Source organism: Oncorhynchus mykiss, chromosome 23 (assembly GCF_057628025.1).
Source record: "Oncorhynchus mykiss isolate SJ-2025 chromosome 23, ASM5762802v1, whole genome shotgun sequence".
NCBI lineage: Eukaryota > Metazoa > Chordata > Actinopteri > Salmoniformes > Salmonidae > Oncorhynchus > Oncorhynchus mykiss.
The window spans coordinates 42,462,108-42,588,054 of NC_143044.1; the positions used below are offsets into that span (position 1 = coordinate 42,462,108).

Genomic DNA, 125,947 nt, shown 5'->3' on the forward strand with positions numbered 1-125,947 from the left:
TGGCAAGAAGAAAGCCATTTCTTAAAGATATCCATAAAAAGTGTCGTTTAAAGTTTGCCACAAGCCACCTGGGAGACACACCAAACATGTGGAAGAAGGTGCTCTGGTCAGATGAAACCAAAATTGAACTTTTTGGCAACAATGAAAAACGTTATGTTTGGCATAAAGCAACACAGCTGAACACACCATCCCCACTGTCAAACATGGTGGTGGCAGCATCATGGTTTGGGCCTGCTTTTCTTCAGCAGGGACAGGGAAGATGGTTAAAATTGATGGGAAGATGGATGGAGCCAAATACAGGACCATTCTGGAAGAAAACCTGATGCAGTCTGCAAAAGACCTGAGACTGGGACGGAGATTTGTCTTCCAACAAGACAATGATCCAAAACATAAAGCAAAATCTACAATGGAATGGTTCAAAAATAAACATATCCAGGTGTTAGAATGGCCAAGTCAAAGTCCAGACCTGAATCCAATCGAGAATCTGTGGAAAGAACTGAAAACTGCTGTTCACAAATGCTCTCCATCCAACCTCACTGAGCTCGAGCTGTTTTGCAAGGAGGAATGGGAAAAAATGTCAGTCTCTCGATGTGCAAAACTGATAGAGACATACCCCAAGCGACTTACAGCTGTAATCGCAGCAAAAGGTGGCGCTACAAAGTATTAACTTAAGGGGGCTGAATCATTTTGCACGCCCAATTTTTAAGTTTTTGATTTGTTAAAAAAGTTTGAAATATCAAATAAATGTCGTTCCACTTCATGATTGTGTCCCACTTGTTGTTGATTCTTCACAAAAAAATACAGTTTTATATCTTTATGTTTGAAGCCTGAAATGTGGCAAAAGGTTGCAAAGTTCAAGGGGGCCGAATACTTTCGCAAGGCACTGTATATATATATACATATAAGTAATATATGTATTTCATTGGAAAAGTGATTAAACCAACAGTGCCACATTTTGTTTTTACTTCAGTGTTTTTCTCTTATAGTCTTTATGATTCACTTACGATTGATCAAAAAAAATTATGCTGATCGATTTGACAGAAGGTTATGGAACAATGCAACATAAATAACTTTGATGATATCAAGCCTCTAGAGATGATCAATTTTCTCTCAGAATAGATTTTTGTTATCATGTTGTCGTACTGTGCTAGGGGAAACGGCATTTCAATCAGCTACTAGACAGAGTGGTGGATCTGACTGTGGGTCCTTCAGAATGACCCAAATGGCACGCATACAGAACTTATTGTATCTACCAGGACTTATTTTAATATATTGTGTGTTTTAGTGCGAAGGATGTATTCTGTTTTATTAAATATATTCTTCATTAGACTATGCTGAGAAAAACTAAATCACTTGAAGGTGTCATGATGCTTTACTGGCACTGGGCACTGGGCAGAATATCAAATCAAATCAAATCAATTTGTATTTGTCACATGCGCCAAATACAACAGGTGTAGACCTTAAAGTGAAATGCTTACTTACAAGCCCTTAACCAACAATGCAGTTTTAAGAAAAATAGCTAAAAAATAAATAAATAAAAGTAACAAACAATTAAAGAGCAGCAGTAAAATAACAATAGCGAGGCTATATCCTAGACTTGGCGCTCCAGTACCGCTTGCCGTGTGGTAGCAGAGAGAACAGTCTATGACTAGGGTGACTGGAGGCTTTGACAATTTTCGGGCTTTCCTCTGACACCTCCTGGGATAGGGGTCCTGCATGGCAAGAGGCTTAGCCTCGGTGATGTACTGGGCCGTACTCACTAACCTCTGTAGTGCCTTGCGGTTGGAGGCCGAGCAATTGCCATACCAGGCAGTGATGCAACCTGTCAGGACGCTCTCGATGGTGCAGCTGTAGAACCTTTTGAGGATCTGAGGACCCATGCCAAATATTTTCAGTCTCCTAAGGGGGAATAGGTTTTGTCGTGCCCTCTTCACGCCTGTCTTGATGTCCTTGGACGATGTCAGTTTATTGGTGATGTGGACGCCAAGGAACTTGAAGCTCTCAACCTGCTCCACTACAGCCCCGTTGATGAGAATGGGGGCGTACTCGGTCAACCTTTTCCACAATCATCTCCGTTGTCTTGATCACGTTGACCACGTTGAGGGAGAGGTTGTTGTCCTTGCACCACGTGGTCAGTTGATCTGATGTGATGATGATCAAAATACATTATTTTCTAAATTAAAAAAGAAAATCATTTTTCTGGTCGCCTGCTTTCTGTAATATGGCAATGATTATGCCTTCAACTGAAATGTGTCTTCCGCATTTAACCCAACCCCTCTGAATCAGAGAGGTACCAGGCGACTGCCTTATTGACATCCATATCTCTGGCGCCTGGGGAAATGCCTTGCTCAGGTGTAGAATGACAGCTTTTTACCTTGTCAACTCGATTCAGCAACCTTTGGGTTACTGGGCCAAAGCTCTAACCACTAGGCCACCTGCCGACCCGTATGGTGATGGTGGTGAATATGATGAGTATGAAGACGATGATGATGATGGTGATAATAATGGTGATGGTGATGTTTGTGAATATGAAGATGATTAACCTTTTGTTGCTACAGGGACCCATCCTCCCCAATTAAGGTTCCACCTGTAACAGATGTGAAACGGCTAGCTTAGTTAGCGTGGGCGCTAAATAGCGTTTCAATCAGTGACGTCACTTGCTCTGAGACCTTGAAGTAGTACTTCCCCTTGCTCTGCAAGGGCCGCGGCTTTTGTGGAGCGATGGGTAACGATGCTTCGAGGGTGACTGTTGATGTGTGCAGAAGGTCCCTAGTTCGCGCCCGGGTATGGGCGAGGGGACGGTCTAAATTTGTACTGTTGCATTGATGCTGTTGACCCGGATTACTGGTTGCTGCGGGGAAAAAAAAAAAAAAAAAAAAAAAAAGGAGGAAGGTCAAAGGGGGGTGAGTGTAACAGATGTGAAACGGCTAGCTTAGTTAGCATGGGCGCTAAATAGCGTTTCAATCAGTGACGTCACTTGCTCTGAGACCTTGAAGTAGTAGTTCCCCTTGCTCTGCAAGGGCCGCGGCTTTTGTGGAGCGATGGGTAACGATGCTTCGAGGGTGACTGTTGATGTGTGCAGAAGGTCCCTAGTTCGCGCCCGGGTATGGGTGAGGGGACGGTCTAAATTTGTACTGTTACACACCAACCTACTGTGATTTCTGCTAATAGTAGCCGTTTAGCTGGTTAATTAAACAAAGGTTCGCCATGTGTTGACAAAAATGTACTTCCAAGTCAAGAAAGCTTAGCAGCAGCCGATGGCACTGGTATTAGGTATTAGTTATTCTCCTCTTTTGTACTGTAGGGATGGAATTATAATGATGTTGTTGCTAGCAGTATTCATAAGAACCTTGAAATAAAATACTTATTTTTCCTCTTATGTAAATTGTTTTCATAGATATTTTCACGGACCTGCTGCAGTATTTCACCTCAGGTTGAATACCCATGGTAACTTGATACACATTTATTCCTTTGTGACAGTCAGGAAATTGTGTACTGGCCCTTTAAACCGCGACATGGGATGGGAGGGTGGTGAGCGCAGAGGAAGTAGTGGAAAGGGCTGTGCCACAGATTATCCATTATATTGGCAAGATTCTCTAGTGTCCGCTCTAATAATGGAAAGAAATGTCTTCAAAAATGCAAGGCGGTCTGGCGGAGGCAAGATCAGGTGGGACTATTTTAGCCAATGAGAGGGCAGTTACGCGTGTGAACAACGGGCACTACAATAAAATGTTATTTTTTTCTCAAAGTTTCCGGGATGTTACGTGTCCTATTTATATCAGTACACTCGTAACAACCTAACCATTGCGAAACGTATATTCTAATAAATAAGCCACACTGAGCAAATAAACTATTGTATTTGCGTTGACCAAATTCGAAACACACGTTAACCTCCATACTAAAACTCTAGGATTGGTGAGCGGGAAAAAACGCCACCTCCCGGAGAAAAAATATTTTGGGAGAAGTTAACCTTATCCCTCTCGCTTCGCCTCTTTCTCTCTTGACTGTTCGGTGTTTTGTGCGCCACAGCACTGCAAACTTGACGGACGTAGGCTTCATTGGGACTGTGGACCGATATCATAGCCTACCTTATTGTTGGAGTCGTGGGAAATTCATAACACTTTGGAGATGAAGTAGTCAGATTAAAAAACGATTTTAGCAATATCGTATTCTGTAAAAGGACTGTATCCTTTGTCCTTTAAAAGCGGTTGTGTATTTAGACTAATCCTGCTCTGTTCGGAACTCAATTTTGAAATTCAACTTTCTCTTATTCAATTTCCCAGTCTGGACTACCAGAAATCAAGGTAACATTTTGGACATATTTGTAATTGTGTGATTTGAACTGCTGAGTATTGGCTTGATTACATTTGTCTTGATTACATTTATAAATATATATGAGAATTGTTATTGACGATCATAACGCTTAAACATATTTCATACAACGTTCAAATACCTTTTGAATTGGGGAACAACATTAGTAAAAGGAAAAATAAGAATTTACATCTCATTTGAATATAAAATATGTTTGTGGAACAATCTCAGCGCCTTGCACTCGTCGTGTAGGGGCAGTTAGTTTGCTGGTTCCTCAATATAGGAGAGCGCAGTCTATTGTGCGTTAACTCAACCATACAGCCTAGTCTTCCCATGTTTGTTTATCGTGTCTGTAACTCAGCCCACCGCCGATGAAGACATATTCATTGTGTTTAAAACGGTGTTATCAACTGGGTTAGTTTTGATAAGACTCCCATCATTACAACAATTAAACATCACCTTAGGTGATCTGCCTGTCTGAAAGTTGTTGCCTGCCACTTTAAATCAATGACCTACAGGGTTAATGTATTGCTCTGGCTCATCTTTGTTACTTCTATTGTAGCGTGTACTGGCTGCATTCATTGAAGCTGAAAATATGTGACTAGTAAAAAGTTATTGTTGTGAGTTCTGCCATCCCGAGCGAGAGAGAAGACATTTGAGGGACTTTCCTCCTCTTTTCGATTCCTAATTTTTTTAATGGACTTTAATTGAGCATGAAATAGGCTTAAATGCAATAATTATTTGCGATTATGAAGTGGTTTACTGGGGGGGCATACATGCTCCAAATAACTAGTTCCCTAAAGCAGTAGATAGAATGTCCCGTAGGATTTAGAAATGGCAGATGGGGTGTAATGCGTCAGTGCTCCAATAGGAAGACAGGTTATTTTAACATTACTCTACATGGGAAAACCTTGAGCATCATCATCCACCCCATGGCATTTTAGCATGATTAGAAGTTTACCAAAGCCAACAAACTAGCCTGGAGTCATTCTGTCTGACAGTACTGAGTTGATGCTTGTGTTTACTATTAAAAACTTTCCCAGATTATCTCCCCCCCCTCTCTCTCTTCCTCCCTCTCTCCTTCTCTCTCTCTTCCCCCCCTCTCCCTTTCTCTTCCCCCCCTCTCCCATTCTCTTCCCCCCTCTTTTGCTTCCCCAACTCTCTCTTTCTCTCCCCCATCTTTCTCCCCCCCTCTCTCGCTCTCTCTCTATCCCCCCTCTCTTTCTCTCTTCCCTCCCATCTCTCTCTTCCCCCCTCTCTCTCTGTCTCTCTATCCCTCTCTCTCTCTCTATCCCACCCCCTTCCCTCATATCTCTCTCACTCTCTCTCACCCCCTTCCTCCCCTTTCCTTGCCAAATTGTCTATTTTCCAGTTCATTACCTCTGTGCCCTGAGCCTGTTATCATATTTGGCACGCCACTCGTTCCTCAGTAGATGGGTGTCACTTTATCGCATCACCCGAGTGATTTTGATTGGACCTGATGGATAATTACAGGACATGGTATTGTGTTGCATCTAGGCAATTGAGTCATCATGTGTAGGCCAAGTACTGTAAACAGCATCAACCACTAGTAAAGCCTCTAACTTCTGCTAGGGTTTCCATTTATTTCGTCAATACTTTTCTCAAAGTTCAGTGATTATACCCCCCTTCTTGTAGCAACTGTTATTATAAACAAAATTATTGAGACATGGTGACATGAGCTTGGCTTTGTGTTGGGTTGCACTGCAGAGCAGACAGCCTCTGACCTTTGCCCTCAGATGTTGGGACTCTGACTGTACTCTAATTGAAGCTGTGTGATTGGTGGTGACTGCTGCTTGGGTGTTGTGAAGGCAGAGCCTCCTGCTGGCTACCTGCCCAGTTCTGCTCTGCACTACTCTGAGGTCATGATCTCCCTACAGTCTGCAGCATTTGAGGGAGGGTGTATTCAGACACATTGACGAGAGGCTGCTTCTTGTAAAAACAGCTGACTTCAGGCGTATTTCACAGTCAGATCGTGTCGAATTTCTAGAGGTGCCGAAAAAATTCCCCAGCGATTCAACAGTTAAAGTGGCAAGTCCTCAGGATGATTTCTAGGGCTGTACACCCATAGCCCATAATCATTAGCTGCCTCATATGCCAAATTTGACTGAAGGTTTCCTACTTGTGTGGACCACGTAGTGTTCTTGTGTGGACCACGTAGTGTTCTTGTGTGGACCACGTAGTGTTCTTGTGTGGACCATGTAGTCTTCTTGTGTGGACCACGTAGTCTTCTTGTGTGGACCACGTAGTGTTCTTGTGTGGACCACGTAGTGTTCTTGTGTGGACCACGTAGTCTTCTTGTGTGGACCACGTAGTGTTCTTGTGTGGACCACGTAGTCTTCTTGTGTGGACCACGTAGTCTTCTTGTGTGGACCACGTAGTGTTCTTGTGTGGACCACGTAGTCTTCTTGTGTGGACCACGTAGTCTTCTTGTGTGGACCACGTAGTCTTCTTGTGTGGACCACGTAGTCTTCTTGTGTGGACCACGTAGTCTTCTTGTGTGGACCACGTAGTCTTCTTGTGTGGACCACGTAGTCTTCTTGTGTGGACCACGTAGTCTTCTTGTGTGGACCACGTAGTGTTCTTGTGTGGACCACGTAGTGTTCTTGTGTGGACTATGTGTAGATCTACCTGTTCCCCTCTAAACCAGGCAGGAAATGCAAATGTAAATTGTTTGAGTATGCTGCAGTCCACCTATCTACTTACCTACCTACCTACCTTCACCCAAGTGACTGCCTATAGGAGACTGGGTATGAATAGAGGAAGACTTGCCATTTTGGGCTTGAAGGGTCCACTTACTTTGTCCACAGACTTTGCTGCACATCAGAACCAATAGGTCTGACCTCTCTGCCTGAGGCTCACAATGCAATGTAGGCCCATAAGTCTCATAATCACCAATATGATTTTAATGGCCATTCAATCTTTTAACAATACATTTTAATTATGCTATTTTTCATTAAGTATTTTGGATAACGTAATGAATGAAGTATTATCTCAAGGGTGTTAGCTCAATCAGTCCTCACGTGATGCAAGCCTTTGACCCCCAGTTGAACATTCAACCCAGTGACCTTTATAGCCTCGCAGAACTCAAGACACATAGATCTAGAGATATTTTTATACACACGTTGGCTGGATTGGGTGTCAGTGGGTGATGAGGTCTAAACTCTCTTCGGTAATTCAATATGAATTATTCAAACTTTTGAAACTGTTGAAACCTTGTGTGACTTGAGTAGCCAGTTTCAGTTATCGGCCCCTCAAATATAAATCTGGACCTTGAAGTCAGTTCCACTGCTTTTTTTATATTCTTCCCTTCTAATCAATGACTGATTTAGACCTGGGACACAAGGTGCGTGCATCTTAATGATCAGGTAGAACAAAAACCCAGCCGTACTCAGGAGGACCTCCTTGGGGAAGTGTATCCCTTAGTGTGTGTGTGCATATTCTTGTGGTTGATAGCAGGTTACTCGTCTTGGTTATTTTCCCTCCTGTTGATCTTGGATAGTACTGGAGTCCCATAGAAGGGATATTGTGTCTTGCAAAATTACAGGAACTACCTTTCTCCTGAACTGGAAGCAGATGCATTTTAAGTTAGACATGTCTTGCTGAGGACATGAACTTATCTGAACCCTTTTCAACATGGAAGTAAGAATCAGTTGAACTTGAAAATTGACTTCTTTATACTTTCTTGAGGTTTGAACTTTTCCTATTGAACTTTGTTTTATAGGCATTAGCTGACTTCACCTGCTAGAATTTGAATGAGTGTTTCTGAAGTGGCCTGAACCCTGTTAGCTGATATTGTAGCTACCTAACTCTGAAAGGCGTCAGCATTTCAGCTCTTGTCGTCGCTAGGTTGTAATCCTCTGAGCGTCCTCTGAGCTACCTACAGGGTTCTCCTGTTGATCTGTAACCCTAGTGGAGTGGGTTACAACCCCATCAAATGGCTTGGGCCATGCCTTAAAGGACAGCGTTTAGCCAGGGATAAGTAGGCTGATACTCCGTAAAAGCTAGTTCTTGCTTTGTTGAGATGCATCTGATACTGTACTGTGCATTACAAAAGCACCCCTGTGTTGGTTACTTTCCATACAATTTGACAAATGCAGAGATAAATAACTGGTTTGGATGTCAATTTTTGTATTTTTTATTTAAATAGACAAGTCAGTTAAGAACAAAGTCTTATTTCCAATGACGGCCTACCCCAGCGATGCTGGGCCAATTGTGCACCACCCTATGGGACTACCAATCTCAGCCGGTTGTGATACAGCCTGGACTCGAACCAAGGTCTGTAGTGACGCCTCTAGCACTGAGATGCAGTGCCTTAGACAGCTCTGCCACTCGGGAGCCTTGTGAACATATGCATCTGTGGTTCAACAACACTCCAGGCTGATGTGTTCAGCTTCTGCTTGACAAGATGGATTTGTTCTACTGGCTGTACTGTAGCATAGGGTTGGGCCGATTTTATAGAATTCAGTTGAATATTGTGATATTTGACATTGATGATATATCGTGAAGTGTGAGACTGAACTCTATTTAAACTCTACGAATCCAAACTGTGCAGTTTTATCAAGTCTAATTTAATTAACTAAGCCTTTTTTTCTCTCCATACTACGATTATTTAATGAGAATGCAACTGATATATTAAATAAAAACAAAAATGGCACAGTCTAGGATGATCTAGTCAGTACCAGAGCAAAACGATTATATTGGATATCACAATATTTGGAGTAGCATATTGTAGAAGAGGTCTCCCCAAAAATCGCCCAACCCCACTGAAGCACTTTCAATCTTGTATCATTTTGCACAAATAGCTTATACAGTACAGTTTTTACCCAGAAGCCTGGGTTTAATTGACAAGCGTTTAGAGACTAGCGTTTAGACAATGGACGTGGAGAAGTACCTAATTAGCATGTCTGAACTCAAAAGAAATGACTAGAAATCATGTCATTTTCTCATTGTGAGTCACATTCCCAAGATACAATCTGAGGTCATCTTCAGTCACTTTTCTCTTCAACCAAATCGAACAATGTTTTAGGGGAGTGTTTTTGTTTACAATATGTAAATTAGGTTGCAGTGTTTACACTTCATAGATACTGGATTGTGAGTTGAATTGTCCCTCCTCCTGTCTGATTGTCCCTTGTCTGCTTTGATAAAGGTTTCAATGCAGACATGATTAACCATTAACCCTGATTGCATTAATTCCCTTCACCTCTGGCTCTGACACACCACCACTGCTTTGACTGGCCACGTAGTTGGGCAATACTGTAGACTACTCACTAGAGGAGTCCTATGTATTCAAAACACATTGTGCTGAGTGATGTGCAGTGTGCAGCTGGTCTGTCAGAAAGAAATGCTCTGGCCTGTTCACAGTTCAGTGGTTCTCTATTGTTCTCTCTCTCCGTTCTGTATCTCTCAAGCCTACGGCCACTGGGGAGAGATGACGGCATTCCTTCTTTGTCTTTTCAGTGGCCTCCTCTGTGTTAACCTTGGCCACTCCATTAGAGGGCCGAACCATCCTGTGCCTCCTAGACCCCTGGTCTGGTCTATAGAAGTAACATAATACCCTGAGAGTCATACCTCTAATAGTCCTTTGTCTGTCAGCAGTATCCTGGCCATGCAGTCCTTTTTACTCCGGGTGAGTAGAGGGTGTTCTGGACTGGCCTGCCATGTCTACTGGGTCAGTTCTCAGGAGATGGCCCAACGCGCTGTGAACCCTTTTAGGGTTTGGCTTCCGTCTCCCTTTACACTGAAAGCACTGCTTTGTTTCTTGTTGATCTGGGTCCATTGTGATATGTGGCGTTGTTGGTTCTTCAGTTCTGCTGGCTTTGTGCTAGTCTAAGTCTATAGGGACAATGTGTGCGTGTGAACTGTGAGAGAAAGTGTGTGTTACATTTTAGTCTGACTGATGAATCACTCATCTACAAATACAGTGCCTTCTGAAAGTATATTCACACCCCTTTTTCCACATTTTGTTGTGTTACAGTATTAATTATAATTATTTTGTGTCTCTAGCCTGAACACAATACCCCATAATGTCAAAGTGGAATTGTTAATTTTAAATGTTTTACAAATGGAAAAATGAAAAGCTAAAATGTATTTAGTCAATCAGTATTAAATCCCTTTGTTATGGCAAGCCTAAATAAGTCTAGCAGTAAAAATGTGTTTAACAAGTCACATCATAAGTTGCATGGACTCACTCCGTGTGCTTTTTGAATTGGTATTGGTGTTTATTAGGATCCCCATTAGCCGCTGCAAAAGCATCAGCTACTCTTCCTGTGGTCCACATGAAACATGTCATAATACAAAGTACTGAACATTATTAATCAAGGACTGAAATACATCAATTTAAAATGTCTCACACAGCCTACATATCAGTACATACACACAATATCTAGGTCTAATACATAGTATAGTGCAAATGACAATACAATATATATATATATAGTACAAGTCACCTTTGTGCAGTAAGGTGTTATTTTATCAGTTTTTTTTAAAAATCTGGTTGTATTGCTAGTTTAGTTACCTGGGTTGGCAGAGTTCCATGTAGTCATGGTTCTATTTTAATACTGTGCTTCCCAGCCTCTGACCTGGAGACTGTGAAGAGACCTCTGGTTGCATGTCTTGTGTTGTACCGATGAGTGTCTGAACTGTGTGCCATCTGCTTGAACAGACAGTTCAGTACTGTACATTCAACACACTCTCACAAAGACCAATAGTGATACAGTCAATCTCTCCTCAACTTTGAGCCATGAGAGACTGACATGCACGTTACTGACACTTTCCTTCCGTGTACATCTAAGTGTGATACGTGCTGCTTTGTTCGGGATCAACTGCAATTTACCTATATCCTTCTTTGCCGCACATGACCACACAGCTGGGCAGTGGTCCAGGGGTGACAAAACTAGGGCCTGTAGGACCTGTCTGGTCGACTGATGTGTCAAGAAGGCAGAGCAACAACCTATCATGGACAAACCTATTTCCATTTTAGCAATGATTGAGTCTGTTTTAACTTTGACAGCTTGCTATAGATCTAAACCAGGTTTACCATTGAGTGAGTGATTTGTCCTAGAGGAAGGAAACAGCTCAGGGATTTCATCATGAGGCCAATGGTTACAGAGTTTAATGGTTGTTATGGGAGGAAACTGAGAATGGATCAACAACATTGGAGTTACTCCACAATACTAACTTAAATGACATAGTGAAAAGAAGGAAGCCTTGACAGAATAAAAATATTCCAAAACATGCATCATGTTTGCAATAAGGCATTAAAGTAAAACTGCAAAAAAATGTGGCAAGGGAATTCACTTTATGTCCTGAATACAAAGCGATATGTTTGGGGCAAGTCCAACACAATGTTACGCTTGTCATCGGCAAGGAATAGGGAGTTTTTTAGGACAAAAAGTAACAGAATAGTGCTTAGCACAGGCAAAATCCTAGAGGAAAACCTGGTTCATTCTGCTTTGCCTTGTAACACTACAACATTTTGAAAAAGTAAAGGGGTGTGAATACTTTCTGAAGTCACTGTAACTACTTACAGTTGAAATCGGAAGTTTACATACACTTAGATTGGAGTCGTTAAAGCTAGTTCTTAAACCACTCCACAAATTCTTTGGTCGGTTAGGACATCTTACTTTGTGCGTGACACAAGATAATATTTCCAACAATTGTTTAGACATATTATTTCACTTATAATTCACGGTATCACAATTCCAGTGGGTCAAAAGTTTACAAAAAAAAGATGATACATAGACTGTGCCTTTAAACAGCTTGGAAAAATCCAGAATATGATGTCATGGCTTTAGAAGCTTCTGATTGGCTAATTGACATAATTAGAGTCAATTGGAGGTGTACCCGTGGATGTATTTCAAGGCCTACCTTCAAACTCCATGCCTTTTTGCTTGACACCATGGAAAAATCAAAAGAAATCAGCCAAGACCTCAGAAGAAAAAATTGTAGACCTCCACAAGTCTGGTTCATCCTTGGGTGCAATTTCCAAATGCCTGAAGGTACCAAGCTCATCTGTACAAACACCATGGGACCACGCAGCCGTCATACCGCTCAGGAAGGAGGTGTGTTCTGTCTCCTGGAGATGATCGTACTTGGTGCGAAAAGTGCAAATCAATCCCAGAACAATAGCAAAGGACCTTGTGAAGATGCTGGAGGAAACGGGTACAAAAGTATCTATATCCACAGTAAAACGAGTCCTATGTCAACCTAACCTGAAAGGCCGCTCAGCAAGGAAGAAGCCACTACTCCAAAACCGCCATAAAAAAGCCAGACAACGGTTTGCAACTGCACATTATCATACTTTTTGGAGAAATATCCTCTGGTCTGATGAAACAAAAATAGAACTGTTTGGCCATAATGATCATTGTTATGTTTGGAGGAAAAAGGGGGAGACTTGCAAGCCGAAGAACACCATCCCAACCGTGAAACACGGGTGTGGCAGCATCATGTTGTAGGGGTACTTTGCTGAAGGAGGGACTGGTGCACTTCACAAAATAGATGGCATCATGAGGTTGGAAAATTATGTGGATATATTGAAGCAACATCTCAAGACATCAGTCAGGAAGTTAAAGCTTGGTCGCAAATGGGTCTTCCAAATGGACAATGACACCAAGCAAACTTCCAAAGTTGTGGCAAAATGGCTTAAGGACAACAAAGTCAAGGTATTTGAGTGGCCATCACAAAGTCCTGACCTCAATCCCATAGAAAATTAGTGGGCAGAACTGAAAAAGCGTGTGCGAGCAAGGAGGCATATAAACCTGACTCCGATATACCAGCTCTGTCAGGAGGAATGGGCCAAAATTCACCTTGTGGAAGGCTACCCAAAACATTTGACCCAAGTTAAACAATTTAAAAGCAATGCTACCAAATACTAATTGAATGTATGTTAACTTCTGACCCACTGGGAATGTGATGAAATAAATAAATGCTAAAATACACCAATATCTCTACTATTATTCTGACATTTCACATTCTTAAATGAAGTGGTGATCCTAACTGACCTAAAATAGTTAATTTTTACTATTAAATGTCAGGAAATACTTTAAATACACCTTAGCCAAATACATTTAAACTCAGTATGTAAACGTCCGACCTTATTATGTGATCAAGATTAGCGATTCTGGCTCTCACTTTGCTCAAACACACTCACACTCCGTGCTGTGTGTGTTCGCTACTGTCAGGGAGGGAACTGTGCCAAGCCTTTATTGCTCTCCTATAGCCTACGTCAGGGCCTATATACGTTTCCTAGTCTGCTGAGCGTCATGATCTACTTTTACACACTGATGTTCGGTGGCTAAGCAAGGGTAATCGTGCTCTCTAGAGCAGCAGCTTATGGTGGGCTTAGGGAGGAGATAGTTGCTCTGCTCCTCGACTGCCGCCACAAGCAAAAATGCTTGATTAGGAGTTCATATCAGATTATGGTTTTTAGTGACTTCTTCATTCAATTGAATAGACTTAATTTGGGACTACAGGGGAGGGATAAAACAGTTTTTGACACAATAGAAGAATGTACTTATTTTCTAAATAAATGTTATTTTCTCCTCCTGATTAGAGCCAAAACAAAATGCTCCATTTCCCTAGACTGTGCAACTATATTCAGTCATCAGTACAGATCACTCCCAAGATGTCTGAGTTTTTAGATGAACTGAAAGCTAGATTTGCAACGAGATTTGATGAGTTGAAGTCCCCTTGGGGAGGGTGCAGTTTGTTATAAGGGACCAATTCTCTACTGATGGGGGAAGGGGGAGACTTATCTCAGTTGACCAGCTTTTGCAGAGATGTCATGCATAAAAGGTTTCTATGTGTTTAAAAAAAAAGACAGAAAATAAAGAAATAGAAAACAGAAGAGAATGTAATGCTGGTCAACTGAGATATGCCATCCATAAAAGGTTTCCTATGTTTAAATAAAAACAAAAGATTCATGTAAAACAGACAGGGCAGTAGGAATTAATTAATGTGATGCAGGTCAACTGTGTTCTAAGTACAAATATGTTCCATTATTTAAACCATTTGATGCCCTGAATTAAGCTAATCTTAAAGCACTTAAAATTGAACTTTTAGCAACATTACATTTTAATAGAATAAAAGGGCTTCATAAGATTATAGTTGTGTTTTTGTGCAATGCTTTTTATAACGGTCTTTGGAAAAGTTATCCCATGTAGAAAATGTTTGGCCTCCCTGTAAATAAAATGTTTAAAGTCTGCCCCCCGTAAGAATATACTAGAATAGCCCTGGCATACATACTTGTGAACGCACATGAAGACATTCTCCCAAGGCTTTTCTGCATGGAAACTCGCTGTCTTAAGTAAAAAATAAACCGTTAATTATTTCTGGGAAATCAGACCTGCTCCTTAGTTGAATGCCAAACCCCCATAGAGAAAGATAGGAGGATAGTGACAGGGAAACAGAAAGAGACAGTGGTGAGAGAGGTATGCAGGTAGACAAGGGTTGCAATATCATGGCTGGCATAGATTTGGTATTAACTACCACAGTGCTCTCTGAACAGCTGCAGACTCAGTATTTGTCTCTATCAATTAGAGGTGACACTGTGTCTGAGTGTACAATGTATTTGTTCAGCAGGGTCTGGCTTGACCAAGGCCACTGGCTCATATGGATCCTATTCCCCCATCGTCCTCCAGCAAATGTGTTCTATTCCCCCGTCCTCCAGCAAATGTGTTCTATTCCCCCGTCCTCCTTTAGCAAATGTGTTCTATTCCCCCGTCCTCCCCTAGCAAATGTGTTCTATTCCCCCGTCCTCCTTTAGCAAATGTGTCCGATGCCCCCGTCCTCCTTTAGCAAATGTGTCCTATTCCCCCATCCTCCTTTAGCAAATGTGTTCTATTCCCCCGTCCTCCTTTAGCAAATGTGTCCGATGCCCCCGTCCTCCTTTGGCAAATGTGTCCTATTCCCCCGTCCTCCTTTAGCAAATGTGTTCTATTCCCCCGTCCTCCTTTAGCAAATGTGTTCTATTCCCCCGTCCTCCCCTAGCAAATGTGTTCTATTCCCCCGTCCTCCTTTAGCAAATGTGTCCGATGCCCCCGTCCTCCTTTAGCAAATGTGTTCTATTCCCCCGTCCTCCTTTAGCAAATGTGTTCTATTCCCCCGTCCTCCTTTAGCAAATGTGTTCTATTCCCCCGTCCTCCTTTAGCAAATGTGTCCGATGCCCCCGTCCTCCTTTAGCAAATGTGTCTTATGCCCCCGTCCTCCTTTAGCAAATGTGTCTTATGCCCCCGTCCTCCCCTAGCAAATGTGTCCTATTCCCCTGTCCTCCTTTAGCAAATGTGTCCTATTCCCCCGTCCTCCTTTAGCAAATGTGTCCTATTCCCCCGTCATCCCCTAGCAAATGTGTCTTATGCCCCCGTCCTCCCCTAGCAAATGTGTCCTATTCCCCCGTCCTCCTTTAGCAAATGTGTCTTATGCCCCCGTCCTCCCCTGGCAAATGTGTCTTATGCCCCCGTCCTCCTTTAGCAAATGTGTCTTATGCCCCCGTCCTCCTTTAGCAAATGTGTCTTATGCCCCCGTCCTCCTTTAGCAAATGTGTCTTATGCCCCCGTCCTCCCCTAGCAAATGTGTCTTATGCCCCCGTCCTCCTTTGGCAAATGTGTCCTATTCCCCCGTCCTCCTTTAGCAAATGTGTCTTATGCCCCCGTCCTCCTTTGGCAAATGTGTCCTATTCCCCCGTCCTCCTTTAGCAAATGTGTCTTATGCCCCCGTCCTCCCCTAGCAAATGTGTCTTATGCCCCCGTCCTCCATTAGCAAATGTGTCTTATGCCCCCGTCCTCCCCTGGCAAATGTGTCTTATGCCCCCGTCCTCCCCTAGCAAATGTGTCCTATGCCCCGTCCTCCTTTGGCAAATGTGTCCTATTCCCCCGTCCTCCCCTAGCAAATGTGTCCTATGCCCCGTCCTCCTTTAGCAAATGTGTCCTATTCCCCCGTCCTCCTTTAGCAAATGTGTCCTATTCCCCCGTCCTCCTTTAGCAAATGTGTCCTATTCCCCCGTCCTCCTTTAGCAAATGTGTCCTATTCCCCTGTCCTCCTTTAGCAAATGTGTCCTATTCCCCCGTCCTCCTTTAGCAAATGTGTCCTATTCCCCTGTCCTCCTTTAGCAAATGTGTCCTATTCCCCCGTCCTCCTTTAGCAAATGTGTCCTATGCCCCCGTCCTCCTCTGCCAAATGCCCTGAACTGGGCGTTCCTGTAAAGTTGCTGGGAAAGAGTCTCTCTCTCTCACAAACACACACACACACAAACACACACAAACTGACTCAGTCAGCCGTGAAAAGACACCAGTCAGTGAATGTAATCAACCTAACGATGCGTGTTACGGTGCTGTGATGTGTTTGTGCCAGCCTCTCACTCAGACAACATATTTACTGTGATGTGTTTGTGCCAGCCTCTCACTCAGACAACATATTTACTGTGATGTGTTCGTACCACTCGGATCACCGCTCCCGAGTGGCGCAGCGGTCTAATGGCACTGCATCTCATTGCTAGAGGCGTCACTACAAACACCGGTTAGATTCCAGGCTGTATCACAACCGTCCATGATTGGGAGTCCCATAGAGCGGTGCACAATTGGCCCAGCATTGTCCGGGGTAGCGTTTGGCCGGGGTAGCGTTTGGCCGGGGTAGGCCGTCATTATAATTAAGAATTTGTTCTAAACTGACTTGCCTAGGTAAATAAGGGTTCAAACAAATAAGACCAGCATATTTACTGTGGTGTGTTTCAGCTTGTGAATCTGTATTATGGCCGTATTCTATATACCTTAATCTGTATTAAGGTACCGACCAGGACCAACGCTGCTTAGTTTCAGAAGCAAGGCAGCAGTGGGATGCAGGGTAGTATGCTGTTGGTGTTGTGAAAGCGAGTACCTCGCTGTTTATTATCTTGTCAATTAGAGAGAGAAAGCTGCTTGGTCAGAGCTCCGAGTTCCACTGTAACTGTGTGTGTTTGTTTGTCAGCAGTAACTGCTGCGTTGGCTGAACAGATTCTGCCCTGTGCTACGCTGGTATCTGCTAATCTTTCTGGTGATTTGACACATTCTCTCCAGCTGCCGCTCTGCTCACTCTGTGGGGTGCAGATCGGCAGAGTCATCATGGGTGAGCACTCTGGGGTGCAGATAGGCAGAGTCATCATGGGTGAGCACTCTGGGGTGCAGACAGGCAGAGTCATCATGGGTGAGCACTCTGGGGTGCAGACAGGCAGAGTCGTCATGGGTGAGTACTCTGGGGTGCAGACAGGCAGAGCCGTCATGGGTGAGCACTCTGGGGTGCAGACAGGCAGAGCCGTCATGATTGAGCACTCTGGGGTGTAGATAGGCAGAGCCGTCATGGGTGAGCACTCTGGGGTGCAGATAGGCAGAGTTGTCATGGGTGAGCACTCTGGGGTGCAGATAGGCAGAGCCGTCATGGGTGAGCACTCTGGGGTGCAGACAGGCAGAGCCGTCATGATTGAGCACTCTGGGGTGCAGATAGGCAGAGCCGTCATGGGTGAGCACTCTGGGGTGCAGACAGGCAGAGCCGTCATGATTGAGCACTCTGGGGTGTAGATAGGCAGAGCCGTCATGGGTGAGCACTCTGGGGTGCAGATAGGCAGAGCTGTCATGGGTGAGCAATCTGGGGTGCAGATAGGCAGAGCCGTCATGGGTGAGCACTCTGGGGTGCAGATAGGCAGAACCGTCATGGTGAGCACTCTGGGGTGCAGATAGGCAGAGCCACCATGGGTGAGCACTCTGGGGTGCAGATAGGCAGAGCCATCATGGGTGAGCACTCTGGGGTGCAGATAGGCAGAGCCATCATGGGTGAGCCCTCTGGGGTGCAGACAGGCAGAGCCATCATGGGTGAGCACTCTGTTTGCGAATGGCTCACCCATCTGGAAGAATTATTATTTATTTTTTAAATAAATTAGCTCCAATCAGTGTTCCATTGTCCAGTAATATTGTAGGCACAAAGTACACCTAGGGTTGAGGGAAATGGCACATTGTCATGATGGTGTTTTTCCTACTACAGGAGTGAATGGAAACTGTAGACTAATTCTAGCAATGGTATGGCCATCTGTTCCAATGTAATGAGGTTTGGGGCACAGCCTCTCCTTTCATATAAAATGATCCTCAATAGAAGCTCTCTCAATCTATTGTGGAGCAGCTGTTAGCCTGTTGAGCCTGTCCTGTATTCTCTCGGCTGCTGCTGGGATAGAGGAGAGCCCATCAGTCCTCTCTGATGGGGGGAGGGGGGGGGAGGGGTTCACTGATTAATAACACACACACACAATCCCCCTCTGTGCCTCTCTGTAGGGGCTAATGACAGTTTGGAAATGCTCCATGCAGGGCTTGGAGGACAGCCTGTGTAAAAGACTGTGTTGGTTCACAGCGTTGGCATGCACTCCTTCTGGGCAGGGAGTGAAAGATGGCAAAGTAGTACCATCCCACCCTCACTCCTTCCACCGTCCCCCCTCCCTCCCTCCAGGAGAGTCTGTTTGCTGATAGTTAGATGCTTCAGTGTGGATCAGGATCTGACAACAACAGCATTTCACAATATACGGTGGGGTATCTCTCCATTTTTCTTTCTTTCTCCTTCCGTAGCGCTTTCTCACTCTCATTAGTCATATGAAGGCCGCCCTATCAGATAACATACCAACCCATTGGTTATAAAGAGAAACTGGAACAACGGGTTATGGTGACTATGATAATTATTTCTGTACATGTGACACTGAAGCAGTGGGTTAGCCTGTGTCCAGAATGACTGTTCTGTTTACATGGCCATTATCAGAATATAATTGAAATTATATTGACATCATTCTACAACGCTGCCCACGTACATCACCCTGAATTCACTATATATAGGATATGGTTGGACATTTCCTGGAAATTGGATGGTTTGTATTTAACTTGCAGGAAGGAATAGGTCTATGCATCAAAACAGATACTTAACCTGTAGTGTAAGCTGCATGGTTTTTGCCCAGGGCCTGGTGAAGAGAAGAGGACGAGGTCATGAGCTCACACTGTGCTCAGAGTAGAGGATGATGGGTAAATAGGTTAGACAGGGATGCAGTGTTGTGAGTTGAAGGGGGTGAGATTGAGTTAACAGTGAGACGTTTCTCGTGTGAACGATGGGGGAGGGATGGGGGATTTATCAGTTCAAAGTTAAACAAAACGGGGATAATCTCATTGGTTTTATTTGATTTATTTCACCTTTATTTAACCAGGTAGGCTAGTTGAGAACAAGTTCTCATTTGCAACTGCGACCTGGCCAAGATAAAGCAAGGCAGTGTGACACAGACAACAACACCAGAATTACACATGGAGTAAACATTAAACAAGTCAATGACACAGTAGAAAAAATAAAGTATATATACAGTGTTTGCAAAAGGCATGAGGAGGTAGGCAATAAATAGGCCATAGGAGCGAATAAGTACAATTTGGCAGATTAACACGAGTGATAAATGAGCAGATGATGATGTGCAAGTAGAGACACTGGTGTACAAAAGAGCAGAAAAGTAAATAAAATAAAAACAGTATGGGGATGAGGTAGGTAGATTGGGTGGGCTATTTACAGATGGACTGTAACTGCTCAGATAGTTGACGTTTAACCTTTCTAGTGCAGGTGTTCGCTAGCAGAACCCCTCGACAACATTCCGCTGAAAAGGCAGCGCGTGAAATTCAAAAATATATTTAAGAAATATGTAACTTTCACACATTAACAAGTCCAATACAGCAAATGAAAGATAAACTTATTGTTAATCTACCCATCATGTCCAATTTCAAAAATGCTTTACAGCGAAAGCACAACATAACATCTAACATGTTAGATCACCGCCAAGTCCAAAAAAACACAGCCATTTTTCCAGCCAAAGATATGAGTCACAAAAAGCAGAAATATAGATAAAATTAATCACTAACCTTTGATGATCTTCATCAGATGACACTCATAGGACATCATGTTACACAATACATGTATGTTTTGTTCGATAATGTGCATATTTATATCCAAAAATCTCAGTTTACATTGGCGCGTTACGTGCAGTAATGTTTTGATTCCAAAAACATCCGGTGATTTTGCAGAAATATTCATAATAAACATTGGTAAATGATACAAGTGTTATTCACAGAATTAAAGATATGTTTCTCCTTAATGCAACTGCTGTGTCAGATTTCAAAAGAACTTTACGGAAAAAGCATAATCTGAGAACGGCGCTCAGAGCCCAATCCAGCCAGAGAAATATCCGCCATTTTGGAGTCAACAGAAGTTAGAAATAACACTATAAATATTCACTTACCTTTGATGATCTTCATCAGAAGGCACTCCCAGGAATCCCAGTTTGACAATAAATAATTTGTTCCATAAAGTCCATTTATGTCCAAATAGCCACTTGTTGTTAGCGTGTTCAGCCCAGGAATCCATCTTCATGAGGCGTGAGCACTTCGTCCAGACAAAAACTCAAAGTTCTGTTACAGGTTGTAGAAACAAGTCAAACGATGTATTGAATCAATCTTTAGGATGTTTTTAACATAAAACATCAATAATGTTCCAACCAGAGAATTCCTATGTCTGTAGAAAACCACTGGAACGAGAGCTAACTCTGTCGGAAGCGCGCGTCACGAGCCTGAGACACTCTGCCAGACAACTGACTCAAACAGGTCTCATGAGCCCCTCCTTTATAGTAGAATCCTCATTCAAGTTTCTAAAGACGGTTGACATCTAGTGGAAGCCGTAGGAAGTACAACTTGACTCCAAAGACACTGTGTATTCTGTAGGCCAAGCTTTGAAAAACTACAAACCTCAGATTTCCCACTTTTTTTCTCAGGTTTTCGCCCGCCATATGAGTTATGTTATACTCACAGACATCATTCAAACAGTTGTAGAAATTTCTGAGTGTTTTGTATCCAATACTAATAATAATATGCGTATACTAGCATCTGGGACAGAGTAGGAGGCAGTTCACTCTGGGCACGCTATTCATCCAAAAGGGAAAATGCTGCCCCCTATCCCAAAAAGGTTAAAGTTGGTGAGGGATATAAAAGTCTCCAACTTCAGCGATTTTTTTTTTTTTTTTTTTTTTTTGTAATTCGTTCCAGTAACTGGCAGCAGAGAACTGGAAGGAAAGGCGGCCAAATGAGGTTTTGGCTTTGGGGATGATCGTTGAGATATACCTGCTGGAACGTGTGCTACGGGTTGGTGTTATCGTGACCAGTGAACTGAGATAAGGCAGAGTTTTACCTAGCATAGACTTATAGATGACCTGGAGCCAGTGGGTCTGGCGACAAATATGTAGCGAGGGCCAGCCAACTAGAGCATACAGGTCGCAGTGGTGGGTGGTATAAGGTGATTTTGTAACAAAACAGATGGCGCTGTGATAGACTGCATCCAATTTGCTGAGTAGAGTATTGGAAGCTATTTTGTAGATGACATAGCCGAAGTCGAGGATCGGTAGAGCTGTTGGCCGGGTTTGGAGCAGAGCTGTTGGCCGGGGTTGGAGCAGCCAGGAGAAGGCATGTCTAGCCGTTGAGAAATGCTTATTGACATTTTTGATTATCATGGATTTATCAGTGGTAACCGTGTTTCCTAGCCTCAGTGCAGTGGGCAGCTGCGAGGAGGTGCTCTTGTTCTCCATGGACTTTACAGTGTCCCACATTTTTGGGAGTTAGAGCTATAGGATGCCAATTTCCTGACTGACTGCGTGTATTGGTTCCTGACTTCCCTGAACAGTTGCGTATCGCGGGGACTATTCGATGCCATTGCAGTCCGCCACAGGATGTTTTTTTGCTCGTCAAGGGCAGTCAGGTCTGGAGTGAACCAAGGGCTTTATCTGTTCTTAATTTTGCATTTTTTGAACGGGGCATGCTTATCTTTGATGGTGAGGAAATTACTTTTAAAGAATAACCAGGCATCCGTGACGCCTGCTCGCAGAAGTTTTTTAGGGAGCGTTTGACAGTGATGAGGGGTGGTCGCTTGACCGCGGACCCATAGCGGATACAGGCAATGAGGCTGAGATCCTGATTGAAAACAGTGGGGGTGTATTTGAAGGGCAAGTTGGTCAGATAATGTCTATGAGAGTGCCCATGTTAATAGATTTAGGGTTGTACCTGGTGGGTTCCTTGATGATTTGTGTGAGATTGAGGGCATCTAGCGTAGATTGTAGGACTACTGGGGTGTTAAGCATATCCCAGTTTAGGTCACCTAACAGAACGAAATTCTGAAGCTAGATGGGGGGCAATCAATTCACAAATGGTGTCCAGGGCACAGCTGGGAGCGGAGGGAGGTCGATAGCAGGCGGCAACAGTGAGAGATTTATTTCTGGAGAGGTTATTTTTTTTTAAATTAGAAGTTCAAACTGTTTGGGTATAGACCTGGAAAGTATGACAGAACTTAGCAGGCTATCTCTGTGGTTGATTGCAACTCCTTGTCATGTACTGTCATGTTGTCTTGTCTCTGTCCTTTCCCTTCACCCTGTCTCCCTCTGCTGGTCGTGTTAGGTTACCTTTTCTCCCCCGCTTTCCCCCAGCTGTCCCTTGTCTCCTCTAACTACCCATTCACCCCGTTCCCCACCTGTTCCCTTTTTCCCTCTGATTAGGTCCCTATATCTCTCTCTGTTTCTGCTCCTGTCCTTGTCGGATTCCTGTTTGTTTGTGTCATTCATGCGTGAACCAGACTGTCGTCATGTTTGCTGTAACCTTGTCCTGTCCTGTCGGAATCTGCCGGTCCATCTGAGCCTACCTATGTTTGGTAATTAAAGAAGCTCTGTTTAAGTTGATTCGCTTTTGGGTCCTCATTCACGCACCGTAACACTCCTCCCCCTTCGGCAGTTCTATCTTGACGGAAAATGTTGTAGTTGGGTATGGAAATCTCAGAATTTTTGGTGGCCTTCCTAAGCCAGGATTCAGACACGGCAAAGACATCAGGGTTGGCGGAGTGTGCTGAAGCAGTGAGTAAAACAAACTTAGGGAGGAGGCTTCTGATGTTGACATGCATGAAACCAAGGCTTTTTCGATCACAGAAGTCAACAAATGAGGGTGCCTGGGGACACGCAAGGCCTGGGTTTACCTCCACATCACCCGAGGAGGACTATGATGAGGGTACGGCTAAAGGCTATCAAAACTGGTTGCCTAGTGTGTTGGGTACAAAGAACAAAAGGAGCATATTTCTGGGTGTGGTAGAATAGATTCAGGGCATAATGTGCAGAGAGGGGTATGGTGGAGTGCGGGTACAGTGGAGGTAAGCCCAGGCACTGAGTGATGATAAGAGAGGTTGTATCTCTGGATAAGCTGGTTATAATGGGTGAGGTCACCGCATGTGTGGGACAAAGGAGGTATCAGAGGTATGAGTGGAACTAGGGGCTCCATTGTAAACTAAAACAATGATAACTAACCTAAACAACAGTATAGGCATATTGACATATGAGAGAGACATATAGCGAGGCATAAAGTAATCACAGGTGTTGATTTGGAAATCTAGCTAAGACAACAACGGGTGAGACAACAACAGCTAATCAGCTAAAACAACAACAACAGAAGCCTGAAATGTGGCAAAAGGTCGCAAAGTTCAAGGGGGCCGAATACTTTCGCAAGGCACTGTATAATTGAACTAAAACGGATAAAATTGAAATATATGAAAAAAGACGAAAAATACAAAACTGCACGAGAGGACGAACAAAACACGTCTCCACTGCTACGCCATCTTTGAAAAAATGGATTAGTCTAGTTGTAGTGTTTCACTCTAGTAGTAAGAATACATGGTTATATCTTTTGGAATATAGAGAGACTTTTTTTTTAGTCACGTAGCCTTAAATATTTAGCCAAATCAACAGTAATGAACGCACGGGCTTGAGTCTACAAGCTTTAGGTGGGAAGTTTAGCAGGACTTAAGACTTCACAGTCGAATGGTCATCCTCCGGTAACCTGGTTCCTCCAGACCCTACCAGTACAATGAAGCACATGAACAGAACAAGGCACCGTCCACATGTGATATTAACTTAGACATGGTATATTACATTATGCATGTTAACAGAATTACAGTGTTAGCCCATGAAGCAGACCCCCATAGTCCCTGTGCCCAAGAACACAAAGGTAAGCTGCCTAAATGACTATCGGCCCGTAGCACACGTCTGTAGCCATGAAGTGCTTTGAAAGGCTGGTCATGGCTCACATGAACACCATCATCCCAGAAACCCTAGACCCAATCCAATTAGCATACCGCTCCAACAGATCCACAGATGACACAATCTCTAAGGAACATCTACGTCAGCATGCTATTCATAGGCTCAGTTTTCAAAACCATAGTGCCCTCAAAGCTCATCACTAAGCTAAGAACCCTGGGACTAATCACCTCCCTCTGCAACTAGATCCTGGACTTCCTGACGTGCCGCCCCAGTTGGTAAGGGTAGGCAACAACACATCTGCCACACTAATCCTCAACATGGGGGACCCTCAGGGGTGCGTGCTTAGTCCCCTCCTGTACTCCCTGTTCATGACTGCGTGGCCAAGCACAACTCCAACACCATCATTAAGTTTGCCAACAACAAAACGGTGGTAGGCCTGATCACCGACAACGATGAGACAGCTTATAGGGAGGTGGTCAGACACCTGGCAGTGTGGTGCCAGGCCAACAACCTCTCCCTCAATGTGATCAAGACAAAGGAAATGATCGTGGACTACAGGAAAGAGGGCCTGGCATGCCCCTATTCTCATTGACAGGGCTGTAGTGGAGCAGGTTGAGAGCCTCAAGTTCCTTGGTGTCCACATCACCAGCAAACTATCATGGTCCAAACACACCAAGACAGTCGTGAAGAGGCGACGATAATGCCCAATCCCCCTCAGGAGACTGAAAAGATTTGTCATAGGTCCTCAGCTCCTCAGAAAGTTATATTGCTGCACCATCGAGAACATGCCGACTGGTTGCATCACTGCCTGGTATGGCAAATGCTCGGCCTCCGGCCGCAAGGCTCTACAGAGGGTAGTGCGTATGGCCCAGTTCATCACCGGGGCCAAGCCTCCTGTCATCCAGGACCTCTATACCAGACGGTGTCAGAGGAAGGCCCTGAAAATGGTCAAAGACTCCAGCCACCCTAGTCATAGACTGTTTTCTCTGCTACCGCACGGCAAGCGGTACCGGAGCGCCAAGTCTAGGTCTAAAAGGCTTCTCAACAGCTTCTACCCCCAAGCCATAAGACTGCTGAACAGCTATTCAAATGGCTACCCGGACAATTTGCACTGCCCCCCCCCCTTTTTTTTTGCTGTTTATTATGCATAGTCAATTTACCCCACCATTTTCTACATCTACATTACCTGGACTAACCTCAATTACCTGGACTAACGTGTTCCCCTGCACGTTGACTCTGTACCGGTACGCCCTGTATAAAGCCTCGTTATTGTCATTTTGTTGCTATTTTACTTTTTTGTAAAAAAAAAAAGTTTATTTTCTTAGATTATTCTTAACTGCATTGTTGGTTAAGGGCTTGTAAGTAAGCATTTCACGGTAAGGTCTACAATTTTATTCGGCGCATGTGACATACAATTTGATTTGAAATATTTGCACAAATGTCTGACACATTGGGAACATGTGGTATGAGTGATGGTTGTGGAACACTGAAAGGAAACTTGATTTTTGTGGTGATATACAGCTAGCAACTTATGGCGCAAGCATGTCAGCTGTTTATTTCTTTCTTATGATATTGTAAATATAAACTAAAATGTGACTATGCCCAGTTAGAATTGAATATCTAACTGGGCATACAGTATGTTAGTGACTCTGCAGTTGTGTAAGATCCACTAACTCTATTTACATTACACAACCAGTACCCTCCCTCCCTTCCGCCTAGTGAATAAGTAATGTTCTCTCTCTGTCTTTCCTTTGAAAAATTAAAAGGACCCCAAAATAAAACTAGCATGGTTTTGGACTGCAGTGTGTGCTTGTTTCTCTCCTAGGTAGTCTAGCTGTGAAAGGAAGGAGCGACTGAAGATTGACTTGACTTGGCTACATGGATGACATTTCCAAAACCTCTTATGTGTGTGCATACTCTGAGGAAGAGAGAGGTGTGAAGAGCGTAATATGTGTGGAACATAGTTGGAGGATTGTGGCTTGTGAACCAGGAGGATTAGCAGAGTAAGAGGTCGATGGAGATGTGCCTGATTCACAGTACAGGGACACGCCTAGTTGTACTGGGCTGGCCACGTTACCAGAGCTGGCACCTGGCATAAGCAGTCACTGAGGGACCGAGCCCACTAAGAATACCGACCAGACACGCAGGGCCCTGACCTCCATCAGATATCATTAACATGGCTTAAGTCATGGCAAAATTAGTAGAATTGCAGGAAATTCACTTTAAAACATGTGTTTTTCTCTCCGCCATCAAGGCTGGGGGGCACTAAAATGTTTTGCCCACCAAGTCTCTCTTGGGTCCTGCAAAAGCCTAGAGCCGACCCTGCACGTTATGCATCCACGACAGTTCCTTGGAACCATGCTATGAGGACAAAATATCCTCTCTGTCGGTGCCCTGGGGCTGAGGGCGAAATAAGATGCTGTTAATCATTCATAGACCTTACTGCCAGTTGGATCTGGTGTCATGATGCTTTGAGTGCTTAAAGTTTGTTACATAAAGACACCATCGCTGGCTGGGCTAATGCTTTGGCATGATGCTCAGATTCAAAACACAGATTTGAAGAAGGGCAAAATAGAGCGCACATCCTATTACTTCTCTCATTTAAGTAGTTGCTGAAATTAATTTGGAGACCATATTTGAAGTTAAACACAGATTTGTGATGTCATGTGTGTTTCTTTAAGTCTGGAGTGTAGCTGTGGAATGCTAGCTAGCATGGGCTGCCTGGCCTTCTTGACTAGTCCAGCTGTGAGCAGCATTTGAAAGATCACTTTGATATAATCCAGCCCCCAGCGGTGTTCTTAGAACCACTGTGTATTTGTGTGTAGAACACTATATTATGGGCCATACAGCTGGGCTCAGTGGAATCCCCAGTGACTACTCAAACCCATGCATGACGTCCCAGGCAAAGAAACAAATGGCTTTCATTTTCACTAGTATTTTTCTTGCAGTCTAGTTAATGCTCAACGTAAACTGAAGGGCCGGGACGATACCAGTATCGTGCTATTCATTAGTGCCGCGACAAGGGGAAAAAAAATTGAAAGCAGCCCTTATGTTGGAAACAAACATAATTATGTTTATTTTTGATATTTATTTGTCAACCTATATCACACTATTTTACATACAGCAGGTTTTTAATGGCCAAAGAGTCGAGTCTGCTTCGTGTTTTCTTTTTTTACCATAGAAAAAATATCGTCCCGGCCCTAGTAAATTGCACAGCTTTTTTAAAACCTTTTATTTAACTAGGCAGTTAAGAAAAAATTCTTATTTTCAATGACGGCATACAGATTTAGTGGCTTAAGTGCCACGTTCAGGGGCAGAACCTTTTTGCAACCTTTTGGTTACTAGTCCAACGCTCTAACCACTAGGCTGCCTGCCACCCCAATGAAGGGGCTACAAATAAGCAAGCAGTTTGGAAGGTTGTTTTGAATTGCTTGTGGATTGTGTATGTACTGTAGCTTCCAGGAAATGTGATTTATTATGTTGATTCAAATTAATGGGAATTTTTGTAGGGGTTGATCAATTATTTTTTTTAGGGCAAATCAATGTATTCAAAGTGGATTTTGATAACTTTAGACACCTTTTTAAAACTAAAATGCACTACAAATGTTAATTTCTTGCGGTGCAGGGAAATTCACAGCAACTAAAGTGATCAAATTAAGATCCTACATCTGTAACTAGTGACAACCTTTTACATCTGTAAAAGGTGGTCACTAGTTACCACAGCCACAAAGTCATAAACCCTGTCTATTTCTACAATTTCTCTTAAAGTTTGATTTTAAACCTAACCTTAACCACACTGCTAACCTTATGCCTAACCCTAAACTTAGACAATTAGACAATTTTGATAGACAATTTTGACTGTGGCTATGGATAGTGGGATAGTTGTTATTAAAGGAGTACACACAGGTCTTTTTTCCTAAGTATGAATGTTTTCTAAGGATGCATCACATCCAATGTATGGTTTTCTAATGTATTCCATTCCCCCTCTAGTGTAGCAGTTGTGTTGTTTTCCCCTCTGAGCCCAATAGGCAGGGACTGAGACGTGTCCCATATGGCACTGGTTCTGGAGCCCCAGACGTTCCATGTATTTGTTCTGTTCCACAGCTAGCAGACCTAATTCAACTAATCATCACGTCTGTGTCTAGGTGAATCAGGTGTGCTAGTTCAAGGCTACAACACAATTGTTTGGGGGTCCCCAAAGAGAAGTTTAAGAACCACTGCCAAATGGCACCCTATTCTCTACATTATGCAATACTTTTGACAGCCCTATTTCTATGTATAACCCTATTTCTTTGTTAGCCCAGTTTGACAGCCCTCTTTCTATGTATTTGCCTTGTTTGTATGTATTAGCCCTGTTTGACAGCCCTCTTTCTATGTATTAGGGATCCCCATTACTCTTCCTGGGGTCTAACACATTAAGGCACTAACATTACATATAAAACAAAAGATAAAACAGTACATCATATAACATTTTTACACCACTACATATATACAATACAAATGTATAATACCACCATACAACAATATTACACCACTACATTTATATACAATACAACATACAACATTATTACACCACTACATTTATACACAATGCAACATTATTACACCACTACATTTATATACAATACAACATACAACATTATTACACCACTACATATATACAATACAACATGTATAATACCACCATACAACAATATTACACCACTACATATCCACAATACAACATGTATAATACAACCATACAACAATATTACAGCACTACATATCTACAATACAAATGTATAATACCACCATACAACAATATTATTATAATATATTATCATATCTACAATACAAATGTATAATACCACCATACAACAATATTACACCACTACATATCTACAATACAACATGTATAATACCACCATACAACAATATTACAGCACTACATATCTACAATACAAATGTATAATACCACCATACAACAACATTACACCACCACAATACAACATGTATAATACCACCATACAACACTATTACACCTCTACATATCTACAATACAACATGTATAATACCACCATACAACAACATTACACCACTACAATACAACATGTATAATACCACCATACAACACTATTACACCTCTACATATCTACAATACAACATGTATAATACCATCATACAACACTATTACACCACTACCTATATATATATAATACAACATGTATAATACCACCATACAACAATATTACACCACTACATATCTACAATACAACATACAACAATATTACACCACTACATATCTACAATACAACGTATAATACCAGCATACAACAATATTACACCACTACATATATATATATAATACAACATGTATAATACCACCATACAACAATATTACACCACTACATATATATAATACCACCATACAACAATATTACACCATTACATATATACAATACAACATGTATAATACCACCATACAACAATATTACACCACTACAATACAACATGTATAATACCACCATACAACAATATTACACCGCTACATATCTACAATACAACATGTATAATACCACCATACAACAATATTACACCACTACAATACAACATGTATAATACCACCATACAACAATATTACACCGCTACATATATACAATACAACATGTATAATACCACCATACAACAATATTACACCACTACATATCTACAATACAACATGTATAATACCACCATACAACAATATTACACCGCTACATATATACAATACAACATGTATAATACCACCATACAACAATATTACACCATTACATATCTACAATACAACATGTATAATACCACCATACAACAATATTACACCACTACATATCTACAATACAACATACAACAATATTACACCACTACATATATACAATACAACATGTATAATACCACCATACAACAGTATTACACCACTACATATATACAATACAACATGTATAATACCACCATACAACAATATTACACCACTACATATATACAATACAAATGTATAATACCACCATACAACAATATTACACCACTACATATATACAATACAACATGTATAATACCACCATACAACAGTATTACACCACTTCATATATACAATACAACATGTATAATACCATCATACAACACTATTACACCACTACCTATATACAATACAACATACAACAATATTACACCACTACATATCTACAATACAACGTATAATACCACCATACAACAATATTACACCACTACATATATACAATACAACATGTATAATACCACCATACAACAATATTACACCACTACAATACAACATGTATAATACCACCATACAACAATATTACACCGCTACATATCTACAATACAACATGTATAATACCAGCATACAACAATATTACACCACTACAATACAACATGTATAATACCACCATACAACAATATTACACCACTACATATATACAATACAACATGTATAATACCACCATACAACAATATTACACCACTACATATATACAATACAACATGTATAATACCATCATACAACAATATTACACCACTACATATATACAATACAACATGTATAATACCACCATACAACAATATTACACCACTACAATACAACATGTATAATACCACCATACAACAATATTACACCGCTACATATATACAATACAACATGTATAATACCACCATACAACAATATTACACCACTACATATCTACAATACAACATGTATAATACCATCATACAACAACATTACACCACTACATATCTACAATACAACATCTATAATACCACCATACAACACTATTACACCACTACCTATATACAATACAACATACAACATTATTACACCACTACATATATACAATACAACATGTATAATACCACCATACAACATTATTACACCACTACATATATACAATACAACATGTATAATACCATCATACAACAATATTACACCACTACATATATACAATACAACATGTATAATACCACCATGCAACAATATTACACCATTACATATATACAATACAACATGTATAATACCACCATACAACAATATTACACCACTACAATACAACATGTATAATACCACCATACAACAATATTACACCACTACATATCTACAATACAACATCTATAATACCACCATACAACAATATTACACCACTACATATCTACAATACAAATGTATAATACCACCATACAACAATATTACACCACTACATATATACAATACAACATGTATAATACCACCATACAACAATATTACACCACTACATATCTACAATACAACATACAACAATATTACACCACTACATATATACAATACAACATGTATAATACCACCATACAACAATATTACACCACTACATATCTACAATACAACATACAACAATATTACACCACTACATATATACAATACAACATGTATAATACCACCATACAACAATATTACACCACTACATATCTACAATAAAAAATGTATAATACCACCATACAACAATATTACACCACTACATATCTACAATAGAAAATGTATAATACCACCATACAACAATATTACAATGTATGTGTGTAGAGTGCATGTGTTTGTTCCTGTGTGTGTGTGTCTCTTCAGTCTCCACTCTTCCATAACGTGTATTTTTAATCTGTTTTTTAAATCTGATTCTACTGCTGCTTGTATCGGTTAGTTGCCTGACGTGGAATAGAGTTCCATGTAGTCATGGTTCTATGTAGTACTGTGCGCCTCCCATAGTCTGTTCTGGACTTGGATTGTGAAGAGACCCTTGGTGGCATATCTTGTGGGGTATGCATGGGTGTCTTTGCTGTGTGCTAGTTGTTTAAACAGATTGCTTGGTGCATTCAGCTTGTCAACACTTTTTACACAAACAAGTAGTGATGAAGTCAATATCTCTTCCACTTTGAGCCAGAAGAGATTGGCACGCATATTATTAATGTGTACATTTAAGGGCCAGCTGTGCAACAAAACTAGGTCCTGAAGGACCTGCCTTGTTGATTAGTGTTGTTAAAAAGGCACAGTAGCACTTTATTATGGACATACATACATACTTCTCCCCATCACTGGTCAACCCCAAAGCCAATTCCTCCGTTGTTTGTCTTTCCTTCCAGTTCTCTGCTGCCAATGACTGGAATGAACTGCAAAAATCTCTGAAGATGGAGACTCAAATCTCCCTCACTAGATTTAAGCACCGGCTGTCAGAGCAGATCACTGCACCTGCACATAGATGGGCTGTTTACAGATGGGCTATCTACCTACCTCATCCCCATACTGTATTTATTTATTTGTCTTGCTCCTTTGCACCCCAGTATCCCTACTTGCACGTTCATCTTCGGGCCGATCTACCATTCCAGTGTTTAATTGCTATATTGTAACTACTTCGCCACCATGGCCTATTTATTGCCTTAACTCCCTTATCTTACCTCATTTGCACTCTCTGTATATAAACTTTTTCTTTAGTTTTCTTTAGTTCTACTGTATTATTGACTATGTTTTGTTGTACTCCATGTGTAACTAACTCTGTGTTGTATGTGTCAAATTGCTATGCTTTATCTTGGCCAGGTCGCAGTTGCAAAAGAGAACTTGTTCTCAACTAGCCTACCTGGTTAAATAAAGGTGAAATAAAAAAATCTTAGCTACTGTTGTATCAACATGTTTTGACCATGACAGTTTACAATCCAGGGTTACTCCAAGCAGTTTAGTCACGTCAACTTGCTCAATTTCCACATTATTCATTATAAGATTTAGTTGAGGTTTAGGGTTTAGTGAATGATTTGTCCCAAATACAAGGCTTTTAGTTTTGAAACATTTAGGGCTAACTTATTCCTTGCCACCCATTCTGAAACTAACTGCAGCTCTTTGTTAAGTGTTGCAGGGATTTCAATTGCTGTAGTAGCTGAGGTGTATAGTGTTGAGTCATCCGCATACATAGACACACTGGCTTTACTCAATGCCATGTCTTTGGTAATGGGTTATTGTGTGTATGAATCCTGGTCAAAACGAATGGACTATATATATAGTGAATAGGGCTCCATTTGGGACGGAGACAAAGTTCTAAGGGAGCCAGGGTGAATCCGTTAGTAAAAGATGTCACCCTGGGGGGGATAAGGGCCTTACAGACAGATAGGAAGTTAGCTAGCTGGGCAGCCAGGCAGTGCTGAAGTCGCCATGGAGACGTGGCCAGAGAACTAGCTAGGAAGGGACACGTGAGAATTCTGGACTGTAGTCCAGGACAGGGCACTCATTCAAGAGTTGTTTTTTATTTGTACTATTTACATCAAAGCTATGACATAACACATATGGAATCATGTAGTTACCAAAAAAGTGTTAAACAAATCAATATATATTTTGATGACCAGATGGGATGGCGTATCGCTGCAGAATGCAGCAGTAGCCATGCTGGTTAAGTGTGCCTTGAATTCTAAATAAATCAGACAGTGTCACCAGCAAAGCACCATCACACTACCTCGTCCATGCTTCATGGTGGGAACCACACATGTGGAGATCATCCGGTCACCTACTCTGAGTCTGACACAGACATGGCGGAAGGAACCAAAAATCTCAAATTTGGACTCATCAGACCAAAGGACAGATTTCCACCAGTCTAGGTTCCATTGCTCGTCTTTCTTGGCCCAAGCCAGTCTCTTCTTATTGGTGTCCTTTAGTAGTTGTTTCTTTGCAGCAGTTTAACCATGATGGCCTGATTTCATGCAGTCTCCTGTGAACAGCTGATGTTGAGATGTCTGTTTCTTGAACTCTGACCCATTTATTTTGGCAGCAATCTGAGGTGCAGTTAACTCTAATGAACTTCTCATCACAATTCTCTCAGATCTATGGACAGTTCCTTGGACTTAATGGTATAGTTTCTGCTCTGACATGCACTGTCAACTGTTGGTGTGTTTTCTTTCTAAATAATGTCCAAACAATTGAATTTGCCACAGATGGACTCCAGTGAAGTTGTAGTAACATTTCAAGGACGATCAAAATAAATGGAATGCACTTGAGCTCAATTTGGAGTGTCACGGCAAAGGGGTGTGAATACTTATGTAAATTAGATACTTTTGGTAGTGTCTGTGGACACCTGCTCGTTGAACATCTCATTCCAAAATCATGGGCATTAATATGGAGTTGGTTCCCCCCTTTGCTGTTACGACAACCACTCTTCTGGGAAGGATTTCCACTAGATGTTAGAACATTGCTGTTCGGACTTGCATCCATTCAGCTACAATAGCATTAGTGAGGTCGGGCACTGTTGTCGGGCGATTATGCCTGTCTCGCAGTCTGCGTTCCAATTCACCACAAAGGGGTTCGATGGGGTTGAGGTCAGGGCTCTGTGCAGGCCGTTCAAGTTCTTCCACACTGCATTTGACAAACCATTGTCATGATGGAACAGGAAAGGGCCTTCCTCCAAACTTTGGCCACAAAGTTGGAAGCACAGAATCGTCTAGAAATGTCATTGTATGCTGAAGCGTTAATATTTGCCTTCACTGGAACTAAGGGGTTGAGCCTGAACAATGAAAAACAGCCCCAGACCATCTGCAAAACCCAGAGTCATCCATACAGTTGACCAGGGCAGCTCTCGCAGGGCAGACATTTGATGAACTGACTTGTTGGAAAGTTAGCATCCTATGACTGTGCCACGTTGAAAGTCACTGATCTTTTCAAGGCCATTCTACAGCCAATGTTTGTCTATGGAGATTGCATGGCAGTGTGCTCGATTTTATATACCTGTCAGCAACGGGTGTGGCTGAAATACCCAAAATCCACAAATTTGAAGGGGTGTCCACATACTTTTGTGTGTATATATAGTGTATTTCTGTAATTCATTTGTCATTATGGGGTTGTGTGTGTGTGTGTGTGTGTGAGGAGAGGCAGACGGGCTGGCATATAGAGGAGAGGCAGACGGGCTGGCATATGGAGGATTGTGGTCTCATGCATAGTGAGTTGTGTAATAATGTAATAGGTAGTGACGGATCACTCTGCAGTAAAGTAAGCTTGTCCTCCTTAAGGGACCTCCTTAGCCACAACAGCACAATGTGCGGTTGCACAATTGTGACCCTTGAAAGCGGTGATGGCTGAGCTCATTTACATGGTTGTTTTGGAGCAGTTAGCTCTTCATAATGGCTAGTGTTTTAGTTGTTGGTGAAAAGGTGAAGATGTAAATTCCATTATAAACTTTCTACTTCTCCAAACCCCTTGTTCAGTCATTCATGCTCAGTCTTATTCAATACAGTTGTCCTTGTGTTTGTCTGAAGGGGAATTCTTTGTTGAGGGTGCAAAACCTCTCCCCACACACTAACAATCCTTATGGCTGAGGACAGATTTTCTGAAGGTACTGAATAAAGAGGTTAAACCACAGTAGGCAGACAAGAAGATCATTGAATTGTCCTTAGGGACGTTTTGTCCTTTGAAAGGAGAAGAACTGGGTTAACATATCATCTTTCAAAAACCCCTCTGTTCTCTCTGCTGCTACAGTTGCCTTTTCAGTTGAATGGGCCTTTGTTGTCGGAGATGTAAATGTTTTCAAGGGTGACGTTGCTTTTTGCCTGAGGCCCCATTCATCCACAGGGTATGAATACACGAATACACATAGACTAAAGGGTGTGTCGTCGTGTGTGTGCACGCGTGCGCTGTGGTTTTAAAACATGAGAATGATTGGATGGCAGACTAGCAGCAACATTGAAACCCTTGTTGACGTCACCTAGGCCTACTCATGTGCCTACTCGTCCTTATTGCTGGCCTATCTGGGGACAGTAACTTTTATCCCATTAAAAGCTGCCAACTTTGCTACTGTCCACCCCAAACCATTATGTTTTGAGATCTTATTTCATTGCGGGGTCAATGGTGACACGAAGACAGATTGGCCTAGGTAAGCAGACACTCTTGAAACGACCCGTATCATCGGCTTCTGAAATGGCCCATATCATCAGGCTTATTGAGTCATAGGTCAAAATGCTGCCAGTTTGCAGATCAAAGTGTCTGCTGTGAAATCCAAAGCGTGTAAGCAGTAAATGATATCCTCGTGGCAGGGCTGTAGACTTATCAGGGCCCCTGACTCTAATCACAACTTAAGTTCTGAACACAGTGATCAGTGTGTTGAGTGTTGCAATAATACAAGTGACCGGTGACACATGGACCGTATGTAGCTTAATGGGGTAGATCTAAGAAGGCTCTGATGGGCGTGAAATTCTTTAGGTCATTATTTACACACAAACCAGTACCTGCAGAAGAACGGCCGGGTGAAAAGAGTACAAGCTTCAAACGTCCCCTTGGCTTAAAGATGTCTGGAAATCGTGAGAGAGCGAAAAATCCGAGATCAAGCAGGAGAGACTCAGAGAGAGTTTCAATCTGCCAGTGACGGAAGGGTTGGAACAGAACGATAGTCAGTCAGTGACAGAAGGGTTGGAACAGCGATTGTCAGTCACTGACAGAAGGGTTAGAACAGAATGATTCAGTCAGTCAGTGACAAGGGTTGGAATAGAACGATACATTTAGTTATTGACACTCGATGCTTCTGAGCTGTTGCTCTAAATTAATCCAAGCTGCAGAAGAAATGTATCGACTGTCAATAACTAACTGTATCATTCTGTTCCAACCATACTGTCTTCTTAGTTTTTTTTCATCTGCTCTTTATTCCTGGCAGCTGGAGCCCCCTCAAGCTCCCAGTATTTTATGACTGTAGGGTAATATAGGAGAGAGAGAGAGAGAGAGAGGCGCAGAGAGGGGGAGAGAGGCAGGCACGGGCCCAAATGGGAATTGCAGAGCTGCGGCAGTAGAACAGAGTACTGTATTGGAAGCAGGGACCCCAGATAACAGACGGCCGTCTCCTAAAAATTGAAAAGCCCAACTGATTAATATTCCGGCTGCCGCTTTTAAACAATATTTCAGCACTTATGGGAACTTGGAAGTTCTATTAAAGACATGTATTTGCATGAAAAATGTGTTCCGATGACTTGAAACGTGTGTTTCCCCTGTTTTTAAAAAGTACTTTTAGTTCAGGCAGAGAAAGGTTAGTGTTCCAGTTAAGTGAGAAAGAACTTAAGTCCCCCCACCCCCTCTACTTCATTCCAGAATACCTACCTTTTGTCCCCCTAGAGTTTGGAACCACTCAACTGGAGGTTTAATTTCAAAGCCCCGGCCTGGCAACAAAAGTTTCCACATTTGAGGCAGAGCGGCATAGAAGAAGAAAGTTGTCTTGATTCTGGCCGCAGACGCAGCCAGCAGCTATTGGAAATAGATTGTTTACTGTCATGTGTCATGTGCTTATTCTCTGAAGGAATAACATTACAAAGCTACTCTGTGTTATAGTTCATTTCCATGCCAACTTTGAGGATCTGAGTTGGTTTGCATGGTTCTTGCAATGTGATTTTAATGTGTCCTCTCTTCTGTTTTTCCCTTAGGTTGATTTGTGGATTATCTGGACCAGAACTCACCGTAGCTGTTTGAAGGACCACAATGGCTGGGTACTCTAGAGACCTGGTTCAAACCTTGCCTTGACAACACAGTTTACAATTAAATGTGAGAAAGACACAACCATCACATAACTCTCAGCACCAATCAGGTGTTTCTGGTCTTGTTGCGTATTAAATCAGACTTCATCAGACATCACCATGCCTATTCTCAAGCAGCTAACCTCGAACCAGTCCAAGCGTCGCTCCCGGGCCGACCTGACTGCGGAGATGATCAGCGCCCCTCTGGGGGACTTCAGACACACCATGCATGTGGGTCGTGGCGGGGACGCCTTCGGGGACACCTCTTTCCTAAGTACCCGGTCTGGGGAGCCCCCTAAAGAACAGGTTCCAGAGGTCCAGCAGAGCTCCCCTGGACACAAACCAGGCCTGCTGTCCCGAACCTTCAGGAGCAGCAAGCGCTCCCAGTCGGTGAACCGCGGTGACATGTACAAGAACAACTCGTTGGCGCCCCCCGGTGGCTCGCCAAACTTTGTGAAGAACGCCATCTCCCTGCCCTACCTCAATGACGAGGACGTGGTCAGGATGGGCGGTGGTCAGCAGATGCCCAAGAGCGTCTCCTCCAGCCCTCTGAAGAAGCTGCCCGAGGTCGATGGAATCAGCAAACCAGTCAACGGTGCCTCGGCCATGGCGATGCTGGATCTGGAGTTTGACGAGCGTAACTTTGGAGAACTGACTGACCTGCCCCCATCACATCATCGGGGTGGTGGGATGAAGCACGCGGAGTCCATCATGTCATTTCACATTGACCTGGGACCCTCCATGCTGGGGGACATCCTCAGCGTCATGGAAAAGAAGGGCTGGGAGGAAGACGACCTGGGGTACGAGGAGGGGAAGGGCAGTGAGGGCCGCGGGTCACCCCCCTTTAGCCCTCCCACCACGGAGGATGAGATCGAGGACCAGGTGGATCTACAGGCTCCAGTCAGGCCCCCACGCACCTATCCTCAGCCGAAGGTCATGGCCGACCCCCTCTACACCCCTCGCAGGAACTACCACAGCCACCTGGACAGCTGTTCCGTGTCCTCCTCCGGCTCTGCCGCTCTTGAGGAGAAACCACTCCACCACCTGCAGGAGGGGGACACGGACAGCGCCAAGTACAGCTCTCGGGGGGCTGGAGGGGAGGACGATAAAGACTTCTCCTTCATGGACGAGGATGATGATGAGATCAGGGTGTAAAACAGAACAGCTCTGTAATGTCACCACCACAGAACGTGGTTAATAAGGACACCAGAACGTGGTTTGTGAGGTCCCCGAAGGAGACAATTCTTTTTCATGAGTTTAATGCTATAATAAGTCTGGGAGGGGTTGGGAGCACGATAAAGACTGGAAAAATCCCCACATATGGATCTATCCTGAGAACTTCTATATGGGGACATCCTGTTCTGCTATACCTCCTGGATCAGGAATACCCATACACCATCTGTTATTTAGCCTTATTTACTCCTGTGTGTGTGTGTGTGTGTCCAACTGTTAATGGAAACGAAAATGCCTGTCCCATGAGTCCATTCTTCCAGCCCATTACAGAATTCCGTGTCGACCACTAACTCTCTCACTCACACACACACACACACACACACACACACACACACTGTAACTCTGAGACACCAGTTATTGGTTTGAGGGATTCTTTTTTGTAGAACTGTGATCTGTCATTATGATGATCTAATCCCACAGTTCCAATATGTCATTAAAGTGTGTTTCTCCTTATAAGGGGATCAACCCTTATATCCACTCATATTCAACATGAACCATATCCCACCCACGCCACCATTGTCTTTCCATTCAGAGGATTTCCCTTCATGGTTACCATAGCTACAGTCCTGTTTACAGTACTAGCATATTCCTTATTGCACATTATTAGGTAAGGGAAAACCAACCAGCGGTCATGACACTGATTGTCACATTCTTTTAAAGCGGACATATGGAGATTGACAGAGGTCACAGAGGTCGAAGCATGAACTGTTGATCACCCAGGTTTAGGTGTAATGCGTGGGGTGTAGAGTCATGTGAGGTCACGGCCTGAACTGTATATTTCCCATACTGCTTTGGAGAAAGGAAGTTAAATGTATCCCAGCATTCTTTGGGGCATTGACTGGATTGTATGTGTATGTGTGTGTTGAGTGAGGTGAGCTGCAGTTAAAATATTGGTTTTGTTAATGTTCAAAGGGTAAATAAAGGTGGCTTCTCCTATGTTTACTACATACAGAATTGATAAGTTGGTCTTCAGGTTCTTAATCAATGGCACAACTTGGTTGTTCATTATTCCAACCATTAGTCTGCTTTATTGTACTCTTCACTAGACATACTCTATACAGCCAACACACTCTGAAGTCCTAAATGATCAGTTAGCTTGTTTCGTTTGTTACCTAATAACTTCTTCTAATAAGGGGTCGATCATATTGTGCACTGTTTTAAGTCACCGTGTTGATTGGAGGAATTTAGTTAAAGGTTGGATTTTGGTGATCTTTAGTTGTTCTAAAGCCTAACAAACTAGCCTACTCAGTGAGCCAGCTTAAGCCTTAGCTTTGGAGTTGATTAGGCTAGGTTTGGGTTTGGCCGTGAGTCCATGGCACTTTAGCTTAGATCAATGGACTCAGTCATATATCCCCTGCAAGTACTGCCAAGGTGTAGCAACAGCTCACTCTCTAAAACACTAACTATTGTACACAACAAATCTTTGTTTTGTTTCCATGTAAATGTTTTAAATTAACTTGACTTATTATTAAAAGCAAAAAAATGAAAATTTTGAAAATAAATGGCCTTTTTGTAGAAGCTTTCATGACCAGTAGTGCTTTTATTGTACAAATGTTTAGAAACCGATGGAAACAAATACATAACTCACAGGAGCAGAGATGGTGGTTGTGAACAAGAGAAGTGACCGTAAAGTAGACTGTCATATCTATGTGGTCATCTCTTCCCCCGTACACACCCCAGGCTTGTAGGATCAAGAGAAAGAGAGGAGTTTGAAGGGAGGAGGGTATCAGTAATAGGTGAACACTAGTTATAAGTGACAATATTACTCTCCTCTCGCCATTCTGCTACGCAGACCTGGCTACTGTAGGAGCAGATTGAATCAGCACACCCTCTGGCTTCCCTCTCATTCATAAACATACTGTAGGAGCAGATTGAATCAGCACACCCTCTGGCTTCCCTCTCATTTATAAACATACTGTAGGAGCAGATTGAATCAGCGCACCCTCTGGCTTCCCTCTCATTCATAAACATACTGTAGGAGCAGATTGAATCAGCACACCCTCTGGCTTCCCCCCACCCTCTCATTCATAAACATATTGTAGGAGTAGATTAAATCAGCACACCCTCTGGCTTCCCTCCACCCTCTCATTCATAAACATACTGTAGGAGCAGATTGAATCAGCACACCCTCTGGCATCCCCCTCATTCATAAACATACTGTAGGAGCAGATTGAATCAGCACACCCTCTGGCTTCCCTCCACCCTGTCATTCATAAACATACTGTAGGAGCAGATTGAATCAGCACACCCTCTGGCTTCCCCCTCATTCATAAACATACTGTAGGAGCAGATTGAATCAGCACACCCTCTGGCTTCCCTCTCATTCATAAACATACTGTAGGAGCAGATTGAATCAGCACACCCTCTGGCTTCCCCCTCATTCATAAACATACTGTAGGAGCAGATTGAATCAGCACACCATCTGGCTTCCCTATCATTCATAAACATACTGTAGGAGCAGATTGAATCAGCACACCCTCTGGCTTCCCTCTCATTCATAAACATACTGTAGGAGCAGATTGAATCAGCACACCCTCTGGCTTCCCTCTCATTCATAAACATACTGTAGGAGCAGATTGAATCAGCACACCCTCTGACTTCCCTCTCATTCATAAACATACTGTAGGAGCAGATTGAATCAGCACACCCTCTGGCTTCCCCCCACCCTCTCATTCATAAACATATTGTAGGAGTAGATTAAATCAGCACACCCTCTGGCTTCCCTCCACCCTCTCATTCATAAACATACTGTAGGAGCAGAGTGAATCAGCACACCCTCTGGCTTCCCCCTCATTCATAAACATACTGTAGGAGCAGATTGAATCAGCACACCCTCTGGGTTCCCTCCACCCTGTCATTCATAAACATACTGTAGGAGCAGATTGAATCAGCACACCCTCTGGCTTCCCCCTCATTCATAAACATACTGTAGGAGCAGATTGAATCAGCACACCCTCTGGCTTCCCTCTCATTCATAAACATACTGTAGGAGCAGATTGAATCAGCACACCCTCGGGCTTCCCCCTCATTCATAAACATACTGTAGGAGCAGATTGAATCAGCACACCATCTGGCTTCCCTATCATTCATAAACATACTGTAGGAGCAGATTGAATCAGCACACCCTCTGGCTTCCCTCTCATTCATAAACATACTGTAGGAGCAGATTGAATCAGCACACCCTCTGACTTCCCTCCACCCTGTCATTCATGAACTTAGTTGGCTGATCGGTCGGTAACCAAACCAACGACTCATCCATTCATGAGTCATATGTTTGGGAAAGGAAAAGACAGGCGCGCCTGTTCCCTTTCCCTTTAGATTCCTCCGACAGTATTTGCATCCCAAATGGCACCCTATTCCCTATATAGCGCACTACTTTTGACCAATGCCCAAACAACTGGGAATCTCTGAACTAAGTCTGATTGGGAAAATCATTTTGAACAGTCATCCAAGTCGGAAACTTGGGCATCTTTCCAAAACTGACTTTATTTTCTGACCGGAAGATCACTGATGTTGTGATTTGACCTAGTTTTTTCCTCAGAGTTCCCAGTTGTCATAATCTATTGACTTTATGCTTGAGTGAGAGAAAATTACATTTGTGCCATATGTGACACTGGGGATCACTGTTTTTGTTCCCTGTTATGATGTTGGTTGGTTGTTTGGAGGGGGGAACACATTATCCAACGGTATTAGGTCAGGGGAGGAACCTAATGCCAGGCAGGATGTGACATCACTCACCCAAATGTTCATGCTATGTAAGTTCCATGTGTACATGTCTGTATTAAAGAGAGATCTGTTCAGAGATTAAAATGACCAGGTGGAAATGTGCCAAGTATGTATGTAATCATCCTCTGACATGTCATATTGAGTCTTGATGTCTGAAGGAAACATTTACGGGCTACAGCAGTACAGGGAACTTAAATCTCAGGCCTCTCACGCTGTTCATTTGTAAATGGGCCAAATTTAGGATTTCTTTGTTATGTTCTTATTGTTTTAAACTCAGTTGTTTGTTCCATTGTTGTAGAATATGTCTATGGAAAGTGGGTTAAACTGTTGCAATCGCTTAGCTGTTCTTCACCAATGCTGGGACACTTTATAAACAACCTTTTAATTTTCTATCAAAACACTCATACCTGTCCACCCCCATTTTATTTGCTACTGAAGTGAAGTAGATAAATACTAATGGTGCCATCCATGATGGGGATGGGGATGGGGGCATGTATGAGGGGGAGAAAAGAGTCATACAAGGGGAAGGGATTGTGAAAAAGAACTGGCTTAAAGGTTCAGCTGGAGAGTGTTTCATTTTTTTCTACTCTGTGGCTAGTTTTTATGCCAGGTATGTGCTACTTTTCTTTTTCTTTCTCCTGTATATATATATATATACTGAACAAAAATATAAATGTAACATGCAACAATTTCAAAGATTTCACTGAGTTATAGTTCATGAGGAAATCAGTCAGTTGAAATAAATTCATTAGGCACTAATCTATGGATTTCATGACTGCGAAGGTCAAAGATACCTTAAAAAAAAACGGGCCTCAGTATGGGCCGTCACAGTATCGCTGTACATTAAAATTTCCATCGATTTAAAATGAAATGAATTCAACTGTAGCTTATGCCTGCCCATACCATAACCCCACCACCACCATGGGGAACTGTGTTCACAACGTTGACATCAGCAAACCGCTCGCCTACACAACGCCGTATGCGGTTGTGAGGCCGGTTGGACATACTGCCCAATTCTCTAAAACAACATGGGAGATGTCTTATGGTAAACAAATTAACATTAAATTATCTGGCAACAGTTCTGGTGAACATTCCTGCAGTCAGCATGCTAATTGCATGGTTCCTCAAAACTTGAGACATATGTGGCATTGTATTATGTGCACATTTCAGTGGCCTTTAATTTTCCCCAGCACAAGGTGCATCTGTGTATTGATCAGGCTGTTTAATCCGCTTCTTGATATACCACCCCATCCCACATTTCTGGGATCTTTTGTTTCAGCTCATGAAACATGGGACCAACACTTTACATTTTGTGTTTATGTTTTCGTTCAGTGTATTTACCTCCCTCACACGTCCTCCTCTTTTGAAATACCAGCTATATTTTTCAATAAAAAGAAAGTTGGTAATCTTTATAGGGAGCGGTGTTGTGGCTTATTTCGTATTCTGTGTTGTGTTATGTTGTCTATCTGTCCCTATGGGAACCTGTTTCATAGAGAAAATACTTGAACAAGTCAGTTCACGTTTTATTTATGCAGTTAGCAGCATAAGGGGCTGAGGTGGAACTTGTGTAAAACGCTGGTATTCACACTCTGTGTTGCCAGAGATGCTCCTCTCCATCAAGTCCACACACTTCACATACAGTTCGACCTAAAAATACAGCCAATCTGTGTTTCTTACCAAATAAACCTCAAGTTTAAATTATAACTGCTATACAGATCATTGGTAAGGACATTCTCTAAGTATAGACAGGCTAGAATAGCTGTATAATCTAAGTGCATTGTATAATCTAATCTATTGTGTTAGCTTTTGTCTGCCAAATACAGCACAGATCGTTAATCCCAGAAAATTGTCAAGCTTATTTTTTCTTGCTGAGACTGATAAATACGAGGCACCTACACAGTCAGATTGGGATATATGGTTTAGAAGCATCAGACTTTTTATATTTAGCATCTCTGATTTAGGCCAACATGTCGTCCATTAATGAGACAATAGGTCCATTAAGGTAATAATGGTACCGTAGGGGAGGGCTGCCATTTTACGGGCTCCTAACCAACTGTGCTATTTTTTTTTTTTGTTTACATTGTTCGCAACTCATTTTGTACATAATGTTGCTGCTACCGTCTCTTATGGCCAAAAATAGCTTCTGGACATCAGAACAGCGATTTACTCAACTCAAACTGGACAAAGATTCTTTCTTTAATGAGTCCGACACAAAGACATACTGCTTTGTCGACACAAGGCCGAAATCCCCATCATCAGCATGAAGAAAAGACAGACAGAAAAAGGAGGCAGAGGGCGGGGTGCCTTGTAACTGGACGATCTATCATTATGACTATCCTACCAAAGGGACAGTAAAAACTGTAATATCTTATGTTTCACCGAGACATGGCTGAACGATGACACAAATAATATAGAGCTGGTTGGCTTCTCCATGTTTCGGCAGGACAGAGCAGCTACGTCTGGTAAGACAAGTGGTGGGTGTGTGTGTATATATTTGTCAATAACTGCTGGTGCACGATATCTAATATTGAAGAAGTCTCAAGGTATTGTTCGCCTGAGGTAGAATACCTCATGATAAGCTGTAGACCACATTATCTACCAAGAGAGTTCTCATCTATATTATTCGTAGCCGTCTATTCACCACCACAATTCTACCAGCGTGTCACATGGAAGGTTGCGAGTTCAAACCCCCGAGCTGACAAGGTACAAATCTGTCGTTCTGCCCCTGAACAGGCAGTTAACCCACTGTTCCCAGGCCGTCATTGAAAATAAGAATTTGTTCTTAACTGACTTGCCTGGTTAAATAAAGGTAAAATAAAAATAAAAAAAAATAAAAATGTTCAACCAGAGGACAAAACAACTCTAGACCACCTTTACTCAACACACTGGGATGTATACAAAACTCTTCCTCGTCCTCCATTTGGAAAATCTGACCATTATTCTATCCTCCTGATTCCTGCTTACAAGCAAAAACTAAATTAGGAAGTACCAGTGACTTGCTCAATACGGAAGTGGTCAGATGATGCGGATGCTATGCTGCAGGACTGTTTTGCTAGCACAGACTGAAATATGTTCCGGGATTTATCCAGGATTCATCCAATGGCATTGAGGAGTATACCACCTCAGTCACCGCTTTATCAATAAGTGCACAGTGACCGTAGGTACATTTCACAACCAGTAGCCTTGGATTACATGCAACATCCGCACCGAAATAAAGGTTAGAGCTGCCGCTTTCAAGGTGAGGGACACTAATTTGAAAGCTTACTAGAAATCCCACCATGCCCTCAGACAAACCATCAAACATGCAAAGTGTCAATACAGGACTAAGATTGAATCCTACTACACAGTCTCCGACGCTCGTCGGATGTGGCAGGGCTTGAAAACTATCACGGACTACAAAGGGAAACACAGCCGCGAGCTGCCTAGTGACATAAGCCTACCAGATGAGCTAAATGCATTTATGCTTGCTACGAGACAATAAATACTGACGCATGCATGAGAGCACCAGCTGTTCCGGCCGACTGTGTGATCACGCTCTTCGTAGCCAATGTGAGCAAGACCATTAAACAGGTCAACTTTTACAAAGCTGCGGGGCCAGATGGATTACCAGGACGTGTACTCAAAGCATGCGCGGACCAACTGGCAAGAGTCTTCACTGACATTAGCAACCTCTCCTTTGCCGAGTCTGTAATACCTACATGTTTCAAAATGACCATCATAGTCCCTGTGGCCAAGAAAGAGAAGGTAACATGCCTAAATGATTACAGCCCCGTAGCACTCACATCGGTAGCCATGAAGTGCTTTGAAAGACTGGTCATGACTCACATCAATACCATCATGCAAGAAACCCTAGACCCACTCCAATTCACATACAGCCCCAACAGACCCAGAGATGATGCAATCTCAATCCCACTCCACAATGTCCTTTCCCACCTGGAAAGGAACACCTATGTGAGAATGCTGTTCAATGACTACAGCTCAGCGTTCAACACCATGGTGCTTACAAAGCTCATCACTAAGCTATGGACCCTGGGACTAAACAACTCCCTTTGCAACTGGATCCTGGACTTCCTGACGGGCTGCCCCCAAGGGTAGACAACAACATATCTGCCATGCTGATCCTCAACACTGGGACCTGTCAGGGGTGCCTGCTTAGTCCCCTACTGTACTCCCTGTTCACCCACGACTGCGTGGTCAAACACGACTCCAACACCATCATTGTTTGCTAACGAAACAACACTGAGGCAGCCTATAGGGAGGAGGTCAGAGACCTGGCTGTGTGGTGCAAGGACAACAGCTTCTCTCTCAACGTAAGCAAGACAAAGGAGATGATCGGGGACTATAATGATGATGATCGAACATTAACATCGACGGGACTGAAGTGGAGTGGGTCGAAAATTTCAAGTTCCTTGGTGTCCACATCACCAACAAACTATCATAGTCCAAACACACCAAGACAGTTGTGAAGAGGGCACGACAACACCTTTTCCCCCTCAGGAGACTGAAAAGATTTTGGCATGGGTCCCCAGATCTGCAAAAGGTTCTACAGCTGCACCATCAAGAATATGCTGACCGGTTGCATCACCGACTGGTATGGCAACTGCTCGGCATCTGACCGTAAGGCGCTACAGAGGGTAGTGTGTAGGGCCCAGTACATCACCGGGGACAAGCTTCCTGACATCCAGGACCTATGTACTAGGCGGTGTTGGAGGAAGGCCCCAAAAATTGTCAAAGGCTCCAGTCACCCAAGTCATTGACTATCCTCTCTGCTACTGCACGGCAAGCAGTACCGGAACGCCAAGTCTAGGACCAAAAGGCTCCTCAACAGTTTCTACCCCCAAGCCCTAAGACTGCTGAACAACTAATCAAATGGCCACCTGGACTATTTACATTGACACCCCCCCTGACCTCCCCCTCTTTACAAATTACCTCCACTAATCTGTTCCCCCGCACATTGACTCAGTACCTTTACCCCCGGTATATAGCCTCGTTACTGTTATGTACATTTCTTGTTACTGTTTGATTGATTTGAGTTTATTTACTTTAGTTTGTTTAGTAAATATTTTATTAATTATATTTATTGAATTATTATTGGTTTAGAGCTAATAAGTAATCATCTCATGGTAAGGTCTACCTGTTGTAATTGGAGCGTATGACAAAGAAAATTTGATTTGATTTGAGTCATCTATTAGTGAGACAAAAGGTCTACATGTTCTCCATTATCAAATCAAATCAAATGTTATTGGTCACATACACATGGTTAGCAGATGATCGCTGCAGCTGTTCATAGTCCCATCTGTAAATAGCCCACCCAATTTACCTACCTCATCCCCATACTGTTTTTATTTATTTACTTTTCTGCTCTTTTGCACACCAGCATCTCTACTTGCACATGATCATCTGATCATTTATCACTCCAGTGTTAATCTGCTAAATTGTAATTATTCGCTCCTATGGCCTATTTATTGCCTACCTTCTCATGCCTTTTGCACACAATGTATATAGACTCTTTTTTTTCTACTGTGTTATTGACTTGTTTAATGTTTACTCCATGTGTAACTCTGTGTTGTTGTCTGTTCACACTGCTTTGCTTTATCTTGGCCAGGTCTCAGTTGTAAATGAGAACTTGATCTCAACTAGCCTATCTGGTTAAATAAAGGTGAAAAAATAAATACAAATGTTGATGCGAGTGTAGCAAAAGGCTTGTGCTTCTAGTTCCGACTATGCGGTAATATCCAACAAGTAATCTAACAAATTCACAACAACTACATTATACACACAAATACACAAAAATGTAAACGGACGAATAGAATGTGTAAATATAAATACAGTGCCTTGCGAAAGTATTCGGCCCCCTTGAACTTTGCGACCTTTTGCCACATTTCAGGCTTCAAACATAAAGATATGAAACTGTATTTTTTTTTGTGAAGAATCAACAACAAGTGGGACACAATCATGAAGTGGAACGACATTTATTGGATATTTCAAACTTTTTTAACAAATCAAAAACTGAAAAATTGGGCGTGCAAAATTATTCAGCCCCCTTAAGTTAATACTTTGTAGCGCCACCTTTTGCTGCGATTACAGCTGTAAGTCGCTTGGGGTATGTCTCTATCAGTTTTGCACATCGAGAGACTGACATTTTTTCCCATTCCTCCTTGCAAAACAGCTCGAGCTCAGTGAGGTTGGATGGAGAGCATTTGTGAACAGCAGTTTTCAGATCTTTCCACAGATTCTCGATTGGATTCAGGTCTGGACTTTGACTTGGCCATTCTAACACCTGGATATGTTTATTTTTTAACCATTCCATTGTAGATTTTGCTTTATGTTTTGGATCATTGTCTTGTTGGAAGACAAATCTCCGTCCCAGTCTCAGGTCTTTTGCAGACTCCATCAGGTTTTCTTCCAAAATGGTTGTGTATTTGGCTCCATCCATCTTCCCATCAATTTTAACCATCTTCCCTGTCCCTGCTGAAGAAAAGCAGGCCCAAACCATGATGCTGCCACCACCATGTTTGACAGTGGGGATGGTGTGTTCAGCTGTGTTGCTTTTACACCAAACATAACGTTTTGCATTGTTGCCAAAAAGTTCAATTTTGGTTTCATCTGACCATAGCACCTTCTTCCACATGTTTGGTGTGTCTCCCAGGTGGCTTGTGGCAAACTTTAAACGACACTTTTTATGGATATCTTTAAGAAATGGCTTTCTTCTTGCCACTCTTCCATAAAGGCCAGATTTGTGCAATATACGACTGATTGTTGTCCTATGGACAGAGTCTCCCACCTCAGCTGTAGATCTCTGCAGTTCATCCAGAGTGATCATGGGCCTCTTGGCTGCATCTCTGATCAGTCTTCTCCTTGTATGAGCTGAAAGTTTAGAGGGACGGCCAGGTCTTGGTAGATTTGCAGTGGTCTGATACTCCTTCCATTTCAATATTATCGCTTGCACAGTGCTCCTTGGGATGTTTAAAGCTTGGGAAATCTTTTTGTATCCAAATCCGGCTTTAAACTTCTTCACAACAGTATCTCGGACCTGCCTGGTGAGTTCCTTGTTCTTCATGATGCTCTCTGCGCTTTTAAAGGACCTCTGAGACTATCACAGTGCAGGTGCATTTATACGGAGACTTGATTACACACAGGTGGATTGTATTTATCATCATTAGTCATTTAGGTCAACATTGGATCATTCAGAGATCCTCACTGAACTTCTGGAGAGAGTTTGCTGCACTCAAAGTAAAGGGGCTGAATAATTTTGCACGCCCAATTTTTCAGTTTTTGATTAAAAAAGTTTGAAATATCCAATAAATGTCGTTCCACTTCATGATTGTGTCCCACTTGTTGTTGATTCTTCACAAAAAAATACAGTTTTATATCTTTATGTTTGAAGCCTGAAATGTGGCAAAAGGTCGCAAAGTTCAAGGGGGCCGAATACTTTCGCAAGGCACTGTATATGGATGAGCGATAGGCAAGATGCAGTAGATGGTGTAGAATATAGTATATACATATGAGATGTTTAATGTAGGGTATGTAAACATCACTAAAGTGACGTTATTTAAAGTGACGAGTGATACCTTTATTAAATCCATGTATTTAAGTGGCCATAGATTTGAGTCTGTGTGTTGGCAACAGCCTCTCTATGTTAGTGATGGCTGTTTAACAGTCTGATGGCCTTGAGAGATAGAAGCTGTTTTTCAGTCTCCCAGTCCCAGCTTTGATGCACCTGTACTGACCTCGCCTTTTAGATGATAGGTGAACAGGCAGTGGCTCGGGTTTTTGTTGTCCTTGATGATCTTTTTGGCCTTCCTGTGACATCGGGGGTTGTAGGTGTCCGGCAGGGCAGGTAGTTTGCCCCCATGTGATGCGTTGTGCAGACCTCACTACCCTCTGGAGAGCCTTGGAGTTGAGGGTGGTGCAATTGCCGTACCAGGCGGTGATACAGCCCAACAGGATGCTCTCGATTGTGCATCTGTAAAGGTTTGTGAGTGTTTTAGATGACAAGCCAAATTTCTTCAGCCTCCTGAGGCTGTCTGTGTTGGTGGATAATTTCAGTTTGTCTGTGATGTGTACGCCGAGGAACTTAAAACTTTCCACCTTCTCCATTACTGTCCCGTCGATGTGGATGGGGGGGGGGGGGGGGGGGGGCTCCCTCTGCTGTTTCCTGTAGTTCACAATCATCTCCTTTGTTTTGTTGACGAGGAGTGAGAGGTTATTTTCCTGACCCTATAGTCCGAGGGCCATCACCTCCTCCCTGTAGGCCGTCTCGTCGTTGTTGGTAATCAGGCCTACCACTGTAGTATCGTCTGCAAACTTGATGATTGAGTTGGAAGCCTGCATGGCAACGCAGTCATGGGTGAACAGGGAGTACAGGAGAGGGCTGAGAACGCCTGGGGGCGACCACCTGTCTCACCATTAGTGAGACAATAGATTAAAGAGACGATAGGTCTACAGGTCATCCATTAATGACACAATAGGTCTACATTCAGCCTTTTAAAGAAATCATATGTTGAGATGCTTCTGCATTTGGATCATGACAATGGACTGGAAGATTTAACATTAATTTTAAATATATATGCCACATGCAAAAATATACATGCACATACAAACAATTTCATAGATTTTAGTCCATGTGAGGAAATCAGACAATTAAAATAAATGTATCAGGGCCTAATCTATGGATTTCATGTGACTGGGATTACAGATCTGTTGGTCACAAATACCTTTAAAAAAATGGGCCTCCCTATTTCGTCATGTATTTTTGTGCGTTCAAATTGCCATCAAAAAAATGCACTTGTGTTCGTTGTCCGTAGCTTATGCCTGCCCATACAATATCCCCACCGCCATCACGGGGCACTCTGTTTACAATAATGACAACGGAAAAACGCTCACCCACACAACGCCATACACGTGGTATGTACTGCCAAAATCTCTAAAATGACAATGGATGCGGCTTATGGTAGAGAAATTAATAAGACATTTTCCGGCAACAGCTCTGGTGGACATTCCTGCAATCAGCATGCCAATTGCACACTCCCTTAAAACTTGAGACACTTGTGGCATTGTGTTGTGTGCACATTATAGAGTGGCCTTTTATTGTCCCCAACACAAGGTACACCTGTGTAATGATCATGCTGTTTAATCTGTCAGTAAACAAGAAGCCACTGCTCCAAAACTGCCATAAAAAAAGCCATACTAAGGTTTGCAACTGCACATGGGGACAAAGATCGTACCTTTTGGAGAAATGTCCTCTGGTCTGATGAAACAAAAATAGAACTGTTTGGCCATAATGACCATCATTATGTTTAGAGGGGAAAGGGGGAGACTTGCAAGCCAAAGAACACTATCCCAACCGTGACGCACAGTAGTGGCAGCATCATGTTGTGGGGGTGCTTTGCTGCAGGAGGGACTGGTGCACTTCACAAATTAGATGGCATCATGAGGGCGGAAAATTATGTGGATATATTGAACAACATCTCAAGACATCAGTCAGGAAGTTAAAACTTGGTCGCAAACGGGTCTTCCAAATGGACAATGACTCCAAGCAAACTTCCAAAGTTGTGGCAAAATGGCTTAAGGACAACAACGTCAAGGTATTTGAGTTGCCATCACAAAGCCCTGACCTCAATCCTATAGAAAATCTGTGGGCAGGACTGAAAAAGCGTGTGCGAGCAAGGAGGCCTACAAACCTGACTCAGTTACACCAGCTCTGTCAGGAGGAAAGGGCCAAAATTCACCCAACTTATTGTGGTAAGCTTGTACAAGGCTCGCCAAAACGTTTGACCCAAGTTAAACATTTTAAAGGCATTGCTACCAAATACTAATTGAGTGTATGTAAATTTCTGACCCACTGGGAATGTGATGAAAAAAATAAATGCAGAAATAAATCATTCTCTCTACTATTACTCTGACATTTCACATTCTGAAAATAAAGTGGTTGTCACGCCCTGACCTTAGTTCCTTTTTTATGTCTCTATTTTGGTTTGGCCGGGGCGTGAGTTGGGGTGGGTATTCTACGTTGTTTTTCTACGTTTTCTTTTCTATGCGTTTGGCCTGGTATGGTTCTCAATCAGAGGCAGCTGTCTATCATTGTTTCTGATTGAGAACCATACTTAGGTAGCCTTTTCCCACCTGGTGTTTGTGGGTAGTTGTTTTCTGTTTTGTGTTTTCACCTTTCAGGACTGTTTCGATTTTCATTTCTTACATTCACTTTGTTATTTTGTATTTTCGTGTTCTGTTATAATAAATAAGCATGGACACTTACCACGCTGCGTTTTGGTCCGATCCTTCCTACTCCTCATCCGATGAAGACGAAGATCATTACAGTGGTGATCCTAACTGACCTAAGACAGGGAATTTTTTACTAGGATTAAATGTCAGGAATTGTGAAAAACTGAGTTTAAATGTATTTGGCTAAGATGTGTATAAACTTCAACTATATATCCTGTTTACATTGATCATCCTTGAGATGTTTCTACAACTTGATTGGTAAATTCAATTGATCGGACATGAGGTCGAGTGAATTGTCCATAGAGCTCCGAGACGTGATTGTGTTGCGGCACAGATCTTGGGAAGGGTACCAAAACCTTTTGCCAGAATCGAAGGTCCCCAAGAACACAGTGATCTCCATCATTCTTAAATGGAAGAAGTTTGGAAACGCCAAGACTCTTCCTAGAGCTGGCCGCCCGGCCAAACTGAGCAATAGGGGGAGAGAAGGGCCTTGGTCAGGGATGTGACCAAGAAAACCAATGGTCAATCTGACAGAGCTCTAGAGTTCCTCTGTGAAGATGGGAGAACCGTCCAGAAGGACAATCATCTCTGCAGCACTCCACCAATTAGGCCTTTATGGTAGAGTGGCCAGACGGAAGTCACTCCTCAGGTAAACGGCACATGATGAAACCAAGATTAAATTATTTGGCCTGAATGCCAAGCTTCACATCTGGAGGAAACCTGCCACCATACCTACGCTGAAGCATGGTGGTTGGAGCATCATCCTGTGGGGATGATTTTCAGGGACAGGGAGACTAGTTAGGATCGAGGCAAAGATTGACAAAGTACAGAGATCCTTGATGAAAAACTACTCCAGGGCAGTCAGGACCTCAGACTGGGGCGAAGGTTCACCTTCCAACAGGACAACTGTTAAAGGTGCTTCAAAAAAGTACTAAGTTAAGGGTCTGAATACTTATTTAAATGTTTTTTTAAATGTTTTTTATATAAATGAGCAAAACTGTCAAAACCATTTTTTGCTTTGTCATTATGACATATCCTGCATGTAAATTGATGAGTAAAAAAACGATTCAATCAATTTTAGAATAAGGCTGAGGAGGCTTTTTCCACAAAATGTGGAAAAAGTCAAGGGGTCTGAATACTTTCTGAAAGCACTGTAACCTCAGGGAAGCTCAATTGCTATGAGGTTGAAAAGACACAAACCAGATGAGGTGAGTTAGGCTGATGAAGATAGGAAAATCCTACTTTTTTGCTCTATAATTGCTGTATCCCTGTATTTGTAGTCTGCAATTGTTGTTTGTGCATTGGATCAGGATAAACTTTTTGAAGGACGACTAAACGTGTGTATGCGTGGATTATATCAAAAGTCTCTTTGGCTGCGTTTAGACAGACACAGACAGCTGTTGGGGGTGCTGCCAGGGGAGTGAAAAAAATCCCCTTTACAATATAGCATTGCATGCATCTATAAATGCATATGTGTACTGGCATACAGTTGAGCAGACAAGTTTTTAGGATTTTCACTCATGGGGTACATTATTTAGCCGGGTCTGGGAAAGACAAAATTGGCCTTTTAGCAATTCTGTCATTTACATTATAGCAGACATTAACTGAATATTTTTCAATACCACACACATGACAGAAATTAGTGGCTACTCTGACACTGACAAACTGAGAGCAATAAAATCAACCTGGTCCTGAATGCAAACAATAGCCCAGGCCAATGAAGAGACACACATATATAATCCCTATAAATAGTGGCTTGCATTATGATGTGAGCTCTCTTCTGCTCTGTCATCACGCTGAACCACCATCACGAGCTGGTTTTAGTATCTACTGCCCCCTTGCGTCAGGTAGCACATTTTACATTGAGTGCACTGAAGAAACCTAATTTCTCTCCCCTCACGTTGCTTTCTCCAGGCTGCCACAGTAGCGACAGAGATACAGTGCCTTGCAAAAGTATTCATCCCCCTTGGGGTTTTTCCTATTTTGTTGCATTACAACCTGTAATTTAAATAGATTTTGGATATCATGTAATGGACATACAAAAAATAGTCCCAATTGGTGAAGTGAAATGAAAAAAAGAACACGTTTAAATTTTTTATTTTTTTAAAAATGGAAAAGTGGTGTGTGCATATTTGCTTCATAGCAAATGGGGTGAAGGGGGGTGGGGGGGGGGGTGAATAGTTATGCACGCTCAAGTTCTTTTTTTTTTGTCTTACGTCTTGTTTGTTTCACAATAAATAATATTTGAATTTTCAAATTGGTAGTCATGTTGTGTAAATCAAAATACACAAATCCCCCAAATATCCATGTTAATTCCAGGTTGTAAGGCGACAAAATAGGAAAAATGCCAAGGGGGGTGAATACCTTCGCAAGCCACTGTAAGAGGGTCATAGTGTTCAGGTTATGGATACGCAGACAGTGCAGGAATGGCTACACGTGAAGGTTCCTTCATGGCCACAGGAGAGATACAAGGGTGTCCAAAAAGTGCAACCCTGATCCTATTTCCAGTACAATAGGTCTCTAACCCATCTCTGGAATGAGATATGATGGTGTGGTATGACTGTGAGGTGTGATAGGGGTCACATTGGGTGGCATGATAGAGAAATTAGAGTATACATGGTGACTAGTGAATGTAGTGATCTTTTCTGTCTTTATCCTTTGAATCAGTGGGCTACTATGACTGGGCATACTCCATTGAGTACCCTGTTCATCACTGCAGTCATAGTCAGACAATTTTACAACAGGGGATTCTGTATCCATGGAGAGGATGGAAGTATCACTCAGCCTTCTGGGGGGATGTAGTTTTAGTGGTACTGGGCCATGTAGTCTAATGTCAGAAGGTTTGTTATGATGTTGTGTTGTTGTTACAACAAGTAATGATACAGTCAAAAGGTAGGTACTTACATACAGTCACACATCCTGCGCGGTTTTGGTACCAGTTCCGATCAATATTTTCGTATAGAAATCGATTTGTGGACACCGTACATAAAAATGGATAGCCCTGGTTCCCATGGACACAGTGTATATATTCTGAGCCTGTGTGACGGATGTGAAATCTGAAACCACTTGAACCTCCTACCATTTAATTTGCTGGTCCAACTGTCCATCAACTCCTGACTGGACCCTACGTTACAGCTACTGACAAAGGACATGCCTGCAAACATCGTAGAGCAGCAGGAGAGAGTGGTTTTTATCACGGTAGCCCATTCAGACAGGAGCGCAACTTTGGTTTTAGAAGTGGGAAGGACATAACCTGGCAGGGAGTCTGGTGGTCCTCCCTCAGAATCGACTGGTTTATATTTTTAAACGTGTATTTTTCCATATATAGAAACACCTGCTGTGTTTTATTAAAATTAACTATATGTACTGACCTTTTCTGATGCTTTAATTAAGCATGCTGTTTGATTAAATAATTAAGACACACAAATGACTCAAGAATGAGCCAGAGATCAATATATCCTAACCAGAAGAAAAATACCTGTTCTCGACCCTTATTCTCCCGCTGATGCTGGCCTTTGCAGATTCTGCCATTAAGCTCCTGAAGTTGCCAGTAATAGGCTACACCAGCAATTGGCAACCTTTTATATTTGGAGCAACAATTTATCTTACCATTTCTACCAATCTGCGTACCAGTTATGATTTTTATTTGCACATTTTAGTGGAACAGTTACATGTAATTTATAATAGTCTTTGTATCTCAAAATCATGTCTGTGGTTAATCTACATTCTATCTAAATCTAAATGACAATTATACCAATCTATATGTAACTTTTATTGCCATTGGCAACTATGTAAAAATGCCTACAACACATAAAAATGTTGCAGCCTGCAGGCTGCCATCCTGATAAAAATACATATCCTATGAGGGGTGGATGTGGGAGGTAATATCAGTTTTCCTGTCCTTGTTCTGTATATCTTATTTTGTATTATTTATTTTGTACCTATAAATCTGGGTATTTTCTGTTTCTGTCAGCTTTTTTTCTGTTTATATAAAAATTGCATTCTTGTCTTTTTTTCCAAAGTACCTATACACCATTGTTGTGTGTGTTCAATAATTTTTAGAGCAAAATACATATCCTATAAATTACATTGGCTACACATGTTTTGTCTGCAACACACTTGAAACATTGTATCAACTATCAACTGTGTCGCCCAGAAACTTGTGCTTGCAAATTTGAAACATTGTATAAAATATTCTGGGCCCTCAGAGTTTCCCGCGCCAGTGAGTTCGGGACAGACACAACTGTCGGCTATTTGAGCAAGGGACAAGAAGTAATCCAATATTTTATGATGCTTTCACTGGATCAGAGCATTACATTTTTGATCCTGCTGAGAACAGTCACCATCTGATCCTGCTCACATGAGGCATGGCAAATAATTACCAATGAAAATTATTATCTAAGAATAAAATCAATGGTTCAATAATTGAAATGACCATTATTCTCAGATCTCAGACTGAAGCCTACCCATCAACTCAAGATGGAACTCTGTATCTATTCACTGATTGTTTTAATATACTGCAGAATTCACCTGCGCTCCATAGCCTGATCTTCCCTGGCTGTCTGACCCTGCTGGAACACCTGTCACCATCCAATAGTGTTTTGTACTGACCGTGCAGCATGACAGCGAAGCCTGTAGAGCTATTTATGCAGTGTCCGTGTGAAAAGTAGGGAATTACCTATGGAAACTGACAGATAAAAAATGTTACATTGCTATACTGACTCTAATAAAAACTCACATTGCCATGTTACAAAATGTCAGAATATTGGTCTTTAATCGTTGGCCGCTGGTTTCATCATTTGATTCAGGTCTAGTATGATTGAAGCCAAAAAAAAATGTTATACCTAAAGTTAGTGAACTAGCTAGCTAATGTTAGCCAACTTTTGGATAGTTCTTATGGTAGCTACAAAAACTAGCAAAGTAAATGTACTTCTGTTGAAATGGGACAAAACAAAGGCTACAAAACATTTCTATACACACAGCAGCTGTTAGACACTGCTAGCTGACAGATAGCTAGAGGCTAGAGCTGAACTGGCTGTGGTAACTACTAGCTAGCTAACGTTAGATTGCTAGTTCATTCACTTCAGACAGAACTTCAGTCGAGAGGGGATGAAGCATTAGCTAACGTTACATGTCAGTTACACTACTGGCTTAGCACTGGGAATACATATTTTTTTCTGTCAAGTCAAACAGCAGTTACCTCGCCAGCTACATCAATTCTCTGGTTGCTTTTAATAAAACTCAGAGAAAAAGCACAAGACACACAGACAACAGTTTCCTCTGTTCGCATGTCTGTCTGCCTGGTCAGACAGCTGAAATGAATGAATAAATCCAGCCAGCTGAAATGCTTTGAGGTATCTGCATGGTCCAAAAGCACACTAGTGCCACTCTTTTATATCACAGTGCAATGATAAAACTAGTGGGGAAAAAATGCCATTTCAAAATGTGGGGGGTCATGTCCTCACCTATCCCCTGTGAAAGTTGCGCCCCTGCATTCAGAGATCGATTTATAGCCATTCATCTAAAACACTTTGTTTGTCATAGTCGGAAAAGATTAATATGTGATGACGGGTGCTTTCCTAACAAGTTGAAGAGGGTAAGCTAGAAATCGAAGACGTTCACAGCGATGGGGGCAGACATTTTGATCAAGAGAGACCTTTAGAAAAGACGTATATACATTTTATACATATACATTTTCTCTAACACTAAACATACAAATATGTATTTTACAGTTAATGAAGGTGAAATCTTATTGTTAGTCGCTTTTTAATTTGATTATACTATATCTAGAAAGCATCAAGCCTAATTAATACAGTTTTGTTGAATAGGGAATACATCATATAAAATATTTCATATTTGTGTCACGTTCTGACCTTAGTTCCTTTGATTTGTCTTTGTTTTAGTATGGTCAGGGCGTGAGTTTGGTGGATTCTCTATGTTCCCTTTTCTATGTTGTGTTTGCGTTTGGCCTGGTATGGTTCTCAATCAGAGGCAGGTGTCGTTAGTTGTCTCTGATTGAGAATCATACTTAGGTGGCAGCCCCCCGCACCAGGCTGTCTCTCCATCTCCTCCCTACAGCTTCTCCCTCCTGTCCAGCGCTGCCAGAGTCTCCCGTCTGTCCTGAGCTGCCAGAGTCTCCCGTCTGTCCTGAGCTGCCAGAGCCGCCCGTCTGTCCTGAGCTGCCAGAGCCGCCCGTCAGTCAGGAGCTGCCAGAGCCGCCCGTGAGTCAGGAGCTGACAGCCGTTACAAATTTTATAATATTTGTACTGTGTACTTGAGCTTGTGTCCTCAAAAGTGACTACAACTCAGCAATAAAAAATAAAAAGTACCATAAAAAGGTGAGATTTTTACTTTTTTTTGAGTATGCAGCATTACTAGTTATTGTTTATGGCCCTCTCATGATAAATTACTTTTTGGGATTAAGTAGATTACATTTAATTACATTTAGTTACATTTAAGTGGTTAACAGTTTTGACAGCCCCATCCCTCATCCTTTCCTCACACACAAATATTTTAATATACTAGGTGGCTCTTAAAAGAGCCTTTGGTTTCATGGAGGGCAGGCAAGTGGCAGTGAGTGTGGTGGTGTGTACTACTGTGTGCATCTTGCTAGAGTGGAGGAGAGACCAGGGCCCGTATCTACAAAGTGTTGCAGATAAGGTCCTAGGAATCCTGTTAAAACCAGTTTTAAGACAACAACAACAAAGAAACTCCCAGCGCAGAGGAAGTTTTAGGATGATGATAAGGCACTGAGTAAAATTCACTCATAAAAGTTTATCTCACGAGTTTGAGGAAAGGAAAGATAGCGATGACACTAATTGACATGTTGCAAATTATGGGGAATAACCAATCGCGAAGAGGCATCACCAGCTGTGAAATGTATAGGCGTTTCAAACAACCACGGTGAATCAAATGTTGCAATGGTAAAATGTTTGATATAATTTTTCACTGACACGATCACTTTGCCTACTCTTGTTTCTTGCTTATTATGTTGGCATGCATAACCTTTTTTTATTTTTTTGAACCAATTTTGAATAATGTGATAGGCGTTTTGCACTGAATCATACAATATAATAATGATGGGGCGGCAGGTGTTCCGAAGCCACCCCTGCATTGTCTTGGCTGTGTGCTTAGGGTCATTGTCCTGTTGGAAGGGTCGTTGTCCTGTTTGCCCCAGTCTTAGGTCTTGAGCGCTCTAGAGCAGGTTTTCCTCAAGGATCTCTCAAATCAAATTGTACTGGTCACATGAGACGCTTTGTCGATGAGGGCCCAGCTTTCAGACTCTCAAGGAAGAGGTCGTTGCCCTCATCTGTGAGATGCCCGCCATCCCTACCAGTGGTGGCTCCTCAGAGGAGGAAGGGGAGGACCATCATCCTCAGTGAATTTCATAAAAATCGAAATAATAAAATGTTTAAAAAAGTTATCCTTTTTAGATATAACTATGCTAAATATATTCATGTCACCAAATTATTTATAAAAACACACTGTTTTGCAATGAAGGTCTACAGCAGCCTAAGCAGCACTCGGTAAGGTAGCACCATGGTGTAGCTGGAGGACAGTTAGCTTTGATCCTCCTCTTGGTACATTGACTTCAAAACAAAGCCTAGGAGGCTCATGGTTCTCACCCCCTTCCATAGACTGGCACAGTAATTATGACAACTTCCGGGGGACGTCATTCAACCTATCAGAGCTCTGATATACACAGCATATGTCATTTGACTGTGTATATTTTTAGATATAGGCCTATTGTAAATGTGTATTATTGTTGCGTCACCATAGTTATCAAACATAACTTTAAGATATGTATTATTTTGGCATAAGTAATGAACTGTCTATTGATCAGCACAGCAATTGATAAAACAGAACCATGTTTGAAACACAAGTGGTTCTGAGCTTATGTCAATATTTCACAGGTAAGTTAACAATTACAGAAATTAGGAATGCAGGCAGGATCTATCTGGGGTCGGGCCAAGGGTAGGGAATCAGGACCATGTTTGAAACACAAGTGGTTCTGAGCTAATGTCAATATTACACAGGTAAGCTAACAGTTACAGAATACAGGAATGCAGACAGGCTCTGTCTATCTGGGGTGGGACCAAGGTCATAGCTAGGGGCTACAATAACACTTTACGGGCACATTTATAATTCTAACAGCTTTTTTCTTAGTAGAGTATGTGTCTTAAAATATTGATAATTTTCCTTTTGTAAGGTAAAACATTTGGCCAAAATAATGTTGACCTTAATTATGTACAATTATTTTCAATTGTTTTTATTGTAGGTACTGTAAAGAATCCAATCAGTCTCTCAATAATAGGGTAAAATCTTCATAAATATGACGAATCATATATCTACTGATGTCTTGCCACAGATTCTTTACCTGAATACAATGACAAAAAAGATACAACACTGTTTCTGGGTCGCCATTACAAAATGTACAATTTGAGTTTGTCTTTTTTCTTAGGGCTAGGCCCCTTTTTTCTCAATTTCCGCCTGAATGACGTGCCCAAAGTAAACTGCCTGTTGCTCAGGCCCTGAAGCCAGGATATGCATATAATTGGTACCATTGGAAAGAAAACACTTTGAAGTTTGTAGAAATGTAGGAGACTATAACACAATAGATATAGTAGGAGAAAATCCAAAGAAAAACCAACCAGAATATTTCATTTTTGAGAGACCATCGTCTTACAATGGCAAGTATAAGGTCATACTGAAAATTAGCTCCCTGGAGGAAATTACGAAGGCTTCCACAGGGTGTCAGCAGTCTATGTTCAAGGTTTCAGGCTTGTAACTTCAAAAACGAATAGGAAATATCAGTTTTGGTACAGGGACACAGTCTTGAAAATTTGTGTTTGCGTGTGCCATGAAGACACGACGCACCTGCTAAAATCAGTTTCCTATTGAACATACTTCTTTCTGTAAAAATATTATAGTTTGATTACATTGTAGGGTATATGAGAAGTAACTAGAAACTTATTTTGACTTGTTGAAACAAATTTCTTTCTCTGCATGTTGAATGAGTGGATTACTCAAATCGAAACCAACTAAACAGACTTTTTGGGATATAAAGAAGGATTTTATCTAACAAAATTAAACTGCATGTTATAGCTGGGAACCTTTGGATGACAAATCAGAGGAAGATTTTAAAAAAGTAAGTGAACATTTAATCGCTATTTGTGAATTTATGAAAACTGAGCCGGTGGAAAAATATTTTGACGTGGGGTGCCGTCCTCAAACAACATTATTGCATTTTTTCACTGAAGTTAAGCTACTGTAAATCGGCAAGTGCAGTTAGATTAACAAGAATTTAGCTTTCAACCGATATATGACACTTATACTGTATGTACCTAAATGTTTAATATCCATAATCTTTATGATTATTTATTTGAATTGAGCTCCCTCCAGCTTCCCCTGAAGTTGTCCCGCTAGCGGGACGCCTAGCCCTAAACGTTTTTTTAAACTTGGGGGTTATCAAGATAATATTTATGAATCATTTTAAAATAAACTTCCTTCATTTAGTTAATACGTAGGTATGTGTGAGGCAACATCCAAACTTTTTCCAACAGATGTTATTAATAAAACTGCCTACTGGAATAAAGACAGGAATGCATTGAGATACATTTAAAATGTACATTTACTGATGAACATTTTAAAATGTACATTTATTCATATTGTGTAGCAGACAGTATATTTGCTAAATGTACAATAATATCACTCAATATTTATTCTTGGTACATACAATATGACTATATAACAATTACTTTTACTGAAGATTTACTCAACCAAAATTGTACCTTCAGATTTCAAAATAGGTAGGTAAATCTCAAGGTAAAACTGAAAATAAGCTCTCTCTCTTATGTATTACAGGTGTAGAGAGAAGCCAATTTGACCTTGAAAAGAAGTATGACGTGTATGACATCTCTGCTTTTGTCTGTTTCTGTTTACTGTGGGTATAAGGGCCACTCTGCCAGAGCATTCAAGCTACAGGACTGGCTGCCTTAAACATCAACCCGTCATGATTCTCAACTCATCCTCAAAATACCAAGAGATTATGATAGTTTCTGTTCATACCGTGTCACATTGTTATCTTGTATTGTCTGGAAGGATAGGATAAAACCAAATATACTGGGGAAAAAAAATCTAAGACCAGATAGTCTCTCCTCCACTAGGTGGCAGTCACAATCCATGGAATGTTTTCAGCTTTTAGATTTAGATTGTTCTTTTCACATTCATTTTACAATGTTCTTATATACAGTAAGTTCTAAGTTGTTATCTTGTTTTAAAGGAGTGGGGCAGTCCAACTCTTTATATATTTTATTGTTTTTATGGAATGGTCTGCCTACCCATGTGAGAGATGCAGACTCGGTCTCAACTCTTTACTGAAGACTCATCTCTTCAGTGGGTCATATGATTGGGTGTAGTCTGGCCCAGGAGTGTGAAGGTGAACGGAAAGGCTCTGGAGCAACGAACCGCCCTTGCTGACTCTGCCTGGGTGGTTCCCTTGTCTCCACTGGGATTCTCTGCCTCTAACCTAATTACAGGGGCTGAGTCACTGGCTTACTCGTGCTCTATCATGCTGTCCCTAGGAGGGGTGCGTCACTTGAGTGGGTTGAGTCACTGACGTGATGTTCCTGTCTGGGTTGGCGCCCCCCCCTTGGGTTGTGCCGTGGCGGAGATCTTTGTGGGCTATACTCAGCCTTGTCTCAGGATGGTAAGTTGGTGGTTGAAGATATCCCTCTAGTGGTGTGGGGGCTGTGCTTTTGAAAAGTAGGTTGGGTTATATCCTTCCTGTTTGGCCCTGTCCGGGGGTAGCATCGGATGGGTCCACAGTGTCTCCTGACCCCTCCTTGTCTCAGCCTCCAGTATTTATGCTGCAGTAGCTTATGTGTCAGGGGGCTAGGGTCAGTCTGTTATATCTGGAGTACTTCTGCTGTCTTATTGGGTGTCCTGTGTGGGTGTCCTGTGTGAATTTAAGTATGCTCTCTCTAATTCTCTCTTTCTCTCGGAGGACCTGAGCCCTAGGACCGTGCCTCAGGACTACCTGGCATGATGACTCCTTGCTGTCCCCAGTCCACATGACCGTGCTGCTGCTCCAGTTTCAACTGTTCTGCCTGCAGCTATGGAATCCTGACCTGTTCACTGGACCTGTCCCAGACCTGCAGTTTTCAACTCTCTAGAGACAGCAGGAGTGGTAGAGATACTCTTAATGATCGGCTATGAAAAGCCAACTGACATTTACTCCTGAGGTGCTGACTTGTTGCACCCTCGACAACTACTGTGATTATTATTATTTGAACATGCTGGTCATTTATGAACATTTGAACATCTTGGCCATGTTCTGTTATAATCTCCACCCGGCACAGCCAGAAGAGGACTGGCCACCCGTCATAGCCTGGTTCCTCTCTAGGTTTCTTCCTAGGTTTTGGCCTTTCTAGGGAGTTTTTCCTAGCCACGTGCTTCTACACCTGCATTGCTTGCTGTTTGGGGTTTTAGGCTGGGTTTCTGTACAGCACTTTGAGATGTCAGCTGGTATACGAAGGGATATATAAATACATTTGATTTGATGATTGTTTATCAGATAGGCAAGGTAAGAGAGTGCTGAAAGAGGAATGGGCTTGATTCAAAAGCATAATGGCAGCGCCATATCAATTCTAGAGGAAGCAGCTCAGATCGCTAGACCATAATTTGTTCTAATTTAAAAGATAACCATGTGACCACTACTGACCCTCTTCACAACTAAGGAGTGTAGTTGCTGTTCAGAAACAGTATGATGTTGATATTCTCTGGCTCCAGGCAACTTCGTCTGCTGTAGAACATTTTATCTGTCTCATGGAAAGCCCTATCCAAGGGGATCGCTGTAGAAACCACACCAAGGTTTCTAAGGGCTACCCTGCTCAGATCCTTGAATTTCACAGATCCTTCAAATCTCCACCATGCAAGTGGGTTTTCCATCTCTGGAATTGAGCTGTGTTCACTGTACTGTTTCAGCAGTTGAACTAAGTTTGGTACATCGGATGAAACTATCAGTGGAGATGAAATCGCTTTGAGATCTTTAAGCAATTTAGTTAGGAAGTGATTAGCACTTTCACTGTCGTTGACATTCAGTATGAGGTTTTTGAACCTTGGGTCCAGGGCTGTGGTAAGGACTAGTCGTTGGCTCTTCTTCAAATCACCAAAATGAATTTTGCATTGCTTGGCTAAGTGATTAGCTACATCGTTTCCCCTCTGTTCTTTGCTGATTTTGGTCTGAAGTTCTTCGACCAGAGGAATGCTGTTGGAGAGGAGGTAGTACTGCTGATTATTAGAGATGTCTTTACATCTCTGTGACATCTCCTCTGTCACATCTTTGAACGGCTGAAGGGCTGCTACCGCACTGGAGGCTTTAGTTATGTCAGATCCATTAAGACAGAGGTCGAACTCTTGCCTTTGGCTAAGCACCATGTTGATAGCCATGTATTGCTCAGCAAGTCTCTTCAGCATGTGGAAGCAAGAGAACCATCCATCACCAACATACTGGATCAGGCCATGATGAGGCAACTGTTGTTGGAGTTGAGCCTCTTTTAGCTTTTTCTCAGCTTCTATGTCGTTGTGGAAGAACCTCACAATCTTCTGACACTTCCTCAGCATTGCCTCAAGAACAGGATCCTTCATCAATGTATCTTTGAACACCAGGTTTAAAGTGTGGGCAAAGCAAGGAATGTGTGTCCATCCATTTCTAGAAATCTCTTCTCTCATGGATCCATCTATGTTTGTCACCACGGTGTGAATCTTTTCTTTTATTCCCCAGTCGTTTGCAATTCCTAACAGTTGTTTTACTATGTCGACTGATGTATCTTCACCCAGGACTTTAGTTGTTTCTAATACGTAGGAATTGAGGTTCCATTCTCTGTCGATGACATGGCAAGTCACTGTCAGGTAGGACTCTTCTGCTCTTGCAACCCACAGTTCAGCTGTTAAGACAATGTCATGAGCCAAGGCAAGGGATTGCTCTACCTTCTGCCTCGTCTTATTGTACATTCTGAGAAGGTCTTTTCGAATAGAAAATGTCTCCTTTGGAATGAGGGTGCCAGGTTTTTTTATGGCATCCACAAATGCCTGGAAACCAGCATCTTCTACAATGGACAGTGGTTGCAAGAGGGAGACAATCATGTTTGACAGGTGCCTTTTGGGTGTGAATATTCCTTGAGTGCCAGCTGTGTCACATAGGACATTATAAGTCAAGATCATCATACATTTATCACGTTATATAATCTCTAACATAATCAGAAATATTTATGATTGGTGTTTTTCTAAATCAGTACTACACAGTCATAGTTGAACACAATTATTTGAAAACAAAGACAGATTATATTCAGCATAGTATTGTATATTTGTCAACTTCCTTCTCTCTAATGTGTATGCACTGTGTTTGTTCATGGAGTACACACTAAATTAAGCATTAAATACAAAGACTGGTTACCGTTTTGTCTGATTCCTTGAGGTCTAGGGAACTGGTGAACAGACAGGTCTTCAAAGTTTCCCCTGTTCCTGGTGTTAGGCCTATTAGTAAATCTGCTCCCTGCAATCAAGCGACAATTCAGTAGACAAAACCAGAATTAGTCAAATAGGATAAAGTAAGATCATCATATATCACGTTATGCAAATATCGTCAACCTACTCTAAACCATATAACGGTAGTCAGATTCCACCATCTTTGAATAGGCAAAAACACAGTTGTATGCAGTATTTTTATTCATATGTATTTTTTAAGAAATATTAAAACACAATTTGAGGAAAAATTATATTAATTGTTGTATTGATATGATTGTAGTGTCTTAACACTTAGTACTTATTTATGTAATAAGAAAGACTCGGAATACAAGCAATTGAACTGGAGCTTCACATTTACTCAAACTAGTTAGTACCAGAATAACATAGAACAACACTGCGCATGACCAAGGGTGCTCCATCCTTAAAGGGGACATCAGTAGTTAACAGAACATAACATTCCTTCTCTTATACAATCAGAGTTAATTTTACCAAACCACAACTGAAACATTTCCCAGAACTTGTTGTAGTTATTTTGCATCTTTTAATTTGAACTTGAACAGTTTGTTTTTGCTTGTTTGTTTATAAGTCTAGTCTGTCTGGTGGACGGTGCCTTCGTTCTGGGTAGCGCCTCAGATCGTCTGGAGGCTCCTGAACATCCTCAGTGTGTGCTTGTTCCATTATAGCGTCTGCTATAGCAGCACCTTCCTCAACACGTTCCCTTCTTTCAGCCTGGGGTCTCTCTACTGCCCCACCGTCCTCTACAGTTCCCTGTGTGTCACTCTCAGGAGCTCTCTGTGCCTGTTCTCTCTCGATTGTTGTGCTGTTTTCCCTGGAATGCATTTGGTTAATGTGACGCCGCCACATTATGTCTGGGCTTACTTGAACCTGGTAAGTTCTGGATCCCGTTTGTGTGTGTACGGTCCCTCTTGTCCATTTCCCTCCTCTTCTGTAGTCTCGCACCATCACTTCCTGTCCTGTTTGGAGATGGCGCTCCCGGCCACCGGAGAGCATCTTGGCTTGTTTGTTCAGCACTTCATTACGCCTGATTGGCTTCATGATGTCCAGCTGTGTGTGGAGAGGCCTCCCGAACATCAGTGCGGCTGGGCTTTCATTTGTCGTGGCATGTGGGGTGTTTCGGTAGGAGGCCAGGAACTTGGCCAGTTTTGTTTGCAAAGTCCCTTCGTCTCGTTTTGCTGCACGGAGTCCTTGCTTTAGGGTTTGCACAAAGCGTTCTGCCAGCCCATTGGTGGCAGGGTGGTACGGAGCTGAGGTTGAGTGTTTGATTCCATTTACTGACATGAATCTTGTAAACTCGTCACTTACAAAAGCTTGCGCGTTGTCACTTACCAGCTGCAGTGGCAAACCGAAGCGTGCAAACGTTGTTCTGAGACACTCTATCGTCTGAGCTGAGGTGGAGGAGTCAGTGCAAAACACCTCTGGCCATTTGGAATGGGCATCAACTATAACCAGAAACATGTGCTTTTCAAAAGGACCAGCGTAGTCCACATGAATTCTCTGCCATGGCTCTGCGGGCCATTCCCATGGGTGGACTGGGACAGGAGCAGGCATGTGAAGGGTTTCCAAACATCCACTACAGTTCTTTGCCATATTTTCTATCTGTTGGTCCAGACCTGGCCACCAGAAGTGGCTCCTTGCGAGCAGCTTCATTTTGACAATTCCAACATGACCTTCATGTAGTTGCTGCAAAACCTGATGTTGGCATTTCTGGGGTATCATGACTCTCATTCCCCACATCAAACATCCTTGGTACGTTGTAATTTCGTTTCTCCGCTGGAAATACGGAGTCAGCTCCTTTCTGCCAGTAGCTGGCCATCCTGACATGGTGTAAGTGTACACTTTTGACAAGGTCACATCTTTCCTTGTCTCCTGTTTGATAACTGTGCTTGTGACTGGTAGGGCCTCGAGCTGAGCGGTATGGAACATGTCCACTGCATCCACCCTCTGTCTTTCTCTTGTACACGGCAGTCTGGATAATCCATCTGCATTTGTGTGGAGGGATGACGGCTTAAACTCAATGTCATACATATGACTGGCAAGGAACAGGGCATATCGCTGTAACCTGGCTGCTGTCATTGCCGGAATGCCTTTCTTTGGACTGAAAATGGAAAGCAACGGCTGGTGATCTGTAACCAGTGTGAAACGCTTGCCATATAGGTATGCGTGGAATTTCTTGACGCCCCACACTAGTGCCAGTGCTTCTTTGTCGATTTGTGAGTAGTTTTTCTCTGCATCATTCAATGTTCGTGACGCAAATGCAACTGGCCTCTCTGACCCATCTTTCAGTGTGTGTGAAAGGACTGCCCCTAATCCATAAGGGGACGCATCACAAGCCAACTTCACTGGCATTTCAGGGTCGTAATGCATCAGGACCTGTTCAGATGTTATGAGCCGTTTTGCCTCCAGAAATGCATTTTCACACTGCTCTGTCCACCGCCATGTCCTATTCTTTTCCAGGAGCTGATTTAGAGGCTGGAGTACTGCTGAAAGGTTTGGGAGGAATCTTCTGTAGTAATTGATCAGTCCCGTGAAAGATCTTACTTCTGTGATATTTTGTGGTCGTGGTGCCTGTACCACTGCCTCGATTTTGTCCTGTGTTTTGTGCAATCCATTGCAGTCAATCTCATGTCCACAGAAGACAATCTTGTCTTTGAAGAACTCACACTTCTTTAAGTTTGCCTGTGGACCATACTCTTTCAGTCTTTTCAGGACCTCTTCCAGGTTAGCCAGGTGCTCTTTGTCGGTGCGTCCTGTTATGATCATGTCATCCAGGATACACTGGGTTCCTGGGATTCCTTGCAAAATCTGGTCAATAGTTCGTTGCCAAATGGCTGGGGCTGATGCAATGCCAAAAACCAGGCGGTTATACCTGTATAGACCTTTGTGTGTGTTTATTGTCAGGTACTGTTTGGAACTCTCTTCAACCGGTAGCTGCAGGTAAGCCTGTTTCAGATCGATTTTACTGAAGTGTTTCCCACCAGCTAGTGCAGCAAAGATGTCATCCAGACGTGGTAGGGGGTATTGGTCCACATGCAACATTGAATTCACAGTTACCTTGACGTCCCCACACATTCTAACAGACCCGTCTTTCTTCACAATAGGAACTATGGGTGTGGCCCATTCGCTTCTGTCCACTTTCGTCAGGATCCCTGCATCCTGCAAGCGATCGATTTCCGCTTCCACCTTTGGTCTCAGGGAGTATGGAACAGATCTGGCTTTGCAGAATTTCGGGGTTGCGTCATCTCTTAGTACAAGTTTTGCTGTGAAGCCTTTTACTGTTCCCATCTGATCACTGAAAACTGTGTTGTATTTCTTCCGCAAGTGTTCCAGTGTTTGGTCTGTGCCTTTCTCTTTGGACTGGAACGTGTGGAGCATTTTCAAGTCACACCAATTCAGCTTTATTTTTGAAAGCCATTCCCTGCCAAATAATGGGGGGCCAGTTCCAGGCACCACATACAGCTGTAACTGCTGTGTTTGCCCCCCATAATGCACTCTGACCTGCAACGCCCCCATTGGGCTCAATCTCTCTCCTGAGTATGTCTTCAGCAACACATTTGTGTTCTTCAGCTTGATAGCCTTAAAGTGTTCATTGTAGACAGTAGTGGAAATTATAGACACTGCAGATCCTGTGTCCAGCTCCATTTTGAGGGGTTTGCCTTCGATATCTGGTGTCACCCATATTATGCTACTGCTGGGAGAAGTCACTGTGTTTAACTCCATTGTACCAATTAATTGTTCATCTGAATCACTGCCACTGTTCTCTGCTAGTGCATTCACCAACCCTTTAATTTTCTCAGTTTTACTGTTGTGACTGAATTTTGCTTTGCATGCTCTTTGAATGTGCCCCCTTCTACTGCATTTGTGACAAATTTCGTCTTTGAAACGGCAGTCCTCTGCTTTGTGACCATCTCTGTCACACCTGTTGCATTTTTCGGCCACACGGGGCGCTGTCGACTGCGTGAAAACTTGTGCAGGGAAATTTGTGACAGGTCAGTACTTCTTTTACTTTGCAACTCAAATGCATCTTTAGTCGCGATTTCCATAGCCACAGCAATTTCAACAGCCTTTGCAAACGTGAGCTCTGATTCTGTGAGCAAACGTTTTTGAATGTGTTCATGTTTCAGTCCACACACAAATCTATCCCTTAATGTGTCATTTAGGTTCTCTCCCAACTGGCAATGTTCAGACAGTTTCTTCAACACTGCTACATATGTACTAACACCCTCCCCCCTCATTCTGATCTCTCTTGTGGAAACGAAAACGTTCCGCGATGAGGAGTGGTTTAGGTGATAGGTGATTTTGCAATATCTCCACAATCTCTGTGAATGTTTTATTTGAGGGCTTCAGAGGGGCAGTCAGATCTCTTAGCAAACTGTATGTTTTTGGGCCAATTAAACTCAACAACGCTGGTACTCTTTTGTTATCAGCAATGTCGTTTGCAATGAAGTACTGTTCCAGTCGTTCAATGTAAGTTGCCCAGTTTTCTTGCGTGTCATCAAACACATCTATTTTCCCGATGCTAGCCATTCTCTTTACCTCCGGCTCCACGGGTCTTTGATCTGCCGCCTCGTTCTCGTCAGCTCTCCCCTCGTCTTCACTGCTTTCTAGCTGTTGTGCTACAGGGTCAAAATCTTCCTCTCTTCCTACGAACTCCATCTGTATTCGTGATGCACACTGCAGGTAATCATCCTCGTCGCCATTGTAGTGTCTTAACACTTAGTACTTATTTATGTAATAAGAAAGACTCAGAATACAAGCAATTGAACTGGAGCTTCACATTTACTCAAACTAGTTAGTACCAGAATAACATAGAACAACACTGCGCATGACCAAGGGTGCTCCATCCTTAAAGGGGACATCAGTAGTTAACAGAACATAACAATGATAATACATTGCAATATTACATCAAAATTAAATATATATCCTCGCTGTCCTTTCAGTCTTACAAATATATGAGACACATATAAACATCTTCAAACTTCTCTTAAATTCGTATGTAGTATATTTGTTGTTCGTTGAGTGAATGTCTGAATTAAGCATGAAATACAAATAGTAGTACAAAGACTAGTCACCATTTGGTCTAATCCTTTGTGGTCTAGTGTCCTGATGAACAGACAGTGCTTCACGGTTTCCCCTGTTCCTGGTATAAGGGCTACCAGTAAAGCCCCTCCCTGAAATCAAAATGACAAGACAGTTGATACAACCTGTACTTGTGCAAGTTGTGCATCCTACAATGTTACAATCTTACATGCATGTTACGCCTGCATTTCACGGTGCCAGCATTGCAAAATACATTTACAGATACATGTTATTCAGTAATTTCCCCCAAACTACCCGCATCAATGAGCTTCTGCATAGCCAGGCGCTAAAATGGAACTTGTTTTTATTTTGGGCACTTGACGCGCTGCAAGTCCCGCATCTCCCATCTCGTCATTGGTTTTAGGAGCATATACCCACATGGGTGATTGAAAGCTGAACTGAAACTAACTAGGATTACCCTTTCATCTGTGGATGAATGATTTTGTGTGAGTCAGGGTTGGTCAAAAGTGTACAAAGATCCAGGGAAAAAAGAACCTTGTGCGTTTCATGTAAAATAACAACCCAATGTATCCCAGGACAAATTAGCTAGCAACAGCAAGTGTCCATGAATGTTTCAAGTGTTTTGACCTGTCCCCAAATGAATCTAGTCAGTTCATAGTTCATTTAGATATTTCAACCTGCATGTCCCAATCACATCTGGTGTGGATGGACGAAATCAACATGCGTACGATGGCGCACACGGGTGCTCGGTGTAGTCCGTGTTTAAAAATCAAATGAAACAAAATGAAATATTGCTTCATTTGTTTGCATTGAACATGTCAGGAATACAACGTTTGTTAGAGGTTTGAGGCTATGTATTTTATGGCATAATCTACAATGATCTGGAGATAGTTAAGGGGATAGTGCTTACCAGAATGTCTTGCTCTTTGAGACATATCTTCTGAAAATGTGTCACCTTCCTTCCTGACCTTTCCTCCTTTTGTAGCATATCGGGAATACATAGACAAAGATATTACTTCCATCCTGGGTTTAAAAAATGTAAATTCCTGTTTCAAAATTGTTTGCAAGAACTTTACTGTTTTGCTTATCATGTTCTTGTAAAGTGAATATCGGGAAAGACTGAATCAAATTCAGTAACTTACTTGAATAGTGTCCTCTCCGTATGTTACTCCTCGCTCCTGTCTGAACAACGTACTAGTACTATTGTAGACAGGTGAGGTGTACCAATCCACTGGGTGTGGCTGTTGGAGTTTTCAGTGAAATGAAAGTCAAATGTCATCTTTGCCCTCCCACAAGGTTTATTCCTATCTAAATCCTATATTAGTCCTTAAAGGGATAGTTAGGATTTTGGCAATGAGTCCGTGCTTCTCCAGAAGCAGATGAACTTGTGAATACAATTTGTATGTCTCTGAGTCTGTTCCTAACTAGCTTTAGCACAATTACTGGAAGTCTATGGGAACAGCTAGCATGCTCGCAAAACTACCTCTAACTTCCTCCGAACTGGACGCAGAGAATTATCGAACTATACTGTTAATATATCACGGTCAAAGTAGGATCATATCCTGTTTCACCTGAAACTACTTTCTTGCAATGCAAGAAATGTTAAATGTGTAGTTTTATCTGAGGTTTAAAAAGGCTTCTGAATGTTGTAATTTCCATCTTGTAATGTCAATGTATTAACACCTAAAAAAAAATCCATTCATTGTAATCCATATAGTTCCAATTTCCTCTTGCTGTAGGATTATTTTCCAGCTGTAGCAAACTGGCTCAAATGAAGATCCTACATCTGTACACCAATGGGCAGTTCCTCACTCACCTCTCATTCTGACAAATTACAACGATTTCAGTTCAAAGTGCAAGGTAATAATTTATTTAGGTGCATCTGCGACATCCGAAATTTTGGACACTGCTGTGGTTTTTCAACAGCAAGGCTCTGTGCAGTATTGCCATTGTTTCTAAACGTTTTTCTTTGTAATGTTGAAATAAATGTCTCTAAAATTTTTTATACCCATTACATGTATTAAATCATATGAAATAATGTAATTCAAATAAGTTGGCTCGCATAAGTATAGGCCTACCTGGATGCACATGTATCAACTTTTGAAGCAACATTGCTGCGTGAGCTAGGCGGTGGAGACCAACTACAGCTCTGTGCAAATCACGGCTACTTCGCTGGCGGTGACTCTACATCCATCGCTGGCATAGTTTGTCTTGACCGCTGGGATGCTTTTTTTGGGCTATGAACCCAGGGTGAACTGGCAGAGTTCATCCATTGGTTGTTTTGTCACCTCGCCTGAGCAAAGGAACATGCACCATAGTTCTGCTTCTTGGAATATTTCTGTTCCACCACAATTAAATGGATAACTTCAATTGCCTTAGGTCATCATTAATATGGCTAAATACATGCTTAAATAGATACAAATACCTATTTCTCTTCTACTGCTCTTGAGACAACAATGGACATCATGCCCCTTTTTGGAGCAATGTACTTACTTTATTGAGCAGATTCAACTATGCCTAAATGTCCATCTTAGTTGGACTACTACAAACCATAAACTGGGGTGTATTCATTAATCGGATTCCAATGCTAAATATTTAGTCTGTTGCAAAATGTTTTGTAAATGTAAACTGAAACCGTTTACTCTTGGAAGCAAAAAGAACAAATGGAAATAATCAGGTACCTTCATTAATTTTTCCAATATAAACTCATATTTTAGTATTGCAAAGTATTGCCAAGTTTATATTTTGATATCAATTTTGATATTTGATACAGTGCCTTGCGAAAGTATTCGGCCCCCTTGAACTTTGCGACCTTTTGCCACATTTCAGGCTTCAAACATAAAGATATAAAACTGTATTTTTTTGTGAAGACTCAACAACAAGTGGGACACAATCATGAAGTGGAACGACATTTATTGGATATTTCAAACTTTTTTAACAAATCAAAAACGGAAAAATTGGGCGTGCAAAATTATTCAGCCCCCTTAAGTTAATACTTTGTAGCGCCACCTTTTGCTGCGATTACAGCTGTAAGTCGCTTGGGGTATGTCTCTATCAGTTTTGCACATCGAGAGACTGACATTTTTTCCCATTACTCCTTGCAAAACAGCTCGAGCTCAGTGAGGTTGGATGGAGAGCATTTGTGAACAGCAGTTTTCAGTTCTTTCCACAGATTATCGATTGGATTCAGGTCTGGACTTTGACTTGGCCATTCTAACACCTGCATATGTTTATTTTTGAACCATTCCATTGTAAATTTTGCTTTATGTTTTGGATCATTGTCTTGTTGGAAGACAAATCTCCGTCCCAGTCTCAGGTCTTTTGCAGACTCCATCAGGTTTTCTTCCAGAATGGTCCTGTATTTGGCTTCATCCATCTTCCCATCAATTTTAACCATCTTCCCTGTCCCTGCTGAAGAAAAGCAGGCCCAAACCATGATGCTGCCACCACCATATTTGACAGTGGGGATGGTGTGTTCAGGGTGATGAGCTGTGTTGCTTTTACGCCAAACATAACGTTTTGCATTGTTGCCAAAAAGTTCAATTTTGGTTTCATCTGACCAGAGCACCTTCTTCCACATGTTTGGTGTGTCTCCCAGGTGGCAAACTTTAAACAACACTTTTTATGTATATCTTTAAGAAATGGCTTTCATCTTGCCACTCTTCCATAAAGGCCAGATTTGTGCAATATACGACTGATTGTTGTCCTATGGACAGAGTCTCCCACCTCAGCTGTAGATCTCTGCAGTTCATCCAGAGTGATCATGGGCCTCTTGGCTGCATCTCTGATAAGTCTTCTCCTTGTATGAGCTGAAAGTTTAGAGGGACGGCCAGGTCTTGGTAGATTTGCAGTGGTCTGATACTCCTTCCATTTCAATATTATCGCTTGCACAGTGCTCCTTGGGATGTTTAAAGCTTGGGAAATCTTTTTGTATCCAAATCCGGCTTTAAACTTCTTCACAACAGTATCTCGGACCTGCCTGGTGTGTTCCTTGTTCTTCATGATGCTCTCTGCGCTTTTAACGGACCTCTGAGACTATCACAGTGCAGGTGCATTTATACGGAGACTTGATTACACACAGGTGGATTGTATTTATCATCATTAGTCATTTAGGTCAACATTGGATCATTCAGAGATCCTCACTGAACTTCTGGAGAGAGTTTGCTGCACTGAAAGTAAAGGGGCTGAATAATTTTGCACGCCCAATTTTTCAGTTTTTGATTTGTTAAAAAAGTTTGAAATATCCAATAAATGTCGTTCCACTTCATGATTGTGTCCCACTTGTTGTTGATTCTTCACAAAAAAATACAGTTTGATATTTTTTTTGTTTGAAGCCTGAAATGTCGCAAAATTAAAGGGGGCCGAATACTTTCGCAAGGCACTGTATATATGATAAATCTATATTTTTTTTCTCAAATAGCTATGACAATAAATGGAAGATGAAAACAAGACTTGAATTGCGAGAAAAGTTCATGTTTTTCCTTAAGTTTACATTTGAACTTGACCCCTTCTCATGTATTTGTAATGAATCCCCAATCCCCTTTCTCTGTAAAGGTTCTATAAAAAAACTTTAATACAAGGTTTTATATAACCCCAAAAATGGTTGTAACCATAGTGGAACCTTTTTTGTGCCATATAGAAGCTGTTTTTAATGGTTCATTATACAACCTTATGAAAGGGTTGTACATAGCACCATACAGGTTATATTTAGAACGTTATGAGCATGGTTCTTTATAGAACCTTCATAAAAAGGTTCCATAAAGCACCAACAAGGGATTTGCTATGGTTACAAACCAAATAACCCTTATTTGGCACTAACTATATAGAACCATTTGTTTATAGTGTGCTGTGTAGAATTATTTTCCATCTGATGTAGAAAATGCTGCCTGTTATTACTAGAGCTCACAGGTATGCTGCCAACAAAATCCAAGGCTGTTGTGTAATTCTGCTTTATTGTTTCAGCCATCACTCCACTTCTACTACTAACTATCCACTGCCAGCTGTGTTGTAAGGGCCTCTTGAACATCCCAGTAGATGGACAATTATCTTTAGGGGGTTTCTCTGTCTGCATGGTAACATTTGGAGGACTACCTCACGACCATTGCCTCTTAGGCCATCACCCATCAACATTGTTAAAAAAACAGTGTTTTGATTCTTCTTTCTCCTCCCTTGGCTCAGCAGTACCTGTTCCTCTCAGAGTAAGTGGTACTTTGCTGAGGATAAAGAGTCTGGTTTGCATACTCTCCAGCAGAATTTGTGTGTTCTTTGTTTACGTGAATGACAGGGCATTTGGAGAAGCTGTTTCAGTTTGAGAGGGTCTTTAATCCTCTAGAAGCCAGTCTAATGTTCACATGTGGCAAGACCTGCCATGAAAAACCCTGCCCAAACATAATAATAACAAATCCTACCCTAGTGTTTAGACTGCTGGCAATGTAACTACAGCCCCACCTTTTAATTCAACAATGAGACCTTGTAATCTTTGTCAATTATACACATGCAGTTAACAAAAGATATGGAAATGTCTGCTCTATCCAAAGTTACCACCAACTGATTGCAGCATTACCTCACAAATGTACCAATTAACCAATTTTCTTGGTTAAAAATTTTGGTGATAAATAAAAAAGTAAAGGCTGGAATTGAATCTGATCAGCCTGTCAGGATTTATGTAAATATTATCCACAAAACATGAAGTGTCCCTTATACACATATACAGTGCCTTCAGAAAGTATTCACAACCCTTGACTTTTTCCACATTTTGTTGTGTTACAGCCTGAATAAAAAATGTATTAAATTTAGATTTGGTGTCACTGGCCTACATACAATACCGCATACTATGAAAGCGGAATTATGTTTTTAGACATTTTTACAAATTCATAATAAATGAAAAACTGAAATTTCTTGAGTCAATATGTATTCAACCCATTTGTTATGGCGAGCCCAAATACGTTTAGGAGTAAGCATTTGCTTAACAAGTCAAATAATAAGTTGCATGGACTCACTTGGTGTTCAATAATATTGTTTAACATGATTTTTGAATGACTACCTCGTCTCTGTACCCCACACATACAATTATCTGTAAGGTCCCTCAGTCGAGCAGTGAATTTCAAACACAGATTCAACCTCAAAGACCAGGGAGGATTTCCAATGATGGGTCAAAAGAAAAAAAGCAGACATTGAATATCCCTTATACCACTTTGGATGGTGTATCAATACACCTAGTCACTACAAAGATACCGTCATCCTTCCTAAATGAATTGCCAGACAGGAAGAAAACCACTCAGGGATTTCCCCATGAGGCCAATGGTTACTTTAAAACAGTTAGAGTTTAATGGCTGTGATAGGAGGAAACTTACTATTGATCAACAACATTGTGGTTACTCCACAATACTAACCCAAATGATGGAGTGAAAAGAAGGAAGCCCATACAAAATAAAAATATTACAAAACATGCATCCTGTTTGTAATAAGGCACTTAAGTAAAACTTTAAAAAATGTTGCAAAGAAATTAACTTTATGTCCTGAATACAAAGCATTATGTTTGGGACATATCCAACAACACATCACTGAGTATCACTCTTAATATTTTCCAGCATGGTGGTGGCTGCATCATGTTATGGGTATGCTTGTCATTGGCAAGGACTAGGGAGTTTATGATAAAAAGAAACGGAATAGAGCACAGGCAGAATCCTAGAGGAAAACATTAATTCAGCCTGCTTCCAACAGACACTGGGAAACAAATTCACCTTTCAGCAGGACAATAACCTAAAACACAAGGCCAAAAATACACTGAAGTTTCTTATCAAGATGACATTCAATGTACCTGATTGGCCTTGTTAGAGTTTTGACTAAAAATCGTCTTGAAAAAAGCTGTTGTAAGACTTGAAAATTGCTTTCTAGCATTGATCAGCAACTAACTTGAAAGACCTTGAAGAATTTAAAAAATAATGTTCACATTTTGTACAACCCAGGTGCGCAAAGCTCTTAGAGACTTACCCAGAAAGACTCTGTAATCTCAGCTGTAGATCTGCCAAAGGTGATTCTAACATATGTTGAATCAGGGGTTTGAATACTTAAGTAAATTAGATATTTTTGTTTTTGATTTCCAATACATTTGCAAATATTTCTAAAAACATGTTTTCACAGAGACTGCTGACACATCAGCAGCTGAGCTTCAACATAACATCCTGGGCAGCATAGAATATAATGGGCTGGATTTTTTAAAATGTCATGGGCGGTGGTATGATGGAGCTGCTGACATGAGCAGGGTCTATTCGGGTGTGCAGGCCAGAATATCCAAAAAAGAGCCGCTTGCTGTTTATGTGCATTGCGCAGCGCACAATCTTAACCTGGCTCTCAACGACTCTGTCGAAAATCTTCCAGAGATTCACCCGTTTTATGATACTGTTGAACTATTATCCACCTTCTTCGGGCACGGCATAAAGAGGTGGTCAATGTTGAGTGGTGCAGTATATTTGATTTTACATCAAAAAAATAAAATGTTACTCTAAAACGACTGTGTCCCACCCACTGGTCATCTAGATATGAGTCCCTTGCTGCCCTGAGATACAGATATGTGGATGTAATGAATGCCCTCACCAAGATTGTGCTTTTAAGTGACAAGAAGGACGAGGAGGGATGATACATCAGCACTGAAAAAGTGATTTTGTAGTCATTCTGCCGATTAAGGTTTTAGGTCGTCTCCAAAATGCTACAGGCCAAAGACAGAGCAATCAGCCTACTCAAGGACATGATAGAGGTCCTGTCTGGACTCCTTTTTATGACTCTGCCTGCAACAGTAGCCAGTGCAGAGCTCTCCTTTTCCAAACTGAAAATAATTCAAATCATACCTGAGGAGCACCATGGGACAGAAGAGACTGAGTGGGTTGGCCCTTCTGTCCATTGAAAACACCAGGGCCAGGACCACAGATTTGAATGCCAGTCAAAGACTTCGCAGAGCGCAAGGCCCGTCGAATGCCCATCAAATGAGTATGCTTATATTTTTACATGGGAGACTACCCAGACAGCCTATATAAATCAAGCTTTATTGAGATTAATGTACATTGCTTGCCAATCTACGACTATGCTTGATCTGCCTTTGGAAACCATGTTCTGGTGCACGGCCGCTGAGCCATTTCATCATCATAGCCTATACGTTTAACTAGGCTATAAGAATAATAGTAAGCACATACACATCATATACTGTTAAAAGGCATGCTGCTATTTAAGCAATCTGTTTGAGTGCTCCACTTGATTGATTTGCTGGTGTTTTTGCTTTGGGCCTCTGTGGAAAGCAGATCATTTGAAATACCAGTATGTCAGTTTTGCCACCGTGCGTAACTTCCATGAACATGTACTGGGTCATTAGCTGTGATCTATATATCTATGTTTTATAATAGAGGCTATTGCCTATTATTTGCAGATAAAATAGGGTGTTTTTTGACCGCTTTGTGCATTCGTTGGTGCTGATCGACTTATACGGGTTAATTTCTGACCGCCCCCCGTTCATGGTGCTGAATGTATATTGTGGATTCTCTGGTAACAGCGTCAAATGTGCTCTTAGATTGGGTTCAGCAGTTGATATGATACACTTTTCAAAAGTGCAAATCAAGTCAGATTACAATGTGGAAACTTTAGAAGACTTTATAAATCTCAAATACAGATCTTACATCTGTAGGTCTGGAGTATTTGACTGTGAGCTTAATCACAGTAAAGTCTTTTGTCATCGCTTTTCCTGGGACAGAAAATACCAACCCTGCCTTTGTCCCTCTTCTCAATTCCATGAATTACTATTTTCAATGTAATAGTATGTATAACATATTACAAAACTGGAAGAATGTAGCGCATTTGAGTGGAATCAGTCCATTCCCTGATGGGTCGACAGGCAGCAGCTTTTTGTGATGGATGCTAACACCGCGAGACAGCTGTGGGTAAAACAAGGGCACTGCACTATGTGAAGTATAGGTCTTCAGCTGTAATCCAAGATGTCTACAGGAGTCTTCTTTCATGGTTGGAAACTCACCCGTCATCACTTCGCTCTCCAACATGATATAGAGCTACACAAGTGGGCTGATTCTATGCTGACCATTTCATTTATTGCATGAGAAGTACCTCTGTTTTAAAAATGGGGTCAAATAAAATGTAATTTAATTTGTCATATGCGCCAAATACAACAGCTGTAGGAAAGATGGGGCTGACAGACATCACAGCTCTGCTTCGAGCGCCTAAGCAACTTGCAGTATTTTTTGTGTTTTATTTCTTACATTATTAACCCAGAACATTTTTTGTTTTATTTCATACAGCTGTAAAGAACTTTTGGATATCAGAGTGGTGGTAACTCAACAGCATTCTGACCAGAAATACAACTTTCCAAATGGGATCCTTTGTTTGTACCCCCCAGGGCAATTGAACTGATCCCAGAGGCTGCGCCAAGATGCCTCTGGGACTTATAGTCCAACTCCGGAGGTGTGTACACCATCCACCACTTCCGAGTATATTACTCGCTAATATTCAGTCTCAGGACAAAATACTAAGTAGAGTTCAGGACGAGGATCTCTTTCCAGAGAGACATCAGGGACTGTAACATACTCTGTTTCCTGGAATCATGCCTATCTCCGATATACTGTCTGCATCCATATAGTGAGCTGGATTCCCAGTACATCGCACAGACAGGAATAAAGAACACTCCGGGAAGAAGAAAGGCGATGGTGTATGTTTTATGATGGTGGTGTGATTGTGATAAACGTACAGAAACTCAATACCTTTGTTAATCTAATCTGGAATACATCACAAATCAAATGCCAACAGTATTACCTCCCAAGATAATTTTCTTCGGTTAAAGTCACAGCCATGTATATTCCCCCTCAAGCCAGTACCACGACGGCCCTCAAGGAACTACACTGGACTTTATGCAAACTGGAAACAAATCCTGAGGTCGCATTTATTGTAGCTGGGGATTTGAACAAAGCACATTTGAGGAAAACACTACCGAAGTTCTATCAACACATTAACGTAGTAGTCGCGCTGGAAAAACAGTGGGATATGTTCCAGGTAGCCTTTGAGAACAACAGACGAATACACGGACACGGTGAATGAGTTTATCAGGAAGTGTATAGGGGATGCGGTTCCCACTGTGACTATTAAAACCTAACCAAACCAGAAACTGTGGATAATGGCAGCATTCGCACAAAATTGAAAGCAAGAACCACCGCATTTAACCATGGCAAGATGACTGGGAATATTGTTAAATACAGTGTAGTTATTCCCTCCATAAGGCAATCACACAGCAAAAATCAGTACAGAGACAAAGTTGAGTCGCAATTCAACGGCTCAGACACACAATGTATGTGGCAGGGTCTACAGACAATCACGGATTACAAAGGGAAAACCAGCTACGTTGTGGACACCGACGTCTTGCTCCCGGACAAGCTAAACACCTTCTTCGCCTGCTTTGAGGATAACACAGTACCACAGACGCAGCCCGCTCCCAAGGACTGTGGGCTCTCGTTCTCCATGGCCAATGTGAGTAAGATATTTAAGCACATTAACCCTTGCAAGGCTGTCGGCCCAGACGGCATCCCTAGCCACCTCCTAAGAGCACGTGCAGACCAGCTGGCTGGAGTGTTTACAGACATATTCAATCTCTCCCTACCCCAGTCTGCTGTCCCCACTTGCTTCAAGAAGCAAAAAGGTAACTGAACTAAATTACTATCACCCTGTGGCACTCACTTCTGTCATCATGAAGTGCTTGGAGAAGCTAGTTAAGGATCATATCACCTCTAGCTTACTGGACACCCTAGTCCCACTTCAATTTGCTCACTGCCCCATAGATCCACAGATGATAAAAATCTCCATCACACTGCCCTTTCCCACCTGGACAAGAGGAATACCTATGTAAGAATGCTGTTCATTGACTATAGCTTAGCCTTCAGCACCATAGTACCCTCCAAACTCATCATTAATTATCGGGGCCCTGGGTCTGAACCCCGCCCTGTAAAACTGGGTCCTGGACATCTTGACGGCCTGCCCCCAGGTGGTGAAGGTAGGAAACACCACTTTGCTGATCCTGAACACAGGGGCCCCACAAGGGTGCATGCTCAGCCCCCTGTACTCCCTTTTCACTCATGACTGCGTGGACATGCAAGCCTCCGTCTCAATCACCAAGTTTGCAGACGACACAACAGTACCCCAGGGCCAGGTCTTCCGGGAAGTCATCAAATGAAGTCTCTCGGACATTTAGTTTCCGTTTTAATAAAAGTGGCCATTTCTCCTAAAGGGAAAATACTTTGAAGACGAAACTTGGTGAGCACAGGTTTGAGCCCAGAAACAAGATGGCGTCGAGGCCTCAACACTTTGAGTTATGGCCCATTTTCTGGGATTAAAGGTCAAAAACAGTCATAGAGTGCTAATTTTACCGCTTCACGTTAAAGTACATGAACCTACGGTGTGAGAAAAAAAAAGAACCAACCATTTATCTATCGTAATTTACGAGAAATTGTACAATTGGTGATGGTTAAAGAATTGTATTTATTTTTCTTCAAATAAGATAGATCCAGTTGCGGGGTGTTCAGACTAATCCGTTAAGGCGGGTTTCGGAGCACGACCATCACGAAAATGACAACATTTATAAAAGTCTTTGGGGTCGCCTCAGCTAGGCCTAAACATAATACCGGAACTGGACCCGCAGCTAGAACGAAGCTACGTGTTAAGTTTTTATCATGGTTTAAACATTAGGCACTGAATTTTAGGCCTGCTCTGAAATATGTGATAGTTGACTTCTAAACGAGTTGGAAAAAGTGGGTTTGGTGTTAGTATGATATCTTACTGAGTGATGGACGCTGACTTTTGCAATAAGTTTAAAAGAGTGATGAACAATCACCAAAATAACAGACTGAAAACACTAAAATAGTTGACAAATGGCATCACCGTAGTCTCTAGGCTGTGCTGAGTTCAAGAGGATGCCCCTCTTGACCGTAGCTCACTGTCTGACCGCAGCGACGTGCAAAAAAGTAGGCCCAGAATGAGGCCTGGCCTAAATTTCAGGTGCTTTTGGGTGACAGTGGCAGAACCGTTTGGGTTAGAAGGACAATTCAACCACAGGAACGTTCCTAAGGTCCTCCCGATCTGTGCAAGCCTAACCATGACCATGTGGCATTAACCCTTAACAGTGAAAACAGGGTTTTTCATATCACAGTTTACAATGACATCTCTCCCCATAGGAATGCCATATCAAACGGTCTTTGATGACAATCCCTCAGGCCACTATGAGGACTACCTGTGTTGATTCTAAGCTTCCTGGAGCAACCGGAAGTGGTATAAAAAAAATATATATAAAAAAATAAAAAACAGTCACCCTGAAATTGTTTAGATATAGCCAACCTGCAGTTTGTGAAAAACAATGCATTCTACCATCTGTAAATGAGTCAGTTCTTAATGTAAAGGCTTACAACTCATGATTCTGTGAAAGCCTACCACAAGGGGGACATGTATTCAGTTTAAGCTTCCTGTGCTTACCGGAAGTGCCATAAATTGGGGTCAAATTGGGGTCATTCGAAGGGTTAAAAAGGTCACATTTTTCCAAAACTTCATGTGCAATTAGGCAACCCTCATGAACTGGAAATCAGTCATTTCTCCCAACAGATGTCAAATGATATCTTGACTCATTCACTTGACGGCTGACTTTTGTCCATTTACATTACATTTAAAAAATGATGAACCATCATTCAACTTGACATGCTGATGTCAACACCAACGAGCGATGGAGAGGAACCACTATCACTGCCTGGCCATCCCGAGTTCAACAGGCCAGTCAACTGGGCATTTCGCAGTATATTAGAGCATGGTAAATGCCCATTGTAAAAGACATTGCTTTAAAAGACATCATTTGGTCAGCATAAATGCCATTTGGACATGGTTCACTGACTTGGGTTCAGAAACCGACTTCCTATGATCATATATGGCAAATGGACATAACATCCTGATTTGGCACTTTCAATACTTATATAATGGCATTGGGACACTTATGCCATTTGGCCATGGTTCACTGGCCTTTGACATATGGTCATATATGGCAAATGGACAAAATATAGGCCTTATGGACAAGTCAATAAAACAAGTCAAAAGGTATGTTCATACAGTTATATGTAAAATTGACACAAAAAGAAACGGTCCAGAAAGCACTTTAAAAGTTCACATTTTTACCTTTGCGTCCATGTCTATTAGCAAAATAAAAGTTCACGGTGGAGCGCGCTCGCCATCATTGGGATTTTTGCTGTATGACACTTGGCATTTGCCATATTCCAGTCGCCATAAGCTTTGAATGAATTGCTGTCCATTTGAATGGTATTCGATTGTATTTCGCCCAATGGCAATAAGATGCCATTAATTTGTCCATTTCATGGGGGGGGGGGGGGGGGTCTTCCCTTACCTAAATACAGTGCATTCGGAAAGTATTCAGACCCCTTGACTTTGTTATGTTACAGCCTTATTCTAAAATGGATTAAGTAAAACTGTATCCTCAATCTACACACAATACCCCAAAATGAGAAAGCAAAAACAGGTATTTAGAACTATTTGCAAATGTATTTAAAATAAAACAGAAATACTGTATTTACATAAGTATTCAGGCCCTTTGCTATGAGATTCGAAATTGATCTCAGGTGCATCCTTGAGATGTTTCAACAAATTGATTGGAGTCGACCTGTGATAAATGCCATTGATTGGACATGATTTGGAGAGAGGCACACACCTGTCTATATAAAGTCCCGCAGATGACAGTCCATGTCAGAGCAAAAACCAAGCCATGAGTTCGAAGAAATTGTCCGTAGAACTCAGACAGGATTGCAATGAATCACAGATCTGGGGAAGGGTATCTACATTTCTGTAGCATTGAAGGTCCAAGAACACAGTGGCATCCATCCTCCTTAAATGGAAGAAACTTGAAGCATGGTGGTGGCAACATCATGCTGTGGGGATGTTTTTTAGCGGCAGAGACTGAGAGACTAGTCAGGATCGAGTTAAAGATGAACGGAAAAAAAGAGAGATCCTTGATGAAAACCTGCTCCAGATTGCCCCGGACCTCAGACTGGGGTGAAGGTTCACCTTCCGACAGGATAACGATCCTAATTACACAGTCAAAACAAGTCTGAATGTCCTTGAGTGGCCCAGCCAGAGCCCTGACATGAACATCTCTGGAGAGACCTGAAAGTAGCTGTGGGATATGTATGTAGTCACGATGGGAACGACGTCGTCAATGCACTTATTGAAGCCGGTGACTGAGGTGGTATACTCCTCAATTCCACTGGATGGATCTCAGAACAAATTCCAGTCTGTGCTAGCAAAACAGCATAGCGTCTACATGTGACCAGTTCCGTAATGAGCAAGTCACTGATGGTGACTTGGTATAGTTGCAAAATCCTGGTAACTTTTCCAAAATTCCAACCTAGATTTCTAAGTGGGAAGACTTCTGGCGTTAGGAGGGAATGAGTAAATCCTTCAACTGGGATTTCTACACATTTTACAACCCTAGTTAGAGGGCTAGATAAACAAAACCAAATATTAGGTTTAAAAAAAAAAAAGAAAAAAAAAAACAGCAGTTTACAATTTGACTATTCTATCAATGCAAAATATTAAACTTTTTAGCAACAAAACAAAAAGAACAAGGCTCCAAGGCGAAGAAACATCCTAAATTGTTTAAGATCAGTCATGTCAATCAGTCACATGCTTACTGAGGTGTAGCGTACAGTGTCTGAAATTGAATTTTAAGAATGCCCATCTGTAAGTCTACCATTTGTAAAACACAAAAAAAAAAAAACAAAGCCCGGACAGGGACAATAGATGTTGGCTCGTGCTTACTGGGGTGTAACCTAACACGTCGGCCCACAATGGATTATTATTTTTTACTAGACAGGTCAGTTAAGAACAAATTCTTATTTACAATGACAGACTACCCTGGCTAAACCCTAACGACGCTGGGCCAATTGTGCACCGCCCTATGGGACTCCCAATCACAGCCGGTTGGGATACAGCTTGGAATCGAACAAGGGTCTGTAGTGTGCAACGTGTTAAGTGGGAAATGCAGAAGTATTTTATTTTTCACTATGATCAGCTTGTCAAAAATTGACAAACTTGAAACCACTGCTCATGACAAATGGGGTGAAAACTCCTGGACAATTGTGCCTATCCATTCCATATTGGCCATTTTACTTTGACCTGTCTTGTTTACGTGACAGCGCATTTTTATTTTGATTGAGGCTATTTGATGGGAGAAATCTGCATGATGCTAAGTCTCATTACATTGTCAAAAAAAATTCTCGAACAGAACCAAGCTCCTAGTGCAGGTATTATTATATTATGGCCACAGAGCGAGAGTTCAGAATTTGCATTCACTTTAATAACACACCAACCAAATACAAGAAGAGATCCCACATTACTCTTTCATGCACTGTACATTTTTACTTCCTCTCTTCAGTAGTTCACCATACTCTTCAAGGCAGACACTGGACCATTTAAACATATATTAAGATTGTAAATAGCTACATGCAGTTCAACATTAATCAATGGTCTTGACTATAGCTCTAATGGTGTTAGTGTTATGCTGTGATGAGGAATACACTAAATAAAATAGTGAAATGCATAGAAATCCCCCGTAGGTAGGAGCTTTCTATTTGGTTTGTTTCATTAAGTCTACATACTAAATAGTCAGACATGTTATTAACATAAAACATGTACTTCAGTGTGGCAGAAACTGCAGCTTGTCAAAGTGAATCGGAACATTTGTATCACAACTGCAGACCTCTGTCCATTTTCTCCCACATGGCAAGGCTAATACTAGAAATTATGTCCTCTATTCTGCCTTGATCAGGTTGGAGTACGCTGCCTCAGAGCTTGCTTGCCCTTCTTTGAATTATCTATATAATGTAATCAGATCTAAAAAAAATACATACATTTTGATCTGGCTGCAATGCCCTACTAGTTGTTACAGTACTCTGTCAAAGAGGCAGGTTGGTATCTAGCGTGTTTACTGGTCGTAAATATGCTAGAAATACAAACAGGTGAACATGGCTTGGCCTTACAGTGAGAGAGAAGACAACAACCCAGATCTAAGTCAATGCAGTCATTGATCTCTCGTTCTCCATCCTTGAACTCTGTCTAAAACAGAGGAAATCAAATGGAACAATGGCAAGACATTCCAACCAAAAAACGACTGCTCCATCACCCTAACTCCAACGCTCCTTTTAGCTGAACAATCACAGTGGACTGTTTTTCTAAAGCTTTTAATTAAAAAAAATCTCTATAAACCGAAGCAGTTAGGCACATTACATTGAAGTCTACTTCTCACCCTGACGTTTATAGTTACTTCATCAGTCAAGACATTTGACTGTAAAATGAAAATGTCTATCAGTAATAGGAAATACATAGCACCATTTGTTGAAAATAAAAACAAAATTTAAAAAAAAGTTAAACATCTAAGCCATTATTTGGATGTTACCACTTAGTTTTTGTAAAGCAAGCTCAGTTAGAAAATCCTTCTAGCTCTCTATTTTATACATGCACTTTGGTGAAAACTGTTCAAAAACACAGCGTCTATTTCATCATTACAAACATATTTATCAGCTAAAACAAAGCTTGTCTGAATATCTGACGGAGCAACAACAATACTATGTACACATGTAAAGTGTTATAAATAGACTTTAAACCATAGATACTATATACAGCTTCAAATTCTGACAGTATTGTTTCATCATGTGTTACCTCCCAGTACGATGAAGACCTGGGTGAAGACGGCTGTGGACACAGTCAGAAACCAGTCCTCAAGCTTCTGACTACTCTCCTGGGGGGGGGGGGGGGGGGGGGGGATTGTTAATGCTGAGAGTGGGGTGGAGGTTAGGGAACAGGGGTCTTATTCCCGTTTTCTCAAGATGACATAGATGAGTCCGCTGATCAGGGCCAGAGGGAAGGCCACCCAGGCCATGATGTAGGCCCAGCCAAAGGCCTCTGAATCAGGTACCCACTCAGGACTCATCACCGTATAGATCACTGCTCCACTCATCACAAACAGACCTAGAGGAGAGGAAAATATGAGAAGAGGAGGAGATCAGGAGATGAAGGGGAGGGGGACGAATTCTTAACATCAAATTCTTGTGTCACGCCATCATCACAATCTGCAATGCTTCATGGAAGTCCTAGAATTAACCATGTTGGGCAGCAGTAGAGGAGAGGTGGGGTGAGTAGGGTCCATACTTCCCAAATGGATTCCCCCCAGCCAATTGTTCCGTCACACTGTCATGGTTCCTATTGAACTACAAACATGCTTCTGTTAGATTCCTCAATTCCTCATCTAAAGCCCTGGCCTGCTTCCAAGTTACAAGAGAACCCAGCCCTGCCACTAAACTGGCATGACACGGTCTCTGTGTTGATGTTAAGTTAATTGTTGTTCACCCACTACGTTTCCAGTCTTGAAATTTCCAGTTGTGAGTGTCTGTGCCCACTGGCATTTCATTTAATTATTATTATTTCACCTTCATTTAACCAGGTAGGCCAGTTGAGAACAAGTTCTCATTTACAACTGCGACCTGGCCAAGATAAAGCAAAGCAGTGTGACAAAAACAACAGAGTTACACATGGGATAAAGAAACGTAGTCAATAACAATAAAAAAAAAAATCTGTATACAGTGTGTGCAAATGAAGTAAGGAGGTAAGGCAATAAATAGGCCAATAGTGGCGAAGAAATTTACAATTTACACGGGAGTGATATGTACAGATGAGGATGTGCAAGTAGAAATACTGGTGTGAAAAAAAAGAGCAAAAAAAACAAATATGGGGATGAGGTAGGTAGTTCATTGGATGGGCTTTTTACAGATGGGCTGTGTACAGCTGCAGCAATCAGTAAGCTGCTCTGATAGCTAATGCGTAAAGTTAGTGAGGGAGATACGTCTCCAACTTCAGTGATTTTTGGAATTTGTTCCAGTCATTGGCAGCAGAGAACTGGAAGGAAAGGCAGTGTTGGCATTGGGGATGACCAATGAAATATACCTGCTGGAGAGCGTGCCACGGATGGCTGTTGCTATGGTGACCAGTGAGCTGAGATAAGACGTATAAATGACCTGGAGCCAGTGGGTTTGGCGACGAATATGTAGCGAGGACCAGCCAACGAGAGGAGCATACAGGTTGCAGTGGTGGGTACTATTTGGGGCTTTGGTGACAAAACAGATGGCACTGTGATAGCAAACTGGATGTAGTCTGAGTATGGTGTTGGAGGCCATTTTGTAAATGACATCGCCGAAGTCAAGGATCCGTAGGATAGTCAGTTTTACAAGGGTACGTTTGGCAGCATGAGTGAAGGAGGCTTTGTTGCAAAATTGGAAGCCAATTCTAGATTTCATTTTGGATTGGAGATGCTTAATGTGAGTCTGGAAGGAGAGTTTAGTCTATCCAAACACCTAGATATTTGTAGTTGTCCACATACTCTAAGTCAGAAGCGTCCAGAGTAGTGATGCTCGTCAGGCGGGTGCAGGCAGCGATCGGTTGAAAAGCATGCATTTCGTTTTATTAGCATTTAAGAGCAGTTGAAGGCAACGGAAGGAGTGTTGTATGGCGTTGAAGCTCGTTTGGACACTGTTAACAAACCTCCAAAGAAGGGCATGGTCTACAGTGCCAACCTGGGAGATTAGAAAGTGCTGCCAATGGTGAACACAATAGAACAGAAGAGGTGGCAGAATACAATAGACCCTATTCAACTGACAGACAATATCAGTGCACTGACAGACAACGCAGAAGCTGTTTGTTGCAACACTTTCTGTGAAAGTCCACCCCGGTGCGGCGGGTGCATAGTCTGGATGTTTAGTGAACTGCTGGTGTATTGCTTGAATACAACAAGAAGCTTTAGGACCCTTTATACAGTGTAAACTTCTGAATAGGTCTGTTTCAGTTGAGTTTTCCTGAATGACATAATGGGAACTTACTGGCGAGGATCTGGAAGACTCCAGTGAGGAAGAAGCGGCCTCCCTTTTGAAGGGTGAAGAGCTGACAGAAGAACAGGAAGAGAGAGATGAAGCTGAAAATGATGGACAGGATCATCAGGGCCTGCACCGCCTGGATCCACACTGCAGGGAAGAGAGGGGGAGATTGTCAGTCAATTATACATCATATATTTAAGCAATAAGGCCTGAGGGGGAGGTGTGCATGTTCAACACATCACGGCTAAGGGCTGTTCTTAGGCATAATGCAACACAGAGCTACAGAGGACCACACAGGACACATGGACTATACATGGCTATGCAGTATATACAGTTGAAGTCAGAAGTTTACATGAGTCTGTTGGAGTCATTAAAACGTGTTTTTCAACCATACCACAAATTTCTTGTTAACAACTATAGTTTGTGTAAGTGTATGTAATCTTCCGACTGCAACTGTATGAATTGGCGATACATGCATTAGACACACAACTATACATCAGACTTCACCTTCTATTTACAGCAACATAGAAGCCCAATCATGCAGAGTTCGCAACACTAAAGAAACGACTTTAATGGAGATCAGTGAAATGACAGGAAAGAAGCCCTGTTTAGTTACCTGGAACACTTAACCCATAAAAGTCTAAGTCAGGGGAGGGGTTCTACTAATCTGTATGGAATTGTTTTAAGGAGGTCATACCAAGGATCATTTTGCAAGACCCCTTGAAGTATCAATTTTTATGATTTGATAAAAAAAAAAAAGTGACCTATAAGCCCATGAATAACATTCACTAAAAATGGAACAGAAGAAAGAGGAAACATTTGCATTTATTTTTTACACGTATTTAACCCCTTATTATTGGCACTATATACAGTGTCCATATATACACACTTCCATTAACTTTTTCAACTGGTACCAGGGGACATTCAGATCAATATGGGTATCCTAGAGCAAAACAGAGAGTCTCTCACCTTTGCACAGAGGGGTCATATACGTGTGTGGCCCAAACAGACAGAACTTGGCGGATTGGGACTTGTCTGAAGTCGGTACAGCCAATATGCTTGTGGGGGTTGTAGAGAAAAATGGAGAATACCATCGTGTTCGTGAGTCTCATTTGTAGGCCAAACCGTTTGGCCGCTACAGATTTGTGTTACAAGACTGTTTTTCGGGATGTCTCATGGTCTGACAACCACAACTCTAGCTCACCTTTCACCGAAGACGCAACATCTGTGGATTGAGAAGTATCCAATGCAAAAAAACAGATCTCTAGTTTACAATTAGTGATTTTACAGGGATTTTTTTGTGTTATGCTGATTACATTTCCAAGGGGGTACGAATGTCAACCACAATAATGGTACCTAGGTATCCTGTTCCTGAAAGCATTGTAGGCTACTCAATAATACAAATAGACCCTTGTATAAGATATTGATGGTCTGGTTACTATACCTACTGCTGTTCTAAGGCCAGGTTACTAAAGCACAGAACACCCCATTAACCCATTATAGTAACCTGAAATGACAGCCAGGGACTTTGAGCAGTAGCGTTGCATGGGTAAAAATCACTGGGGAAAGCCAGGCCAGAAAAAAAGCAATTTTACAACCGGTGTTGTGATAATTGTGTTGTTTGCTCTATAACCTGTTAGGCCTATATAATCACGGAGGCAAAGCTTATGAACTAAGGCAGAGACATTAAGACAGTGGCAGAATAAATTCATCCACACCTTTGTTTCATCACAAAACTAGAGTCCACAAAGCATACTGCATGTAACATGACCTACAGCATTGTCAAGCAAGTTAAGTGTATCCAAAAGGGATTTGGACTTGTGGTTTTCTGTACTGTACTGGCCAATGATGATTATAACAGCGATTCTGATCCAATCATTAATGTATCCTAAATTTCAGAATACTAAACTATTGATTTAGAACCACGGAGAGTTACCGCAAGACACAAAGAAAAATGGTGCTGCCTCCACTAATCCAGCATGATTTCAACATGCTTAGTCCAATACAGTGACAACTAAAAGATACCAAAATCAATTTAGTCCAATCAATGTAAGCTAACTATGATGAGGCTGTCCATGAAACTGATTCATGTGTAAAAATGTTGACTCACCCTACTTGTAGAGAAACGCCAATGCCATCCTCTTTCATGTTGCCTAAACGGTCTATGACTGTCATACAGCACACACGGTTTGTTGTCCTAGGCTACCTGGCTAAAATGCTTGCTCGCTAGCTTAACTCCCTTTCATGGGAAACTAGTTAGCTAGTAAAACTTAGATTTCTACACCTGTTGAACTTCCATCCCCTCAATCCAGGGGCACAATGTATACATTAATGATTGGATCAGAATTGCTGTTATAATCATCATTGGCCAGTACAGAGAATTATGTAAAATCACAAGTCTAAATCCCTATTAGCTAGCTAGTCACCGGAGGGCAACAACAATTCAAGTTTTTTTTGTCCATGACATTTGGCTTCTAAAGTGATTTGATTGGTGTGAAGCCAAATCCAGTGGCTTCCCTTGAAACATTTGGTGCGCCAGGACCATTCACAGCTGAGCTCAATGACGATTTGGCTTCCCTTGCATTCAATGCTACGGGCGGCAACAACGTCATACTCTTGTTGAGCAGACAGAATCAGATAGATGGGCTACACAGACAGGGGGGCGCTGTTTCGTTCACTTGGATGCTTTCGCCGGTGAGATACATTGTTTCATAAATATCCTTCAAATCGCAAGAGACAGACTAAAGATACAAAATAATTTATGTTTTTTTTCTTGGTAAATTTTTGTGGAAGCCAGGCTTCCCTTGGCATCCATGAATACATGCCACTGACAGATATATCCCCCCACCACTCTGTGTTAGCGCTACAACCACAGCACTGTCTACGTCTGGAATGCCTGGACTTCCACGCAGCTCTATTTCTTGTCAGAGGGTCATGCATGTAGCCTTGCATACGCTCTCAGGTTTCCTAAGGCATCTCTCCATCTAGCTCTCCAAAGCCATTTCTCACATCTCTCTCCCTTTCACTTCATGTTTAGCTGTGTCTGCTGCTGTCACTACCCATGCCACAACATGTTGTTTTCTGCTGGAGCTCTACCAAAGTATTTACCAAACAGAAATGTATTATTGGACTACGTAGAAATCTATTCTACATCAAGTAACACATGGAAGTAGCAAAATTAGATTTCAAACACAAAAATAAAAAAATACACCTTATGGAACAGCGGGGACTGTGAAGCAACACAAATGTAGGCACAGACGCATAGACATGTTCACATGGATTTTGTGATGTAGATATGTGGTAGTAGAGTAGGGGCCTGAGGGCACACACAATGAGTTGTGAAATCTGTTGAGAATGTATTATAAAAAAACATTACATAACTGCCTTAATTATTTTGGACCCCAGGAACAGTAGTTGCTGCCTTGGCAGGAAATAATGGGGATCCTTAATAAATACAAATACAGACCTGCATGCCCCCATTGGATACTAAGGACACTGTACCATAGTCAAGTAGGAAGATAAGGTTCCAGTATACACCATGCATCCTCCATGTCTCAGGTACTAAACTTACTGTGCATGCTTGTTTTTAACCAGCATTTCATTCAGCCCAAATCCAGTGGTTTTTGAGACCCTGCTCAGGCTGCTTTAGCATCACTAATTGGTTAAGAACCCTCAAAATGAATGATTGTGGCTCAGACTTAGTCCAGTCCACAGCAGACACTTTACAAATTTATAAAACTGTTCGTTCAGTCGACATCCATTTGTAGATTGTTTATACATCTCCCATGATGCACCTGAAGCTTTCCAGGAAACTAATACATCTTGTCATGAGAGGTTTGGGGAAACAGGGTTTGATGGATTCAATGACGTTATCAAAGAGTCTGTCACCCCAGAGCAGAGAAATAGCCAACAATACTATCAAACCAATCCACTGTATAGCAATACGACAAACTCTATTTATATCCATGAAAGCTTTACATAAAACCAAATCTCATAGTAAGGCTAACGATACGTTAATGTATATGACACAATTTATAGGCCTAAACATGATAACATGTTGCATGATACTTCGTTGTTCGGCACTTTGTTTTACATCAGGGTTCTATAAATGTATCCTGTACGGTTGATAAACAGACATGTTCTCTTCCTTCCGCTCTTCCTGTCTCGTACCAGAAGGCTGTGACATGGGCCATTTCCTGGGGTGAGGTGTGGTCCTTGGGCCCACAATATCTACCATAATAAGAGTCCCTGTTGTGCTCGTGTCTACGGTCATTTCCATTCTACACTCAATGGTTAGAACACATAACCCATACAACATGTTACACTGTACTCTATGTTATAGAATTAATTCAAAATAGACATTTTTCACAGAAAATTCAAGAGGAAAATTAAGAATTGTTCTTAGTTTGTTGAGTCCTGACTATCCTGAGGCACAAGGCCATATCTGCTATGCATGTCATGTTAATGTCACGCTTCAGCTGACAGATTGAAGTGCCAGCCTGTGGCTACAGTAGAGATCATCTTTGTGGGGTATACTCGGAATTGTCTCAGGATAGTAAGTTTGTGGTTGGAGATACTCCTCTACTGGTGTGGGGGGCCTGTGCTTTGGCAAAGTGGGCGGGGTTATATCCTGCCTGTTTTTTTGTTTTTTTGGGGGGGGGGGGGGGGGCTAGGGTCAGTCTGTTATATCTGGAGTATTTCTCCAGTCTTATCTGGTGTCCTGTGTGAATTTAAGTATGCTCTCTCTAATTCTACCTCTGAGGACCTGAGCCCTAGGAACATGCCTCAGGACTACCTGGCCTGATGACTACTTGCTGTCCCCAGTCCACCTGGTTGTGCTGCTGCTCTAGCTTAAACTGCTCAGGTAATGGTTCCACAGAACAGTTCACCGGACGTGGTACCTTGTCCCAGACCTGCTGTTTTCAACTCTAGATACAGCAAGAGCGGTAGAGATACTCAATGATAGGCTATGAAAAGCAAACTGAAATTTACTCCCGAGGTGCTGACCTGTTGCACCCTCTACAACCACTGTGATTATTATCATTTGACCCTGCTGGTCATCTATGAACATCTTGGCGATGTTCTGTTATAATCGCCACCCGGCACAGCAAGAAGAGGACTGGCCACCCCTCATAGCCTGGGTCCTCTCTAGGTTCTGGAATTTCTAGGGAGTTTTCCTTGACACCGTGCTTCTACACCTGCATTGCTTGCTGTGTGGGGTTTTAGACTGGGTTTCTGTACAGCACTGACATCAGCTGATGTAAGAAGGGCTTTATAAATTAATATGATTGATTGATGTTTCTGCTAATTGTAAAATATTCTAATCCATATGATAACTTCTAATTTAATATGGTATTGTTTGTTGTTGCAGTGTATCGCTCCAACCACTATTGACTCTGGTCTGAATCTGTCTCAGACAAAAAAAACTAAAAAAAACAGCTGCTAGGTCTCTGTTTTTTTTAAATGATCTCGCTGTATACAGGATCTGATACATGGGTGTGACCAGAGCTGTCAGCACACTGTGTTCTGTATGGGGTGGTCCAAGGCCTCCCTGTCTGCTGCACACGCACAATGCTGATCAGATCTAACACTTTAAAATACCCTTAAAAAGACCCATACATGCCTGAATATGGACATCACACCATGACTATTTATACAGAGTTTCACATTCTCACCCCTAGATGGCAGTAGGGTCTCATTGGAGCCAGATTCCCATTAGGGGCATGATTAACATTAATGTGAGTGGGATTTCAGGGCCTAAGCCAGTTATTAATCACACTTGAAGTCTTCCCACGTTTTACTGTCTAGGATCTTACAGTCAACCAACAGTGCTTAACTTATTCTCAAGACACAAGAAAGTCTCAACCAGTTTGGTGTCAAATGCACTAATATTTAGAATACCCCATTTATAGGATCTACAAATAGATATCTACAGTATATCCTTCAAAATTAGTTCACTATTGGACAATAGGAGGCATCATCAGCATCACGCAGAATGAGAGATGACTTTCTGAAAAAAATCTAGCCACTGCAGCAGATGTACAGGCAGTCTCTCTATTTTACCTCCAGTGTTGGCCAGGTCACAGTGGTATCCTCTATTGGTTGTAGAGCAGTTATTCCAGAGGTCTGAACTGCTAGTGGACCCTGTCGTCCAGGCCTAGAGGATAAACACAGAGCTGCTATTATCAAGAGAACACTGCAGCCTGATAGAAAACCCCTACACATAGCAGAGATGTCAACGCTTTAAGACTTTTTTTTACTGTTTTGATTAATTTCCAGAAATGATTGGTAATGAGCTTTACTTACGTTGACAATTGTTGACACAAATAGGAGGACTAGGGCTGCAATGTGCAGGACGACGATTCCCAGTAGTAGGAGCAGCATCTTGTCAGAAGGAGCTAAATGAGAAAAGAGAGAGGAGCAGTCAGTTTCTGAAGGTCTCTCTCCAGTTCTGTGGGACTGGGACATGGGTGTGTCACTGCAGGATCTGTAATGCCCTGCATTCAACACAGAACAGCGCCTTCTCTGAAACTTGATCTGCACAGTGGAATGTCTATCGGAGAGGAATTTAAAAAGGAGAACATGTTTATGTCCAACTGATATTCAACTTGTAATACACATGAAGTAACGTTTAGCTGAACATTTTGTTAATGTTTTAAATGTAATAGTTGCTTATGCATGTCCACTAGAAATGAACAAGTGTATACCTACAATATTTTTAGAGTAGCATGGCATTAATCACACCCTTAGTAAGTTTCCCTGCTTTCCTTTGTGAGAAAAATAATTTAAAAAGGCAGGTTGTTGTTTCCTCCATGTAGCATGATAAACAAATCAATCTAGGTTAGAACAGACCAGCTTTCACACAGCACTGCAGGTCCAGTTGGAACTAAAACATGTTCCACTAAACCAGAGATAAGTGGACATTATCAACAGCACTGTGTAGGCTACTTCCTAAATTATTTATGCCAGTTGGTGTGTATATGTTGCATGTGTATTCTCAATAGGTGCTCATGAATAATAAAATACACAATTCGACTCCATCTAGCAAAACTATTCAATAATAGACCAGAAAAGGCTACTGTATGTCGAAACGCTGATAGTCGATATGTAAAATTAACAGATCCATCCGTCAAACATGTTTTTATGGATATTATAGCTAGTAGGAAAATAAAGTCTTTCCAACGCCTGCCCGCCTGCGAGAAGATCGCAGGACTTCAATTTTAATGAGGAAAGGTCGCTTCGTTTTGGAGTTCCGTTCGTGCCATATATTCCATACGCATGTGATTATTTAATCTACCGAAAAAGTTCACCACAGTTGGAAGCAAAGATAACTTACTTAGTGCGACTGCAGAGTGACTATAATTCCACAAAAAATGGTTTTCCGAAGAAAAGTGTGCAAAGCAAGTTTCCCCGAGTCCAACAACTGTTCCAAATTCTTCCGACTAGATTGATGTGAAGGGCAGCGCTGCAGTTATAAAGTATCTCATTATGGAAGAACAACGCCCATCGGTGCGTCGATACGTCAGGGAGTGCCCCTCTGTGATAGGATTTCCGATACATCATTTGGAAGTCAAGTACATAATTACACAACAGGAAAGCAGTCTGGAAGTTACTCACTCACTGTGCTTGGAAGTTATTTCATGACACATTGTTTGCTTGAATACATGGGTACCATGAACACATAACGACCTTTTGTCGTCGAGGATAATGTATTAATATCTCTCTGGATGGTATTCCTTAGAATAATTTCCCCTAAATGTTATGGAACTATTATTTAAATGTATATAGTTCACACACATAATTAAATTGATAACTCCAGTCAATATTGATATGTGATATATTGAATAGGCTTAAATCAAATCCAAATGGTAACACTGATGAGCAACAAAGATATATATTTTTAACATCAAATATGAGTTATTGTTGGCCTTTGAACTTTATTACAGCTTTAATACACGTCATCATTTATCTCATGTTGAAATTGAGAGGTCGGGTGGATATAACGTTGCTTACTGTACAGTACAGTGAGGTATGTTGGAAGTGCTCCAAAGTGATTAAATACTGGGAAATGAGGCACACAAACAACGTTGGTTCGCAGAATGGGAACAAGCCTCTCTCTCGTTTCTAGTCCACAGTGTGGTCCGCTCTGTGATTGACTCACCCCATCATACAGCATGTGTGAAAGTGTGGACGAGTGGGTATGACCCAGCCGTAGCGCAGCGTCTGGGCGATGTAGGCCTGGGGGATAGCCCCAGATCATATCTTCTGTTTGACATGACTCATTCAGCTGGGGGCCCATAGGGCTCTGGTCAAAAGTGGTGCACGATGTAGGAATTAGGGTGCCATTTGAGATACAGACAGGATCTGGGGTTATCCTTTGTTTGACATGAATCATTCAGCTTGGAGCGGGGAGTGTGTTCTAAAATCCGTAGGCATGGATTCTACTCGTCTGTGTACAGGGAAGTTTACAGGTGCAGATACAGATAACAGGGTAATAAAGTAATGGGTGTGAAGAGCAGTGGGGAGTCAAAACAAAACTTTAGCAGCCTTATTCCTGTACACAGATTAAACTCAATTTCCTGGACTGGAGATTCTCCATTCAGGAGGAGATTCTCCATTAAGCAGGAGTAGAAACCGGACCATCATCTCTCTCTACAACAACCCTACAGCACTAAGACCTACTGGATGCTCATTCACCCTTAGTGAGAGATTGTAGCAGACTACAGCACTGAGACCTACTGGATGTTGCTTCACCGTGAGTGACAGGCTGAATTCTGCAGACATGTGAAATACATATTCTAGAAATTCTACCGTGTAAGGGTCTTTGTGGTCCAGATTAGACTCATAAAATATACACACTTCAGCACTCAATGGTCAATCGTTAAGCCTATAAGGAAGAAGACACCAGCTCAGTGTTTTAGCCCTGAATACAGAGTGTGTGTTGGGTAGACATCATACACAAAGCATGGGACAGACAGACACGTAATACACACTCAGTAGGTTAGTAGAGCAGCTCTACAGACACACACACACACACACACACACACACACACACACACACACACACACACACACACACACACACACACACACACACACACACACACACACACACACACACACACACACAGTGATATGGAGACATTATACTGCCCCAGAGGAGCCAAGGAGTGGTAGTCTGGTCCCAGATCAGTTAATTCAGCATATCTATATCAATGCCTTACCAAACAGAGCACAGATCTGGGACCAGGATAATAGAGTAGCTCACTACTGCCTGAAATGAAAAGCTGCTTAGCGCACCCTCCTAGCCCCATATATGCTAATGTTGTAAAAGACTGACAAGAGTTAGTGTGTGGGTGGGTGGACGTGCCAACCGCTTGGGAGTGTTACATTACCCCATCTGTTTACCAGAGGCCCAGAGCCAACCCAGCTGGGAGACAGTTAACAGTCTCCCAGCTGACAGTTAACAGGTCAGGATCTGATCAGATTCTAGCATTGCATCTCTGTCAGAAACTAGCTCACAGTGATTGATCTACAGGTTATTACTGCATTGTCGGAACTAGAAGCACAAGCATTTCGTTACACTCACATTGACATCTGCTAACCATGTGTATGTGACAAATACATTTGATTTGATTTTGATTTGATTTGATTTGCGGTAACTGCCAAAATAAAGGAAACACCAACATAAAGTTTCTTAATAGGGCGTTGGGCCACCACGAGCCAGAACTTCTTTCTATGCACCTTGGCATATAGTGTGTTATTGATGGACAGTGAAGCAGTAGGTTCCAAACTTACAGTGGGTTATTGATGGACAGTGAAGCAGTAGGTTCCACACTTACAGTGGGTTATTGATGGACAGTGAAGCAGTAGGTTCCAGACTTACAGTGGGTTATTGATGGACAGTGAAGCAGTAGGTTCCAGACTTACAGTGGGTTATTGATGGACAGTGAAGCAGTAGGTTCCAGACTTACAGTGGGTTATTGATGGACAGTGAAGCAGTAGGTTCCAGACTTACAGTGGGTTATTGATGGACCGTGAAGCAGTAGGTTCCAGACTTACAATGGGTTATTGATGGACAGTGAAGCAGTAGGTTCCAGACTTACAATGGGTTATTGATGGACAGTGAAGCAGTAGGTTCCAGATTTATAGTGGGTTATTGATAGACAGTGAAGCAGTAGGTTCCAGACTTACAGTGGGCTATTGATGGACAGTGAAGCAGTAGGTTCCAGACTTACAGTGGGTTATTGATGGACAGTGAAGCAGTAGGTTCCAGACTTACAGTGGGTTATTGATGGACAGTATATCAGTAGGTTACAGGTGTGATTCCTTCCTTGGAGGTCAGGAGTAAGGGACAAATGGTAACTACTGAGGACATTGCTACTGGTCAGGCGAGGGTTAGGTTGCTTGTTAGGTTACTCCCTACGTCCTGGGATGGCATCAGAGTGTGACGTGCTGCTCTCTGTTGGACCTTAATTGTTAGTTCAACAGCTTCCCTCCCACCATCACCGTACCACCTCCTCCCCTGGACCCGATATGCCCCTCTCCCTCCGTCTCTCTGAAACAGCCCAGATGTGTGACAATGGACCGTTAAGGCCTGCCCAGCTATTTAAAGAGATAGAGATGCAGTCTCTCTCAAACGTACACCCACTTACAGTAAAAGCTGTAGGCACATGGTGTGTGTTAGGGTACAATGGCACGCAGAAGAATCTCTGGCACATTTTGTGAGTATATGTGTTTGAGGTGGTTGGGTGAATATTGTGGGGTCTGAGAAACATAATGTGTTGAATCTACTAGTTTACAATCCCTGAGCTCTAGTCTGGAGGTCTCCTTGTCAAGTTTACATTACCTTCTGGTAGTCTGATCATCAAGTTTACATTACCTCCAGGTAGTCTGATCATCAAGTTTACATTACCTCCAGGTAGTCTGGTCATCAGGTTTACATTTCCTCCTCAGACAAACAAAGCACGAGGTGATGGTACTCATGTCCACTGACATCCCGTCCTTCAGCGCCCGCTTAAATCCCCAATGGAGTCTGTGTATGTGTATGGCACCGTTCTCCCTACATAGTGCATGACTTTTGATCAGAGTAGTCTACTACATAGGGAATAGAGTGCCATTTCGGACACAGCCACTGAAATATGCTCATTTGTGACTCGGTTTTATATGAAAATACCATTGACCTACAGAATCATTACCCTGTAAATTATATCAACGCCCTGGAGGTGAGGGTTGTGGCATAGAGCTGTGACTTTCTATAAGGATACAGTGCTAACTATAGCAACTCTAGAGAGATGAGGTGTTTGTGCTTCTTATGAAGATAATGTGATAATCTGAGATCAGAATCAGTTTGCGGTGGTGTGAGGAACTGCTGTGCTCTCCCCGCCTGACTGCCACTTTTATCCTTCTTCCCTATTTTCCTCATCTTCCTCTAACTACCACACTTCCTGTTGTCTCCTTAGAGACAGAAATATAAATAAACAACAGCGAATGAAAAGAAATGCAGAGCAGAATTCTCAAATCATCCCACGCTATGATTCAGCAGGAAAGAGCAGTCTGCTAACTCTGTCTCCCGTCACCCCTTCACCCCACCCACCCACCTATCTCTCTCTCGCCTGATCTCTCTCAACAGAAGGAGAGAACAACAGATCAATCATATAGATCGTCCAGGCATTCCTCTCAATTTCACTGTGTAATCTTCAGACTCAAGGCTCCGTGAGTTGACCATCTCTCTTTAACCCAGCGTGATTCAAAATGTTGCTAATGACCCATGAAAGTCAGTTTGCAGTTAGACATCTTATCATATCACTTTGTTTGATGGAACAGAGTTATGTGGGGTATGCTGGTGAGTGATATGAGGTAATTTTATGACAGGTTTCATTAGCCTGTGTCAATACTGAGAAACAAAGGGATAGAAAAAGATGGCGCAGAAGAACATGGCTTTGACGTTTTACATTCTCCAAATCAATCGTGCTATTTTGTGAGGTTTTTTTTGCGTTTTGTGTCACTTATTGTGTACATAATGTTGCTGCTACCGTCTCTAATGACCAAAAATAACTTCTGGACATCAGAACAGCGATAACTCACTATGGACTGGAAGAACCTTTTTCCTTTAACGACTCCAACGAGAAGGATATCCTGCTTTCACTGGAACAGGCCCAGATCCCTGCCTTTCACGTGAAGAAAAGATGCCGGAAAAGGGGCCGCAGATCGGGCAGTCTTCTGAGAATCCATAGGCGAGCGAGTGAACTCCCACTGCCGTCCATTCTTCTTGCTAATGTGCAGTCATTGGAAAATAAAATTGATGACCTACTATTAATATTATCCAACCAATGGGACATTAAAAACTGTAACATCTTATGTTCCACCGAGACGTGGCTGAATGACGACATTGACAATATAGAGCTAGTGGGATTTTCCATGCACCAGCAGAACAGAGACACTACCTCTGGTAAGACGGGGCCTGGGGGTGTTTGTATATTTGTCAATAGCAGCTGGTGTCTATGTCTAATATTAAAGAAGTCTCGAGGTATTGCTCGCCTGATGTAGAGTACCTTACGATAAAATGTAGACCACACTAGCTACCAAGAGAGTTTTCCTCTATATTATTTGTAGCCGTCTATTTACCACCACAGAACAAAGCTGGCACTAAGACCGCTCTCAACCAACTCTATAAGACGATAATCAAAGAAGAAAATGCTCACCCAGAAGCGGCGATCCTAGTGGCCAGGGACTTTAATGCAGGCAAACTTATATCAGTTTTATCAAATTTTGCTAGCACAGACTGGAATATGTTCCGGGATTCATCCAATGGCACTGAGGAGTACACCACCTCAGTCATTGGCTTCATCCTCACAGTGACTGTACGTGCATATCCCAAAAAGAAGCCATGGGGTACAGGCAACATCCGCATTGAGCTAAAGGCCAGAGCTGCCGCTTTCAAGGACTGGGAGACTCATCTGGACGCTTATAAGAAATCCCACTATGCCATCAGGTGAACCATCAATCAAGCAAAGCATCAATACAGGATTAAGATTGAATCCTACCACACCAGCTCTGATGCTCGTCGGATGAGGCAGGGCTTGAAAACTATTACAGATTACTGAGGGAAATCCAGACGAGAGCTGCCCAGTGATGCAAGCCTACCAGATGAGATAAATGCATTTTATGCTCGCTTCGAGACAAGCAACACCGAAGCATGCACGAGAGCACCAGCTGTTCTGGATGACTGTGTGATAATGCGCTCGGTAGCCGATCTGAACAAAACCTTTAAACAGGTCAACATTCATAAAGCCACTGGACCAGATGGATTACCAGGACATGTACTTAAAGCATGCGCTGACCAACTGTCAAGTGTCCTCACTGACATTTTCAACCTCTCCCTGACCAAGTCTGTAATACCTTCATGTTTCAAGCAGACCACCATAGTCCCTGTGCCCAAGGAAGCGAAGGTAACCTGCTTAAATGATTACCGCCCAGTGGCTCTCACGTCGGTAGCCATGAAGTGCTTTGAAAGGCTGGTCATGGCTCAAATCAACAGCACCCTCCCGGACACCCTAGACCCACTCCAATTCGCATACAGATCCACAAAAGACGAAATCTCAATCGCACTCCACACTGGCCTATAGGGAGGAGGTCAGAGAACTGGCAGTGTAGTGCCAGGACAACAACCTCTCCCTCAATGTGAGCAAGACTAAGGAGCTGATCGTGGACTACAGGAAAAGGTGGGCCGAACAGGTCCCCATTAACATCGATGGGGCTGGAGTGGAGCGAGAGTTTCAAGTTCCTTGGTGTCCACATCACCAACAAACTATGATGGTCGTAACATACCAAGACAGTCATGAAGAGGGCATGAAAAAACATTTTCCCCCTCAGGAGACTGAAAAGATTTGGCATGGGTCCCCAGATCCTAAAAAGGTTCTACAGCTGCACCATTGAGAGCATAAAAAGTAACACAATAAGTTGCATCACCGCCTGGTAAGGCAACTGCTCGGCATCTGACGTAAGGCGCTACAGAGGGTAGTGTGAATGGCCCAGTACATCACTGGGGCCAAGCGTCCTGCCATCCAGGACCTATATAGTAGGCGGTGTCAAAGGAAAGTCCATAAAATTGTCAGAGACTCCAGTCACCCTAGTCATAGACTGTTCTCTCTGCTACCGCACGGCAAGCGGTACCGGAGCGCCAAGTCTAGGACCAAAAGGCTTCTCAACAGCTTCTACCCCCAAGCCACAAGACTGTTGAACGATTAATAAATCGCCACCGGACAATTTACATTGACACCCCCCTTACTTTTGTACAGTACACTGCTGCTACTCACTGTTTATTATCTATGCATAGTCACTTCACCCCTACCTACATGTACAAATGACCTCAACTAAACTGTACTCCTGCCCACTGAATCAGTACCGTTGCCCCCTGTATATAGCCTCGCTATTGTTCTTCTTATTGTGTTACTTTTTATTATGACTTTTTACTTTAGCCTACTTTGTAAATATTTGCTTAACTCTTCTTGAACTGCACTGTTGGTTAAGGGCATGTAAGTAAGCATTTCACTGTAAAGTCTACCCTCGCGCACATGTGACAAATAAAGTTTGATTTGATAAGTAATGCAGTAGGCGTAACTACTTGCGCTAATGTCAGTTATGATAAGAAACCAATACAGAGAAACACATCTTATCTTGACTGTCTCAAGCTTCCTCTCTCTTCACTCTAACGGTCAGCACAACTGCAGTAACTGATGTTGGGACGCTTTTTTTCTTCTCATGACCAAAAGAGAAAGCTGATATTTCACAACGAGGACTAGGATTATTACAAAACTATCAAAAATAAATGTATCACATCATCCTCAGGACCAAGATACATTTGTTATCAACTCTTCCTATTATTTCACAAAACATGTCATGCTAAATACTTATTAGGGTTCGACTTCTCACCATCGCCCTGTTATGGTAGTTACAATCTACTACTACTCTATTCTCACCATCACACTCCTTCCCCTTCTCATTGTCATAATGTACACTAGCCTAGTATTAGTTGTGAGACGAGTATCTGACAAGACAGAGAAGAAGAGATTGGCCAGGGACCAAGTGCCCTTTTCACACCCTGACCATAGTTTGCTTTGTATGTTTCTATGTTTTGTTTGGTCAGGGTTTAATCTGAGTGGGCATTCTATGTTGTGTGTCTAGTTTGTCTGTTTCTGTGTTTGGCCTGATATGGTTCTCAATCAAAGGCAGGTGTTAGTCATTGTCTCTGATTGGGAACCATATTTAGGTAGCCTGTTGGGTTTTGTGGGTGATTGTTCCTGTCTCTGTGTTTGTTGCACCAGATAGGGCTGTTTCGGGTTTTCACGGTTCTTGTTTTTGTATATTGTTCATTTATCATCTTCATTAAAGATGTATAAAGATAACCACGCTGCATTTTGGTCCTCCTCTCCTTCCCAGGAAGAATCCCGTTACACCAAGGTGGTGTTCTATATCACAACATTGTCTTATCACAACATTATGACAGTGATGCACATTATTCAATGAGTGGAAAATAAACTCATCTCCAAACTCTCGTGGACAGACAAATTATAAATATTTTAGTTGTGGGTAACTGAGATTAGCTCATCTCTGATCCCAATGTACCACCCGTGTCCAAATAGCACCAAATCTACCATAGCCGGTACAAAGGCCTGGGGGAGGATACCAGCACAAACTAGCTGTGTCCAGTTTCCATGTCATGCTAAACAACAGACTGGTATTTTAACAGTGAACCCTAAAAGTGAACCGGTAGCTCTGGACAGGCGGAAGGCTCCGGCAGCACTGGAGAGGAGGAAGGCTCCGGCAGCACTGGACAGGCGGGAGCACCTGTAGGGATGAGACGGAGAGACAGCCTGGTGCTGGGGGCTGCCACCGGAGGGCTGGTGCGTGGAGGTGGTACCGGATAGACCAGACCGTGCAGGCGCACTGGAGCTCTTGAGCACAGAGCCTGCCCAACCGTACCTGGTTGAATGCTCCCGGTGCCCGCACTGGGCTATGCAGGCGAACCGGGGACACCATGCGCAAAGCTGGTGCCATGTAAGCCAGCCCAAGGAGACGCACTGGAGACCAGATGCATAGAGCCGGCTTCATGGCACTTGGCTCGATGCCCACTCTAGCCCGGCTGACAAGTGGAGCTGGTATGTACCGCACCGGGCTATGCACCCGCACTGGGGACACCTGCCTGCCCGGCCTCTCTAGTCCCCCGGTAAGTACAGCAAGTTGGCGCAGGTCTCCTACCTGGCTTCGCCACACTTCCTGTGTGCCCCCACCCAAAACATTTTTGGGGCTGACTCTCGGGCTTCCATCCACGCCGCCGTGCTGCCTCCTCATACCAGCGCCTCTCCGCCTTCGCAGCCTCCAGCTCTTCTTTGGGGCGGCGATAATCTCCTGGCTGTGCTCAGGGTCCTTTAGCGTCCAATTCGTCCTTTGCCGTCCAATGCATTAATATCGATATAGTTCAATAATATCAACGAGTAAATTATTTAGTTTAACAAGACTCACATCTGGAAAAGCTAATTAAAAAAAACTATAAATAATAATTATATACAGTGGCTTGCAACAGTATTCACCCCCTTTGCATTGTTAATTTATTTTTGCTTTACAACCTGGAATTAAAATAGATTTTTGGGGGGTTTGTATCATTTGATTTACACAACATGACTACCGATTTGAAGATGCAAAATTATGATTTTTTTTTGTGTGAAACAAACAAAAAAATAAGACAAAAAAACAAAACTTGAGCGTGCAAAACTATTCACTCCCCCAAAGTCAATATTTTGTAGAGCCACCTTTTGCAGCAATTACAGCTGCAAGTCTCTTGGGGTATGTCTCTTTAAGCTTGGCACATCTAGCCACTGGTATTTTTGCCCATTCTTCAAGGCAAAACTGCTCCAGCTGAACCAATCCAACGTGAAGAAGCTGGAGCAGTTTTGCCTTGAAGAATGGGCAAAAATCCCAGTGGCTAGATGTGCAGCAAGTCATACCACAGATTCTCAATTGGATTGAGGTCGGGCTTTGACTAGGCCAATCCAAGAAATTGAAATGTTTCCCCTTTAACCACTCGAGTGTTGCTTTAGCAGTATGCTTAAGGTCATTGTCTCAAATCTCTGGAAGACTGAAACAGGTTTCCCTCAAGAATTTCCCTGTATTTAGCACCATCTATCATTCCTTCAATTCTGACCAGTTTCCCAATCCATGCTGATGAAAAATATGGTGCTCTCGGGTGATGAGAGGTGTTGGGTTTGCGGATGAGAGGTGTAGCGTTTTCCTTGATGGCTAAAAAGCTACATTTTAGTCTCATCTGACCAGCGTACCTTCTTCCATATGTTTGGAGAGTCTCCCACATGCCTTCTGGTGAACACCAAATGTGTTTGCTTATTATTTTCTTTAAGCAATGCATTTTTTCTGGACACACTTCCGTAAAGCCCAGGACTGTGGAGTGTATGGCTTAAAGTGGTCCCATGGACAGATACTCCAATCTCCACTGTTGAGCTTTGCAGGTCCTTCAGGGTTATCTTTGGTATCTTTGTTGACTCTCTGATTAATGCCCTCCTTGCCTGGTTCGTGAGTTTTGGTGGGCGGCCCTCTCTTGGCAGGTTTGTTGTGGTGCCATATTCTTTCCATTTAAAAAAAAAATGATTTAATGGTGCTCTGTAGGATGTAAAAAGTTTCAGATATTTTTTTATAACCCAACCCTGATCTGTACTTCTCCACAACTTTGTCTCTGACCTGTTTGGAGAGCTCCTTGGTCTTCAAATAAAACAAAATAAAATTGTATTGGTCACATACACAAGGTTAGCAGATGTTAATGCGAGTGTAGCGAAATGCTTGTGCTTCTAGTTACGATGGTGCAGTAATATCTTACAAGTAATCTAACACTTTCACAACAACTACCTTACACACACAAGTGTAAAGGAATTAAAAAGAATATGTACATATAAATATATGGATGAGCGATGGCCGAATGGCATAGGCAAGATGCAGCAGATGGTATGGAGTACAGTATAGACATATGAGAAATGTAGGATATGTAAACATTATATAAAGTGGCATTGTTTAAAGTGACTAGTGATACATTTATTACATTAAATTTTGTATTATTAAAGTGGCTAGAGATTGAGTCAGTATGTTGGCAGCAGCCACTCAATGTTAGTGATGGCTGTTTAACAGTCGGATGGCCTTGAGATAGAAGCTATTTTTCAGTCTCTCGGTCCCAGCTTTGATGCACCTGTACTGACCTCGCCTTCTGGATGACAGCGGGGTGAACAGGCAGTGGTTGTGTCCTTGATGATCCTTTTGGCCTTCCTGAGACATCGGGTGCTGTAGGTGTCCTGAAGGGCAGGTAGTCTGGAGTGCCTTACGCTTGTAGAACTTAAAACTTTCCACCTTTTCCACTACTGTCCCATCGATGTGGATAGCGGGATGCTCACTCTGCTGTTTCCTGTAGTCCACAATCATCTCCTTTGTTTTGTTGACCATGAGTGTGAGGTTATTTTCCTGACACCACACTCTGCTTAGCTTGTTTGATTGACTTGCGGAGGGAATAGCTACACTGTTTGTATTTGGTCATGTTTCTGGTCGCCTTGCCATGATTAAAAGCAGTCGTTTGCACTTTCAGTTTTGCACGAATGCTGCCATCAATCCACGGTGTCTGGTTGGGGAAGGTTTTAATAGTCACCGTGGGTACAACATCACCGATGCACTTGCTAATAAACTCGCTCACCGAATCAGCGTATACGTCAATGTTGTTGTTCGTTACTATCCAGAACATATCCCAGTCCACGTTTTCAAAGCAATTTTGAAGCGTGGAATCACATTGGTCGGACCAGCGTTGAACAGACCTGAGCACGGGCGTTTCCTGATTAAGTTTCTGTCTATAGGCTCGGAGCAACAAAATGGAGTCGTGGTCAGATTTGCCGAAAGGAGAGCGAGGGAGGGCTTTGTATGCGTCGCAGAAGTTAGAATAGCAATGATCCAGAATTTTACCAGTCCGGTTCGCGCATTTGATATGCTGATAAAATTTAGGCATCCTAGTTTTCAGATTAGCCTTCTTAAAATCTCCAGCTACAATAAATGCAGCCTCAGGATATGTGTTTTCCAGTTTACTTAGAGTCAAATGAAGTTCTTTCAGGGCGGTCGAGGTGTCTTCTTTGCGGGAGATATACACGGCTGTGATTATAATCAAATCAAATGTATTTATATAGCCCTTCTTACATCAGCTGATATCTCAAAGTGCTGTACAGAAACCCAGCCTAAATCCCCAAACAGCAAGCAATGCAGGTGTAGAAGCACGGTGGCTAGGACAAACTCCCTAGAAAGGACAAAACCTAGGAAGAAACCTAGAGAAGAACCAGGCTATGAGGGGTAGCCAGTCCTCTTCTGGCTGTGCTGGGTGGAGAATATAACAAAACATGGCCAAGATGTTCAAATGTTCATAAATGACCAGCATGGTCAAATAATAATAATCACAGTGGTTGTTGAGGGTGCAACAAGTCAGCACCTCAGGAGTAAGTCTCAGTTGGCTTTTCATAGCCGATCATTGAGATTATCTCTACCGCTCCTGCTGTCTCTAGAGAGTTGAAAACAGCAGGTCTGGGACTGGTAGCATGTCCGGTGAACAGGTCAGGGTTCCATAGCCGCAGCAGAACAGTTGAAACTGGAGCAGCAGCACGGCCAGGTGGACTCGGGACAGCAAGGAGTCATCATGCCAGGTCGTCCTGAGGCATGGTCCTAGGGCTCAGGTCCTCTGAGAGAGAAAGAAAGAAAGAAAGAAAGAAAGAAAGAAAGAAAGAAAGAGAGAGAATTAGAGCGAGCATACTTAAATTCACACAGGACACCAGCTAAGACAGGAGAAATACTCCAGATATAACAGACTGACCCTTGCCCCCCGACACATAAATGACTGCAGCATAAATACCAGAGGCTGAGACAGGAGGGGTCAAGAGACACTGTGGCCCCATCCAATGATTCCCCCAGACAGGGCCAAACAGGCAGGATATAACCCCACCCACTTTGCAAAAGCACAGCCCCCACACGACTAGAGGGATATTTTCAACCACCAACATACCATCCTGAGACAAGGCCGAGTATAGCCCACAAGATCTCCGCCACGGCACAACCCAAGGGGGGGCGCCAACCCAGACAAGAAGATCACATCAGTGACTCAACCCACTCAAGTGACGCACCCCTCCTAGGGACGGCATGGAAGAGCACCAGTAAGCCAGTGACTCAGCCCCTGTAATATGGTTAGAGGCAGGGAATCCCAGTGGAGAGAGTGGAACCGGCCAGGCAGAGACAGCAAGGGTGGTTCAATGCTCCACAGTGTGTGTGAGTGACAAACGGGCAGCTCTGTACACACACTGGATAACATAAACTAAAGTTATAAAACGCAGCACACCTGAATCATTTAACACAAAAACAAGCTTGTGCGTACACACACACACACACACACACACACACACACACACACACACACACACACACACACACTCACACACACTTAAAACAACCGGGATTTCTTCAGCGATAACTCTTTGTTTATCTCTTCTTAGGTCAACCCATTGGAAGGTATTTCCGTAGTGAAACTCTGCTTTAGTTTTGGTGGTGCCGATTGTGATGTTGTCGTACTTCACTTTAACATGGAGTGAAAGAAGTAGGATTTATGTGGAGTCACAAACAGATTGTCCCATCTGGTAAACCTCACAGCTTAGACCCAGGCCTGCTTACCAGATCTTTCATTGGACAACACTTTGTGCAAGGGGGCATTGTCATGCTGAAATAGGAAAGTGCATCTCAAACTGTTGCCACAAAGTTGGAAGCACAGAATCATCTAGAATGTCATTGTATGCTGTAGCGTTAAGATTTCCCGTCACTGGAACTAAGGGGCCTAGTTTGAACCATGAAAAACAGCCCCAGACCATTAGTCCTCCTCCACCAACCTTTACAGTTGGCATTCGGGCAGGTAGCGTTCTCCTGGCATCCGCTAAACTCAGATTCATCTGTTGGACTGCCAGATGGTGAAGCGTGATTCATCACTGCAGAGAATGCCTTTCCACTTTCCTAGAGTCCAATGGGGGCGTGATTTAAAGCACTGAACTTAAGCTTGTATGCGGCTGCTCAGCCATGGAAACCCATTTCATGAAGCTCCCGATGAACAGTTATTGTGCTGATGTTGCTTCCAGAGTCAGTTTGGAACTCGGTAGTCAGTGTTGCAACCGAGGACAGACAATTTTTACACTCTACTTGCTTCAGTACTCGGCGGTCCTGTTCTGTGGCCTACCACTTCACGGCTGTCGTTGTTGCCCCTAGACGTTTTCACTTCATAATAACAGCATTTACAGATGACTGGAGCAGCTCTAGCAGGGCATACATTTGACGAACTGACTTGTTGGAAAGGATGCCTTTTATGACGATGCCATGTTGAAAGTCTCTGAGATCTTCAGTTAGGCCATTCTACTGCCATTTCTTGTATATGGAGATTACATGGCTGTGTGCTCAATTTTATACACCTGTCAGCAGCGGGTGTTGCTGAAATAGTCAAATCCACAAATTTAAACGGGTGTCCACATACTTTTGTATAAATAGTGTATATCAGAAATCAGTGACAAATCCTTGTGTCAGCATTGCTAGTGTCAAGTTGAACTTACAGTAAGTGCATTCATAGGAAGATAGCTGGGTGGGACAACCACATATCACAGTCATAGTAAGTACCTTTTTAGTTAATAGAGATTAGCCGCAAAGTCAGTGTTAGTAGGAAAAGACAAGATCAATAAACATTCCAAAACTTGATAAACAGAATTGATAAACATCAATAAATATATTTTGGGGGGGAATGTTTACTTCAGAGTATAATAGATTGGCTGATCCCTCCTGATGACCTGGAAGGAATTATTGATCTTTCCTTAACCCGTAGGAAGTCCCACCCAGTTGCCTACTCCAAAATGGTGAAAGTCTTTAATGGCGCTGCCCATGCTAAATCAAGCTCTTGGCCATTAGAGTCCTCTATCATTCTCTATGGCCGATCCAAGCCCTCCTGAGCTATACTGCTCTAGTTCCTCAGTGTAGGAAGAACCAGGCCAGAGCACTATAGATCAGATGGGCTTGCCTGGAACCAATCTAGAAAGGACAATGTGAAAAGCGGAGCCAGAACAGTACAGTTCAGGTCGGTACAATAGTGTAGAAACAATAATGTATATGAATTTACCCAATCCTTATGTGGTGCTCATTTCTATGGGATCCATGAATTTTCCTTGGCTATGAGCAATGCTCTTGACCAGGAAAGCCTCTGGGCCTCAGTTAGTGTATACAGTACTGTGTCATGGCCAGAGTGTAGCTCACCACTCTTAGTGTATACAATGCTGTGTGTTGGCTTTAGGTGTATCCCACCACCCTTAGTTATACTATGTGATAGCTTTTGGTGTATCCCACCAGGCATGGGGTGCTGGCGAAGCTCTTCCTCATGCCCATGCACTTCTCCTGACCAGGAACAGGGAGTTAGCCTTGATGGACAGGTCATGCTCCAGGGCAGCCTTGGTCTTCACCAACTTCTGCAGGGTGTTTTCTGCCTCCATCAGCCTCTCACGCAGCTTGTGGATGGTGTCCTCTATCTCCTTCACTTCTCCCACCAGTCTGGAGATTGGGATGGAAACAGGGACGGGGAACAGGGACAGAGACAAGGACAGGGACAGACAAGACAATCAGATTGAAGAAGTGGTAAACAGAGGATAAAGGAGGGAATGTAAGTGTAAAACATACTGGCTATAAAATACCTACACTTGCCCAAGCCCTACCTGTGGTGTGGGTTGTCCTGCAGAGCTCCACGTTAGGCCTACGTGTGCTCTCATCCAGTCTGGTCTGGGCCACCATTAGGGGGCACTCCTTGTCCCTCAGGGCCTTTTTCGGGCTATCTATTAGGATCTCGGTCTGGAGGATTTCCTGGAGGGTCTGCAAAGAGAAACAGGAGAAAGGTTTGTTGAGATGATCCAGGGAGTAAGGAAACAGAGTAATTTGAGTTGTTTAGGAGGAGAGCAGTTCTAGCGGTTTAGACCAGTTTAGAACCGGAACTGGTTGTAATCTGGTTATAATATGGTTGTATTTTTATTTATTTAAGCTTTATTTGACTAGGCAAACCAGTTAAAAACCAATTATAATTTTCAATGATGCCCTACTCTGGCCAAACCTGGACGATGCTGGGCCAATTGTGCACCTCCCTGTGGGACTCCCAATCATGGCCGGTTGTGATACAGCCTGGATGTGAAACAGGGTGTCTGTAGTGACGCCTCTAGCACTGAGACTCAGTGCCTTAGACCGGTGCGCCACTCGGGAGCCCCCAGTGTAATCTGGTTATAATCTATAACATTTTTAGTCACCATGGATAAAAGCAAAATCAACCCCAACTGTAACTTTAAATCAAATCAGAAGAACACTGTACTGTATACAATACCCTCCTCCTTCTCATCCCACCATCACATTATCATGTAATCTCATTCCCATGAATCACTCCACCACTCCTCAGAACCATCCCTGTCTGACTGACTGGCTGGCTGACTGGCTTAATTAAAGACTGAGTGCCTCACATCATAGCTGCTGTCAATGAATAAGACCAGAGAACTGCTGAGGTGGATAGAGCCCAGCAACCTCCAATTAGCCATTTTAACAACAATGGACTCCAGTGTCCACTACTCCACTACCCAGGGTATGTATCAGTGGAAAGTGCTGAACACAGGCAATGCAGAGATATCTATTTTTGGTGTCCCTCTTTTGAGAAGACTATTATCTTAGCAGTAAACAGAGTTTGGTGAGTTACTTTGCATGCCTGGCTTCCATAACAAGATGACAGTGCATATAAGGCCTAGACCAGTGGAGAGGGTGATCATTCCACAATACTTACATGGTCTTCGTTTGCATGTCTCTGCCCATTAAACACTGATTGTTAGCCTCAAGTAAAAGGGCACGAAATGAGTTTTATTTTTCTCCTCATTCATTAAACAGTAAAAGCAATTAGATAATAATAAACATTTGTTCTCTATTGTCATAAAAGATTTCACAAAAATGTAATAAACTCTTCAATCGTTTGAGACAAGTCATAGACAGCAGCCAAAAAAATAATCAGCTATGGTATGCAGGCAGTTTAGGATGCCTTCGTTACTACCCCGTGGACCTGATGTTGAAGAACAATGATGTATAGCAAGAAACAACCAAACTGCATCTCAATGAGTTGAATGGAACTGAATGGAAAAGGAACTAGAACATGAGAGATGAACCTGATGGTCATTGGTCAGGGAACCATTAGTCACCTTAGCCAGGTGTGTTTGCAGTCTGTTCTTGGCGTTGGTGGGCTCTGACATACCGTTGGTGAAGGCCACGTTGACCGTGTTGAACTGGTTCCACATCTCGTTGGACGTGGTGTTCAGCAGGATCTCAATCTTGTCACGCAGCTTGTGGGACACCGCACGCTGGCTCTGGGAGTGAAGGATGTTGTCGTCTGTGAACTTAGACCATGAGTCGGGCAGGGAGAGGCTGGTCAAGATGGAGAATAAGTACAATAAGGCCACAGTGGTGAGGACTGGAAGGTCCTACGCCAGGAGACAGACAGGCGTAGTGGTTACGTTTGGGATTGAGTGCTTTATATTCTAAGAACATTTAACACAACACTGTCGATAGGTAGATATTCCATTCCAATCACAAAGCTGTATAAAATTAACTTCTAAACTTGTGAATGGGTAGGGCCTCTGACTCTAGAAGGGTTCAGTCTCTCAACCCCTCTTCCCTAAACTAGTGTGTGGGTACTACTCACAAAGGGTCAAGTCACGTGACCCCTCTGCCCTAAACTAGTGGGTAGGTACTACTCCCAAAGGGTCAAGTCACTCGAACCCTCTGCCCTAAACTAGTGGGTGGGTACTACTCACAAAGGGTCAAGTCACTCGACCCCTCTGCCCTAAACTAGTGTGTGGGTACTACTCACAAAGGGTCAAGTCACTCGACCACTCTACCCTAAACTAGTGGGTGGGTACTACCCTTTGTAGTAGCTGATTACATCTGACGCATTCCTGAAATGGTGACATCTCTTATCTATTATCTGAGCTGTCACCTTGTCGCTGATGTCTCTCTCCAGCTCATGCTGAACTGCTCGGTTTGACCCGAGGGAAGTACAGATGAAGGCTCTTAATTTGACCTAAATTGTCACAGCAAAATAATCCTGCAGCAAAGGGATTTGAATGTTTAGGGTTCTAGTCATGCAGATCTGCTTTAGCCGACATCCGCATATCGGTTGTAACTGCATTAGACCAGTCAAATCCACAATTGGCTCCTGGCATTATACCTAAAGTGGACATTGACACTCACTAACACGAGTGGGCGGCTGTGGCTTCATGACAAAGATCAAGAGCAGCTGCTCACTGATTTGACTCTCCAACACAGTTCCACCTCTAACACTGCCAAAACATCCGCTATGCAGCTGTCTGCTTTCGCTGGTTAATGCTTGATCTGACTGAATCTAGGCATTAGTCCATAATTTTGCTTGATCGGTGGTTAGGCTATTACCTGCACTATTCACCGTTTTTGTAATTGTTTCAGTAACTTACTGCATTAAAGGCATCACTTTGGTATTTTGGCAAAGTTTTCATACATCCACAGAATCAGATGAACTCGTGGATACCATGTTTCTGCGTCCAGTATGAATAAAGTTAGAGGTAGCTTCGTGAGCCAAAGCTAACTAGCATTAGCACAATGAATATAAGTCGATGGGTATCTGCTAGCATGCTGTGTGTGTTAGGAATGGGTGTTTCTCACTCATTAACATACAGTTAAAGTCGGAAATTTACATACACTTAGGTTGGAGTCATTAAAACTCATTTTTCAACCACTCCACACATTTCTTGTTAATTAACAAACTGTAGTTTTTGCAAGTTGGTTAGGACATCTACTTTGTGCATGACACAAGTCATTTTTCCAACAATTGTTCACAGACAGATTATTTCACTCACGTTTACATACACTAAGTTGACTGTGCCTTTAAACAGCTTGGAAAATTCCAGAAGATTATGTCAGAAGCTTCTGATAGGCTAATTGACATAATTTGAGTCAGTTGGAGGTGTACCCGTGGATGTATTCCAAGGCCTACCTTCAAACTCAGTGCCTTTTTGCATGACATCATGAAAAAATCAAAAGAAAATTGTAGACCTCCACAAGTCTAGCTCATCCTTGGGAGCAATTTCCAAACGCCTGAAGGTACCACGTTCATCTGTACAAACAATAGTACGCAAGCACAAACACCATGGGACCACGCAGCCGTCATACCGCTCAGGAAGGAGACGCGTTCTGTCTCTTAGAGCTGAACGTACTTTGGTGCGAAAAGTGCAAATCAATCCCAGAAAAACAGCAAAGGACCTTGTGAAGATGCTGGAGGAAACAGGTACAAAGGTATCTTTGTCCAAAGTAAAACGAGTCCTATATCGACATAACCTGAAATGCCACTCAGCAAGGAAGAAGTCACTGCTCCAAAACCACCATAAAAAAAGCCAGTCTACAGATTACAACTGCAGATGGGAACAAAGATCGTACTTTTTGGAGAAATATCCTTTGGTCTGATGAAACAAAAATGGCCATAATTGCCATAAAAATCATTGTTATGTTTGGAGGAAAAGGGGGATGCTTGCAAGCCGAAGAACACCCTCCCAAAAATGAAGCACGGGGGTGGCAGCATCATGTTGTGGGGGTGCTTTACTGCAGGAGAGACTGGTGCACTTCACAAAATAGACAAGATCATGAGGAAGGAAGTTAACGCTTGGTCGCAAATGGGTCTTCCAAATGGACAATGACCCCAAGCATACTTCCAAAGTTGTGGCAAAATGGCTTAAGGACAACAAAGTCAAGCTATTGGAGTGGCCAAAAAAAGCCCTGACCTTAATCCTATAGAAAATTTGTGGGCAGAACTGAAAAAGCGTGTGCGAGCAAGGAGGCCTACAAACCTGCCTCAGTTACACCAGCTCTGTCAGGAGGAATGTGCCAAAATTCAAGGGAAGCAAGTTAAACAATTTAAAGGCAATGCTACCAAATACCAATTAAGTTCATGTAAACTTCTGACCCACTGGGAATGTGATGAAATAAATAAAAGCTGAAATAAATCATTCTCTGTACTATTATTCTGACATTATTTTTTTATAGCTACTCTTTACAGTTCTCCTGGGCCATATACAGCGTTCCTCACTGAGTTCCCTGTATTCCTATCGGACCTTGTAGTTATGGCAGATAATATTGACATTTTTGGTGACTTTAATATTCATATGGAAAAGTCCACAGACTCACGCCAAAAGGCATTCGGTGCCATTATCGACTCAGTGGGTTTTGTCCAACATGTCTCCGGACTTACTTACTGCCACAGTCATACTCTGGATCTAGCTTTGTCCCGTGGAATAAATGTTGTGGATCTTAATGTTTTTCCTCATAATCCTGGACTTTTGGACCACCATTTTATTACGTTTGCAATCGCAACAAATAATCTGCTCAGACCCCAACCAAGGATCATCAAAAGTCGTGCTTTAAATTCTCGGACAACACAAAGATTCCTAGATGCCCTTCCAGACTCCCTCCACTTACCCAAGGACATCAGAGTACAAAAATCAGTTAACCACCTAACTGAGGAACTCAATTTAACCTTGCACAATATCCTAGATGCAGTCACACCCCTAAGAATCAAAAACATTTGTCATAAGAAACTAGCTCTCTGATATACAGAAAATACCCGAGCTCTGAAGCAAGCTTCCAGAAAATCAGAACGGAAATTGCGTCACACCAAACTGGAAGTCTTCGGACTAGCATGCAGTATCGAAGAACAATCCAAAATGTATTTTTGATACTGTCACAAAGCTAACTAAAAAGCATGACTCCCCAAGAGAGGATGGCTTTCACTTCAGTAGTGATCAATTCATGAACTTCTTTGTGGAAAAGATCATGATCATTAGAAAGCAAATTACCGACTTCTCTTTAAATCTGCGTATTCCTCCAAAGCTCAGTTGTCCTGAGTCTGCACAACTCTGCCAAGACCTAGGATCAAGGGAGACACTCATGTGTTTTTGTACTATATCTCTCTTGTCACGGCCTCTAAACCTTCAAGCTGCATACTGGACCCTGTTCCACCTAAACTACTGAAAGAGCTGCTTCCTGTGCTTGGCCCTCCTATGTTGAATATAATAAAAGGCTCTCTATCCACCATATGTGTACCAAACTCACTAAACGTGTCAGTAATAAAGCCTCTCTTGAAAAAACCTTGACCCAGAAAATATAAAAACTGTCGGCCTATATCGAATCTCCCATTCCTCTCAACATTTTTAGAAAAAGCTGTTGCTCAGCAACTCACTGCCTTCTTGAAGAGAAACAATGTATACGGAACGCTTCAGTCTGGTTTTAGACCCCATCTTAGCACTGAGACTGCACTTGTGGAGATGTTAAATTACTTTTTAATGGCGTCACACAGAGGCTCTGCATCTGTCCTCGTTCTCCTAGACCTTAGTGCTGCTTTTGATACGGTCGATCACCACATTCTTTTGGAGAGATTGGAATCCCAAATTGGTCTACACGGACAAGTTCTGGCCTGGGTTCGGTCTTATCTGTCGGAAAGATATCAGTTTGTCTCTGTGGAGGGTTTGTCCTCTGACAAATCAACTGCAAATTCTGATGTTCCTCAAGGTTCCATTTTAGGACCACTATTGTTTTCACTATATATTTTACCTCTTGGTGATGTCATTCAGAAACTTAATGTTAACTTTCACTGCTATGCGGATGACACACTACTGTACATTTCAGTGAAACATGGTGAAGCCCCAAAATTGCCCTCGCTAGAAGCATGTGTTTCAGACATAAGGAAGTGGATGGCTGCAAACGGTCTACTTTTAAACTCGGACTAAACAGAGATGCTTGTTCTAGGTCCCAAGAAACAAAGAGATCTTCTGTTGAATCTGACAATTAATCTTAATGGTTGTACAGTCGTCTCAAATAAAACTGTGAAGGACCTCGGCGTTACTCTGGACCCTGATCTCTCTTTTGAAGAACATATCAAGACCATTTCAAGGACAGCTTTTTTCCATCTACGTAACATTGTAAAAATGTCTACTGATTCTGAAAAACACCAAAAGAAAGATGCCAAGTGTCACGTTCTGACCTTAGTTTCTTTGTTTTTTCTTTTGTTTTAGTATGGTCAGGGCGTGAGTTGGGTGGGTTGTCTATGTTAGTTTGTCTATGATTTTATATTTCTGTGTTTGGCCTGGTATGGTTCTCGATCAGAGGCAGCTGTCAATCGTTGTCCCTGATTGAGAACCATATTTAGGTTGCCTGTTTTCCATTGTGTTTTGTGGGTGGTTGTTTCCTGTTTAGTGTTTTTGTTTCACCTTTCAGGACTGTTTGTTTGTTGTGTTTGTTGTTTTGTCTAGTGTTGCATATTTCAATAAATAATATGAACACTTACCACGCTGCACCTTGGTCCTCCTCTCCTTCCCCAGATTACAAGCGTTACACCAATGGTCCCTGCTCATCTGCGTGAACGTGCCTTAGGCATGCTGCAAGGAGGCATGATGACTGCAGTTGTGGCCAGGGCAATATATTGCAATGTCCGAACTGTGAGACGCCTAAGACAGCACTACAGGGAGACAGGATGGACAGCTGATAGTCCTCGCAGTGGCAGACCATGTGTCACAACACCTGCACAGGATTGGTACCTCCGAACATCACACCTGCGGGACAGGTACAGGACGGCAACAACAACTGCCCGTGTTACACCAGGAACGCAAAATCCCTCCATCAATGCTCAGACTGTCCGCAATAGGCTGAGAGAGGCTGGACTGAGGGCTTGTAGGCCTGTTGTAAGGCAGGTCCTTACCAGACATCACCGGCAACAATGTCGCCTATGTGCATAAACCCACCGTCGCTGGACCAGACAGGACAGGCAAAAAGTGCTCTGACTAGTCGCGTTTTTGTCTCACCAGGGGTGATGGTCGGATTCACGCTAAACTTTGAAGGAATGAGCGTTGCACCGAGGCCTTTGCTCTGGAGCGGGATCGATTTGGAGGTGGAGGGTCCTTCATGGTCTGGGGCGGTGTGTCACAGCATCATCGGACTGAGCTTGTTGTCATTGCAGTAATTCTTAATGCTGTGCGTTAAAGGGAAGACATCCTCCTCCCTCATGTGGTACCCTTCCTGTAGGCTCAACCTGACATGACCCTCCAGCATGACAATGCCACCAGCCATACTGCTAATTCTGTGAGTGATTTCTTGCAAGACAGGAATGTCAGTGTTCTGCCATGACCAGCGAAGAGCCCGGATATCAATCCCATTTAGCACATCTGGGTCCTGTTGGATCAGAGGGTGAGGGCTAGGGCCCTTCCCCCCCAGACATGTCTGGGAACTTGCTGGTGCCTTGGTGAAAGAGTGGGATAACATCTCACAGCAACAACTGGCAAATCTATTGCAGTCCATGAGGAGGAGATGCACTGCAGTACTTAATGCAGCTGGTGGCCACACCAGATACTTACTGTTACTTTTTATTTTGACCCCCCCTTTGTTCAGAAACGTTATTCTATCTCTGTTAGTCACATGTCTTTGGAACTTGTTCCGTTTATGTCTCAGCTGTTGAATCTTGTTGTGTCGGTACAAATATTTACACATTTACACACCTAAAAATGAACGCAGTTGACAGTGAGAGGACATTTCTTTTTTTGCTGAGTTTATATCAGTGTCACATTATGATCTATATCAGTGTCACAGTAGGATCTGTATCAGTGTCATAGAAGGGTCTATATCAGTGTCACAGTAGGATCTATATCAATGTCACAGTAGGATCTATATCAGTGTCAGAGTAGGGATCTATATCAGTTTCACATTATGATCTATATCAGTGTCACAGTAGGGAACTATATCAGTGTCATAGTAGCATTTATATCAATGTCACAAGGAGGAATATGTAGGGCCGCAGTTGTGAATGATTTAGGTCCTTCCATTGTAGACACACTCATGTAGTTGCGTTAATGTAGCCTAACGGTGTGATGTAACAACCTCTGACTTAACCAGGCTCAGTCTTTGACTGTTTTCAGCCTAGGTGTGTGGCTTTGGCTAGGACTCACAGTTACAATTTGTATTCTGGAGAACTATTCTCATCCAACAGTCAGCCCAATACAACTCTCCTCCTCTCCCTACTAAAGACAGTACCTCATGCTGGACTGTTGTCTTAGCCCTTGGACTCCTCATTGTTTTGTCTTCCATGGCGTGAGCCTCTCACTTTTGCTCTAATGTGATTGGCTCCTCTGGGGTTCTGTGTTTCACTACAATAACACTGCATTATCGCTTTGCTTTTCCACCAGCCTGACAGCCCTGAATAACTGCCAACAGGATGACTAGCTGCCTTCTGTGCTCCACACCTGGGTTCAATCACTATTCAAAATCTTTCAAATACTTTGAGCATTTGCTTTAGCCCGCCTAGAGTGTCAGCTGGGCAGGGTTTGAACTTTTGGGACTTTTCTATTGGATATATTGCAACAGGCAAGATCAATTATGTCCAGATAAATTATGGTAAATAGTATTTGAACCCAGGTCTGCTGCTCTCAATCAGAAAGTTAAAAGCTATTCCCACTGAGTCACACTCCCCTAGTAATGTTGAACTAATGGGGCTTTTAAAGCCAGTGATTATGGCAGTGTATTTCCTGTACAGCATTTTCCCAACCATTGTTTTGACTGGCACAGCATTTATTGCAATTCGTTGCATTGGAAAACGTGAACTGTAGACCTAGTTTGTTATAAAATATACAGGGTATCACATGTCTGTTGTGACTGGAATGACCAGGTAAATCATGCTGCTCTACCTGTATTTTGAAAGTGAAACTCAGAATTTGCATCAAGCAAACTAGGCATTTTGCATTATATATTTGCATTAGACAAACTAACATCATGGACATTTTTATTTTTTATTTTTTTCATTTCACTTTAATTTAACAGGTAGCCTAGTTGAGTACAAGTTCTCATTTACAACTGCGACCTGGCCAAGATAAAGCAAAGCAGTTTGAAACAGACAACAACACAGAGTTACACAAGAAATAAACAAACATACAGTGAATAATACAGTAGAAAAAAGCCTATATACAGTTTGTGCAAATGAGGTAGGATAAGGGAGGTAAGGCAATGAATAGGCCATAGTGGCAAAGTAATTACAATATAGCAATTTAACACTGGAATGGTAGATGTGCAGAAGATGTGTTCAAGTAGAGATACTGGTGTGCAAAGGAGCAAGATAAATACATAAATATAGTATGGGTTGAGGTAGTTGGATGGGCTATTTACAGATGGGCTATGTACAGGTGCAGTGATCTGTGAGCTGCTCTGACAGCTGGTGCTTAAAGCTAGTGAGGGATATATGCTTTTTGCTTTTCTTTCCAGTCATTGGCAGCAGAGAACTGGAAGGAAAGGTGGCCAAATTAGGAATTAGCTTTGGGGTGACCAGTGAGATATACCTGCTGGAGCGCGTGCTACGGGTGAGTGCTGATATGGTGACCAGTAAGCTGAGATTAAGCGGGGCTTTACCTAGCAGAGACTTGTAGATGACGTGGAGCCAGTGGGTTTGGCGGAGAGTTTGAAGCGAGGGCCATCCAACGAGAGTGTACAGGTCGCAGTGGTCGGTACTATATGGGGCTTTGGTGACAAAACGAACGGCACTGTGATAGACTGCATCCAATTTGTTGAGTAGAGTGTTGGAGGCTATTTTGTAAATGATATCGCCAAAGTCAAGGATCGGTAGGATGGTCAGTTTTACGAGGGTATGTTTGGCAGCATGAGTGAAAGATACTTTGTTGCGAAATAGGAAGCCGATTCTACATTTAATTTTGGATTGGAGATGCCTTATGTGAGTCTGTAAGGCGAGTTTACAGTCTAACCAGACACCCAGGTATTTGTAGTTGTCCACATATTCTAATGGGTCTAGCCTGCTAGGATTAAGATAGTGTGCTACTCTGTGCCTTCTAGTCTTTCCTGACCTGCTCTTGGCTCACCTACAGCCCTCCTTTAAGGAAGGCTGTCCAGTGTGTTGCAGGTTAATACTATCTACTGTAGTTTAACTACAGTTTTTCTTAGGGGGGGGGGGGGGGGTCTCAAGGTCAACACATTCTGTTTACACAGTGTAACTACTATAGCCTGGTTAAACCGGGACTGAGCGCTACCTGGCCTCACCGTAAGCGCAGCGTTCAATCTGGTTCAACCAGACTAGGGTCTCCCAAACAGGGAGGTTTAGATTTAGAACAGAATGAATGCCATTATATAGCTTCACTCCCGGCCCGTGTTGGCCTCCCTTCAGTAGCACCAATTAACATGGAGCCAGGTTTAAAAAGGCCACCGCTGCTGCATGCTTCAGCCTCCCATCCTGACATCCTCCCGACATGACCTCACTCTCTATAAAGATGAACCATGAAATACATGAAAAGGATTCAGCCAATCAGCCCCCTATGAAATACCTCCCGAGGATAGAGTTCTGTTCTGAACGTCTTCTGGAAAAGCACTGTCCTCAACCTAGAACGTGAGTGGAACGTGAGTGGAACGTTATAGGGGCCTATATATATATATATATACTGTACCCTGCTCAAAAAAATAAAGGGAACACTTAAACAGCACAATGTAACTCCAAGTCAATCACACTTCTGTGAAATCAAACTGTCCACTTAGGAAGCAACACTGATTGACAATACATTTCACATCCTGTTGTGCAAATGGAATAGACAACAGGTGGAAATTATAGGCAGTTAGCAAGACACCCCCAATAAAAGAGTGGTTCTGCAGGTGGTGACCACAGACTACTCCTCAGTTCTTATGCTTCCTGGCTGATGTTTTGGTCACTTTTGAATGCTGGCGGTGCTTTCACTCTAGTGGTACCATGAGATGGAGTCTACAACCCACACAAGTGGCTCAGGTAGTGCAGCTCATCCAGGATGGAACATCAATGCGAGCTGTGGCAAGAAGGTTTGCTGTGTCTGTCAGCGTAGTGTCCAGAGCATGGAGGCGCTACCAGGAGACAGGCCAGTACATCAGGAGACGTGGAGGAGGCCGTAGGAGGGCAGCAACCCAGCAGCAGGAACGCTACCTCCGCCTTTGTGCAAGGAGGAGCAGGAGGAGCACTGCCAGAGCCCTGCAAAATGACCTCAAGCAGGCCACAAATGTGCATGTGTCTGCTCAAACAGAAACAGACTCCATGAGGGTGGTATGAGGGCCCGACGTCCACAGGTGGGGGTTGTACAGCCCAACACCGTGCAGAACGTTTGGCATTTGCCAGAGAACACCAAGATTGGCAAATTCGTCACTGGCGCCCTGTGCTCTTCAAAGATGAAAGCAGGTTCACACTGAACACATGTGACAGACGTGACAGTCTGGAGACGCCGTGGAGAACGGTCTGCTGCCTGCAACATCCTCCAGCATGACTGGTTTGGCGGTGGCTCAGTCATGGTGTGGGGTGGCATTTTTTGTGCTCGCCAGAGGTAGCCTGACTGCCATTAGGTACCGAGATGAGATCCTCAGACCCCTTGTGAGACCACATGCTGATGCAGTTGGCCCTGGGTTCCTCCCAATGCAAGACAATGCTACACCTCATGTGGCTGGAGTGTGTCAACAGTTCCTGCAAGAGGAAGGCATTGATGCTATGGACTGGCCAGCCCGTTTCCCAGACCTGAATCCAATTGAGCACATCTTGGACATCATGTCTCGCTCCATCCACCAACGCCACGTTGCACCACAGACTGTCCAGGAGTTGGCGGATGCTTTAGTCCAGGTCTGGGAGGAGATCCCTCAGGAGACCATCCACCACCTCATCAGGAGCATGCCCAGGCGTTGTAGGGAGGTCATACAGGCACGTGGAGGCCACACACACTACTTAGCCTCATTTTGACTTGTTTTAAGGACATTACATCAAAGTTGGATCAGCTTGTAGTGTGGTTTTCCACTTTAATTTTGAGTGTGACTTCAAATCCAGACTTCCATGGGTTGATACATTTGATTTCCATTGATAATATTTGTGTGATTTTGTTGTCAGCACATTCAACTATGTAAAGAAAAAAGTATTTAATAATTCATTCATTCAGATCTAGGATGTGTTATTTTAGTGTTCCCTTAATTTTTTTGAGCAGTGTATATATATATATATATATATATATATATCTATATATATATACACTCCCGCCCTGTGCACCACACCACGAGGGTCTGTTGTGAACTACTACAAACTAGGAATGTCTGAGGTGTGCAAACAGACTCCCAATCA

General features: G+C 42.5%; 3 protein-coding genes and 1 pseudogene across 4 annotated transcripts; 1 reads left to right on the forward strand and 3 right to left on the reverse strand.

Annotated features, from left to right (window-relative positions):
- Nucleotides 1-3,515: 3,515 nt before the first annotated feature.
- Nucleotides 3,516-40,680, forward strand: LOC110502954 (cdc42 effector protein 4). 2 transcript variants are annotated; one of them, XM_036960766.2, is made up of 2 exons: nt 3,516-3,667; nt 37,838-40,680. In XM_036960766.2, exon 2 carries the CDS (start codon nt 38,048-38,050, stop codon nt 39,080-39,082), a length of 1,035 nt encoding a protein of 344 aa, XP_036816661.1. In that variant the 5' UTR covers nt 3,516-3,667; nt 37,838-38,047; the 3' UTR covers nt 39,083-40,680. The 2 variants fall into 2 exon arrangements, with proteins under 2 accessions (XP_036816661.1, XP_021436976.1); XM_021581301.3 differs by having other exon boundaries at nt 3,549-4,304.
- Nucleotides 40,681-62,723: 22,043 nt separating this feature from the next.
- LOC149972606 (zinc finger BED domain-containing protein 4-like) lies at nt 62,724-72,975 on the reverse strand. The gene is made up of 5 exons (XM_090217998.1): nt 72,838-72,975; nt 72,606-72,671; nt 71,728-71,826; nt 66,567-66,665; nt 62,724-66,300 (listed from the first exon to the last, which is right to left on the reverse strand). The coding sequence occupies exons 2-5, from the start codon at nt 72,628-72,630 to the stop codon at nt 64,844-64,846; spliced, it is 1,680 nt and encodes a 559-aa protein (XP_090074124.1). The 5' UTR covers nt 72,631-72,671; nt 72,838-72,975; the 3' UTR covers nt 62,724-64,843.
- Nucleotides 72,976-87,061: 14,086 nt separating this feature from the next.
- Nucleotides 87,062-98,192, reverse strand: LOC110502956 (peripheral myelin protein 22). The gene is made up of 5 exons (XM_021581303.3): nt 97,985-98,192; nt 96,955-97,046; nt 96,712-96,805; nt 90,655-90,795; nt 87,062-88,753 (listed from the first exon to the last, which is right to left on the reverse strand). Exons 2-5 carry the CDS (start codon nt 97,030-97,032, stop codon nt 88,593-88,595), a joined length of 474 nt encoding a protein of 157 aa, XP_021436978.3. The 5' UTR covers nt 97,033-97,046; nt 97,985-98,192; the 3' UTR covers nt 87,062-88,592.
- Nucleotides 98,193-113,064: 14,872 nt separating this feature from the next.
- On the reverse strand, nt 113,065-121,920 carry LOC110503030 (tektin-3-like; annotated as a pseudogene).
- Nucleotides 121,921-125,947: the final 4,027 nt, after the last annotated feature.

Bases quoted from the DNA above. Each gene is read 5' to 3' on its own strand.
- LOC110502954 (XM_036960766.2), top strand. From the start codon at position 38,048: ATGCCTATTCTCAAGCAGCTAACCTCGAACCAGTCCAAGCGTCGCTCC.
- LOC149972606 (XM_090217998.1), bottom strand. From the start codon at position 72,630: ATGTCTCAAAGAGCAAGACATTCTG. The intron at 71,827-72,605 runs GTAAGCACTATC...TTTTGATTTCAG, and splicing joins TCAAAGAGCAAGACATTCTG to GGAGGGGCTTTACTGGTAGC. The intron at 66,301-66,566 runs GTAACCAGTCTT...TATGTGACACAG, and splicing joins TCAAGGAATCAGACAAAACG to CTGGCACTCAAGGAATATTC.
- LOC110502956 (XM_021581303.3), bottom strand. From the start codon at position 97,032: ATGCTGCTCCTACTACTGGGAATCGTCGTCCTGCACATTGCAGCCCTA. The intron at 90,796-96,711 runs GTAAAATAGAGA...TCTTCCCTGCAG, and splicing joins TGACCTGGCCAACACTGGAG to TGTGGATCCAGGCGGTGCAG. The intron at 88,754-90,654 runs GTAAGTTCCCAT...CCTCTCCTCTAG, and splicing joins AGTCTTCCAGATCCTCGCCA to GTCTGTTTGTGATGAGTGGA.